Source organism: Echiichthys vipera (genome assembly GCF_963691815.1).
Source record: "Echiichthys vipera genome assembly, chromosome: 10".
Taxonomy (NCBI): Eukaryota; Metazoa; Chordata; class Actinopteri; order Perciformes; family Trachinidae; genus Echiichthys; species Echiichthys vipera.
In genome coordinates, this window is record NC_139835.1 from 19,566,821 (window position 1) to 19,710,999 (window position 144,179).

At 40.0% G+C, this 144,179-nt stretch overlaps 6 protein-coding genes across 6 annotated transcripts; 2 read left to right on the plus strand and 4 right to left on the minus strand.

The window, feature by feature from the left end:
* Window positions 1-2,782: 2,782 nt before the first annotated feature.
* On the plus strand, window positions 2,783-53,513 carry uggt2 (UDP-glucose glycoprotein glucosyltransferase 2). Its single transcript, XM_083921372.1, has 42 exons — window positions 2,783-2,860; window positions 3,252-3,402; window positions 4,295-4,377; window positions 4,512-4,642; window positions 6,378-6,490; window positions 6,676-6,853; window positions 8,300-8,396; window positions 8,475-8,547; window positions 8,710-8,810; window positions 9,121-9,220; window positions 9,647-9,707; window positions 9,996-10,087; window positions 10,262-10,412; window positions 11,206-11,325; window positions 11,691-11,776; window positions 11,905-12,040; window positions 12,310-12,441; window positions 13,134-13,298; window positions 14,311-14,434; window positions 14,509-14,607; window positions 16,032-16,126; window positions 17,081-17,287; window positions 19,466-19,597; window positions 20,207-20,337; window positions 20,656-20,751; window positions 20,973-21,075; window positions 36,150-36,229; window positions 37,971-38,160; window positions 38,289-38,447; window positions 39,149-39,234; window positions 42,030-42,114; window positions 42,280-42,362; window positions 42,505-42,585; window positions 42,679-42,702; window positions 47,592-47,696; window positions 47,797-47,881; window positions 49,059-49,241; window positions 49,407-49,567; window positions 50,715-50,829; window positions 50,950-51,066; window positions 51,653-51,818; window positions 51,992-53,513. Exons 2-42 carry the CDS (start codon window positions 3,278-3,280, stop codon window positions 52,015-52,017), a joined length of 4,677 nt encoding a protein of 1,558 aa, XP_083777498.1. The 5' UTR covers window positions 2,783-2,860; window positions 3,252-3,277; the 3' UTR covers window positions 52,018-53,513.
* A 227-nt stretch (window positions 53,514-53,740) lies between these two features.
* On the minus strand, window positions 53,741-66,073 carry dnajc3a (DnaJ (Hsp40) homolog, subfamily C, member 3a). Its single transcript, XM_083921345.1, has 12 exons — window positions 65,874-66,073; window positions 64,800-64,907; window positions 64,588-64,712; window positions 64,215-64,289; window positions 61,408-61,560; window positions 61,101-61,282; window positions 60,186-60,305; window positions 59,177-59,282; window positions 58,958-59,078; window positions 55,655-55,787; window positions 55,157-55,305; window positions 53,741-54,482 (listed from the first exon to the last, which is right to left on the minus strand). Exons 1-12 carry the CDS (start codon window positions 65,953-65,955, stop codon window positions 54,325-54,327), a joined length of 1,512 nt encoding a protein of 503 aa, XP_083777471.1. The 5' UTR covers window positions 65,956-66,073; the 3' UTR covers window positions 53,741-54,324.
* Window positions 66,074-67,462: 1,389 nt separating this feature from the next.
* LOC310952929 (claudin-10-like) lies at window positions 67,463-68,986 on the minus strand. Its single transcript, XM_083921774.1, has 5 exons — window positions 68,707-68,986; window positions 68,443-68,604; window positions 68,275-68,356; window positions 68,046-68,153; window positions 67,463-67,950 (listed from the first exon to the last, which is right to left on the minus strand). The coding sequence occupies exons 1-5, from the start codon at window positions 68,936-68,938 to the stop codon at window positions 67,746-67,748; spliced, it is 789 nt and encodes a 262-aa protein (XP_083777900.1). The 5' UTR covers window positions 68,939-68,986; the 3' UTR covers window positions 67,463-67,745.
* A 5,951-nt stretch (window positions 68,987-74,937) lies between these two features.
* On the minus strand, window positions 74,938-77,563 carry LOC310952565 (claudin-10-like; the record flags this gene model as incomplete). Its single annotated transcript, XM_083921202.1, has 5 exons — window positions 74,938-75,203; window positions 75,286-75,393; window positions 75,537-75,624; window positions 75,718-75,879; window positions 77,332-77,563. The coding sequence occupies 5 exons, from the start codon at window positions 77,561-77,563 to the stop codon at window positions 75,008-75,010; spliced, it is 786 nt and encodes a 261-aa protein (XP_083777328.1). The 3' UTR covers window positions 74,938-75,007.
* Window positions 77,564-78,758: 1,195 nt separating this feature from the next.
* LOC310952652 (claudin-10-like) lies at window positions 78,759-82,821 on the minus strand (the record flags this gene model as incomplete). Its single annotated transcript, XM_083921319.1, has 6 exons — window positions 78,759-78,915; window positions 79,036-79,140; window positions 79,223-79,304; window positions 79,378-79,539; window positions 80,230-80,441; window positions 82,688-82,821. 6 exons carry the CDS (start codon window positions 82,819-82,821, stop codon window positions 78,759-78,761), a joined length of 852 nt encoding a protein of 283 aa, XP_083777445.1.
* A 1,939-nt stretch (window positions 82,822-84,760) lies between these two features.
* Window positions 84,761-123,596, plus strand: LOC310953093 (ATP-binding cassette sub-family C member 4-like; the record flags this gene model as incomplete). Its single annotated transcript, XM_083922014.1, is given in 32 exon segments — window positions 84,761-84,898; window positions 84,901-84,980; window positions 85,783-85,893; window positions 87,335-87,455; window positions 87,579-87,803; window positions 89,195-89,284; window positions 89,393-89,556; window positions 89,934-90,059; window positions 90,244-90,493; window positions 90,586-90,693; window positions 90,903-90,992; window positions 91,479-91,670; window positions 91,827-91,921; window positions 92,001-92,087; window positions 92,235-92,331; window positions 93,288-93,491; window positions 93,715-93,846; window positions 94,013-94,050; window positions 94,351-94,445; window positions 94,836-94,982; window positions 101,355-101,434; window positions 108,395-108,545; window positions 109,256-109,375; window positions 109,560-109,670; window positions 109,808-109,908; window positions 111,487-111,678; window positions 115,875-116,030; window positions 118,805-118,894; window positions 119,354-119,526; window positions 120,168-120,273; window positions 121,600-121,734; window positions 123,086-123,596. Coding segments are annotated over 32 exon segments (4,083 nt in total). The 3' UTR covers window positions 123,164-123,596.
* Window positions 123,597-144,179: the final 20,583 nt, after the last annotated feature.

Genomic DNA, 144,179 nt, shown 5'->3' on the forward strand with positions numbered 1-144,179 from the left:
CGGGCTGTATCCTCCGGCAGCATCCTACAGCATCCTCGGCGGTCTGACTGACTGTGCTGAAGCAGTGCTTTTGAGAGGATGCTGCTGCATCCGAGCCGACAAATACGCGTTATTATGCTCTCGTCGTGGTTGGGGCTGGGAGAGCTCTCTACATCCCATCCCATAATCTTGTTTAACACACTGCAAAGCCAGAAGCCCACACGGACACTGACAACATGGAGATTTAACCAGATATAAATATAAAATCTGTTGTAACTTTTTTCTTTTCTTCAAGCGCTTCCATCCGAGTGTGATATTTGATGATTACTGAGATAGCACTATCTCTGCTCAGTTGCCAGTGTAAGGATATGGCTAACCTTTTTAAATAGCCCAATTGAATGCTTAATATCTGCTCAAGAGATAGGCTACTGTTAGGAAAGCCAATTAAAAGTGAAACAGCTGCTTTCTCTGCAGCATTAATGGATAGTCACACAGCACTGGAACCATGAAATATGCATTGTCTTGCATGAGAGGCAGAGGAAAGTTGATCTGTGTGCGTGTGATTCAATTATTTTAATTCAATGAGGATATGTAGCAAATCATGAATTAAAAAGGTTTTAAAATAAGCCCTTTTAAATGCAGAATGTCGCCAACATTAAAAATGCATGGTAATTAATAAGTATGCAAATGCAATTTTATAAACCAATTAATGAATTCAATTTCTTTAAATATCGTGTCTTATTTAATGTGTACTGCTCTTATTACAGCTCAGAGGTAGGCCTACATGTAGAAAAGGCACTGGCCTATTTTTGAGTTAATTTATTATTTGATTAATTGTTGATCAGTCAATGTATGTCACTGGATTGCCCTATTGATATATGATAATGAGGAAGCTTTATGTGAACCTGCAAAGTTATATCAATATTGAGTTTAAAGAAGCATTCCACCCATTTTATACACAAGGATTAGTTTACTTATGGGACTCACTCAGCATCAGGGTGTGTAGTATAGGGGAGCACATTGAGCTTGGGTCTTAATAAGACATGAGCTCCTTTGAAAACATAATCTGTAATATTTTGAGGGGTCTCTGAAATGTTGATGCTAATTTTGCCAAGCTTTTCTACGTTTATTTATCTTCCTCATCATGGGTGATTTGTAAAATTAGGCTATTATAAGGCAATTACTATTATTATTCTTATGTTGCAATTTTTGTGCTCATCAGTACGTGATGAGTAACTTAAATGGTTGTTGATGAGGACTCCATCCCTTGTTGGCAGCCTGGAGTGCTCTGTTTTCGATTTAATGCTGACATTTGTGTGCCTACAGGCTGTTTTGCAATTTGACCTATCCCTGTCTTATTTGTGTGAGTAAACTATACAATGTAGTACATCACTCTGCAGATTATACTGTGTCCTGCTTTAGTTGGCTCTATTATATGATAAATGTGAAGGTTGGATAAGGTCATTAAAGCTGAAGTCAGTTTTTGCTGAAATTGTCGCTATATCCAGACAGCACTATGAGACAGACGTTCTGCGAAAAAGTCACGCACCTCTGCATCGAGCTGCTGCTCCTAATGGCATCAATTTCACTGCGTCCGGCCAGAGCAGAGGAGTCTCTGACGCAGTCTACAAGTCTACCCGGTTTACATATTAAATTATATATAAATATGTCTTTGGTGGCTCTGGAGGGTCCTCCTAAAATTCCCCTGTGAAGTTATCAGTGCCATCTTGGCTTGGAAACTTTTGTAAAAGCCTGCTCCACATCTGGGTGCATGGAGATCAAAGGAAGTGAGTTTTTACCAGGCTGGGAGGGTCTAATGCAAGCTGTATTGGAGTTATAGGCTAAATTGGGATATCTCAGCCTCTGCTGCATTTACTTAGACCTTTAGTCGTGACTATGTATCATCTGTTTGCCACAAATTACACCAATTTATGAAAGTCTGATACTTATTTGCTGCACTAGCTTTTGAATATTCTGAAGATTGACTTAGATGGTATAGAAATTGTTTAATGTTAATTCTGTGGTTGCTTGCATCCCTGGGTCGGTCTGTCTGTCCCAAACCAGTCAAGACCCATGGCTGTCCTTTATAGAGCTGGGTCTGTTCAGTGTTCATGTCTGTTAAAAGGACAGTTTTCATCGCCACTGTGTGCACAGGATTGCTGGTTATATTATTGTTATTATCATTGTTATAGATATTGCGACTTGCTGCTGCATATGGAGGACTTTTTGGGTCTTTGTAAATCATAAATAAGTCATAATGTGGTTTAAACCTACTCTATATGTAGAGTCTCTTGAGATTGTTACGATTTGGCACTATAAATAAAATTGAATTGTTTCATCTACATGAACTAGTATTATTAATGCTGTTATTATTATAATTTGTGAAGTTATAACATTCTGTGAGTTATATCTGTTACATCTTGACACTGACTAAGAACATAATGCAACATTGTAAATACTCGGGCAGCATCCTCCATACAGCTGTAACTCTACTGTATGACACACTAACTCAGTGCACAGTGCTGTCGCAGCAACATGCTCCAGTGTTTGGGGGGAAAGTGTTTGAGCGTCAGCCTCTGCCTCTTTAGCTGTCTACCGCTGTGCCAGAATAAATCCCAACTTTACCACCAGGTTTTAAACGTTACACTCACCGTCACCAATTATATCCATGTAGACAAAGCGACACGTTTTTACCGTAAATACGATAATACACCACGATTTATTTTTAATTAAACGCTTGTTTCAGTCACGAATAACGGTCAGCGCGAGTCACCACAATACGCTGCTACCCCGGCAACCGACGAACGTTAGCTGTTAGCTGCCCAAAATACCTACCTGAAGCCCTTTGCTTTGTATGGAAGCGGTCAGCATCACTGACGGGGTGAGGTGATATTATTGGAAATACCGGGGCCAAACGGCCATGTCTTATTTGTAGTAAACGACCTTTCGTTAAATCGCGCGAGTGCCGCCGTTTCAAACCTTACAGCTAACGTTAAGTTAACGTAACTTAGTTTGCTTTATGACCCCCTTGAACGTACCTTCGGTTATTTAATAAGCAAGTCTAGGCAACAATGTAATTATTTTGTATCTAGAACTTTCCGAATCGATGCACTGTGGGTTTTTGAAGGTTTTGACCCTGCTCTAAGTGCACCGGTGTTGTGGTTTAGTTCATAACTTCTAGTACGGTAGCTACGTGGCACTGACTGGCACTTCTCAAGAGGCAGAAGAACTTCAACGCTACTGACGTCATTGTTGGTGTTTGCTCTCTGTAGGTTCATGTCACGTCTCGCCGGTAATAATGAGGAACATTATACTGCTGTCCCTGCTGCTGCTGAACCTACAAAATGTCACATCTGCACCCAAAGGCGTCACTGCCAGTCTAAAGGCAAAGTGGACAATGACGCCTTTCCTCTTGGAGACAAGGTACTCACCCCTGGACATCTATATCAGGCCTATCTCGCACTCTACTGCAACAGAAATCTGCAACAAACAGGGCCGGGAGTCCAAGAACCCTAAATGCCCCCCAAGGGAAAAAATAACTTGACATTAAACACAGCATAGGTATAAGTTTTATAGAACCTGAGCCATTTCTTTCTTTTTTGTTTTAAAGAGGTCTAATCAAAATATACTGAGTCTGAGATGTTCTAGTCTGCAGATGAAATATAATACAATGTAATTTTTTGACCGTAGAGTGCAAACTCCCCGCAGGTTGTTCACGTTCAACACTCAAATTCACATTAAAAATACAACAAACATGGCCTCATTGTCCTTGATGTTACCTATGGCCCCCACAATAAATAGATAAATTATTCAGATTGTTTGAACTTCATTTTCTTCAGTTGCCTCGTATTGTTGTGGCTGGGAACAACTGATGAATGTAAAAAAATGTATATCCATTGGAGGAAGAAAAATCCTTCGCAAAGTGCCCCTTAGTGGATGATAACTTTAGTATCAATACATAATTGGCCTAAATAGCAGCCACACGTTATTTTGTTGTTAATACTCTTTATAACTTGTTTTTTATGGTGTTAACAGCAATGTTGGTCATCAACATATGATTTTTTTTTTTTTGTGTGTGTGAAAATATTCTGATTGTAAGCAAAACCTACTGCAAGCCTGTAAGGTATGTGTAAAGCTGTGTGATACTTCACAGCAGACATCATGGAACCATGACTGGAGACAAGTTGGGCACAATTATTGACAGAAAATATAAAATGATTATGTGGTCTGTAGCTGTAATCGTTAGGCAGTCAGAAAGAGGTTACTTGTGGTTACTGGCTCATGTTGACTAATACTTCGATTTTCTCTTGTTCAGCGAGTTTATTGGAGAAGATGGGAATGAGAAATTCTGGCAGTTTGTTGACACTGTGAAAGAGCTCACTGTATACAAGCAAGGAGGTATGTTGCTTGAAACAAAAATAGACTGTAAATACTTTTACACCTTAAAATAGACTGTAAATAATTTGACGCCTTAACGGGCATGCTTTTCTTTTAAAATGTCTCAATATTACTAATGTTGATATGTCTCACAGAGTCTGTGCGCTCATACTACAACTTGATCCTCAAGAAGGCTGGCCAGTTCCTCACTGATCTACAAGTTAATCTCCTCAAATTTGCTCTGGCCCTACGGTCATACTCACCAGCTGTTCATGCATCCCAGCAGGTATGTTTCACAATAATATTCCTATTTCAAAACCCTCTCAAGAGCAGCTTGAGAACTTTATGATTTTGGGCTGGGTACCATCACTGATTTCCTGAATTGATTTAATTATGATTCGATTCCCAATTTCTGATTCAAAATCGATTACATTTTTTTTTTCATTTTGCTCGTATATGAAAGGTTTGCGTAGAACTAATGCTATAAATTGTACCCTCTAACCTGGTGCATTATTCAAAATATTACATTGAGAATTGACCCCGAATCAGTTGCGTTAATGTATTTTGTATTTAACATGAACACACTGCAGCAGTCAACACAGTAAAGTGCAACTTTACAGACTTTACACTCAGTGAGTATTGAGTGACATTTTTATTCAGATACCTTGAGGTCAGAGGTAAAGGGACCCCTTTAAAATGGCCATGCCATTATTTTTCCTTGCCAAAATGTAGCCTAAATTTCGAGTGTTATTTTACCCTCTTCTCAACACTCAGGCATGACATGGTTGGTACCAATTACTTAGGTTTCATAGTTTCATATCATACCAAACCAATTGGTATCATACCAATTAGTTTTTTCATGAATCGGCGTCGGATCAGTTGAATAAAGATCAGTTTTAATTGGAAAATCATTTTTTTAAAACCCAGCCCTAATTACGATATGCAAGAGAGCCAGGTCCATTTTTTTTTAGAGGCGATTCATTCTGTACTTGACCCAGGCTGCTCTCCAGACCTTACGGAGAGTTTTTCTCAATTTATTTGGCACAATCTTTAGATGACAGTCATTATTCTCAGACTACTGTGTGAAATACTACACATCAAAAACTCATTAACTCACAACAGTAGTTTGTATATCGCTGTGGTTTCTAATAGAATTCAAATGTGTAAGGTGAATTACCTGTAATTGATTCAGTGACACTCAGAGTTAGCGCTTGTGATCAAAATCGATAAGACAGCTTATTTTGTATTTCTCTTAGATGCACTTATCAACGTGCCTATTCCATATTCAGTCAAAACTTTCCGACAAATATTTAATAAATGTCAAATCCGGCTTTATCTTACTGCCAAAACAATTAACCAACATATGAATATTTTTCCAACAGTCAACGAAAATGATATTTGAGGTTGGTGAGATACCGTTGCAATAAAGAGTTTGTATGGACAGTTCGGTTTCAGAGGAGATTTACATTTCTTTCTTTTTACAAGCGTTCCTTACGTTTGTGAAATTGTGGTAGTGAGATGTTTTTTTTTACCGTTCCATGTGATGAAGATTCTTAGATTTTATATGTGTTATATTACCGTTACATGCATACTGTAAGTACAGTGAATACAAGGTAACAACCTATACAAAGGTACATGCTGAGACCTGTGGATGATTTTTTTGGAAACTGATAGGACATGAGTTTTAAATGGATATTACTCAGATAGCTGTGGACTAAATTTGATATGGGATGACTCTTATGAAATATTATATATTGTCATGGTTTTAGCAATGATGAGGAGTTTCATTGTGGTGACAGTGATGCATTGGCTTATGAAGGGTTGTGCTGCACAGTGTAAACAGTTGGGGTGATTGATGGAGAATATTGGGACTAAATGAATCATGTAACTGATTTATCTGTGATTTCCTGTGGCCCATGTTAAAGAGTGAGGGTTCTTCACCAGATCTCGGGCAGTGTTAGTATCATGTTGTGACCAGTGTCTAATTGAACATCCCTTCGCTCCTCCATGCTCTTTAACAGATAGCCAGTGATGAGCCTCCACCTGGGGCTTGCCCTGCCTTTGTCTCCATCCATGGTCAACATAGCTGCAGTACCAAAGACATCAAGAAGCTCCTGAAGGCAGCTGCAGGCAGGTAACACAGAATGGCACTGTCAAAAAAAACCTTAATCCATAGAGCAGGACAAGATGAAAAGTTATTTTGTTATTAAATAAATCATTTTACTGGCTCTATTTTGCCTGTCGTGAACATACAAATGTGTTTGATACAAACCTTTTTATTTCTGAAATGTCTTTAATAACCTTTCCAAATGTTTGCAGGCCAAAACCATATTTATACAAGAGTGATCACACATATCCAGGGGTCAATCAAACAGACGTACCAGTTGTGATCCTCTATGCTGAGATTGGAACTAAGAAGTTCACCTCGTTTCATAAGGTGCTGTCAGAGAAGGCTGGAGAGGGTACAATCATATATGTGCTGCGACATTTTGTAGTGGTGAGTAGCAATGCTTTTTGAAGAAATATTTAAGTGATGTTTGGCTGATCAAATTTTTTTAACAAATAATTTGGGTTTCTGTTAATCTAAGTTTTGCTTGTACAGTACAGTGACATATTTTTGCTTTTAGTAGATTCCTCAAAATCTAAGTTAAAACTCAAAAACTAATCGAGATTCAGATGCCTTGGATAGGCTAAAGGTGCTTTTCTTGAAGATGTCTGTTGAAGAAAAGCAGAGTGTGGGTGTGAAAGACATATTGATTGTGCCCCTGAAAGCATGAGGCAGTGCTTTGAATCTCAGTGACATAAGTGTCAAGGTTGAATGTCTGTGAATCTGCTGCTGTTTGTGGGGGCCCATGTGCTTCCTGTTCTCAGTTTTGTGTAGATTGAGCTTTAGGTGTTATGTCGAAATCCATGGAGAGATGTCAGCCAGGCATGCAGAGATTCGTGCTGCCACCTGGGTTTCAGACCGTGGAAAGGACATTACTAATTATGTGTCATCTGCATAGCTGTTGTAGGATAAGTGAATAGCAGAGCCCAGTGACTTGGTGTACAGAAAGATGAGGATATGATCCAGAGCAGATTCCAGGGGGACCCCAGTAGTGAAGTTGCAGTCTTAGTATGGTTTTTCACAATAAAAAAATAGCTGCTGAGAGCTCCAGCAACGGAGGAAAAGTAGCTGCTCCAGAGTTGGTGCGCTTTACGCTGCTCCAGCCGTTGATTGGCATTGCACATGGCGATGGTAGGCATGTGTCGTGTGCTTCTGCTGCAGCCATGGAGACACATATCATGAAATTTCCCCAAATCATTTGAGAATATGTACTGATGTTGCTTCCTGAGGCCTGCTGGAACTAGGTAGTGATTTCTGCAATTCGCAAGTAACTTTCAGGCGACAATTTTTCAGCCTACCGCTGTGCAGCTAAACTGTTGTTGCTCCTAGGCATTTCTGTTTCCTAAACACCAGCACTTAGAGCATGCCGTGGTAATATCTAGCAGATCAGAAATCTGATTAACTTGGAAAATGGCATCCTATCACAGTGTCACGTTGAAAGGCTCTTCAGTGTGACCTACTCTACTCCCAATGTCTGTGAATGGAGAAAATAATGTGTCTGAACAGATACCCACATACTTTTGGCCATGTATGGTATATTGGTATAGGCAGAAAGCACTCCCCATGGGATGGATCTGCAGTTTTGATGATTAATATCACAGCACTTTTGTTGTCTAGACTGTTGTTCAGAACAAGGAATAACATACATTTTTAGATGTAGTAGGTTCATTCTGACATTTAAGTTCAGCCCATCACATGTTGTCCAATGTAGAGACGACAGGGAGGCAAAATATGCATACATATATTTTCCCTGCAGTCCAGGATGATATGTGAGGTAGGAGAAATGCCGTGGCAATATAGACGGAAGAGTTTTGCTCTGCTTCTCACTGCTTGCAGGATCCAAAGCCTCGAAAGATGCTTTTATCTGGCTATGGAGTCGAGCTGGCTATCAAAAGCACAGAATACAAAGCTGTGGATGACACCAAAGTAAAAGGTCAGTTTGTGACTTATCAAACATTCTGTGCTGGACTTATTGCATCCAAGGCAATAAACCACAAATATTGTGTATTAGATTCAAAGATGGCTTCAAATGCTGAGGATGAAAATATTGATGAAGTCCAAGGGTTCGTTTTTGGAACATTAAAGTAAGTAGCTTAAATGTGACACACCATTAACCATAAAGTTCTTTTTAGTGTATTGTATTTTCTGTTATTGCTGCTGGGCATCATGTACTCTGTGTGACTTGATAAATAGAATTAATCATTTGATTGTAATTTTTTCCTCCTCCTTTTCTTTTTCCTCTTAAGAAAATCTCATCCTGAACTCCAGGAGCAACTCGTCGAGCTTCGGAAACATCTCCTGGAGAGCACTAACGACATGGTCCCTCTCAAAGTGTGGGAAATGCAAGGTATCAGTTTTCTGTTTCACTTGTTCAATGATTGATGGATAAAAACAATACAGGGATGTAGAATTACTGCAATGTGAAATTCGGTTGTTTTACCATGCGACTTACTGCATTTTATACCATTAGTAGCTTGAGATGCTTTTATTTTGTGTTGTCGCCTTTGAATAGACAAAGGTGACAACAGTTAATCATTTTAACACAGCATATCAAATGTAATGTGCTTTGATGACCTTGCATGTATTTAATTTGTCAGAACATAATGTGCATTGGTCGGTAGATAAATGTTGATGGTTTAATAATTTGATCTCCACAGATCTTAGTGTCCAAGCAGCTGCAAGAATCATGTCTGTGCCCAAGTTTGATGCTTTGAAGGTCATGCAAGACCTCAGTCAGAACTTTCCAAGCAGAGCCAGGTCAGAAAATTCATCTTATTTCCCTTTCTGGCCGACTGGCTAACACATTAAGAACCGTTCCAGAATCCCTATTTTTTTAGGAGCCCTCCTCTGCGTTACAATAAGTGAATCTAGGCTACAATGTTATTAAAGTGCTCAAGAAATATGTCTTTTATAAACCGATTTGTTTGCACATTATCCCCAATAAATACAACTTTAATACAGAGATCTAATCAGCTTTTTGATGTTTGCTTTTTTTTTTTGGCTCAGACAGCTTGTAGTAATGCCAAAAAGTGCTGAGTAAGAGTCTGTGTTTATAGGGAATTGAGTGAAAATGTACCATCTTGAGAGCCCACAGGTTTTTGGAGATTAAAACTGGCATTTTACTGCCAGCTTGGGATGTGGTAAAAGCTGATGGTGACTGTACATGTTTTACTGTTCCCACAGATCACTGACAAGAGTGGCTGTAAAGCAGGAAATGAGAAAAGAAATTGAGGAGAACCAAAAGGTGTGATATAATAAGCAGCGTTTCCACATGATCGTGCAGGGATAACATCCTTAGGAATCGACAAGTTTTATTTTAGACAATGAGTTTCTAATCTGTATCTAAAATAAATTCCATAACATTAAATGTGACATTTTATTTTCTCCTAGTCTCTGTGCACGCTTTATCCCTTCTACTTACTCCTGTAGTCACTGTGCAAATCTTTTCTAGTCTAAAGATCAGACATTAATGGTAGAATCGCTCATGTCTTGCTTTTGGCATTCGACTAACACTTAGAGCTTGTTCTTTCAGCGCCTCAGTGAGACCATTGGTGTTCACCCAGGAGACGGGGAGCTCTTCATCAATGGACTGCACATTGATCTGGACGTTCACAACCCCTTCAGGTAGGAACCCAGCAGGAACGAGCAGCGGGCTGCTTGTTCTCTCCCCAGGAAGCCTCAGACCTATGCTTTGGCTCGGTAATGTGTCCTGTTGCAACAAAATCAGAGTTTGGTGCACTGAAAAACCACTACCACATAGCTAATATGTACATATAATCTATGATTTTGTATTTACAGCATTTTAGACATCCTCAGAGGAGAGGCCAGGGTCTTGGAGGGGCTTCATAACCTAGGCATAAAAGGAGAACATCAGGGCAAGCTGCTGAGATTACCTGTGAATGCTGTCGATGACAGCTACGCCATAGATATCAGACATCCAGCAATAATGGTGAGTCCTGTCCTTCTTTGTGTACCAGGGTTTGAATTAGTGTATCAGTGAAACTTCCAGAAACTTCAGGTAATAATTCGGAATTCATCCAAGAAAAGCTATCAAATTACATACTTTTCATTTTTCCCCCTCTGGCTGTTTTAATATTCTAGGTACTGTAAAAATGCCAAAGAAATTAAGAATTTAAGCCTTTCCACATTCAACCAAGAGGGCGAGAGGGAGAGGGAGAGAGGGAGAGGGAGAGAGAGGGAGAGAGGGAGAGAGATGGAGAGAGAGAGAGGGAGAGAGAGGGAGAGGGAGAGGGAGAGAGAGAGAGGGAGAGAGAGAGGGAGAGAGAGAGAGGGAGAGAGAGAGAGAGAGGGAGAGAGAGGGAGAGAGAGAGAGAAACCTTTGCTCTGTGGGGAGTCTTGTACCATAAGTTACAGATAGAAAGACCACAGTTAGTGCCAGTTTGGCCAGCAATCATGGATTATTTTGCAATTATGGTCATTTATCATAAAAAGCCAAAACTAATAGCTCACTGATGGTGGTAGTAGAGCTTCATAACAAGTGTACACGTAAATGTACATCAGATCCAGACTATTTCTCACCACAGAACTGTTCACTTATGTGCTGTGCAGTTCCCTGTTTTTTGAGGAGGAAGTTTATTCCAGTTAAAGCACATTTAAGTTGAATCTATACACCCTTTATACTTTGTGATTAAATATTCAAATGTAACCTAATGTAACACTATGTACTTGAGTGAATTACTTAATCTCTAATTTTCACACAAGCCCTCTCATTCACTTTCCAGTGGATAAATGACATAGAGAATGACTCTGTGTACCGCAGCTGGCCAACGGGTGTACAGGAGCTGCTCAGAGCCACCTTTCCTGGAGTCATACGGCAAATCCGACGGAATTTCTTCAACCTGGTGAGACTCCTAAAAGCCAGAAATGCAACAGTGTTGTGGAGATAAAGGGAATAGAATTGGAAAAGGGCTCCATTGTAATGGATCTATGAAACTCTTTGGATGCTTCTGACTCTTCTCTGCTAGACTAGATTAGTTTTTGTGGGGTGTTTTCCAATCATAACATTTACGTCAGACACTCTCGCAGAAGAGAATCTTGAGTACATTTTGAATACTTGACATCGCCTTTGATTATTGGAACTGTCTGGGTGTATTGTTGTATCTGCTGAGCGCTGATTCATCCATGGTCCAAGTAGGATAATGGGTATTTGTAAATGTATTATGATTCAGATTTGATTGTAATGCCTTTGTTCTTGATCTTGATCTAGGTGCTGTTCCTAGATCCAGTACGGGAAGAAAGTGTTGAGCTGGTAAAACTAGCAGAGCTTTTTTACAAGCACAAGATCCCCCTGAGGTTGGTGCTGTTATTTCTCACACATTCACAGCTGTTTATATCGTCCATTTGGCATTTATAATCTTAACCAGGTAGTTATTTTCATTTCACCTGTAAATTGAATATTTGTTTTTGCCCCTGCTCTATAGAATTGGATTTGTGTTTGTTGTCAACACCGAAGATGAGATTGATGGCTTCACAGATGCAGGGGTTGGATTTTACAGACTGCTGAATTACATTGCAGACGAGTATGATTTATCCCAGGCTCTGATGTCCATGGTCTCAGTAAGTATATCACATGTATAAATCTCTGTTGTTTTAGTAAGTACTTCTTAAAGATTAACTAAAGCACACTCCACACCAGCTCATATCTCTCATATGTGCCTCAAAAGTCTTTTTTTTTTTATTGTTACTTGTTTTCCTGTGGTGTGAGACATTATTGAACTAGATGAGTCAGTTGGATCAGCTCTTTCAAATAGGCTTGGGATTTATTGACAGACGCAGGGATCCGAAGACAGTGATCAAATCTGATCTGACTTGCCAATCTCTTTCAGTTGTACAGCAAAGTAGATGTTGGGGAGACGCTGTCTGTTGATACAGTCTCTGCTTACCTGAAGAGAAAATTCCCTAAAGCCAATGCTGAAAGGATTCTTGGGGTAGAATCTGAGTATGATGAAAAAAGAAAGGTAAGGAAATAATATAGCTCTCCTTTGAATCTCTCTCTCTTTGTTTATTGGAAGTAAGAATTATTACTTTAAAGTTTAATTCCGGGACAAATTCATCCCATGGTCTTTTTCAACACTTACATACGTCAAATAAGCCATCGAGACAGTTTTTTTCGTGTATGAACTATTAACGGAGAAATCCGGTAGAGTTGCTAACAGCCGGACGTGGCTAACACTGCTTAGCTTGGGGCATTACGATGATGCCATTAAAATAGCTTTTTTAAACCACTCACATTGCTCAAAATAACATCAAACCTCTGCAGTATCCCTGCACATAAAACAAAGCACCAACAATGTAGCTAGCGAATCCGGATCCGAAAGACTTGCGTATTGGCCCTTGTACCAGCTCCTCTCATAGTAAAGTCTATTCAAGTTGATTACCAAATGCAGTCCTAAAGTAAGAAGCCCATTTATGCTTTTTTTTATGTGTAGGGACTCTTATCATGCCACTGCAGAGGTTGTCAGAGCTAATCAGTGTTAGCCACATCCGGCTGTTAGGCTGTTAGTGACTCGGATTTCTCCGATAATAGTACATACGCAAAATGGCTTGTAAGTGCCGAAGAAGACCATGGGATGATTTTTCACCGAAATTACACTTTAAAGAAATTAAGTAGGAGCATCCAAGGATTCAATTCATGTTTTGTGTGCTCCAGGACGGTGCCCTATTCTATAAAAAGAGTGGCCTGGGTGCCCTTCCACTCGCTTTATTTAATGGAGTCCCTTTGAGTCCTGATGAAATGGACCCAGATGAGCTGGAAACCATCCTCCTGCAGCGCATAATGGATACCACCACCGCCTTCCAGAGAGCTGTTTTTATGGTATGACATACAGTATCTGTACGGAAAGAGACTTGTGCCTCATATTCAACCTGCCAAACCTACCTCTTGTTTATGCCAGGAGAAGAACCTTTGAATTATTATACACACATATCGTGAATTGACGTAAAGAAACCCTAGATAATTACAACATTGGCCGTTCACCCGTGCTAATAGTATGCATACAAGTAATATTTCACATACTCACCTGTGGTAACTATATGCTTTATGTTAGATAATGCTTTATTGCAGCAGTGGTATATATTTAAAACAGCTAATTGATTAATAGCCAGCATCTATTTTGATTTAGATAAGCTAGATAGCAGGACATTGCAGTTTATAGTTTTACAGTTTATAGTGTAGAAATATTCTCTCCTGGCCCACTATATTATTAACCTTACTCTCGCCAGATGAATTTCGTACCACCTTGCTTCCGTCCTGACTCCGCCTAGCTCCACTCAACCATCTGGATTTGCTCCATTTCAAAGTGATTTCAGGGTCCGCAATAAATGGTCAGGACAATCAGGACCGCCAGGCGGGGTTTTTATGTGACGTAGCAGAGAAACAACTTTGGTGGCGCGCATCGAGGAGGCAGACGTCAACATCGTTGCTGCTATTTTATCCGTGTTGTCCAATCTAGTGAATATTTATTTTTTAAAAGAACAGAGAATGGGTCTAAAGGCTTTTGTTGGTGGAAACGATGTCAGCCTGAGTGGTTGAAGTAGCACGTCAATAAAGATGACGGACAAGTGGTTTATCCAGTCATATGTAAGGATTTTTGATAAGGCCCAGCCTCCTGAAATCGCTTCACAGTTGAGGGATCCCAGATTGATGAGGGAAGCAAGGCAGAAGGAAATTCATCTGGCGAGAGTGAGGTTACTATATTATGGCATTTCCTGACACGTTTACACTTCACTGTTAGCTGTTCAGAAAGTAGGCACACAAGATCTAGTATTTCCTTACAGATTGATGTTCTCAGGGACTCACTCTAATCTGTTTTGTCCTTTCCCCATAGGGTCAGTTGACTGAGGGCTTAGATGTGGTGGACTATCTAATGGAGCAGGCCAATGTGGTTCCCAGGATGAACCCTCTTATTCTAAGCACTGACCGGAAGTACCTCGACTTCACTTCCAACCCAGGTGACCTGTGCTACTCTTCTTAAATTTTCCATAATTAATTGACTGTCTATAACTTTTTCTTTCTTGCTTTGCAGTTATAGATGACTGGGAGGACACAACTATGTTTTCATACTATGACTCCAGAGACAAAACAGCTGTGATGGCTAAGAGAATGAAGTACTTTACAAATAATGGTAAGAAGTTTGTTTTACATATGAACCCGGACTATGTCAGGAGAATCAGGTCCAGAGATTGCCCTGGAGTTTCTCTTTCACACATGCAGCGCACCACATGGGCTAACACCACCCCAATGGAGCTGGTTTTTAAATTCTTTTGCTGTTTTTTAAATATGTCTGATTATTTTGGTATTGGTCCTTACTGACAGAAGTTCCTAAATCTGAGCGTCTCTCCAGTTAGACATTTTAATTGCCATCTTTGTATAATCAGTCTTCTTCTTCTTCACCGCTGGAGGTTTATTTTATACTGCTGTTGACCGCAGCATGATAGAAACGCCATCAACAGCCCTCATCTGCTCTCTGTGAATACAACTGAAAATCAACGGCAGTATTAACATGTGGACTGACTCAGAGATTAAACGGTCTTTGTATGAGGGAGTTGGCATGGTAAACTGACTGTCTGAATTGGACATTTGCGTTGTAACATTCAGCCCTGCCGGGAAGATAATTTCATCTTTGCGGTGCCTGTGTGTCATTATTATGTATTTTATTGGTTTCCTAATTATTAGAATTTCAGATGAATTCACACTATTTTATTTCAGTTATTTAAGTAACACAATGGCCGTCATGAAAGAACCACTCGTACGAGCAGCTTGTTCTTAAATGGCTATTACGAGTGATTTAGGAGAACTTGACGCATTCACAGATTTTCTCGTATTTTGAATTTCCTCTTGGGTATGAACACAATTTACGAGTGGTCCAGACCTCTTGTAGGAGTCATGCAGTTTTCTGCTGTGATTGAAATCTGAGTCTTTCACTAATGGATTGTATATTTCATTACTTTGAATATAAGTATACATATTCAAAGTAATGAATATGTATAAATATACGAAAATGTCCTTGCATCAAAGGAAATTACTTCTTCAAGCATCTCCATCTGGTTGAACAGGCATTTGGCATTTACTCGTTGAAAATCTTTACAATGAGCAGTATCTGAACAAAAACGAATCCTACATTGCTTTACTGATCTATGAAAGTGTGAAATTGAACTTTGTTAAAGCAGACAGGCTGTGCCTCCAGCGAGATAATTGCTGGGTCTGCTGACTGGCTTTCGGCCAACAGTCTAAATGGTCGTCAGAGCTGCATTTCACCACTCAGGCCCGAGTGTAGCTGTCTCAGTGAGGCTGAGGAGGCTGATTGCCATCCTCCCTCTGTGGACTAGCAGACCAGCTTACTGCTCTGACTTACTGACTGACTAGCTCAAAATGAAACCAGTACTTTCATCGAATAGCAGTTTGTTGTACAAACATCAGGAAATTACAGCGGGCAATGGGGTGGACTGGTCAGAATGTATTTTAAAATAATGCTGAATTGAAATGCCATGTATTATAGTATCTATGTAGAGTGTGGAGTAAAACAGAGTGATTGCTCTTTTACCTTAGACGAGGATGGGATGAGTGCTGTAACCATGTGGATAGCCGGAGACTTTGAGAAGGTCTCAGGAAGAAAGCTGTTGTTCAATGCCCTGAAACATGTAGTGAGTATCATCTACTCTCTGTCCTGTTCAGCTTTCCTCATTCTTTCAACCCAGCATTTACTTTCTATCAGGGAACACAAATGAGAACCAGTGATCTACAAATTGATATATGTCGTGTTAATGTGTGTTGTTTATTATGCGTTAAAAGCATAAATACTGATCTTATAGTATTGAAATTAATCAAGAATCCCAACACCAGTGGAAAATCGTTTTAGGTAGTATTGACAATATATCACACACCTTCATTTTTTATATTTTTTTTTCTAAAAGAAATTAATGTTGACTCAATCAATAACATTTTTCAACTCTGCCTTTCTTTGACAGAAATCTTGCTGCCCGTGTTTCTGCAGCTACATAACTGCAAATCTATACCTCACATCCAAACAGAAAAGCTCAAGTACATTGAGATAGTATTTCACATATTATACGGGCAGGCCCATATGACCTAAATCTAAGTACACTTACTCTGCAAAATAATTTTCATCTGCATGTGTGCCCTTTTCCAAAGTCATCTATATAGATGCCTCTAAAAAGAAATATTTACAGTTGATACACTACAGATTCATTGTATTGCCAATAATTGTAATCGTTAAAGTGAAATACAACAAGCAGGAATTTTGTCATAGGAGAAAAGATTCCTTGGTGGTAGAATAATCAGAATAAGAAAAACCTTAACTGTTACATTTAAGCATTCAACACTCTATTCTCCCAGTGTTCAGTGATGTGTGATATTCATACAAATTATGTCACTGGTGTGTGTGTGTGTGTGTGTGTGTGTGTGTGTGTGTGTGTGTGTGTGTGTGTGTGTGTGTGTGTGTGTGTGTGTGTGTGTGTGTGTGTGTGTGTGTGTGTGTGTGTGTGTGTGTGTGTGTGTGTGTGTGTGTGTGTGTGTGTGTGTGTGTGTGTGTGTGTGTGTGTGTGTGTGTGTGTGTGTGTGTGTGTGTGTGTGAGCAGAATGCCAACCCTGGAGTACGTGTGGGGGTGATAGATAACCCCAGTGGAAAGCCCAGCGAAGATAACACTGGGCTGTACAGGGCAATCTGGGCCTCTCTCCTTACCCAGAAGAATAAGGCTGCAGCAGAGTTTGTGCAAAAACTCCTGAGAGAGGAGAGCAGCCAGCTCCTTCAACAAGGGGCCAAGATGAAGGACTTACTGATGCAGGTAAAAGAGGGAATGCAGTCAGATAATCAGATTTACAAATTGTATATTTCAAATGGAATCCATTTAGATTCTGTAGTTTCTTTTTCCTTATTACATAAAAAAGTGTGTCCTGAGGTTTTTGATACAGCTTTGCAATATCTTCTTCATTCTTCTTCTGATTATATTGTCGTATGAGACTAGTCAAAGTCTTGAATTGTCATTATTGTATATTTTTTTTGCTAATTTACCTGCCCTGAAGGCTGCATTGCAGTTACAGTAAGTTGGACTGGGCATTCAACCTCAGTACTTCTTTGATACTGTCCAAAATATTAACCGGCAGCTGGTCACATTCATAGTCCGGTTTTCTCATTATTTCATCAGATAATTCCTGTTCCAACAAAGGCGTAGTATAGTTTGTGTGACAAAACATATCAAATTGATAAATGAGATGCCTCACAGTTATTTATGGATATTAGGGGTGGACACTGATATGGATAAAATCTTCTGTCATGGTATGTGCCATTTTATATTACGATACTGATATATGGTATATTGTGGTCAGTTACTTCTGCATATTTCCGCACTGTTTAGTCTGTTTTAGGCTACCCCTAGTGTAAGAAGTACAGTACCTGATGTACTTCATCACATTGCTGCAAGATCCTATAAATCCAATGCTGCCATAAAACAGTCTTGCTCACTGATTTGCGACACTGCCTGCCATGGACTAATACAACCAGAGATATTAGAGGAATAGCTACCTAAATATAAACACTATGTCAAAAGCTCTAACAGCTGATAAATGTATAGTGTCTCATGGTATATAGCATCATATCACCCATCCCTGAAAGTACTTTGGCGTGAAATAGATTTTTTAGGTTTGATTATTTGAATGTTTGATTGTGTTGTTTCAGTGAAAGGAATATCTGTGACATGTGTTTCTGCTAAATTTTAGTGTTAATAGTAATAATAATAATAATTGCTAGCATGTTTAGCCAGATTTGATGAGCATAATGGCAAAACTGAGGAAAACAAAGGTTGGATTCAGCCATTTATAGAGATGTGACTCCCACTGCTGTCTTGATTCGAGTGCACAGTCAAGGAAAATAGTGATTGATGAGCCCATCTTCTTATTCCCCTCCTGAACATCAGCTAACAGAATACATTTAGAGCATGCATGATGCTCCACAGCCTGTGGATGCCAAGGCAAGCAACCTACTCCCTGTCAGTTCCACTTGATCTGTCACAGGGGACAGCACAATGCAGGCTCCACATGCTGAATCTTTAAGTTAAAGGTGTTGGTGGATACCTGGTCTCCAGAACCTGATGAAAAGCCAAGTTCCGGCTCACCGTTCATAGTTGTGTTAGCTTCATATGTTCAGCCAAGCCTGACCATCACTCTGCTGCTATAAGCAGTTTACAGCCACTAGTGTTCTCCATGCTGCAGTGTGCAGTATCCACCCACACAGCATTACACACAAGAAGACAAATTCTCAGGCACTAATCAACAAACCAGCTGACAGGTGAGCTCCCATCGCTTCCATCAGGAATAAGTCATACAGCACATCTTTCATTTGGGACCATAACAAACTGCCCTTCAATTATACCAGCCTTTAACAACGGGGAGAGAATGGGCTAGAAATAGCAATGGAAAGATGGGTAGGAGGTGGCTGTGTGAGTTGAGGCTCAGAGTCAAGGGATAGGAGTTTATTATTGGCTGCCAGACAGACTTGCTGACTGGATTGTGCTGACATTATTGGTATTTCACCTGTTCTCCCGAGGAGAGATGTTGGAGAAACTAATAACCTGACTCCACAAACCCTCTCCACACTCCCACACCTAATTTGTTACAGACAAAAATGGCTGAGGCCTAATTAAGAGTTTGTTATATTAATTACAAATCGATTAATCTAATTTTCACACATGCATTTTTGAAAGCTTAGTCCTCTGGCTGAAATATTCCATGTTTGAAAACGGCAGTGATTTTGTCGATGCAAGGCATCAATGATGTTGTGAATACTTTTTTTTGCCTGACATACATCATTCCTTACGCCAATGCATCACTCAGATTTTGCTTTGGACAGGCTTTAAAGGCAGGAAAAGTTCTTGAGCTAGTCTACTGGACCTGGCAGTAAATTGCAAATTCAAATGTGAGCCAATAATGCAGTCAATTTATCTTAAACATTTGTTATTCTGCTTTAGGGCATGGATGGAGATGCCTTTGAGAAAAAGTTCAACACACTGGAAGTGGATTTTATTCGCAGTCAGCAGCTGTTTTGTCGGGACGTCCTGAAACTGATTCCTGGACAGCGGGCAGTGATCAGCAACGGCAGGGTAAGTGGACTTCACCATCTTAATTATTTGCAGAATATTGACCTATATATTTCTGCATGAAAAATTTTTAATTTTAGATTTAAGAGACTACATTATGCTGTCATAAAGACAGAGCATTATTTAATTGTTTCTGCTGTTTTTGGTATAGTGGAGGAGGATCCTTGAAGCCACTGCACTTGTGTTCTCAGAGTGCTCCCTTAGTACTGTCAAATCAGCATGAATGTTTGTCAAAGGTCAGAGGTGCCACAAACTGTGCTGTGCGTGTGTGTCTGTGTGAATCTGTACGTGCTGACTTTATGTGTGTGTACAGAGCTGATGACTGATTTCTCAGCAGCAGTGATGCTGACAGCCATGGATGAAGAGGCCAGCCTCTGAGATGGCAGTAACAATTAATATCATTTTACGTTCCTCTGCTGCAGTGGCAAGACTCCCAAAATAGAAAGGGGGGAAAAACAGGCACTGTCACTGAATAGCATGACTTTAAGTGGATGAAAACACTGTGTTAAAATCACATTACATTTAACAGCCCCTTGGCAAGTAGTAAATAATACATGCTGAAATAAGAATTAGAACAGTTGTGTTCTGACAGCATTATTGTCTTTGTGTTAGATCATCGGTCCATTTGAAGAGCAGGAAGAATTCACTCTGGAGGATTTCCACTTGCTGGAGAAGATTACACTGAGCGGTTCTGCAGAGAAAGTCAAAGCCAAAGTTAAACCGATGGGGATGAAGCCAAAGCAGTATGTTTTTTATTTTTCTGTGTTGTTATGCGAAGGAAACTGCAACTTTCTTGAAATCTGCGTGAACATTTGAGCTGTCCCATTATTAGAGGGTAATGGCAGAAGTTATAATGTAAAATACCTGTTACCTTTCCACAGAAAAATTATAATAATAATTATATATTACAAAGAACAAAAAAATCAGTTTCTCAGTTTAAAAGTACAGTAGACTTCATTGATTAATGAAGCTATAGGATGTGAACTCTGTTTAAACATGTCTCCTATAACAATAGCATTAATAAAGGATTGACTGACCCCACTACACCTCTTTTACCTTAGTGCCAGTGACTTAGTCATGAAAGTTGATGCCCTTCTAACTGCAGCCCCCAAAGGAGAAGTCAGGAGAGATGTCAACTTAATCAAAGACAGCCACAGGTGGGCAACATTTTTTTTTCTTTACTGTTTACCGTCCTATTGGCTCTGCAGTCTCCCAGGGAAGTGTTTATTCTCCTTTTGTTATTATGGATCCAAAAATTGCTACACCATCATTTCAAGCAGTGCAGAAAGGCAAATATTTTGATTTCTAGTTCTGCTGAATAAGGGTTGTATAACCTTGTGTTGTTGAATCCGCTTTGGTGTGCTATTCTCCTCCCCAGTGTGCTCCATCTCTCCCCACGTGAAAACGAAGTGTTCTATGATGTTGTGGCCATTGTTGACCCCCTCACTAGGGAGGCACAGAAGATGTCCCCTCTACTGATTGTAAGCCGTATTCTTCTCTTGTATTTTTTTCCCTCTCTTCTCTTAACACTTCAAAATCACTGTCACTGAAAGGAAGGGTACAGAAACAGCTTGCCTAGGTGCAAGAGTTCTGACAAATGATTTCTGTTTTTTATCCTCACATGATGCTAGGGCTGCATGAGTATGGCCATAATAATAACCACAATTATTGAGATCACGATTATTCATTGATTTTAGGAACAAAGTCTTTTTTTATTGCACTTTCACATTAAAATAAACAGTTCTGCTGTCACTTCCATGTTGTGCTACATTCCTGTTAATCTACAAATCTTTCTATCAAAATAAGATCTTATTCACAGTGCTTCTCCTGGAAGCAAAAAATAAATAAAATTGTACCTAAAAGGGACTAGCTCCTTGCCTTCTGCTGCAGACATTTGATTATCGTTTTGCCCGTCTGCTCTCTGCTGTATATTACTCTTCTACTCTGGACCTCAGCCGCCACATTCTGCCACATTTTTCACAGCAGGCTGCCGCTGCAGCTCCCCAAACGTGAAGCCAAAACATCTCTCACCCCCTGGTGGATGGCTGTTAGGAAGCCCTTGATTTGATATGCAGCGTGTGTTTTAAGTCGGGTATGTTCATGATGCTGTGATCATGTGTCGTGGTTAGTTTGTTTTATGAACATTGTTAATGCTGAACAATAGCTTTCTTCCTTCAGGAGACACACTCAGAACTAGAGAATGCAGGGACTGGGTGGGGCAAGTCTTTTATTCTGTTGGCTTACAGTTCAAGAGCAATAAAATCTTTACATATGATAATGGAAGATTGGTTATTATTGAAACTGAAAGGTCACCTTTTATTCTAGGAGAGGCTGATTGACTATGTTTATGACCATAGCAACACCTCCAACTTTAAAAATCTGCAGGGCTGTTGACATTTTGAACAACATTTGTAAAGACTTACAGTAGGCCTGGTTAATGTATGGAGACTATTGAATCCCACTTGTAGGAATTACACTTTCTGTTCGTCTATACTAGGATAGATTATTTCTTGATCTCCCATTCTCTCCACTCATACACTACTTCATGTGACATTGGGTCCATTTTAGTATCCCATCATGCAGAGGCAACTCTTCATATGCTGCCCCTTGGCATTACAGGTAAATCACAAAGATGGCGATTTAGTTCCAGTTTTTACCTTTCTTAGGGAATTTGTAATTCAATATGCCTCCCATAAAAAGTAAGAGCAGGCAGCAGAGCTACTTGTCCTTGAGAGGGAGGTGAAGGGGGCCAAGAACAACTTTGGAGATAGAATGATGATAATCTGCTCAAACTTTCTCATCTTTAATATAAATACAACATTTTGAAGAGGGTGATAAGGCTGGGCATATGCTGGCCAATTATATTAAAGTTGTACTCCATAAGATTTGAGATGCCTTGTTTCTAGCGGCATCTGTGGTGGTAAGATGTAATTGCAGGCAAGCCTGTTTTTTTGAGAGCCTCCATCTTGTCACGTTCATGGTCACTGTAGGTGCGTTTCCACTATGGTCGACTACCCTGAATGAGGCGGGTCTATCTCGCCAAAAACGCCCCTAATTTGCATGTGAGCCGCTTAGGAGGCTGTTTGAGTAGGACTGTCGGAGAGCAGGGCCTCTTTTGTCCCCTGAGATTTACCCGATTGCTGATTAGATGTAGCTCTCAGTGGGATGTGACGTGTGGTAGAACAGATGCCACAACAACACTGTGAAGTAGAGTAGACACTTTTATCCAGTGGTGTAAAAGAACACAGCGCAAAAAAATGATCTGTGCACAGATAGAATTTCCGACCTATGGTTGCTGCATGCTCCGCACCTCTCTCTCTCTCTCTCTCTCTCTCTCTGCCTGCCTGTCTGTCTGTCTGTCTGTCTCTCTCTCTCTCTCTCTCTCTCTCTCTCTCTCTCTCTCTCTCTCTCTCTCTCCCCCCCATTTACACATAAGGTGGAGTGTTTTCTTTCATGTTACTTGTACATAAGTTGACGTGAGTGATACGGGCCACCTTAAATCAAACTACAACTATCCTGTATTTCTCACTTAGAGGAAGCGGCTGCTTTATTAATGATCAGCTGATCACCGGCGATCGAAACAATGGTAGAACAATGTATTATAAAAATAGTAAGGTCTACAAGAAGGACTCAGCAGAGAGGTCTCACAGCAATCAAGGAGAATTTATTGAATCAAGGTTTGATACACTCATCAAAGTTCCAAGAGTCACAATACCAAAATTCCAAGTCCTCTTAACAGAACTTCCCGTCTTATAATGAGGCTGACAACGTTTTCATGCCCCGTCGGGTTTTTCCAATACACACTCAGTACATTTGCAATCAGTGGTGTCCAGACGTCATCATGCCCAAATACAGTTCTATTGTTTTCTAAACAGAATGTGCTTATCAGGTTTATGTCCCCAGTACACGGTGACCTCGGCCTTTTATTCACTTTCTCAATCATGTTTTCTTCCACATATCCCTCCTGTGAGGGTTTTAACCCTCATTAAAGTATTATTGTTAGAAATCAATTCGCCATCCGCCGCTCATGCAGGTGAAAAACCTCCGGCCTTCATTTCGTCATCATGTAATCATTCTTGATCATCTCATCATTCTGTGGAGGAGAAAAGTCCTGCATAGTCCCCATGGCCTCTGTTTTGACATACATAGATAATGGGCGACTGCGCTGGGCGCGAGCAACGGCTGCATTGATTTCTTCACGTTAATCTTTTAGCATGTGATAAAAATGAACCAGTGATAAAACATTTGTAAATGAAATTATACAAAACTAAGTTATTAAACTGTAAAAATGAACCAATGATAAAACATTTGTAAATGAAATTATACAAAACTAAGTTATTAAACTGTAACACTGTAAATTATAACTGAAATCATGATATAGTGTTATTACCTTTAAAACTTTCGACTGAAATCATCAAATGTAGTGTAAGCCTGAGCAACTGTGTATTAGCGCTTGCCTGTGTTGTGCAGTTGTGTTAAATCGGAACATGAAATTAGAGTATATATGTGTCTATATCTGAAAATGAATCATAATCTTTAATTACCTGTAAAACTATCAACTGAGTTATAAATGTAGTGTAAGCCTGAGCAACTTTAGACTAGCGCTTGCCTGCGTTGTGCAGTTGTGTTGAATCATGTCTTGATTAGAATAAAAATTAATCTTAACCTTAACATTTATTAAATCATGTTTTGATTAGAATAAAAATGAATGAATGAAAACACTGAACAACGAATGAAAAATTAATCTTAATCTAACTGAGTATAATGAATGACTTTCCTGACTCTCAACTATGCAGATCATCCGCTGTGATCTGGTGATTATAACCATCTAATCTGTGTGTGTGTTTACACCCACTATACCATCTCCCTCCTGAAGTCACTATATGTGATTTACCTTGATTTGTCTTATTACCATAAAACCTGTAACTATTCTCTAGTGTGTGATTATGATGTAACCTTTATTCTACGACTTACATTCTAATATTGGATAGCATACACATATGAAATTCATGAACACTCTTGCACAGTCTTAAACAATAATGTAATAATATGTGGGTTAATATGTGGATGCATGTGTCGGCATCGCCCATCATCAGTCCTGGAGTCGCCGACTCCGCCAATACCAAGATTCAGTTGGGCAATATTTCAGTGTGAGAGGATGTCTCATGGCCCAGTCCTGATGAGCCATCTCTCTGTTAGTTTGTGTCCATTTCACCATCCTCCTTACTGCTCCAAAAGAGAAAAAGAAAGAATCAGAAACCATGTAGACATTCCATAGTTCATCTGCCCTGGGTTGTAGTTCAGTCAACCAACTCCAGTTGAGCCATTTGTAGTTTTGTATCTTCCACTGCCCGCTTATACAACATTCCCTGGATCCACCTTTTCAGTATGAGTATGATGCAACAGTGTAGGGATGCTACAATAATTAACACTATGAAAAGGATCGCAATAGCTTTTACACATAACGCTCCCCACTCTCCGGCTATTGCTTCTAGTCCTCTCCACTCACGTGCATCTCTGCCAGCATTTTTTGTCATTTCGGCCCGCAGCCCCTTCAATTTGTTCATAGCAATAGAAAAAGTTCCATTAGTGTTTCCTACCTCAACACCACCTTGATCCCTGAAGACTCAGCTCGCGAAGCACTCGTACTTAGCCTCTCGGCCTATGTTGTAATTTGTCGGGGGGGGGTGTCGTCTTCGACAGTCTGTGTCTTAAAATCGGCACATTTTATGTCGTATTTATTGTCTCCGAACCTTAAATATGAATGTATTGTCTGAGAACCATATAGTAATCTACATCCAAGACCACACACAGGTTGGCGAAAGAACATCGGTGCATGTTTATTCTTATTAAACTTTCCTTTTATACAGACTTGTTTCTGATACTCTGCACACTCTCTAGAGTTATACGTTCTGGGATTACGTAGGTCTCGCTCCGGGACTTTTATAACACACTAAACAGTTGTTTGTCGTTAAGTCTTTGGCTGTAGCCCACACACTCTTGTACCATTAGTTCTGTGCGGCTCGGGCCTCCAGCTCATCTTTAATCTCTATATATTCTTTTGGCCGTACCCACTTGGGTTTAAATGTTCTCGGCCCTGCCACAGGAAATGCTCTCAGACCGGCCGTGGGGCTGTCTCCATTACACGTTACGTCCACCAATACCTCCAGCCCACCTTGAGGATCATTACACTCTACTTTAATTTTAGTTGCATTGTCTGTACTATACATTCTCTGTACTACTACTTTTGTGGTTTTGATTAGCCCTGTGGTCACTTGTTTTGGTTCTACTGTGGTGGTTCTCTGGGTTGTTGACTGCTTTTATGTGTGGTCGTGGTTCTGGCTAGTGTTTTAGTACTCTTAGTTGTAGTAGTCGTCTTAGCTGGTGTTGTAGTACACTTAGTTGTAGTAGTTGTCTTAGCTGGTGTTGTAATACTTTTAGTTGTAGTAATAATTGTACTCACAGGTGTAGTCACTTCTTCTTCAGGTGCGGCGATCACATCCCTCGCCAGCCCTTCACACAGCACGTCCATCTTTGGCTTTGCATACTTTGCACTCCATCGTACTTTCACGCTCATCTGACCACCTATTTCTGCAGCGCCAACACTATTCAGTTCATAGGTTTTACCAATATTAATTGCTGCATTATCTACTTCCATGATCCATCCGCACAACGCCTCTCGCACTACCGGCACCCATTTTACTGCCCCATAGTCCCACACTGACGCTCCTAACTTATCTGACATCCACTCACATATAACTTGCCTACTTTCATCTTTGAGGATTTCTGAAATCGTCGCCTCTCTTCTTTCTACCAAACCTTAATTTCCCTCCTGTTACCACCTCTGTCCTAAATAGTTTGTTCTCTTCTAACTTCTCTGGTACCTCTGCGTCGGTCACCCTTTCTAAACTTATGTCTCCCCATATAGCACTCATTTGGGTTTGTTCAGTTATTTTTATATAGGCTTTGTGGTCATAATTTGGGTCCCATTGTGACTGGCCTTGTAAATTGTCTTTTCTTTCGCAATTTTCTGCTTTCCTGTGTTAGACGCTCAAATGGGTTTGTAAATTTTTTTCTATCTGACAATGCTGGCAGGTGGCACAGTGTTGAGTTTTGCATCATACTCATCTGTTTTAGACTGGTGGATCCCTCTCCTAGGCTGGATCACCTTTTCTTCTTCTACAACTCCTTCTCTCTGTGGAATCTCGCTTATCGGTACCTGGCTTGGCACGGTTCTGCTCTCCACAGTCATCCTACTCTGAACACACAGGAATGTCAGAGTCAGTTTTACCACATTTCTCATCTCCTACTTCTGCCGTTGGGTTCCCTTCATCCTTGACTCGCGTTTTTGTGAAGTGGTTCAGATGATACCACGTGGTGCTCCCTTCGACCTGGACCTCTGTCGGTGTGGCCCTGACCACCTGCTACGGTCCTTCCCAACGCGGTTGATGCCACTTCCTCAGGAACACCTTGATCCACACCAAGTCTCCTGGTCTCACTGGCCACTCCCACTTCTGCTCCAGGCTCTCCGCTCGTGCTCTTTCCTGTGTGTAAATAGTTCTATGGATCATAGTTAGATATTTCATATATGCTTTCAGCTCATTTTGCAATTGTTCAAGCGGTTATCCTTTTAAAAGGACCTCTTAGCTGCAGTGCTGGCATAGGTCGACCTGTAAGCATTTCATGCGGTGTTAAATGCGTTATTCTATGCGTTTGCCACTAGCACTAATGAGCTATCGCATGCAAAGCATCTACCCAGTTCAGCTTAGTGGCGGCACAAATTTTATTTAGCTTAGCCTTCAGGGTTCCATTTACTCGCTCAACCATTCCTTGGCTTTGCAGATGATACACTGCTCCTAAACGTTGTTTGATTCTCAACTGTTGTAGGATACCTTTTGCAACTTTCTGTACGAACGCAAATCGCGGGATTACTTCTCTTATCAGAAACTTGACAACCGTCTGAGCGCTCAAGTCTTTAGATGGTGTAGCTTCAACCCATCTGCTGAATATGTCAATTACCACAAGCATGTATATTTTGCCTTGAACTGATTTTATCATATCGACATAGTCCATAACTAGATGTTTAAATGGACTTTCTGGTATTGGAATATGTGCGACAGGTGTTTTCACACCTTTCTTTACATTATTTTGAGCACATACTTCACATTGGTTTAACACCTCATTCACCATTGCTTGCATATAAGGCGACCAGTAGCCTTGTTGTTGAATTTTCTTCATCACTTCTCCCCTTGCACAGTGATCTAGACTGTGCACTTCAGAAATCAACATGGACAACAACGTTACTGGGGCCACCAGCAAACCGTCTTGTGACCTCCATAACCCTTGTTCACTCATTGTTGCACCTGGCCTTCTCCAAATGTCTCATTCATCCTCAGCCGCTTCTTTTGTATCAAAAGTTGTACTTTTAAATATTTGGGTGTTTTCAACTGAATTTTGCATATTTTATGATGAACACAAAATTGTCATGTTTATTTTACACAATGCATCTCTTTCAATCAAATTGCCAAGTGTTTATTTCGCAACCAGAATTGGGATTTTAATTTCTTCGTTTTCTGTGGTTATTTTCACTAGAGCCGTCATTTCAATTAGTTCTTAGTTAATAGTTATTCTTCGTTTTCTGTGGTTATTTTCACTGGAGCCATCATTTCAATTAGTTCTTAGTTATTAGTTATTCTTAGTTTCCTGTGGTTATTTTCACTGGAGCCATCATTTCAATTAGTTCTTAGTTATTAGTTATTCTTAGTTTCCTGTGGTTATTTTCACTGGAGCAGTCATTTGAATTAGCTGCTTTTGTCCCGAGAATCCAGTCTCAACAAATCTTTCTGACATGGGGAGGTGTGTGGCAAACTTTGGACCCACACATGTGTGAGTGGCTCCAGTGTCCACTAGCATTGGTACTTGTCTACCTTCAATTCGAACCTGCAGCATAGGTTCTTCATCAGCCTCCACCGTTATCACTGGAAACTGACCCTCCCCTTCTGGATGCTCTTGGCAACCCTAGTATCCAAAATTAGGTCTTCCCCAGGGGCCTGCCGAGCGTCTAGCTCCACGTTGCATTGTCCTGCCTCTGCCCCCTCTAAATGCATTGTTCTTTGGACATCGGTCTGCAAAATGTCCTGGCATGCCGCACTCCCAGCATTCACCACTGGTTCGCCGTGGTCCTTGTCCTCTGTAGGGACCTCCCCTTGATCGATATGCGTTTCCATATCCACCCCATGCACCTCGAGATTGTTGGTATCCATTGGCAGCTTCTGGTGGTTGTTGCGCTGGTGTTAACGCTTGTGCTGGTGGTTGTGGGATCTGATTTTCTTGTATCTCCTGTACCACCATCACTTGTGACTTTTTGTTCTTTCCTTGCAGCTCGTTGAGTTGTAACTGTGTCAGTTTCCGCTGCAAGTTTCTTTCAGCTTCCCATTCTCTTTTTATGTCTTTACGATGTTTTTCTATCGCGTGTACCACATTGTCCCGAAACTGTTGGTGTGACATTGATGTCAGCCCTACCACCTCTTCCAGCTTGCTCTGGACTGGGGCTGGCATGGCCTCCACAATGGCGTTCCTGAAAAATGTCCTCAGCACTGGGCTGTTCTCAATCTCCTCCTCAGTTTCCTGCCTCCACATTTTCATCTGCCTTGTGATGTACATGGCTGGGTTCTCAGTCTCTGAGAGCAACTCCCCCTTAAGAGCCTTTGGATCAACTCTCGTGGGGTATTCACTTCGCAGCTCCGTCCACAGTGTGGTGCGATATGCGTTGAACTCGGTTCCATCTGCTCTTGGTTCTAACATCCACCCATTTTGGCTGTGTTTGAAAAGGTTCTCCATTGCTGCCGCCCCAAAACATCTTGCCCATATCGCTTTTATGTCCCCGAGGGCCAGCATTTTTCCCACAGTTTCTTCTTCAAATGCTCTTATCCATTTGCTGGCTCCTTCGTGAATGTCAGGGAGTCTTGAGACAAGACCTGCAAGGTCGACTGTTTGCCACGACACATAAGGCCCCTGAGTGCCCTTTATTAAAATTGGATACTGGCCTGCCTCATATCTGTCTGGTTTACGTATGTTTGGCCTGTATCTAAGGTCAAATTCTCTCGTCTGTGGTCTGTCGATTTTTGGTGGCTGGGGAACCTCTGGCCAAAACTTTGGCACCAGGCCTGATTGGCAATTAGCTCCTGTCGGAGTTTTGTCCGTGTCGTCGCTCATACCTTGTTTCTGTGTTGTCATACTGTCGGGGGCCCTGGCCTGCGAGTCCTGAGCTCTACATATCTCCTCCATCTCCCCTGGCTCCAGTTGTGCATAAGGTGGAGGGGCCTGTGGTGAGGCATCCCTCACAGTGGCCAGTGATGAGGAAGGTGTCGGGGAGTGTGTCGCCACTGTTGTTGGTGTTTGTTCCTTTAGCAGGTCAAAGTCTCCAGTAAATTTGACCGTGCCAGCTAGGCTGGGGTAAATTCCTGCAGCCTGCTGTTTGTACGCCTCTTTTTTCATTTGACTGTGATTTATCATGTTCTCTCTGAATTTTTCTCTGTATCTTTCACCTTCTGTTTTGAACAAGCTCAAAACCTTTAATTCAAGCTCTCTTTTCCCTCTCCTTTTTTTACTCCCATCTTTTGGTTTGTAGTTTTTTATTTGTCCCTCCATGTCCTCGCAGGCTCCCACATCAAATGTGCCCTCCTTCGGCCACGGTGCAGGCATTTTTTCCGTGCGCTTTGCCCATTTCTTTGAAAATCTTGGGATATCCTTAATGTATCCTGGGTATTTGGCCCCCATTATCTCAATTGGTCGTGCAATCATTGTTGTGTTGCTGTGCTATTATGGTGATGCTAATATTTGATAGCACTTTTGCAGAATGCTATTTCTATGTTTTACTGGTGGTGAGTTTAGGCCTAGCTTTCCTTGGTTATGCTCGTTTTTAGTGATATTTTAAATCAATTGAACAGTTAATTCTTAATTAATTACTTTAATGCTAGCTAGTTTAGCCTTAGCTATATTGGTTATGCTAAGCTAGTCTATGGCAATACCCACAGTCTAATATCATATGCTAGTTTTTTTTCTAAACTCAATGCTAATTAGCTTAACCTTAGCTATGCTAGTTATGCTAAGCTCGTCTATGGTTACACCCAAAGTCTAATTTAATGTGCTAGTTTTTTAGCTCAATGCTAATTAGCTTAGCCTTGGCTATGCTAGTTATGCTAAGCTAGTCTATGGTTATACCAAAGTCTAATTTAATATGCTAGTTTTTCAGCTCAATGCTAATTAGCTTAGCCTTAGCTATGCTAGTTATGCTAAGCTAATCTATGGCTATACCCAAAGTCTAATTTAATATGCTGGGTTTTTAGCTCAATGCTAATTAGCTTAGCCTTAGCTATGCTAGTTATGCTAAGCTAGGCTATGGTAATAGCTGTAATCAATTTTAAATGCTAAGACTTAGATTAGCCTTTCGGGTAGCTATGCTATTTGGGCCTATAGTTAACTGCTATGTCCTCTCAGTTGGTGCCATCTGTTACACCCCCCAGTCTGGCGGTCTGCCAAACCACTCCTGGCAAAAATGACGTGTACCAAGAATTTAAACTGCACAAACGTTTGATTCAAAATGCCGATCAGGTTTTCAAATGGCCGCCCTCCAAGCCACACCTAACTCCTAAATTTCAACTGCGCCCCAACTTCAAAATGGCGATTGATAGCACAACCACACCTCTTTCCAATTTTCTTCTGCGCCACTGTTCCAAAATGGCGATTGGCCTTTATAGCCCCACCCAACTTCTAAAATACAACTGCGCCACAACTTAAAAATGACAACGCTCGCAAAACCTAATTTATTTAATTCATAGTATGTATTTACACAATTCTATTTAGCTATTTTTCCTCTGATCACAGCTGAGCCAAATTAACTTTTCTACTTGGAACCATGAAAGCCAGCTGCTCAACATGCAGATAGCAGTTTGTCAAAGCACATGCAGTATCTCAATACTCCAGGCTCAGTCAAAACAGATTTCAGACACACACTGGTGCTTTACATATCATACATGCAGTGTTTATATGAGTTTATATATTTCTATGGGAGTTTTCATAAGCAATGTGTTCCTTACTGACTGAATTACTTTATTTGTGAGCCTTTCAATAGATCGTTTGAGACACTTTTTCCTGTTTGCTGTGTGTGTGTTCATATCTTTATATTACAGTGCTCAAACAGATGATTTAGTCGACTCTGTAGTACCACGCCGATCAGCCCGTGGCGGTAGACAGACTCTAAAGCGCACGCCCCTCCATATTATATTTCCAAACTCTTTGAAAATATCCTCTTAAGCCAATACCAAAAATTCAGTCCGTTTTTTTTATTGAAACACTCATCCACTCCCCCTTTCACAATCACAATGACCGGTCATCCACACACGCACGATTTGACACTTTTTCTGGCCGCTATTCTTTTCCCTTTTTCCTTCTTTTTTATTTTTTTATCACAGCTGCTGACACAGTCCAATGTTTCAAATTCATGTTATATCATAGCAAATTCTAAAGAATTACAGCGGCTTTCCTGCAGGAACACACAAGACAGCTAGAAACCTCCCAGCTGACTCAGCCTGTTCAACTTGGAATGCACTTCCAAAACGCCACCCTGAGTCGAGGCTGAGCCTCAACAGGCATGCAACTGTGCGAGATAGGATAAAAGTTCCTACCTTTTTGGCGCCTTATGCACAGCCCCTGCAATGGTGAGCTCAGCCGTCGTCCCACGGGCAGGTCCAAAACAATTGAATGTCCGGGGTCACCAATTTATGGTAGAACAATGTATTGTAAAAATAGAAAGGTCTACAAGAAGGAGTCAGCAGAGAGGTCTCAAAGCAATCAAGGAGAATGTATTGAATCAAGTTTTGATACACTCATCACAGAGTTCCAAGATTCACAATACCAAAATTCCAAGTCCTCTTAACAGAACTTCCCGTCTTATAACGAGGCTGACAACGTTTTCACGCCCCGTCGGGTTTTTCCAATACACACTCAGTACATTTACAATCAGTGGCGTCTTCTTGGTGTCCAGACGTCATCATGCCCAAATACAGTTCTATTGTTTTCTAAACAGAATGTGCTTATCAGGTTTATGTCCCCAGTACACGGTGACCTCGGCCTGTTATTCACTTTCTCAATCATGTTTTCTTCCACAAAACCCATTCAGAGTGACACGTCACCTCCAGAGTCTCGTAAATCCCTCTGGGGCCTTTTTTTGTAAAGGAAACACGGCGAGTGAAAGGCCATTTGAGAGGGCGTGCCCTGTAACTTTTCGGGAGGCCACTCTATAGGGCTAGTGGAAACACGCCTTATGTGTGTTGACAATTGTATATATATATTTTTTTTGCTCTTCTGTAGACTTTATTGAGACACATTCACCTCTCTACTTCCAGTATGTCCCCTATATGTTACCCTCTTAAAGCCATACACACACATGTTCCTATTATACTTCTACCATTACTGCAGGTCTGACTCAGAAGTTGGAATTTCCAATTTCCAAATACAAGTGAACGCAGCATAACCGTTGGTGACTATCTGGGCCGAAAGACCAACCGCTGTCAGCAGCGGAACTAACATGGGTTTATTTACATCTAGCCTGCAAATGTCGCCACAGACACAGATATTGGAATACTTTGCAAAAAAGGCCAGTTGAAGTGCTTCCATTAGTGGGTCATATGATCATTCACCATTGTTTTAACTCACTCTTTGATAGATATTAACTTAAAAGACAATCAAATAGATGGAAATCTTAGTATAACTTAGAGGGGCAAGAAGCTCACAGTGCGATCCCTGGAGTACGAGTACTGTTGGCATAAAAAATACTTTTCAAGAGTTCTATGAGAATCTCTATAAATCTGAAACAGAGGCAGGGAAGACAGAGGTTGAGACATTTCTCATTGACCTAGACCTCCCACATCACATAAAGTGTTGCTTTATTCTAATTACATCTTAACATTTGTTAGCAGCCCAGAGACTTCAATACCTGTGTTGCTGTCCACAGTAGACTCCTTTTCTAGGTTCTTGAGATACAAAGTAAATTGCCATAAATGTGTAGCTCTTCCTTTAACAGCATTATGTCTCATGTATTTATTCCAACCAGTTTTAGATGGTCGGGCCAGGGGATGGGGTATCTCGGGGTCCTATTTCAACCCGACCTTTCAGATATTGTAAAGGTAAACACAGAACCCTTACTTGAGAAATTGAAATTAGACATTGACAGATGGGCACACTTTCATATTTCTCTGTGGGCTAAGGCTAATGTATTAAAGATGAATGTAGTCCCTAAGTTTAACTACATATTGCAAGCACTGCCAGTGACAGTATGTCCACAGTATTTAAACAGCTGTGTAGCCTTTTTCTTTGAAATGGTTATCAAGCTAGGAGGAAAAAATTACAAAAGAGTGGATCAGGGAGGCTTAGGAATACCTAACCTAGTTCTTTACTGTGTATTTTTGACACCTGGCACAGTGGTCTCCCTCCAGAGTGGGCACCCCCTTGGTTCAGGGCAGAAGCACACTGTCGCTCTGTCTCTCTGACCCCAAGTGCTCAGTCTCATTCAGTGCTGTCATGCCTTAAGGGGGTCTGGAAGAAGACTGCAAACATTCTTAATTTTGACCCCTTCCTGAACATGACCTCTACAATCACTCCTTAAGTATTGGTAAATCCTCCTTTTATTGGAAGGAATAGGTGCGAAATGGTATTGGTGATTGGTGACCTTTACAAAGAGCAGGACCTTAAATCCTTCCATGAATTACAAGTTGCTGCAAGCAACTTTTAAAACCCCCTTGGCCCCCCAAAATGCAGGGACTACCTCTTTTCTTATGTTCAAACTTCGGTAGGGGCCATGAAGCATCGTAAAGGACTAACAGTTCCTTGAAAACTATGTGGCAAACAGATCTCGTTATTTCATTTACAGAAAAAGAATGGGCCAACATCCTACATAATATAAAGTGCATGTCACATAATGTTCTTACTAGGTTAATTCAAAGATTATTCAGAATGTATTAGGTGCTCTCTAGACTGTGTAGGATCAATCTTAAAAGTGGTCCCAAGTGTTGGAAGTGCCCGGACAACGACACATTACCTCATGGTACTGCCTCAAGGTACGGGACTTTTGGTCATCAGTTCATGACTGTATCCAGAAAAGTGTTGGACAGGAAGTTTTGCATTCACCTTTTCCTTTTGGGAGATCCATCCACCCTGGATGACACAATTTCCTCCAAACTGGGGGTTTGAATAGCTCCAGTCCGCTATTGTCCTGTGTATAGGACTGCTTGTTCAACAATTGAAGTCAGCTAACGCACCATCAGTCACGCACTGGCACACTCTGCTTGCTAGGGCCGCAGCGTATGAACAACTATCCTTCTCTTGACTGGGGAGAATAGAACGGTATTTTTTGAAATGGGGAAAATTTCTTTACTACTTTAATGGCCCTCAAAGACGAGCCCCAGGCTTAGCTCCCTTCCATGTAAACACACACACACAAACACACACACATACAGTAAATATTTGTTTGGTCACCTGCTCCCAATAATGATGCACCCTTTTTTTATTATAATGTTATTTTTAAAGTTTAAAGTTTAGTGGTATTGTAATTGTTTGTGTATATTGTCCTTTACTCTCATTCTTTTGGGTCTGTTTATGTTTGTATGTCTATTTAGAATAAAATACTGTAATACCTTTATATGGATTTATTGACTTAGTAAAATTGATAGCAAAAGTCCAAATCCTTAGTAAGTTAAAACAAGTATGCTTGTTATTAAGGTTAGAAACAGTTTCGTTTGTGGGCTTATTTTCACTGAATCTTATAAGCTTTCTGCTGCATCTTGCAGGAGGCTCGCTGTGGGGAAGAATGTGACTTGTGTGAATATGAAAATGTGATTCACTGTGCCTTTACAGACAGCCACCTTGAGTAACTGTAGTTTGCAGTGTACACTTCTCAATAGTGTCCTGCATTATGCAACAGAAATTATGAGGCCAGCAAAACAGCATCACAGCTTAATCTAAAGTGGACATATTATGCTCATTTCAGGTTCATACTTCTCCTAGAACATACATTATTTTCACACTTTATTGTTTCAATGTTAATGTATTCTTCTTATACTGTCTGTATGACTATACTACTTGACCATTTTTAGCGGCTGTCTCTTTGAGCCACCCCCCCCCCCCCTCCTGAATAAATTCAGTCTGCTGTGATTGGTCAGCGTTTCCGGGTCTTCCTCATCTCTTTTCTCGGTTCTAAATGCGGGCCTTGTGTATTTCTCTGGGGATTGAGCGATTTAATACTTTCACAGTACTCATTCACCTCGACCTGCTTTCATAATCAAAAAAGAAATGGAAATCTCACTTCTTAAAATATAGGAAATGAGCTAAATTTGGTCATAACCACCGTATATTAGGAGCAATGGGCAGTGAAACTATAAGCTGCCTTCGGTCCTTTTGTTCTTTGAAAGGCTCATGTGTCTTGTACCTCTCTGCTGGGCTGGGCTTTACTTTGCTGCTGTTTTCTGTAACTGTGTCTCCTTTTCTGTGACTTCTGCAGGTGCTCAGTCAGGTGGTCAATGCGAAACTGCAGGTGTTTATGAATTGCAGGGCCAAGTTGTCCGAGATGCCCCTCAAGAGGTAAGCTCCAGCTCCAACAGTAATTAAATTTTCCTGTATGGCTTGTTTGTGTGTCCTCTGACCGCTGCAGACTTAGCATCTTTGCCTCTCTCCTTCCCTTTGTAAGATTATACTGCACAGATGCAATCTGCTTAATAACACCACCTTATTGCTTTGTGCCTCCCTGTGCATCGCTGAGCAAATTGCTTACAGCTTGCATTGTTGCGATTCAAGACCTGCAGTTAAAACAACAAAATGATAAAAAAGAAACAAACACAAATGAATGGTTTAAATTGTCCATTAACATTCACACCAGTGATTGAGTAGTTATTATCTAATTCATTTTGGGGGGTTTTCCTTTTTAATTTGTTCCAAAAATGGGTCAGGTCATTTTTAGTGGTAGTGCTCTGAAGTATCTCAAATTTTGTGTTTTTCAATACCAAAGGGAAGAACATTTACAAAAAGTTTACCCTCACGTTGGGGTAACAATTTACTGTATGACCTTTATTGACTTCTGTCAGAGACAAGCTGGAATTTAATTGATGGAAATGACTCTTCCCCTACAAATTACTCACAAGACTTCCTCTTTGGGGAATTGATGATCACAAAAAAAGGAATTTAAATAAAAACGGCACAGTGCTCCTTTATTCTATTTTGGATATTTCGGCATAGATATCTTGATAATGAATGGATGCCGTCTAGTTAAGAACAGCACATTTGTAACCATAAAGTTGCAACTTCCTTGCTTGATATCTCTTGTGGAGCTATACGCTTAGTAATCCTATAGCCCACCCATGTAGCTACTGCTGTCAGTGGTCACTCTTTACTCCTGTGCTGCGTCAGTGGGTTAATTTCATTCACTGGTATATTTCTCATAGTTGTAAGACCACAGCAGAGACCGCAGGGGGCTGCTCATCATTCGTTCACTTTACTTCTTGTGGTGAATTGGTCATCTCTCAAATTGGAACCTGTCCAATGAAGGCTGTCAGGCTGTGTGTTTCCTCTGATGTACTGGGTTTCTCCTTCCTAACTACAATCTTTCACTCACCACCTTCATGTGCAGCGCTAGCAGCTTCCATCTCCCCATGAGTTCAGCAGCCTTTGAAACGTCTGTAACTGCTCTCTTCTGGTCCACAATAACATGGCTGCTGTGGCAGGAATGAACTTTTGAGAAATCTCCCTGTGAATAATAAATGTGATGGTCTGCCTTTGAAAATAATAATGAATTCAGAATTTAAAAAAAAGAATTAGCATTGGTAATGTTTATCATCTGCCACGTTATCTACGCTGATTATGACTCCTCGGTGTCAGAGGGCACACTGAAGGAACGCAATTAGCATAAAGATTAGCCCACAGCTAGCCTCTGTGACAACTCTTGAGAAATAACAATGAAAGGGAACACTTCTGGTGCACCGACTACCGCACACATATTCTGTTATTGGCCGAGCAGGAAAACTGTCAGTAAAATTATTAGATTCTTCTCTTTGAAGAGATCGTATTTAGCCAGCTGTCACATCAGAACCCATCTCTTTGCCTTCCTAGAAAGGAGACTATTGCACGACATGTCATCATTTTGGTGCTTGCTCAAGAGGAAAGCGTGTTCGTTGGTCCTATGGCAAAAAGTCCTGCAGGATATCCACCGTTTAATGTAATATATAACACTAGTTGGATAAACTATCGTTATATGTTATAAACATTGAACTATTATGTTCATTTTCAGGACAAGCTCTTAGATTTTGATCATCTCTGTTTGTCTTCACAGTTTTTACCGCTTTGTCTTGGAGTCTGAGGTGAATTTCTTGGCCAATGACACAGTGTCTCCAGGACCAGTTGCCCGCTTCATGGAGCTCTCAGAATCTCCTCTTCTTACCCTTAATATGATCACACCAGAGAGCTGGATAGTACAGGCAGTCCGCAGCCCCCATGACTTGGATAACATTCACCTGCAGGAGGTATACTACTCCTTAGTCATTGCTACCAGCAATTTTGTCATTCTCATCTCTTAAATAGGGCCATGGTGCAATGTATTAATCATTTCCCTGTTGTTTTTGGTCTTCTGTAATTTATGGGTTTGCTTCAGGTGAGCGGGGTTGTGACTGCAGAGTATGAGCTGGAGCACCTCTTGCTGGAGGGCCACTGCTTTGACCTGTCAACCGGCCAGCCTCCCCGTGGACTGCAGTTTACTCTGGGCATGAGTCGGGCCCCTCTCATGTATGACACTATTGTCATGGCTAACTTGGTCAGTAGCCTTTTCTATTTAATACTAGAGCTACCAAGATTGTTTTCTTGCATTGTTTTAGATATATGGCATTTATAAACAGATGGCTCAAATCAAGCAATCTGCTTAGTTCATAATCTTCGTTCCTTTGTTGCACTATTCCGTATCACTCCGCATTTGAGAAAAAAACTTTACCTTGTCGTCAGACAGCCCTTTCCAACAAGGAACTGAAGCTGTTATCTGCCATTGTCTAGGCGCTCTTCAATGCCACCAGACTCCTTTGACAAAAACAGTAATTTTACCTCGTTGAACACAGGCCTTGATTCTTTAGTTATTTGTATTATTTTGTAACTTGCTGTGAAAGCCAATGCTAGGTGCTAGTGTAGGCTACATTCCATATCAACCGCTTCATTATGTGCAGGCAGCTAGCAGGCCCAGAAGGGAAGCCCTTTTTGGAACATTATTATTTATTAATAAAAATCGATTTAAATCGGAATCTGTCTTTTACTTTTATTTTGCCATACTTGATGCCTGTTTTACACTTTGAGTCAGGTGGGGTCAAACAACGACAATTAGATGTGATAAAATCACAACATACCTGGGCTTAATGTGAGCTATTTAACTACTGTACTGTAGTAGGTTTGGAACGGAAACTGTGAAAACAAGTGTGAATATAATGCTTACAGTAAATATTCTGACTCCTGCTGTTTCAACCACAACAGGGGTATTTCCAGCTGAAAGCCAATCCTGGTGCCTGGATCCTGAGATTACGTAAAGGGAGATCAGAGGACATCTATCAGATTCTCACGTGAGTATTCACTAGTGTCTCCAGACTATTTTAAAAGCTATTGTTGTTTTTCCCATCTCATTCCTTACAGACATTAATATAATTAAAGTGTTAGGTAATGTTGCTAATTAGGCGGCTTCATCAATAGCTCAGCATGAAGGTTGTTTTCAGCTACCTCTACATTTCATCCCGATAGCTATGAAACCCATCACTATGGTAACGTAGAGAGCTGCTGACACTGTAGCAGCTCAAGGTTTTGATGAGTGCAGGGAGTTCTGCTCACTATAGAGGGGGAGAGAGACAAGTAGGAGGAGAGGTGTGCTATTAAACCGAAGACAGAGTGGAGGGATGATTCAGCTGGTCACCTGCCATGCCAACCACCTCAGACAGCAAAATATCAGCAGCAGAATGTGTTTTAGTTAGGACGGCGTAGGTGTCAAAGGCTGCATATACCTGACAGAGTGCGTTGGCGTTGTCTAATTTCCCCGGACGAACAGAAACAGTATGGGGCTTTAGTTGTTTTGATGTATTTTCAAATAAAATACTATTTTCTTTTGCCTTTTATTCTTTTAATTCTACACTTTTACTTTAACTAAAATATCGTGTGGTGTTTCCTTCGTTGATCTAAATCAAATCAAATTTTTATTTTTCAGAGGAACTTGTAGCTCATCTTATCATTTCTGCGTAACATAAAGACGATAATCGCTCACTATCAAGATGGGATAATGGTTCAAATCCAATTGCATTATATTAGATGTCCCTACAATCCCAGATATTAACCTCTCTTGCTATCCTCACATAGGATTTAGGACACATACAGCCCTCCGTTCTTCTGGAATCATATCAGACAACCAAGATTTATTCCCCAATCCTCCAGGTGAAGCTAAGAGGTGATGTCATTTCTCACCTTGGCAGTGTCATTATTCTTGCGGTTAGCGGCACTCTGCTCTGGTTAGGTGGCCGATCAGGGTCTAGTGGGAGTGTCTGTGCTCTCCATTCCCAGAGCCTGCGTTTTCCTCTTCCACCCTGTGCTGCCAGTGCGCCTCGCCCTGACAGCGATGAATGAGATGGCCAGCTCTCCTCTCCTCAGAGCAGGGATACAGATTGATCTCTGGTGCTTTCTAACACAAGCCCTAAAGGCTGAGTTGCATCAGTGACAGCAGAGAAGGCAAAACACAAGCAGCACTTTGGGCCCAATGAGTAGGGAGCATTTATCATAGTGATAAGGTTAGTTTTTTGCCTTTAGTAAGCACTGCGGTTGTAATGGCTCGCCGTGCATCATAGCCTATTTCTCATCGCTTCCTGAGGTTTGCTCTCTGGTATTTCACCATAAGACCCTGCAGATTCTGCCTGCCAAAACACATTTTCCACTGGGCAAATCAGTCCTAAAACAGTTACAGTGAAAGGCCAGTGTTATGCAGTCAATACTGTACAGGCGTTCTCATTAAATCTACCACTATATACATCATTGCTGGAAAGAATTGATGGATAAAATAATGGTAAGGTGATTCTTAATGATGATGGAGGGTAATGAATGTGATCAGAGTGTGACCCTGGCAGCTGTCCCAGTATCCGCTTTTAAGTGCTTGCTCTCACTATCTGACAGTGGTTTATCCATTAGCTGTTGTTTCCTTTGAGAGGAGCCTGTGTTGCTCATTTTTCTTGCACTATTGCCACAGCTAAAACACACGAACCAACCTAACGCACTGACACACACAATTTTTGTTCACTCAAGTACACTATTAAAACGGATGTAAGTCAGACTCATTTGTTGACTGGTTCTGTAAGTGCTTTTATAATGTATATACATCATACACAAGTGGTAATATCGTTATTTGCAGCAATGAACAATGTTTAATGTACATACTGCAGTAAGTGGCCTGAAGGTAGTTAACTGTATCACACTTTTTTCAAATTTCAGCCCTGATTTGCTTTTCATGCTATTTTTTTTGCTGGTTCATTTTCTTCACTTCCACTGCTGTTTTCTCCAAATATATATTTTTATTTACTTTTATCAATAAATGTTACCTGTAAAGTTGAAAAGCATGTTGATGGTAGTTTTCTTGCAAAAGGAGATAACTTTTGTAGTTTCAGTTGAAATTATTTTCCATGTCTGTGGCTTAGCCATATATTTAGATTTAATATAAAGACTATGGGCTAATCGCTACCTGCCTTTGTATCTAGTTGCATATCTAAAAGGCTGAATCATCCAGGAAGTACTAGAATGATGCTGAAAACGGCCATGATCAATTAGAAGAAGTATTCCTTTATTAATCCCGCAAGGGGAAATTAAATTTGTGTAATTATATAATTCAGGTTACACACACAGGCCCGAAATACACACACATGCACAAACAGGACCTATATACATGCAATTAATGGAGAGATGTCAGAGTGAGGGGGCTGCCAAATGGATCGGCGCCTCGAGCAGTTGGAAGTTCGGTGCCTTGCTCAACAGCACCTCGGCAGTGCCCAGGAGATGAACTGGCACCTCTCCAGCCACCAGTCCACACTCCATTCTTGGTCCCCACGGGGACTCGAACCGGCGACCCAGCCGAGTCACCTTTGGGCTACTGTCATTCCTTAAAGATGATCATGATATATTACATGTTTTAGGGTTGTATAAAATTGTGTACTTTTGATGTACTTAAATTGATAGATGTTATTCACCAGTCTTTTGATAAGTTTGAGTGTCCAAATAGGGCGTCACCTGTGTTTTAGGGTTACTAGCTGCAGATCCATGGTCCAGATGTCACATCATGATTTTCAGTCTCTCTGACAGTGATCACCTTCTCACTCTTTATCCACTTTTTCAGGCATGATGGAACCGATTCCCCTGCAGATGCCGGTGATGTCATTGTCACGCTCAACAGTTTCCACAGTAAAATCATCAAAGTCAGAGTGAGTGTGTTTCGTAGACATTCTTAAATATATTAGATTTCTCATAGTACTTTTTCATACAGCCAAATGTTCTTCAGCGGGTCACAAATCAGGGCTGTTGGGATGATTTGACACAATTTACGACATCACTGATCAAATTGTTTTGTGTCTCCTTTCTCATTATAGGTGCAGAAAAAGGCAGAGAAGATGAATGAAGATCTTTTAAGTGAAAATAGTGAAAGCAAAGGAATATGGGACTCCATAGCAAGGTGTGTAATTTATTCTCACATATAGATTAAACTTTTCAAACCCTCCCCCAGTTGATTAACAGACAGTAACAACTTTAAGCTCATTTATTTGGTGGGTTTGCTGATGTGCCTTCTGCTTGTCAATTATACATTGTGGTTTCAGGAGATCTTATTCCTCCCCTCGATCCAGACTGCAGTATTATGCTGTAAGATCTAGTCTTGCGAAAAACATGTGCTTCTGTAGGTATGTGTGTCTGTGTGCGAGCATTTGTGTGTTTCCTCCACCGCTTCCTAACCGTGTGATCATGTCTCCTCACTTAATGCTTGCTGTGTGAAGTGTTTGGAGCACTTTTGAGAAAAGGTAGGCAGCGTTTCCAAAACCCATTATCTAATGCCTCAAACGTCTTCATATTCATTAGCATGCAATGGTTATTGGTTGCTTTTTAAATGCAGAGCTACTCTCTTAAGTTTGTAATGAATGGGAATGACTTAATAAGATTTGATTTTAAAAGAATATAATAATATTGTAACGCTGTGTTTAAATATGTACATTGTTTTCTTTTGCATTTATTTATTCACCCATTAATTTATGTGGTTATTTTTAGGATATCAGAAACACTACAGGTAGTGTTGTGAAGCCTGCATACATGCATGTATCGATGCATAAGTGCAGAAACCTATCTACACAAACACAATGTACTGTACACATGCACATACAGCCATATGTATACTGTATTATAAAACTGTAGTGTGAATTCAAATATTGTCTCTGAGAGAACTTTGCTGTTGGATTTATCATCAGCCACAATACGTTGCTGACGGCAACAGGTAAAGGTTAGAGACTTAGTATGTGTTTCCTTGGCTACAAAAACTGCTTCTTGAAATGTAGATTGTCACCTGTGTGGTGGGGAAGGAGTCTAGAGCAGAAGGCAAAACAATAACCAATAAGCGGCATAAATGCTTGTGTCAACACAGGACACAACTAACGCCAAGGAGTTGGAATCTAATTTAAGCTCACAACTTATAGGAACAGACTGCGTGCAGACTCCGTCTCACCAGCTCTGTATTCCTGGAGAGGTCTTAGGAATATTGTCAATCTACATTTAATGTAAGGGCATTAGAAGGTCTATCACCTTGTGTATCTGGGTGTCTGAGAATATTGTGCATGGCTGGCCATTGCTACAAGCCATTCTGTCCTTAATTGAATTAAGAGCTGTGTTCTCGGCAATAGATCAAGCATGTTGTTGGTAGGCTCTGGGATGGGCTGAGAGGCTCGGAGCAGAATCAGTGTTACTTCATGTTGAAAGGAGCTCATTCAGGTGGTTCGACTGTCTGTTCTGGAGCTTTCTGTAGATGTATTTAAGGCTTGTCCAATTACGAGGACACCCCAAGGCAGACCCAGAACAAACATTACAGATCCCTCCTGGCCTTGGCATCTGCTATTAGGAGCTTTAGGACAGCGTTAGGGAATACAACATTTTGTCTACCCTATATAACCCGTCTCTGCCATAGCTGAGGAAAACTAAGCTGAGAGGGGATAGATGGATGAAAAGATTTATAATAGAATGAAATCTTAAAAGCATTTCCAATGATTTTGAGTAGTGAAAATACTTACAGCATTGACAGGTTAAATAATAGGCTGAATAGGATGGTTTCAAGAGACATAACCGTAACTATCTTTAGGTGCCTTTGATGTACGAATCTAAAATTGACTATAAATGAGCCTGCAAGATAACTTTTTATCCTCAAGAAAATAATAGTTTTTTTCATTGATAGAACGGATTAATATTTCACAGGACTCGTAATGATAATTTCTGGAAAAAAAAACATATTAAAATAACTGCTTAACAAAATAATAGTGCCAGGTTTTCAAAAGTAGGTCTGGATATTTTAGCAACCATTGTGTAGTCCCTGACCACAGCGATCTTGGTTTCAAAGTGAAGAAATGTCTTTCTATCCATTACTTCATTTGTAACCTCACAATGCTTCAAGGGATTCATTGTAAAGGGCGGGACTGAAGGCCATGTATCGATCGAACACATCTGAGGAATTAGTGAGGAGGATCCATGCATTAGTAAGTCTAAGCGACAGAGTTGTTACAAATTCTCTCGTCTTTAAAGAGAGTTTTATCTCTGTAGACTGGAGGAATAAATGAGCCTGAGTGAAAATAGATTTCTTTCCTTCTCTTTCTTTCTTTCTAACATCTCCATCTTTATGTGTTTTTTTTTTCTTTTCGTACTTTCTGTCTTGCTCTTGTCTTCTGGGAGGAAGATGAAGGGAAGTTTTTCCTTACTGCTACACTCAGCCTGTGGAACTTTGAGGGTTTAATGCACTTTATGCTGCTCGTGGAGATCAGAAACGCCAGGGCCACATAGGGTGTGAAAGCATCAGCGGCTGTGTTACCTAAGGGAGTTATTCAGGTTCTAGGTGGAGGCTGCTGTAAACCTTGGAGGGTGTTAGATGAGGCCTTGGCAGCTAATGTTTTCCGAAATGAATCCAAAATAGGCAGGTCTGTTCTCACTGTGTTTACTGTTTGACATTTAAGGAAAGATCGGGATGGTGCTTTCCCTATTGTTATGCAGACCACATACCGCAGCTCAGAAGATGAACTGAATTGTAGAGTAGTAAGTTGTTGTGATGCAGATGCTCCACGGTTCATGGAGCATCGGCTCATGATGTGACTTAATATTATATCACTCTCCTCATTCCTGTCAAAAGTGACCAGCAACTCATCAGTTGCTTTCATCGTAGTGATGCTTACCCATTTATGTAACTTTTTTTTCACTTTAGACTGGATGCTGTCCCCAGACTTCACCAAATAAAAGTTGTCTGTAGCCACAAAACATATTTGATATCACAGCTTATAAAGTTTTTTTATATGTAGTTATATGATATATATACAAAAACTATGATTGTTGCACTGATTAAATTATAGAACAACGATAAAGAAAACATTTTATTCCTATTATTACCCGTTCTAACATATTTTGTTGTTTGCTAATTTCTCACTTCATATCAACTACAGTATATAGGTAAGCCATCAACATTGGCAGTACAAGAAAAGGAATCCGTCCATGCAGAATTAAACACACTATTTCCTCTGATAATTTTCTTTTTTTGGATTTATCTATGGTTAGCATATCGACAGCACGGGTTAGAAACTCAAGATTAGCCACCTGCAGGGAAAGGTGCTGGGCTGTAGTGACGCATATTTTAGTTGAGGAAATATTAAAAAGATATATTATTTTTGTGATACAGTATAACCTTGATCTCCTAGGTAACAGGTGTTCCCTTGAAAATGTGTCCGCTGTGCAAAAAAAACACATTATTTATTTCCATGTAATTTTTGGGCAAAAATACAGGGGCTGAGGGCTGCATATGGCCCAAGAGCACACCGCTCATTCACTCGTTTGGTCATTTTTTTTGTTTGTTTTTGCTTTGTTAGGGATTTTGCTGTTTTTTTAGTTTATTTTAAGACCCAGAAACAGCAAGCAAATAGTCCCTCTAAATAATGGGAAACTGAGGTGCAAATTTGAGTTATGCTTTACAGTAAATATACTTTACATTGACGGTCTTTTGTCTGTTCATTGGCACACATCTTGTTTATGTCCTTGGACGATCTCCACACAGATGATTTTGCTCAATTTACAGAGAAGTAAGAGTTTTGTCCGGTTAGTGTTGTCCACTGCTCAGGATTTACCCAGAGCTTTGTGGATCCTTCCAGAGGTCCAGATTATCTCGAGTGAGTCAGCCAAATGGGCTCTCACCTGACCCTTTAAAGCTGCTTATCTGGGGGCCCCACTGTAGTGCTGCATAATGGCTAGCTTAGTCATGGCAGGCAGTCGGTTTCCCCAGACCCTACAGATGTGTTGTGACTCAACTAGAGAGAGCAGTGCTTTGGTTTGAGAAGGGAGACAAATGCACTCAATGTTTTCAGAAGTACAGAAAAAAATGACCCTGAAATGGTATAAAAATAAAAAGCCTATGCAGCATCCTTGGCTATCATTCACTTTGCATTGTATGGCTGTAACTTGCTTCCCAGTCAGTCTCTTGAATGTGTGTCAGAGTTGGTTTTAGAGGACATGTGGAGACAAACAGTATGTTCCCTCCTCTCCCTTCACTTCTCTCTCTCTCCCACTCACCGGTGTCTTCCTGGAGCCTCGGGCCTAGGCTGTTGTTGTGATTGAGTGTGGGAGAGACGCGCTTTACCTCATCAGCAGTCTGTTACAGACAAGGACACACAGTTTGACTGCAGACACATCTACCCTCCAGCACAAGTCCAGAATTCGGTCCATAAATGTGCCTTGCATCATGAGCCACAGTAGCAGTTGGAGTGTGAAGAGTGTCTTTTGGATTTCACTTTTATCTATGCTGGTATCTCAAAGTGAGAAAAGTTTTTTTTTTTTTAATTAAATAGAGTTGGTAACCTAGATTTTGAAATGTTGATTCAATTGATACTAACACTTACTTACAGAAATGTAATTGATAGTTAACGGACTGATTTGGACCGGTTGTGCTTTGAACCCCCGCAAAGGTGCAGGGGCTTTTTTTTATTCTTTGTTGTTGGTTTGGTATTTATTGAGTGCAATCTAATTGAATATATCCAAATATTCACTAGACATTTTTATTTATTTATTGCATTGCAATACATTACTACTTATCATGTCATTTAGAACTGGATGTGGAAAGTGTGGAATATCACAATCATAAATAAAATCCCAATAAATGTGTCTAAAACCTTGTGACCCCTGTATATACTCTTCCCTAATAGAAAGTGTGTGGCACAATTACACACTGTCAATACTGCATTTGACTGCAGTTTGCTCTCTGCAGCTTGATTCACAAAATGTTTCAAAAATGCTCGTATTCATATTAAGGTCTCATATATATGTGGGGAGCTAAGAATAAGGAGCCGTTTAAATGTTACAGCTGCCTTAACTGTGTCTGTTCTTACACGTTAATTATTTAAGTTCTCCAGAGGAGCTCCAGCAGGAGAACTGAACTGCTGTTAAAACCATGTTAAATTATAGCTTCCCTTTATCATTATTTCATTTAAATAAAACACTTCTGTTTGCTGCACAGTATTGCATGGTTTGTTTGAAAATGTTTTCCACTGGCTGTTGAAAATGTTATTACTCCTGGTTCTACATAAGCATGGTGGTTACTGGTGTAGTTCTAATTTACTGTCACTATACGAAAAAACAACAATCACTTGTATTACAGACTCATGTTTAATGGTTTAATCCACAGCATCACAGGTGGTGGCTCCAAGAAGGATGGTGGAGAGATGAAGAAAGAGGATGTTCTAAACATATTTTCTGTGGCCTCAGGCCATCTGTATGAGCGCTTCCTTAGGTGAGTCACTTTCAGCTCACAAACACACTCACACACTTACTTTTCAGGCAACGTTTTAGCCCTGAGCCCCCATACTGATCCTTCAGTCTTTCTGTTTTAGAATAATGATGCTGTCTGTCCTTCGGCATACCAAAACACCTGTCAAGTTTTGGTTCCTCAAGAATTATCTCTCTCCGTCTTTCAAGGTATTTCCCTCACTTCATGACCCCATACAATTGATTGCAATGCTTCAGAACTTTATTTATACAAAGCAAAGGAAATGTTCTTCTCTTTGTAATTGTCTGTGTTCAATATCAGATCTTCTATAGCCGTGAATAATTTATGTTAAATTGCAAAAACAGTTTGAAATACTAATGATGACATCTTTAGTGAATACAGGTTTATTTAAATACTATGTCCAGATGTCTTGCATGTAAGGATGGTGCCTGACAAGGTGTCCATTATCAGGAATTAATGGATGACAGGGAGGCCAGAACTATTAATTCCTAATTATTGACACCTAATTGTTGCATTATCCTAATCATACCATGGTCATTTACCAAAGAAAAAATGAAGACCATTCCTTTATAAATTTCATGCATTAAAAATTAAAAGTTTTTCCACAAGCCATAACTCAGTTAATAATAGGAATAAACCTTAGATACAACTTGGCAACGGTAGAGTTTCTAGTCTGCTCATCAGCTCATAAAACCCCAGCTATGACCCAGAAAGTGAATGTTATGCTAGCAAGATTCAGAGTGAATAAAACTGTGTATGGTTGATAAACCGTAAATAGAATTTGACAGTAAGCTCAACAAGACAAGCTAACTATCAAGCCATGTCATTGTCCCTAAATCAATATCAAGATTTTCACAAACAAACAGAAGTAGCATGTTAAATAGCGAATGGGATGTGAGATGATCACGTATGTGATACAAAGTACGTTCAATTCGCACCCTTGTCCTGGTATAAATTCTTGTTAAATTGGATCACCTCCCAAGTACGGGAGATTTTAAAGCTAGGATCAAGGACTATTTGGCTATTGAATGCAACCGTTTTTTTGATTTTTTTTTTTTTTTGCTGTTTTCAAGTGTGTACTTTATGTGGATCTGCTGTACTGCTCTCTTGGCCAGGATCCTCTTTCTTCTTCATTCTGAATCTTAATGGGTTTATTCCTGGTTAACTACATTATTATACCTGTTAATATACTCCCAGTGCATACTCTCTCTCTCTCTCCCCCTCCTCTCGCTCTATCTCTCTTGGCTATGAGGCTTTCCACCTTATTGCCACAATTTAGCATATTTCTTAAATGTGTGATTATCCCATAAACTTTGCTCCTGTATCGGATTGAATTAATCTCTGGTTTGTTTTTGCTGTGTCCAGGAGACCATCTCTCACATGGCAGAGACATATGGCTTTCAATATGAGCTGGTACAGTACAAGTGGCCCCGTTGGCTCCACCAGCAGACTGAGAAGCAGCGAATTATCTGGGGATACAAGATTCTCTTCCTGGATGTTCTGTTCCCCTTGGCTGTGGACAAGATCATCTTTGTGGACGCCGATCAGGTAAGGATCAAATTGAAGTGACATAGGAAAGAGCTATGTGTGCGTCTGAAAGTGAGAGACTCCTTGTCTATGTATCAGTCCCAGCGGCGGTGTGAAGATTGGATGACAACCCTGCTGAGGTCTCGTCAGTGCTCTCCGTACTTACCGATGTTCTCTCTCTCTCAGATAGTTCGGGCTGATCTGAAAGAGTTGAGGGATTTCAACCTGGAGGGCGCTCCTTACGGCTACACACCGTTTTGTGATAGCCGGAGAGAGATGGAAGGCTATCGCTTCTGGAAAACCGGCTACTGGGCCTCACATCTAGGACACAGGAAATACCACATCAGGTAGACTTCCTTAAAAAAACTGTGAAATGGAATATAGCAGCACAAACTTTTTAAATAGTTGGCAAGTTCTTCTAATATTTTCCTGATGTTCAACCATATACTCTGGAATAACACTCTATATTTCACTCTATTGTAATATTTAGGGGAAATGAAGGCAACCACTTCTGCCAAGATAGGTGGTAGAATATTAAATATTACCTTCCAACATTGTGCCTCTATACCCACCATCCTCCCTTATTTAGTTTAGCCTTCCATGACTTGTTTCTATACTTCTATGCAAAGCAGAATGAAAGGAGTTACGAATGTATATAGAGGTCTAAAATAGACCATACAGCAAAATACAGCATTATATATCTCACAGTCATGAAAACCCATCTCTATCTTCCCAAGTAAGACAGAAAAGGAAGTAGGATTATATTTGTGTATTCTTGTATTTAGAGACTAGAAATACAGTTGTTGTTGTTTTTGTTCTTCTTCTTTCTTCAATCAAACAGTCCGAGAGGAAACTAAACCTTTGATATATCTTTAAAATCTCACCCTGCTCAGGTAATACAAATGAACCGATTCACCTGTTGACCGTAGAAGTAGAAATAAAAAAATATATATACTACACCATTTTGAATGTTCTAAAAAAAAGATGAAATTGTGGCTATATTACGATATAGTACATTACCATGTAAATTCAGTTTCCATGGTGAATGGACTCCAATTATAGTTTGCAGTTCTTATGGCTATATTTTAGTGTCAGACTTCTGTATACAGCTATGGAGCATATTTAATCAAGCACAAGCTCAGAAATCAGAAGTTCAAGCATGTGCAGGACTTTACACTTCTTGCTCATGAGGATGGAAAAAGTCTGAAAAACACAGAGGTTGAATAATCTGCATCAGTGATGCCAGGGAAAACACAAGGTAGTGTATATCCTTTGGCTTTACTTTAATCTGAACAGGTCATAAGTAAGCTACATAGTCAACACGGTTGGCTTTATTAAAATGCCGCGTTAGGTGCAATTGTCTGAATGTGCCTGGGGTGCTGATCTTTATTGAGTCATTATTTTTATTAAGTCATTCTTATGGGCTTTCTCTTTCAGGAAAAAGTTTTCTTACACCAGCTTCCTGTCTTCTCTCTTCTCTTTTATTCCAACCAGCGCTCTGTATGTAGTCGATTTAAAGAAGTTTCGGAAGATTGCAGCTGGGGACAGATTACGAGGCCAATACCAAGCCCTGAGCCAGGACCCCAACAGTCTGTCCAACCTGGACCAGGTGTGTAATTCAGAAATTACATCATTGCATTTTACGATGCTAGGTACCTACTACACTTTGCTGATTGTTCTATGTACCTTTTATATATATATTTATATTTTTTTACATTTGTATTTTTAGGACCTTCCTAACAACATGATCCACCAGGTGGCCATCAAGTCTCTTCCACAGGAGTGGCTTTGGTGTGAGACATGGTGTGATGACACCTCCAAAGTCACAGCTAAGACTATAGACCTGGTGAGTCCCAGAGCAATTAGACATGCACTCATTTGTAATGTCGGGAAAGCTTACTGGCATACATGGGAATTAACACATAATTCATAATCAAATCTAATTGTGCCTATTATTTAGATAGTGAAATCCCTATTGTCTTTATTTCCAACCGTCTGTTGTGTTGAAACATGCTGATGATTGAAAAAGTACATACAACTTTTTTTACACCATGTTTGCAGTTTTTTCAGTTATAATAGTAACAGAACTGTAGCTGCTGCAGCACTGAAAGACAGCCCCATATCCCTGGCCACTAATGTCCATGATGCACTTGGCATTTAGGAGACAACTGAAGAGCAATCCTGTAGTCTCCTAAACTAATTTAGAGAATTACTGGACGGACTCCAGCAGACTGGAATAGGAAGCATTGTCTCATTGTGGTATAGGACACCACTTGGTAATTCAGACACAAGACATGGGCTAATGTCCTTTTAACAGAATTGGAAATCAAATTAGGTCCAAATGCTTGCCGCAAACGGTGCTGGGAATGACGATATGACTTGTTGGGAGAAAGTGGCACTAGTGGCATGAATTATGTGTTTTTCTGCTGCAGTGCAATAACCCAAAGACCAAGGAGCCCAAACTAACGGCAGCAGCGAGGATTGTGCCTGAGTGGGTTGAATATGACAACGAGATAAAACAGCTGCTGAGACGGGTCCAGGAACAGGAAGACACGTCAACGCAAAAGCAGACTCCCTCTCCCTCACAACATAAAAAAGGTTGGAAAAAGGAAATCAACAGTTATTGCCCATTTTATAAGAATGAAATGTCAAATTATCTATTCTACTCTTGATTGATCAACCTTTTTTTCTTGGAAAAAAATATATTTCTCTGTCACCGCTGTGCTGATTTTTCTTATTTCTTTCCAACCTCCACCCCGTCCCCTACACAGTGGACAATCGGCGTGATGAACTCTAATTCTGTGAGGAGGCTGCACCTTTTTCCACCTGTGAAGCTTGAAGACAGACAATTCCATCTTAACAGCCATGGAGCGTTGCACCCACAGTCCAGAGAAGAATGGGATATTTTCAGAGATGCCATATCTGCTTCAGCAGTCAATGCGTCTTACCGAATTAACACATGGCTTAAGTGTTAACTGCCAACTGTGAACTTGTGTGGTGTGCCATCAGCACTTCAATCAGGTCTTGCTCAGTATGTTGTTACCGGAGAATGAAGTGAACACGGAATAAATAGTTGGGATATATTGCACTGATAATGTATGCAAAGAATCAAGTTAAATTACTATTGTTATGGAAAAAGCTAATGCTTTTAGGTATTCTAAATTTCACATGGACTGAAAAGCCCAAACCAAAGTTGTGACTGATAAAGCTCATCTGTTTTTAAATGTAATTTAATTTACCTGCTGCAATGTTGTTACATAATAAGAATTATGACTGTACGGTTATTGTTGGGGGTCATCTTTATTTTTGCTTAAAGGAGGGTAGTCAGATTTTTTTTTTTTTTCAAGTCTATTTTAGTCCAGCCTTCCCTTGCAAGATAAACAACATAACAAAGGAATAGTTAGATAAAAAAGAATGGCTTTCATGGTCATAAAGGTGCGTTTTACATGTAGAGAATCATCAGTGTCTGTGTCAGCGTTTTGTTTTCCTCATCACCATCTCCCTGCTATACTATTAAAACATAACTCCCTGTTATTTAATTTTTTTCAAACAGTCCCTCCAACATGCAGGCATCATGTGTTTGCTTGACATATCTGATCTCATACAGGCTACAATGTATTTATTTTTAGGCTATTTGTTGTAATTCAGTGTGGGATGAAAAAAAGTCCTTCAGCAGCTGAAAAATGCTTTTAGTAGCTTTTACCGTACTCAAAATTGGAGAGCGGCTGTATTTTCAACCCCCTGTTTGCCACAATGTTTTTCTATCTTGGCGGGAGGGTTTTGCATTTTATTTTTTCAATGTCAAGGGGTTTGTTCAGCGAAAATATAAATAAGGCTGCGGAGTGTCTCATCTTTTGAAAAAAAAAAAAAAAAGAAAATTACCCCTCTCCCCACTGCAGTCAATTTCCTACTGTCCCTTACAACTGCTGTCATCACACAATTTTCTATTTGCCAATCCCGCCCCTGAGCTGCGATTGTCCAATTGTATCCCCGCAACCGTAGTAACTACTACAAGTAGTGCTTAGTGAATAGTCATCTGTCTGTCCCTCCAAAGTCATGTGACGCCACGTTAGATGACTTCAGCTCAGCAGACCAGTCTTTATTATTGCCAAGTTGTGGATCAAAGAATCTTCATTTGCACACTAAAGATCATGGTTTTATGGGGATTTGAAATGATTTCTGTATGTTTACATCTTAGGTTTATTCAGTTTCAGTGCATTTCATATTTAAAAACTCTACAATGAACCAGTGTTTTTGTCTCAGGTATAAGATGGGTGTTGCTGCTCAACCGAAGCCAACTGTAGTTTTTTCTGTCTTAAGTCAATAAAAAAAAATGGGTGCAGGAATTCTGCTCTCGGGACACCCATCTCTAACAGTGTTGTGTCAAATCGATGTGTTTATATTACTGTCTGCTGGAAAGAAATAAATCTTTGCTACAATACTGTCATTACAAATTCTGTTGTTTCCTAGTGTAGTCAGTGGATGTGATTCGTGCACTATAATTTCTTGCACTAATCCAACTTCCACTAATCAGTTTCTTGCCATAATCCAAAATGGATTTATGGGGAAGGGAAGCAGTTAAGATACTTGCAATTAAGAAAAGGTTAGATGTAATTATTAGGAAGTACAATTTCTCAAACTAGCTTCAGTTAATAAATCAAGCAATTCATTTCCCAGCTTTTCCGTAGACCAATACTCTCACCCCTCTGTTTAATTGAAAAGGTACATAAATAGGACTTTATTTACAGCTCGGAAAATCTCCATTCATATAAAAATAGAACTGTACCTATGTACAAATTGAATTTTATGAATGGATGTGAATTCATGGAAAGAATGTCAATGTCAGAATTAACCCCTTACAAGTAAAAGCTTCTTCACACATGGCCAACATTGTTAGCATAGCAACAGACCGCCCCCAAACGGAATTCAAAGTTGTATTATTCAACAACAAAGATGCATATTTAATTAAGGTCACTCAAGTAAAGTCACACTTTGCTCCACATTTTTTGTGAGACTGATGACATTCCTTTTGCCAGTGTTCTCCCTTTTAAATAGGGAGGATAATAAGAAGAATCCACTCCAGCTGTGCCGGATATGCGCTTCCTCAGTTGAAGTTGAATTTAAAGTTGAAGGGTCCTGAGCCAAACGGATTGAAACCCTGGAAGCCCTGAAAGCCTCCATGGAAGTGCTGATGATGATGACGACCCTGCTGACTCTCCGGATCCATGGGGTCCTCCCCGTGGTCAAACTTGGTTCTCATCTCTAGAAAAAGACAACAGTAAAATCAGTACAGAACAACTTACAATATACTTAATATAGCTTTAGAATCAGAAATCAATCCCTCCAGGAATCATTGGTTGTAAATGTTTCAGTGTAGGTAAAATTGAGAAATGCTTTGCTAGGATTTAAATCATTGAGCTGATTCAGCTATAGAATCAGCGAAGTTTTGTGGAAGAGTTAACAAAAAGGACTTCTAGTGTACTTGTCTCATAAGGTTCGACTTTATTGCACCCAGGCTCCATAACAGACTTTCTGAAATTGATCAATTTATGCTGGGAAATATTGGGACTTGGAAATGTACGAGCATTCTTTCGTTTGTCGTGATTTGAGTGGTTATTGCAGGATTCAGGCAAAAACGCAAACTCAAAATGAATGCACCACTTGAATGATTTCTGCTTTAATCCTGGAGGAACTAAGGCACATGATTGAAGTTTTTACTATTTATAAAATCAAGTTCTGTAAGATTGTTTGAATAAAAACAGTTTTACCGAAATAAAAATGATGCCCAGTAAAATGATGAAGGTCTCAAACCACTTGAACAAAAAAAGCACGTAGTGAGCTGTTCAGCTCACAGCAGCCCCTCAGAGGCCTGGCATTTACTGAGAGACTGGCAGTAAAAACTTTCCACTGACTCTGCAGACCACAAAACTTTTTACCTGGGTCAGTGAGAACCTCTTTAGCCTGAGCGATGTCTATGAACTTCTTCTCAGCCTTCTTCTTTTCCTCTGGATCCTGGAAGTTGTCTGGATGCCACTGTTGTGCCAGTTTCCTGTAGGCTTTGATAATCTCCTTTTTCTGGGCAGTTCTGTGACAATGGGAAAAACATTATCAGCACATTTACTGGAAATGAAAACAGCTTCCCTTACCTACTTTTTTTTTTCTTCTACAGAAGCTGGACCTAATTATACTTGTCCATGTGTCAGGGTTACCATATTGGCTCTCATGTAATGAACCATTACTTTGTATCACTAAAGGTGCTTTCATTGCCTTAAAATTGCCACCAGTGCAGTGGTTGTTCAACACAATCCCAAAACATTCAGCTTTCTGATGCGGTCTTGTAAAGCAACCCATTTGACAAAAAAAATACCCCAATCCTCCTCAGCTTCCTCTATGAATGGAAAGACATATCACAAGCTCCACTGATCAGTACCAACCTCTTCACTCCCAGGATCTTATAATAATCCCTCTTGTGAGACTGTTTGAGAAGTCGCTGAGCTCTCTCTAGGCCTTCTTTTATCTGGCGGTCATTCTCGCTGTGTTTCGCAGCAGTTTCATAGTCCTTAATAGCTGGGGAAAAAAGACGGATGGCATTTAAAGACAGTAATTCAACGGAAGAAAACACAGGGACGTGTTGTGGCAAGCATCCACCTAAAATGTCAAAATGTTCCTGAATCCTTCTATGTCACAGGTAGTGTGTGTGTGTTGTGTTAATCAATAGCAATGACCACAACACATGTACACAAAAAGTCCTCATTAAAAATAAGTCTTACATTGAAAACGTTACCGTTGCCCGAATCATTGGTATTACTGACTTTTTCATAACACCATGCTTGATCTTGTGCTGTAAAATAAACCATTTCATTCACCATCACCTTCAGATCATGTTGCAACAGCTCCAGGCTGTTTGTGTACACACGTTAGGGTTCTTTGAGGCTTGTTCGCCTTGTGAGGCGTACTGAGGGGAAATCGACATCCATGGGTTCTGACAGTTTAAAAGCCTGCATGAGGTCCGACATTCCCATCAGGTGTCTATTCCATGTTAATGACAACATACAGACTTAGTATGCTATTATTCTGAGACTGACCTGCCTAGGGCCTCATTTGTAAAACTGTGCATAGATTACACACTAAATGTTTGCGTACGTATGTGCCAGTGCATCAAATCAAATTAAATTAAATGTGAGAAATGTCATTATACTTATATAGTGCTTCTCGTATTTTATTTCTGCAAACTGGCTTCAATTCACCGCCTCAGCATCTACGTCGCCAATTTCCCGTCTCTAAAATGTGCGTATGCATGGGTCAGTTTCCACAAATTTCGGCCAATTTCCTTAAGTCATTTTTTTTTATTAATCCCAAATCCCAAATAGAAAGAAGATTATGCACATTTCAAGCTCTGTTTTCGTGCGTATGAAATAGTTATAAATGAGGCGCCTGAGAGATGGGGATGATAATTGTGAATTTAATTGGATGCGTGGTTTTCTTTCTTCTTTTTTAAATATGACGTTAGAGACTTATTTTGTCCTCTCATTTCATTAAAAGCTATAAACAGATTTTTTTGCATCACACACCATGTGTGGGATCATTATGTATTACGTTATACATCTTTTATAGCTGCTATTTTCTTTGTTTGTTTACTACATCTAACATGCTGAGATAAAAGTAAAAGAAAACATCACTGTGTCGCACTAACCTCAAGTGGATACAATTGCTTTTGATGGCTGAGTAAATTAATGTATCATTTATTTGCATCTCTAGAAATCTATCAACAACAAAGACTTCATCAGACAAGTGAGCCTGGGGGCTTCATTTTGAGTGCTTGCACAAAGGGCAGCTCTGTGGCAAAGTGGCATTTTGCACAGTGAGGTTCTTTTCTCGCCTATACCTGTTTGCTATTCTGGTGATTCACTCCCCACAATGGTAGGAGAAGTATAGTTGTAGTTTTGCACTTTTGAACAGGTTAGCAGCACACTATTCCTGTGCTCTATGATATTTATGTCACTAATTCATTCAGGCACATGCATACATAATTATTTCTAAAACTTATTTTATTCAGCTTTGCCTTGCCTGTGTAACTTTATTATGCATTGTTTTACTGTAAGATATTTTAAATTCCATGTTAAAAAAAATAAAGAAATCCTGGGATGTTTTGATGGTCTAGGGGTTCATGTAGGATCTGTGACACCAGCATGTATATATATATAAAAAAAAAGGAGCTTCAATTAAACTTTTTTTGTTGCTGTAGTTTGCTTGCTAAATTTCCTTGGGGGTTAATGTTAGCTTCAGTCTAGTGAAGCAGCTTTTTAAGTAGAGTAACAGCTTAGCTCACAAAGTAGCTGCCCAATACTGACAATAAGCAATATGAAAACATGATTCACATTGTGTTTGTTGATGGCCGGACTAATGAAGCCGCTAGTGTAATACCTTACTTAATTGACAGATATGCATTAAACGTGCGCAAGGAATTTTGACAGAACATATCCACTGGGGTTTTGCACAGTAGTAGCAGAACATCATGCAACCAAAACAGCGGCTGGGACACTATTCCTGGGGATTTCACCATCTGCCACCACTACGATTTGACAACAGATATGGGAGACAGTTATTTCAAGCCAATTCCCACCCTGCCAGCAAAGGCTTTATGAAGATACTAAGTGTGTTTGTGTTTTGTGTGTGTGTGTGTGTGTATGTGTGTATGTGTGTATGTGTGTATGTGTGTGTGTGTGTGTGTGTGTGTGTGTGTGTGTGTGTGTGTGTGTGTGTGTGTGTGTGTGTGTGTGTGTGTGTGTGTGTGTGTGTGTGTGTGTGTGTGTGTGTGTGCAGTTTTGGCGTGTGTGTGTTGGCACTGCCACTAAAGAATGGCTTTAGGCTTGGTAAACAAGAAACTCTGCAGAATTTCAGCAAGCAGTGCAGGGCAGTTCTACATCTTACAGGCTATACTTACTCCTACACTAACACATTGTGCTCTACGCCTTATTCAAATTATACTGTATGGGATAAATGCTCTAACAGATTAAGTTTGTCAGGCTTCAGACATAGTAGCTATATGCTTAAACCAAATTCGATATGTATACTGTGTTGTATCAATCTACATTTACTGTAGCCGCTAGCATGCTTATTTAAATTCAAAGTCAAAGTAGATTTGGTGATGAACAGAAAGATTGTGTTAAATGAGGCACGATATAATTGGATGTGAGTATCTATCCCTTTTCTGACTGTATGCTGCCTGACAGCATTTTCTTAGGATGTTTGTATCAAAACTACATTACTTTTTCAGTAGACATAAAAACATTCCAATAAATCGAATGAGCAGACGGTAAGATGCTTATATGATGTGTAATTGATATTTGAACTTACATTCACTGTGTATTTTTTGTAGTGTTACAAGGACCCCCTGTGTTAGACTCTTGCCATGACACCAGTGTGTACTAGACTTAGGGTAATTACAACATAAACTCAATTGCCAGTTTATTAGGAAATTAAAAACTGCATGAAAGGTAGGATTTATTATAGGACTGTTTTAATCGACTGCATTAACTTTTTCCTAGGTGTACCTAATAAACTGGTAACTGAGTGTAGACTTCAGTTACTTATTTTAAATTGCTCTGTTCTCATCACCGAAACTTGCCCACTAAAACAGAACTCAGAACCCTGGTCCCGAGTGTGGAAATTTAATAGACAGTAAATTAGAAAATAAATAGATCTTAACTACATAAAACTACATCTGACAAGCTTACCTTCCTCGTACTGTTCATCTTGAACATAGGCCTCAGCTCTGTCCTTCAGCGCGTTGACGTTCTCCGGGTCCAACTTGAGGACATCGCCACACACTGAGATAGCCCTGCTAGCCTGCTGGCCCTTCTCATGACACAAAGAAAGCACGCTGGTTTGATGTATTGTTTAATGAAGTCAAAGAGTGAGTTGATGCATCTCAAAGTAGCAGTGATGAGTCTTACCTGTGCCAACGCATGGCACATGCGCTCCTTGGCAAGGAGAGAGAAATGGTGCACGTTGGGCTCGGTCTTCATCACTGCCTCATATTTGGTCACTGCATCGTCATACCTAAAAGAGCAGGAAGCAGGTTGGTGTTATAACAAAGCTGTGACACAATCGATACAGCAGAAGGCAACATGGATTATTACACCTTATGACATCGGTGTTATTCGCTCCGTTTAGTCTAATGAGACATTATGTTTTTCAAATATGATGTCACATCCATTCACATTAAGATGGGATTTGCATGTCTGTTTGTAAGATCAGAAAGTTGGAGCGCTTCAGGAAAAGGAAGCAGTCATACTGCAGCGTGCCCGGTATTCAGAGAGGTTCTATTCCATTTAGACTTCACCCTCAGAGTAACTTCTACTATTGGCTTTACCCCCGAGTGCATGCACAGTTGTGAAGATTTCTTCCACATCACTGTGCCTTATATCTACGGTATATAATACCTGCGAGACAATTGCCAGTCAAGGAGCCACACCGATTTTGGCAGAGGATGAAAGAGATGGCATCTGCTCTGACCGTGCAAACTCCATGGTCAAAGAAGCCTTGGACAATCCTGACCGCTCCAGCACCGGGAGGGAGCCTGTGGTACGAGCCCGTAGCCATTTACATTACACGCCTCTTTCTCTCTTTGAGATTAATGTACTTTTGTACAGAGTTTCTGATGTAGTATATGCAAATCTGCATTTTCTTTGGGGAAGTTTGAGGACAGGAGAAAAAGTTGGCTTAGAAGCAGATCTTGCAGGTATTATATTCTGTATATGTGGACCTGAGGCAGCCAACTGTGCAGGGGCGCAGTGCCGTGAAAGGAATCTTCACAACTACGCATAAGCACAGGGATAAACCCAACAGCAGAAGCTACATAGAGGGCTACGCCTATATTAATAGAATCTGGGGTTACAATACATAACCAACAATATTATTTTATTTTTACAGAGATATACAATTGCCTGAACACAAACACACCTCTGCTCTTGGATGAGCTCCTCTGCAGACTGGATCTGTTTGTTGAGCTTCTTGACCTGCTTGTAATGGCTATAACACTGTTTGTGATCAGGATCAAGCTTCAGGCACTCACGCACCTCACTGCATATCGGATGAGAGGAAGACAGTCAGAACAGCCAAATTTTCTATAGCTAACTCAAAAGGGGTGGACATTAATAACAAGAACACTTTAAAATAAAAAAACTTTTTTTCCAGATATAGTCTGTATTGTTTTTAAACAAATATCTTGTGTATTATACAGTATAAGAACATGTTGCTGAGGGTCTACTTACGATCATTAATCCTCATGTGCAAAGTAGTTTTTCTAACTCACAGCAGCAGCTTTTCTAACTTTAGCAATCTTGCCTTATTATTTTTTACAGTTTTCATGTTTAGCTTTGTTTGCTACATAGGTAAGTAATGTGCAAGTATGTGCCAACCAATTAAAATCAACATTTTCTATGACTTTTCAAGGCAACATGAGAAAACAAAAGGAGCTACAAATGCCACTATTTGTGCATGCAGTCCACTGCAAACTTTAATAGGCATTTACTGCAGGACTATTACATTGTATATGAGATATCTTCTGTTATTTTGTCCACCTCCTCAAAAAGCAAGAAATATGTATTTAAAAGCAAGAAATACGTATTTATAAATATTGCTTATAGCTCTCTACAGTACTAAACAGATATAAAGTGAAGTAGAGTATCTTTAGGTTAATGTGCAAAAATCTTTTTGATGCAATCTATTGGAGATATGACTGCACCGTGTGTTTGATTCTGGGAGAAGCACCTTAGTAATTAGAGAGTTCTCACTTAATGACATTTTACTGGTACTTGTCATGTCTCATACTAATAGAGTGTCAATGCCTTGAAGAAGAAAGCAAGTGAGTTTTACCTGAGGGACATTTCATGGTCTCCAAGATTATAGTAGATGGTGCTGAGTTTGTAGAAAGCCTGAGTATTGTCACTCTTTAACTTGGATGCAGCTTTGAGGTCACTGATAGCCTTTCCCATCTCTCCAATTTGAATAAAACACTCTGCTCGCATCTCACGAGAGGTCACGTCCCAAACGCAAGTCTGTAAAGAGACGGACAATAACTCTTACAAACTGCAGTACTGGTTACTATACAAATGCTCTGTAGAGTCTGCAGTGATAACACAGGCAGGAAAATTAGGCAATGCTGACAAGGTAGGTATCTTACCTCAATGATAGTGTCAAGCTGGGTGGCAGCTGACACATAATCCTGGCTGTTGAAGCTGTGGTGTGCCAGAGCCACCAGTCGCTGAATTTCATCCAACTTCGTCAGCTGACTCTGGGCTTCCCGCTCCTCTTTGTCGCTAGGGTTGGACTTCAGCTGGAACAGTGCAAGGAAATACATTATGATGCATGCTTAAGGTCTTGATTAAGGCAGTCTAACTGGAAAAAAAGTTATTTGCCTCTTCGTTGCATTGCCTATCATAGCATTAGCTGCGTTTACTGTTCCCTAAACCCATTACATTATAATCATTCTCATCATAAAAGGTCATCATAAGAGCAATCTCATCCAACAATAAATCCTTTATATATAGACCTGGCTACTCTTAAAGCGTTTCCTGCTAGCTCAGCTAAGGAAAGGTGCAATGAATAAATGTGATGCATTAAGCTAGTTCAACATTGTGGACTGCTGAAGCAGCAGGACATAACACACCTCTGGCCAGATCCCTTAACATTATACCATCAAAATGATGCCGACGTAGAACTGTACAAGCCCAGGTGTCAATTGGCCTCTGCTGAGAATATGGCTCCTTGCCCTCTTGAAAGAGGAGGCATTACACTTGATGGACTTTCTATTCCATACACACTCCCAGAAAGGTGAATATAAGACTTATCACTGCGCTTCAATCTACATATCATCACCCTCTTAAAATAATGGCGCAAGTCATTTCTTTGACAAAATTATTTTCTGAAGTCAGCTCTTCATGATGCTGGCCTACTCTGGAAAAATCACCTACATCCTAAGTTAAGTAGATCATGGGATCCTACCCCCGTAGTATAACGGCATGGTGTGTCCGAGAGAGGCCGTTTTATTGTGCCCAAGTCACAAGACAATTTTATAAGCTTTTCAATATGGCATAGTGGGAAAAGGAACTGCATTGTTTTTCAATATGTAATTTGGCTGAAGTCAGGTTCAAAAGTCAAAAAGGCATGTTTGTAAATTGGTCCAATTCATCTAATCCTCTTATGTAACATAATTATAAGTTATTACATCCCACCCTTTGGCCCACGCACTGTCCGCATGTCATGGCTGTGCGTTTTGTGTCTGTAAGTCTCATGAACGGACAGTGTCCAGTCTGATCCAATTATCAGTTTTCAGCAGTCTGCATTATATCGCCACACCGGCGGAGATTTCACCAGCAGCTGCAGTTTCTGGACTTTATATTACTCTTTATCATCCCGTGCGTCCATAAGAACGTGAGTATTATTTAAAGTAGTTATTATTTAATGAAGTGGATGGTTTTTGCTGTGTTCTGTAGCACTATGATACTGTATTTTTTTTTTAATGCTCGTCTACGGTTGTTGATGCTCGCATTGCATGTTATCTTTGACAATGTTAGTTGTGTTAAGTTATGGATTGCTGTGCAATTTGAGATTTCTGTGTGTTCTCTGTGTTTTAATGGGGCATTTCTGAGCGCACGTTACATTTAAGGGACCGTCGTGCATTAGTTTGGCTGGCCCTGTGTGTGCACTGTCTGTGGCAATGTATGTGAGTCTTCTACATTGTTGTCACTCCCTTGTAGATACGAGGCCTGTTTATATGTGCATACGTCCTTGCATAATATTGATGCTGCATCTTATGTTTAATGGCTTAATGTTTATGTTTATTATTACTATTGCATGGGTGTTAATGTCTATATATTTCTCTATTCTTCTCTTTTATTGTAGAAACTACACTACAACAATCTATCAAACCTCCCTATTCTATAATAATCAAGTATAAATGAGTGGCAGCCTAATTAAACGAGAGTGAGTGAGTGAGTGAGTGAGTGAGTGAGTGAGTGAGTGAGTGAGTGAGTGTGAGTGTGTCCATCCTATTCATGTTCTCACCACACAATCTGTGGAGATTTCAGATGATCAGAGAATCTACCCCTAAGCATTCAGTTGTTTAATCATCCTATTTTTAGTGTGTACTGATTTAAAATCATATACTCTATATTTGGTTTAGTTTTTTTAAAAACTTGAAAATATGACTTATGCCATAATTTTAAGATGGGGATGGTATAATGGAGCAATCAGGTGGGAACAGAGTTATGAGGCTGCAAGCCTGCCACATGCCCTTGGCACAATGTAACACTGACATTCACATCCTATTCCCATATAGAAGAGGAACTTAATTTCTGCCTGCATGATTACCTAACCTGAGAATACAGCAGCTTTAAATGGAATCTAAGAGCTAATCATAGATATAACAAGGGCATTTATGTCTTCTGGGAGTGTTGTGAAACTTCTCTGTAAAATGACAATTCTAATGGAAAATGCATTAGCGAGCTCCAGTCTTAATCCTTAACGAGCACCTAAAGATGATCCCTAAAGGCTCAAAGGAGTTTACTGCCAATTTAATTACTATCTACATCTTTTAAGATGGCTTATGGATGTAGGGTATCTCTGTTCTCTAAGGTCTTACATGACCTAGGTGCATCTGTTTTTAACTGCACTGCTACTTTTGCTAAGGCTATTCATCCCATCACTAACAAAACCTCTCATGTTGTCAACCTCATAGTATCACTGCACCGTTAAGTTAATAAAATAATACAAATATTTTGCGCACTGCATAGAAAGACCTGAATATCACTCACAACAGTAAAGCTGAAAGTTAAACAATTGCCCATGTTTCAAATCAACCTAGTTTCCATGCAGGCTACAGATAAACACTGACACCTCCTGGTGAACTCTGCTTATCTAACAAAAGTGACATCAGTCTTGTTGATGTGCAGTTTACTTGCAGTTTAACTGGTTATTTACTATACTTACAACTTTTTTAAAGTCACTTTCTGCTTCATCTAGTCTCCCCTGCTTCAGAAGGAGATTTCCTCTCTGAAGGCGTGCCTGTTAAGGGAGGGAGAGAGAGAACCTGTTTTGCATTAGAGTGCAAATATAGACTTATCAACACAGCTGACATAACTAGTTGGTTTCCCAGCATAGTCATGCCTGTATAACTTGCACATATATCGCATGGACAAATATACCCATTTCTTCCAATTCTTTGCCCGCAGTAGATGTTTTTTTTTACACAGTTATCTTGTCAGACCTACAATGTAAGTCAGCAGTATGACATAAAACGGTGTGCAACTATGTTAAAATAAATGATTTCAGACCTAATGGTGTAAAAAAAACAGAAACTTACAGATGTGAAGTCTGGTTTGAGTTCAATAACTCTGCTCAAATCTGGCAGTGCAGATTTTGACTTCCCCATTGCTAGAAACACTGTAGCTCTCCTGTAGTAAGCCATGTAGTTCTTGGGGTCTCCATCTGACAAAAGGATGAAATAAAATGACTACAAGTTTTGAACCATATGTCCTAGGAACTAAGGTGTTTTTGTACGTTTGTGTCACTTACCCACAGCAGCATGGAAATGAGAGAGGGCATCGGCTAGTTGGCCAGCAGCAAGCAGTTTCTTTCCCATCTCCATGTTGTCCACACTCCCATCCCTGCCACATTTTACTCCTAAAAAAACATACACAATACTGATATATTCTGCAATACAATACAGCGTATATTACCACTGACTAGATAATCAGATACACAACATTTTAAGTTTCGCAAACTTTATTGACTTCCACTATGTAAAGCTTGTGTTGAAATAGACTTGCTCCTCAGTCTCTCTGCAAATACATTAGGAGACTAATGAGCTGCAGCAGGTTCACCAGAGCGTGGTTGATAAAGAAGCCAGCAGTTCCTCTCTCTTGTCATTGAGAAAACTGGCTCATGTCTATTTGTGTGTAGCTATTATTACTATATGTGTTTTATTGTATGATGTTCTACATAGTTTATGCTTTTTTAACCTTGTGCTTTATAATATCTCTTTGTACTCTGTTTAACTTCTTTTTACCTCATTGTTTTTTCACAAAAGCCCTTTTAGGGACTGTTCTCAGATGTACACTATATCTGTGCATATACCATAAATAAATAATACAACAGTAAAGTAGTAAACATATTCAATTCTTAATGCATGCATGTCAATAACAGGCCAGTGACAGGCGGCAGCATGTAGCAGAAATCAAGTCAGAGAGATTTATTTGCCATGTAGCTAAGTTAGCTAGCTGTCATACTAAATTAAACTGTAAAGTAACGTTGGGTTAGCTTACAGTACTTAGAGACAACTCGGTTTTAGCAACGCGTAGGCTCGTAATAACTGTTTGCTTTAAAAAAAATAAAAGTTAAAAAAAATAAAAACGGTTTGCTGGCAACGTTACTAAGCTTACAGTAGCTAGCATAATGTAAGCTAACAGTTATCGATTTCACTAATAGCTAGTTAACAGTTAGCTTACATTGTTACAGTTGACATTATCCACATACCGTTTCCTTGACAACAGAGAGGCTGTCTGAACTATGGTAAAATATATATGTTATTTATTGGTGATGTTAGCTCCTATCGTTAGCTTACAGAGTAAAGTCCGCGTCATAACTTACCTTCATATCTCATGTCAATCAAAACAAGGACATAAGGGATGTAGGTCAGGACTTTGCCAGCGACATGGTCGATAGAAACCATGGTTACATTTGCATCAGACAGGTCTAATGTTGTTATGTCCCGCACAAGTCAGCTAATGTAATTTTAACTAGCGTTTGGCTTTAATTCTTAACAGTCCCATGTGTTGACTGCTGTTCAGCATTGCTTCTCTTTTCCCAGTTCACGTCACAGCGGAGCAGCGAAAGAACTCCAAGCTCCCGGTCGTGGGTGACTGTGATTGGCTGTATTGTTTTGCAAACCCCGCCCACCTCTGCTGGCACAACAGAGGAGAGCCACGGCAGCACAAGAGCACAAGTCATGCCATCAGTCATCAGTCAGTGTGCGTGACAGTGTGCGTGACTGTGTGTGTGTGTGCGTGTGCATGTGCATATGTGTGTGCGTGTGTGTGTGTGCGCGTGTGTGTATACGTACACGTGCATTTACTTTTACTTCAGTAATTCTTAATGAAAAATAAATATAATTATAATGAGTCTGTGTTTCTGTTTCTGTATTTTGAGGTCCCACTCATGGTGTGACAACTTTAACTAGACCAAAAAGCTGGTCCCCACTAAACAGTCCTTGTGTTTGTGTGAGAATACGTTTTAAATGCTCTAGTCATTGTTTAACATTGCCACAAAATACTAAATAGATGTTATTACATTGTCAAATGTACAGTATACTGTGAAGTACATTGCTTATGATAGTGGTGAATTAGGGGGGAGGACATTTAGCAATGTTGAAAGAAATATTCAGATGGTTTACTTGAGTAATGGTAGCAATTTAACTATCTAAACATTCTCTATTAAAAGTAAATGTCATACATGAAAAAATACTTTTAAAAAAGTAGCCTACATAAGTCTAAGCATGAACTTACTATTTTAAAAGTAAAGTACTCCTGTGAGGATTATTATTATGCTCTGAATCATAATTATTGATGAATTAACATATAAGCAGTATGATAATGGTGTACTTAGTCAAAGTGGAACTAATTTTAACTACTTTAGAAGTTGTATCTATAACCATGTACATAATGTGCACATTTGCTAAACTGACCATGTGTTGTATCCCAATCTGCAAAGTAGCTAGTAATTTAAGATGTCAGATAATTTTAGTGAAGTACAAAAAACAAAAATCACTATTTTTCTCTGAAATGTAGTGAAGTCAAAAATGTAAATTAAGTAAAAGTAAATTCAAAAAAGTAAACTGAAAGTACTTCAAAACTATTTAAGTGCAGTACTTGAGTAAATGTACTTAGTTAAATTCCATCACCGACTAACATTAACATTTAACAAGCAGTTTAATCCTTTTTATGGCCCAGGTGGAACTCGGTCGAACTCGTATGTCAATTCAATGTGTTGTTTTATTGCAAATTTCAAAAACATCGGACATCATCTCACAGCGCTAAATTAAACCATGCAACGTTCACTCAGGTCTTAAACGTATTAATATAGAGATGTTTAGCTTACAGTTTAAGTCAACATAAAGTTCTGTGTGCATGGCTAACACACGCGCGCGCACACACACACACACACGCGCGCACACACACACACACACACACACACACACACACATAATAATAATAATAATAATAATAATAATAATAATTCATGGCTACAGTAACAGTAAAACAGCAAAATAATTAGTGCACATGTTTTGGGAAACTTACATAGAACAGAACCTTAATGTTATTGGTTAAACTAGTTAATTTCCCTCCATGATAAGTCCAAATGTCTGTTGTGGAAAAAGGTTCATTCTAAAAGCTAATGTTAAAGCTCAAGTAAGAAAATAAAATATGAAATAAACACAGGATACTTTCCACCTTTGAAAAGACGTCACACATATGCATTTGTAGCTGATGTCTTTGTGGTAGAGGTGATCCCAGAGATGCTGCTGCCTCTACTGCCACTGCTGCCACTGCTGGTGGTCCTTGTTTTTCTGCTGTCAGTACTCTCCGTACGAACCGAGGTCACTATGCTCTTATTTGTTGGAACAACTTTATAGGCATCAGGGAACTGGTAGTCTGGGAATCTTTTTGAGCTGTGAGATTCAGATTCAAGAAATGGATGGTTATATTTTTTTTCTGTGAACAAAAGAAATGCTGGATAAAAACTGTGACACAGGCAAAATTTTACCTTGAATGGCACCCTTCCCTCCCTGCAAAGATACTATATATAAGGCCTCCAACAACAAGCAAGGTGGAGCCTCCCCAGCCGATGAAGACACCAACACCTATTTCAAACCTGGCAAGAAATACAATGATAATATATACATTTACAATTCTTCCTGCATAGAATCATCTGGTAAATGTTTATGTATGAAATTAGGACGACTTTGTAGTATATTTTATTCATGTCATCTTACTTCTGAGCTTTGTAGTTAGGGTCTTGAAATTCTGCTCTGATTTTGTTTCCATAATAGGAGAAAGCAACCATGGCACACATCCCTAGAACAATAGGCATAAAATATTTTGAGATGAATCACATAGTGTATTGCTATGTAACTTCTTTGAAAAAAATCCTCACATATTACCTCCGATAAGGTAGTTCATCCCCCCAGCAAAGGTTACTCTTGCATTAGCGATCTCTGATCCCCCAATCTTAGTACACTTCATTCCCACTAAGACCAGAACTGATCCAAAGAAAGACAGGATAATGGAGATGATGATGAGAGCCCGGCACATGTGAATGTCCCCTGTCCAAGGACAGCAAAACAATGTTATGCATACATTAAATAAGACTAAGGATTTTCTTTGTATTTATCAACATGCCTTATGTTGAAATATATTTGACTTACAATTCAGCGCAAGCATTGATGGAATTCCCTTGCAGTCAGATACTCCGGTTGAATCAGATATACAATCCTTCCACAGGTTGGAGAAGTAGTTAGACGTGGTCAAGACTATGCTGTCTACCTCAGACCAAGTCCAGATCTCTGTTGGCATTGTGGAACACACCAAGATCCATCCAGTTACACAGACAACAAAGCAGCCGATCTCCATATACATCACCACAGTCCTGTAACCCATGCTTGCCTTGAGGGTGAGTTTCTAGACGGAGAAAATGCAAATCCAAGCAATGGCACAAGGGCTCCGTAACACAAACCGCAAGGCACCTATGTGTCTACTGCTGCCAGAAGACAGACGAGAGGCAGAGCTTGGTTTGTGTACATCATCACATGTTTGGCCTTGAAATGTGATTTCACTGTTTGGTGATGGTCACTTCGGTAGTTGTTGATATAATACACATAGGCCGACCAGCACGAGTCCAGCTTCAATCACTATATTGCTGAGCAGGGAAAACATGCTACAATGGCCCAAAACATTTCCTTTTGGAGGGATTAGAGAGACATTAGGGTTTTGCATATTTCTTTTATCATTACACATTTTCGTCTCAGTTTGCAGTGTGTTTGTGTGTGTGTGTGTGTGTGTGTGTGTGTGTGTGTGTGTGTACAGGGCACAGGCATTCTTTAACTTGCTGAGTATTACCTCAACTCCATTAACGGGTGACTTAATGCTCATTGGCCATTTTCTTATTTCCAGGGTATGCTTTTAATGTGTAGATTTTTTATTATTATTTTTATTATTTTTAAGTTGCATTTTTTCTGCCTAATTTCTATTTTTAATGTTGTATTGATTAGTTTGGTTACTTGGTGAAGGACTTTTGGACCCATGTTGATGCATGTTGTTGCAGTGTGTTTACAGTTGTTCTACTACTTCCCCATTAGTTACAGGCAGTTATTTTGGAGGGGGTGATTGGGCAGTCAGGGGCACATGATTCAGACTTAGAGTGATTTCCTGTTTTGTTGTTAGCCTGTCTGGTTGCTAAAGCGTCTTTTCAACAAGAAGAAAAAGACTGCCTCGCTGAGTTAGGCAATGTACTGTTATGGACAGGGGAGGCAGCAAAAACAGATTTTGGTCTCTTAAAGGCTTATAGTTCTGCAACTTTAAGGGTGTAGCTGCTTTGAGTGATATGTGGATACCATAGACTGTCAATGGACAACCTGACCGCTCCCTGAAAGTGAAGCCAAAGCATCTTGATCCCTCCCTGGTGACTGGCTGCACTTTAGTTCATAAGTCCTGCCCCCTCCATGTTAGCAGATTGGACGTGGGCCAAACTAAGACCTCAAAGTACATCTCAGGTTTCTGTCAATGGCAGTAGTTTTTATCATGCTGATGTACAAGTGTTTGTTTTTCTTGAACGTTTGATTTTAAGTTGTTATTTGAGGCTATAAGAACGAGGTGAAACGTCATGATTGACAGGTGTAATCAAATCACCATCACAAATCCATCCCCACGATCATTTAAATTAAACAGATCAAAAATGAACAGAAGAGGAGCTACAAAGAAAAACTTGATACAAATCAACGCAAAATCTGCGACAATGCAACAATATCAGAAAATAAAATGTGGACTTTTAAACATTAGATCTCTCTCATCTAAAGCTGTATTAGTAAACGATCTGATATCAGACAACCATATTGATTTACTCTGTCTGACCGAAACCTGGCTGCGTCCCGAAGAATATGTTAGCCTAAATGAATCCACTCCTCCCAGTCATATTAATACTCATATTTCTCGAGGCAGTGGTCGAGGAGGAGGCGTTGCAGATCTTTATAATTCAGGCCTATTAATAAACCCTAAACCTAAACTAAATTATAATTCATTTGAAAGTCTTGTTCTTAGTCTTTCACATTCAACCTGGAAAACTGTGCAGCCAATTATATTTGTTATAGTGTACCGTGCTCCTGGTCCGTACTCTGAATTTCTGTCCGAATTCTCAGAGTTTCTGTCAAATTTAGTCCTTAAATCCGACAAAGTAATAATTGTAGGTGATTTTAATATTCATGTGGACAGCGATAATAATAGTATAAGTATCGCGTTTATCTCTCTATTAGATTCGATTGGTTTTAGTCAGAGTGTACATAAACCTACTCACTGTTTTAATCACACCCTCGACCTTGTTTTGGTTTATGGTGTGGAAATTGATGACTTAATAATCTTTCCACAGAATCCTATTTAATCAGACCATTATTTAATAACTTTTGAATTCATATTACAGGACTACTCACCACTGGGTAAAAGTGTCTACACCAGATGTTTATCTGATAGTGCTATAACTAAATTTAAGGAAGCGATTCCATCTGCATTTACTTTAATGCCTCATCCTAATATTCAAGACTCCTGCACTAACGTTTGTCTCTCTGAAATTGATCACCTTGTTGAAAGTGTTGCAGGCTCTCTAAGAACAACACTTGACTCTGTTGCTCCTTTAAAAAAGAAGATAATAAAACAGAGGAAGTTAGCTCCGTGGTATAACTCACAAACCCGTGAATTAAAACAAATATCGCGAAAGTTGGAAAGTAAATGGCGCTCCACTAAACTGGAGGAATCTCACTTAGTTTGGCAAGAAAGTCTTAAAACTTATAGGAAGGACCTCCGTAATGCCAGAGCAGCATATTACTCATCTTTAATAGAGGAGAATAAGAACAATCCTAGATTTCTTTTCAGCACTGTAGCCAGGCTGACAGAGAGCCACAGCTCTATTGAGCCATGTATTCCTTTAACCCTCAGCAGTAACGACTTCATGACCTTCTTTAATGACAAAATTATAACTATAAGGGACAAAATCAACTCGCTTGGCACCAATCTTTCATCGAACCCAGGAACCTTACAAACTGTACGACCTGATATATTCTTGGACTGCTTTTCTACAGTCGACCTTAACAAATTAAACTCTACTATTTCATCATCAAAACCTTCTACTTGTCTTCTAGACTCTATTCCAACTAGGTTACTTAAAGAAGTGTTACCTTTAATTAGCACTCCTGTATTAGATATGATTAACATGTCTTTATCAGCAGGTTATGTACCAATGTCTTTTAAAGTAGCTGTAATTAAACCTCTTCTTAAAAAGCCCAGTCTTGATCCTGAGGTACTAGCCAACTATAGACCTATATCTAACCTTCCTTTTCTCTCTAAGATCCTCGAGAAATTAGTTGCCAATCAGCTGTGTGACTTTTTACATAATAATGAGTTATTTGAGGATTTCCAGTCAGGATTTAGAGCAAATCATAGCACTGAGACAGCACTGGTGAAAATTACTAACGACCTTCTAATAGCTTCAGACAAAGGACTTGTCTCTGTACTTGTCTTACTAGATCTTAGTGCTGCCTTCGACACTATTGACCATCACATCCTGCTACACAGACTAGAGCATCTGATCGGCATTAAAGGAACCGCACTGAGCTGGTTTAAGTCATATTTATCAGATAGATCTCAGTTTGTACATGTTAATGACAAATCCTCCATGCACACTAAAGTTAGTCACGGAGTCCCACAGGGTTCTGTCCTTGGACCGATTCTTTTCACCTTATATATGCTTCCCTTAGGAAATATTATAAGGAAGCACTCCATTAACTTTCATTGTTATGCTGATGATACACAATTATATTTGTCGATCAAACCAGAAGAAACCCATCAGTTAGATAAACTTCAAATGTGCATTAAGGAACTAAAAAGCTGGATGACCTGCAATTTCCTGATGTTAAACTCAGACAAAACTGAAATTATTGTACTTGGCCCCAAAGGCCTCCGAAATTCAATAGCTAAAGACATTGTTACTCTGGATGATGTTGTGTTGTCCTCCAGCACCACAGTAAGGAATCTGGGTGTTATTTTTGATCAGGATATGTCCTTCGATTCTCACATAAAACTAACAACAAGGACTGCATACTTTCACCTGCGTAATATTGCAAAAATTAGGAACATTGTGTCTCAGAAAGATGCAGAGAAACTTGTTCATGCATTTGTTACTTCTAGGCTGGACTATTGCAATTCCTTATTATCAGGCTGCTCCAATAAGTCTGTTAAGAGTCTCCAGTTGGTCCAAAATGCTGCAGCTCGTGTATTAACTAAAACAAATAGAAGAGAACATATTTCTCCTGTATTAGCTTCTCTGCACTGGCTACCTGTAAAATCTAGAATAGAATTTAAAATCCTTCTCCTTACGTACAAAGCTCTTATTGGTCAGGCTCCGTCGTATCTTAAAGAGCTCATAGTACCGTATCACCCAACTAGATCTCTGCGCTCTGAGAATGCAGGGCTACTCGTCGTTCCTAGAGTCTCCAAAAGTAGAATGGGAGGCAGAGCCTTCAGCTACCAAGCTCCTCTCCTGTGGAACAAACTCCCAAATGTTATTCGGGAGGCAGACACTGTCCCCATATTTAAGAGTAAACTTAAAACTTTCCTTTTTGATAAAGCTTACAGCTAGGGCTTACGATGAGACTTTATTCTGCTTAATTATGCTGCTATAGGCCTAGTCTGCCGGGGGATAATACTTTTCCTGATACTCTGAGCTTCTCTCCTCTCTGTCTGAATCATTCATGTCCCATCAATGCATGTTACTGATTCAGCTTCTTCCCCGGAGCTGTTTGTGCTTTGTCGTCTCGCAGGTCTCTGCTGATCGTGGTGGTGCTTGCTGCCGTGGTCCTACATGACGCTTCCTGCTGCTATTGTCACTGTTACTCATATATACTATCACTAGTTTAATAAACTATAAAATTTGTAGCTGTATCGTAGCTGCTATTGCCACTACTCATCTTTGATCATGTTTGCCACCATAATTATTATCATTTTCATATTCTGTCACCTTAGCTGTGCTTGTTTCTACTATTCTGTTGTATTAACTGCCTTAACATATACGTTATATTCACATTACTATAAATATTATAGTTACTGTTAGGCTTTGCTTGCATCTCTGGAAGTGTGTCTGTCTGTCTCTCTCTGTCCATCTGTGTGTCTTTTCTCTCTTTCTCTCTCCTTTTCTTCCTCCCCAACCGGTCAAGACAGATGGCCGTCCTCCACAGAGCTGGGTCTGTCTGACGTTCCTGCCTGTTATAGGGAAGGTTTTCGTTGCCACTGTACTCTACAGAGGAATTGTTGGGTCTATGTAAATCATAAATAAGTCATTGAGTGTGGTCTTTACCTACTCTGTAAAGTGTCCTGAGATAACTTTTGTTATGATTTGACACTATAAATAAAATTGAATTGAATTGAATTGAATTGAATTCCTTTTTGCCTCTCCATTGCATCTGTTGTCACTTTAAGCAGTTGAAATTGAATTGACAATCAATTCACAAATCGATTCATAGTCAATCTCACCAAATTGTGCTTCCTAAACAATCAGAATCAAAGATTAATTTCCCTGAAGTTTAATATAGACAGGCAGCTATATAGATTTCATTCATGAAAAACATGGTGTGCACATATAGGTTAAATATATGTTGCCGATATGTGTATGTTGTATGTATAAGTTCTTACTATTATTGGATGACATGATATTGCATTTAGCTATCGCATTAGTCAGTCTAATGCCACTGACTCTTTCTTGAGACCTGTCCCAATTGTGATTTGTTCAGCAGCAAGCTATCTATATCTATAATTAGCTCATATCCATCCCATATGTACATATAATAGATATATATGTAAGTGTAAAATATAGACCTATGAAATAATAAGAAAAACATATAAGTGTACAATTTGTTTTAAATATATCTTGTTAACATATGGGCTGCAACATATCTGCTTTGCGTTGGGATCCTACATCACCCTGTCGGGGTTCCATTTGCAACAATTGGCTCGATCTACATTATCACTTACATATTACATTTTTGTATGGGTTGAACTAAGGATATGGATCATACAACAAGGACTGTCATGAGTAATATCATGAAGTAATATATTCACAATTAAAGAAGCAACTGGAGAGGCTCAACACTCATTCGGTATAAAGTTTAATATATATCAATTCATAGATATTCCAGTGCATTCTTTATTATAATATGTGCTTTTGTTAAGTTACAATAAAGTTAACAAATTATGAGTAAACACAAGACAGAGTGTATTTATACAGAGTATGACCTGTTTTACCAAAGCAAAACAAGACAAGAGCATCAAAACAACAGCAACAACAACAACAACTAATTCAAATTGTACATGTTTTTTTTTGGTGAATCAGATTAGGAGCTGCAATTTCTTGCTGTGTTTGTGAGTTTTTGTCAGATAAAACTACATATGAAACAAAAGAACTTCTAGCCACTATACAAATGCATCTCGATCTGAGATTTTCGTGGGCGTTGTCTGAGAAAGCTTTGAGATGTTGGAGCCGCCGGATGGTCCTGAGCCCATATAATATCCATACTGCCTGGAGGGTCTGTAGTATCCGGTGTACAGGGTTCTTCCTCTGGAGCGAGGGTCCATGTATGTGCCTCCGCCATAGGCATATACCACTTGACTGTAAGGACCAAAACATTGCCCAAAGTTTATATGAGCTCACGGACAAAGCAAAAGGGGTAAAGATGGATGAATGTAAATACCTTTTAGGGCAAATCACTCGGTAGACTGTAACACCGTATAACACAGCCCCTAAAATGATTAAAAAACATCCAACCAATCCTAGAAGTATGGGAGGTCCCAGGTCATACCTGGAATCAGTCAGAATATAAGAAAAAAGTCATGCTACATCGTACATACTGGAAATATATCAGATCTTGTGTAATATTTGACTGTGGAATTAAAGGTGGACTTTTCTACAATTTCTACCATATAATGATATAGATAAGTGTACCTTAAGACCCCTGGCCCAACAGAAGGAGCAAGGCTTGTTCTGACAACCCTGTTGATATATAAGCAGTATCCAGAAATATCTGACACACCTGCATGAAGAGGTTTTGTTGATATTAAGAGATAGTGAGGGCAAAACATTTCTGTTATTTACAGAGACAAACACGAGCATGTTTTGTACTCACTGCCAGCAATATGAAACACTGCTCCGGCAAGAAGCAGTTTGTCCTTGGTTTTATCAGCTCCACCAATAAAAGTGCACTCCATCCCAAGAAAGCAAAACACCACAGCAAAGAATCCAAGAGTCAACCCGCACATTAGCAATCCTCGCACTCCCTGGACGAAAGCTGAAAGGAGTAGACAGAAAGAATTCAGGCAAAAACAGAATGAGAAAGTACAGAAAAAGTTAAATTTCAAGAACAGTGTTCAATTTCTCTAAAGCAGAAAATGATGTAAGCTTAATATCAAATCTCTTAATGACAATATCCATTCAAATATTTATTTTTTTACTCCTTTTAATTTACGGTTCAGGTGTAAACTTGATTGGAGTGGCATCTGCATTTTTTTATTCAGTGTGAAACTTTACTATGCACAGCAATTCTACCTTCAGCCATTCAATTCTACCCTTGAGGTTATGGATTATAAAGTACAATGTTTCCTTTTGAAATGTGAGATAAAGTAGCCCATGTATACTCACAAAACTGACATGTTAACCTCTCAACATTCTGACTGTCTGGGCGAGATTGAGGCTGTAGTGGATTCAGTTTTATAGCTATTGTGACTATGTTGGTAACATCTAGACCTAGACCTTTGAAAGAATCCATTGATACATACAGTATATAAATGTACATGTGATATTTTTACCTATTCTAAAAGGGTGTGTTAGTGCATTTCTTCCCATCATTCCCTAAACAGTCTTAGAACTGCATACATTGGGTATGTCTGGCTGAGACTCATAGAGCCCAATTGCATCAGGTAGTCCTCATGGTAGCCATTTCACCATTTTTTGAAACTTGACCTCACTGTATAAAATGAGTTGAGACCTTTGGGACAATCACATCCTCGTAAAACTTTACAAACACAAACTAGAGATCTAGGGCATTCAGAGGATGGATGGAGTTCATATGTATATTGATAATAAGGGGGTTTCTGAGCAGTTTCCAGAACAAATGTGCTCATTATCCACATACAAACTCTAAAAAAAAAAAGAAGCAATGCCTTGATTTTGGGCATGGCGTTTTTTGTCAAAGTCAATATTTACAAATCATCAGTTGTATTTTTAATGCTCAGAATACTTGAAGGTTCCTTTAGGACTATTTAGCCTCTGTCCAATGTAAGTTTGTAATGTAAGTATAAATGGGTTAATTGTTTACAAATAGTGTAAAAGCGCATAAAAAGTCTATGTGACATGATGTGACATTAATGGGGTATTAAGGAAGGGTGACAATAGCACACATAGAACAATCATAAAGCCAGCTAACTGACCCAGTAATGTTGTTGTCATAGAGAAGCAATACACAGCTAAAGTTAGCTAACATTAGCAACCATCTTGTGTTCATACCTGGCCAAGGCTGCAAGACATTATTTTCTTGCTTACAAATTCAACTTTCCATTTCTAGTCACTCACTTGTGTAAACTCAGCGCCACTGTCAACACTTGAACTAGTGCTATGCCTGCATATCGTTCTACTCTTTCCATTTCATATTCTGTTCATTCAAATTGACAGACTTACAAAGAAAGTATTAGAAACATCATTGATAAGGTAACATATACAACACTTATGTATATACAACACTTACGAGTGACACTCCAGAGCACAGGGAAGTCTCTACAGTTGGTGACAGCTGTGGAATCAGTGAAACAGTCCTTCCACAGGTTGGACCAGTACCAGGCCACTTTGATGATGAAGGAGCCTCCTTGTCCTCCCAGTTGGGATATCCTCCAATAGTCCATGGCCATTGTGCACAACACAAATAGCCATCCCAGTGATGAAATCAAGAAACCTAGTACTTGGATCAGACGTTTGTTCATTTCTGAAATCAGAAAATTAAAGCAGTTTGCATTCACTCAGTTGAATGGAAGCACAAAGCACACTGACAGTCTACTCAGTGGTAAGCAGGATGATGAGCCGTTTCCTGTTTGAGGACAGGATGACGTGTCTGTGCCGTGTCCCATTGATGTTGATGAGGGCTCTGTGCAAAACGTCAGTTGTTTACAGTAAACTTTCTGGAGTGTGCCACACAGTTTAGATCATTCAAACCAACTCTGGTAACTTTTCAGATGTACACTAACTTTTTGTACCCTTTAGTAAGTGGCAATAATACATTTAATATTTATTTACATTAAGAATGGCTATGCTTGCAACCACCTTAAAATGTTTGAATATTTTTGTTTATTATTAGTTAAAAAGGGTGACTCTCCGGGATCTTCTTAAAAGAAAAAAAACAAAACAAAACTGCTGCTCCCTTTAGACCTGCTGCCATTACTGATGAGCTGATGTGACGTAATCTGCTGACAAAAGAAGAATGACACTAAATAGTCTAGACTGAAATAAAATTGAATCTGTTTTATTAGTTCTCATGCAGTCTTCTAAAAGACAGAGCCTGCTCATTATTGGTCACACAATTCAATGAAACAATAAAAAGATGGAGTTCGGAGGAAATAAGAAAACTTGAAGGTCAGAAATCATAGTTAATAGTTTTGTCATGGAAAACAGGAGAATATGTGTTTGGCACAGTATTAAATATTGTAATTACAGATAGAGAACATGTGCAGGTTATTTACAGTTAAAGGCACAACCAACAAAGGAAATCTTTTACGAAATATCATACATGAAAAAATAGAAAATGATGCAAATATTAGATTAGAAAGGCCCATTCGGAACCAAATGCGTTTGATTTTGTTAGGGTTAGGGTTAGGGTTTTAGCATAATACATACATATTCCTCAATGCATACTTATATGTACAACTGTCAAATACAGAAGTTGTCTGCTGTATATAGAATAGAAACATCAGCGAGCAAGTTGTAGCATACAACTTTAAAATCTGACCTCTGGAAGAAACATTTAAATATTCTAAACTTAATTCCTGGTGAGCCAAAGATTAATATCAGCATATTCTGCTGCTTTTAGACAGAAAATACAAAGTTGCATATGATGGGCTGTATCTTTCAGACTTGGACAAATCGCCAGGGGCTTGGACTAAAAGTGTTTTATATTCACATCCCTCACACATATACATTCTTATCAAATTGCTGCATCCTGGAGGAGCTGCTGTAGTCGGGAGTCGGCCTCTGGTTTACAGACTTCGTCTGCCCTCTCTGGTAGGAAGTGATATGAGAATGTGAGGCAGCACCTTTGTAGATATAGGTTGCTTGACTGTGGCTGGAAAGAGACAGAACAAAGATTCATCAGCATAAATCAAAGACTGGTATGACTCAACAGAATTGACCCACACATGTATATTCTGTATAATGCACATATAGTATGTGTTACTTAAAGCACCTTTTGGTAAAAGAACCAGCGATGGAGAAGCAGAGCATGCTGCCTCCGAGGACACAGAGGATAGCACCTGACCAGCCGATAAAGAGAGCAGCTCCTAGTTCATACCTACAAACAAAGACCAACACTGGATGATTGCTTTTCTTATTTGGTGAGTTACATTGATCTGTACAGTCAGTACAGCCCTTACTTCTGTGCCATATACATAGGGTCGAAAAATTCAGTGGTTATCCGGTGTGCATAGAGGGAGCATGCTGAAAGTGAGCAGAGGCCTGAGAAGAAAAAAGGGAATCTAATTACATCATGAAGAAAATTTAGATTACATTGATACATTAATAAACTTACCACTAAGAATGAAATTTACACCAGCAAAGCATGTAATCCCAGCTTTGTTTTTGTCACTTCCTCCAATTTTAGTGCATTTCATTCCAACAAGGGCAGATGTAGAACCAAAAAAACCCAGACAGACTGCTGCAATCATCAATCCCCTGCATGCCTGGATGTAGCCTGCAAATACAGAGGTCAACTTATATATGCAATTCAAATAATTTTACTTGGTACTTTATTAAATAATTGCCGCAGTGACCCAGGTTTGACTCAACTTTCAGCTGTCCTGTTAAATAAAGGCATGAAAAAAACTTTTACTTTGTGTGTCTCTGTTTTGAATTCTGCACACTGCAAGGTCAATGGGTTATTGACCTTGTGACCAATATACACATAAAGCAAGAAATACAATTTGTCATGAGTAACCCTAATTGTTTCCAGACTCTTTGTGGTGATTGTCCAGGTATGAAATGTCCCATTCAGATGTGAATTAAAGCAAATAACACCTTGGGAGTTAACCTCTGAAACTATTCAGCTGTGGGACAAACCGCCTGAGGGTCCCAGTAAATCTCCATTATAGTTTTCAGGCTCAGAGAAAAAAGGCTAAACATTGACATATTTGGAGGTGTTGTTGTTCTTTGAAAATTTGCATTAGGCTTTAGGGTATCTATTAGTCATGAGCAACAATGTACTTCAACTTAAATTTCCTAAAACACGAAAAGATCACTTGGATGAATCAGCACCAGTCTATAGAAAATTTACAACAAGCTCCGCAGACATCGCTCTTTAACTGAAATAACAAACAAACAGAAAAGTGAAAATATATCCAACACAGAAACCAAGAATCCGATAAAGAGGGAACAATGAGCTGACCCTCCAGTGCCAGCAGCGAGGCAAAGTCTTTGCAGTTGGAGACTCCAGTTGAATCAGTGACGCAGGTCTTCCACAGATTGGACCAGTATGTAGCTGTGGTGATGACTGTTCCATCAAGTGAAGAAACCTTCCAGAAGTCCATCGGCAACGTGGAAGACACCAGCACCCACCCTGAAGTGCTTAAAATAAAGGCCATGATCTCCTGATACATTCTGCTCCTTCTGCTGAGAGGACTCCTGCACACTACTGTGATTAAGTTGGTGAGACCTGAAATTGATTAATGGTTCCCGGCCTAGTAAGGCTTGTTGAAAATGTAGCTAGGCTCTGAACTTTTAAGTTCAATGGATAGGCTGTGATTGATAGTTAATGTGTTGTGGACTGTTATATTCTGTAGGGAGGAGTTAGGTCCTAAACATCAACAAGTGGCCAATGGTCTATTATTGCACCTTCCACCTTGTCCACACGTCACTGTGACTCACAGTCATAGATGATGGGGACTGAATGTTCTGGGTGTAGAGAGGGTTGTGATACGATCAGTAATGATAAATGATGTTAGTCTGAGTAGGAATATATACACTGTGATGGGCATCAATTCCAAGACTCAAATGATTTGATTAATAAGCAATAGTACTGATACCATAATGGAAAATGACTTTGTTGTTGTTATTTTTTAATTAGAAGGAAAAGTAAATGCACTTACGCATCAAACACATCATATTATATCTGAGGTTCCTGAGGCTTTAAAGTACAAAAAAAAAAAAAATCATCATATCATCATATTTGTTCTCATGCTGTCTGTCTGAATTGACTTGTATTCATCCTCTGTCTGAAGCCCTTCGTTTTAGTGCTTGTCTCTTTAAGCCCCCCCACCCCCCACTGGAAAAAGCCAGTCTGCTCTGATTAGTCAGGGTTCCCAGGACTTCTACAACTGCGCTCTTTGCAGCCGGGGAATTACTGTAACGTCACTTTCTACCTATAAATAGTATAGTTTTTGACATCACAACCGTACATTAGTCCTCGTTTAAAGGCACAGTTTCTGAACCTCGGCCTGCTTCATAAGAAAAAAACACATGGAAATGTCACTTTTTACAATAAGGAAACAATACTATGAATGTGTCACCTTCTACCTTTAACCTTGCACTGCCACCTTTGATTAATAATACACAACAAGAGTGCTGTAACTTCCTCAGAGACCTAAAATAGCAGGAATTAGATAACTTATTAACCGCTTGTCACTTACTCTGATGTCACAGTAAGTGGAGGAAACACACTTGCTGTTCCATTGCAGAGAAATGTATCTATTCATTTAAAAAGGATTTTTTCTGAACTTTGTGAATTTATAGAGAAATTAAACAAATGTTTCTTCCAATTCTGCCATGTAAACTGGTGAGTTGATTATGTTTCATAATGGAAAGGAATACCAGCACAAGAAAACAAAATTACTTGACATAGTTTAAAAGAATAACACTGGAAAAAGTGCATATCCAATTAAATATAATTGGATAATCAGAGCAAAACTCCTTCAATATCAGTGACACAACCCAACTACAAAACATATATGTGAGAGGGTTCACAAAACCTCACGATTTGAACTGAATGGAGTCTAACTGGCAACACGGGATTACACATTTGCCACAGTTAACACGTGAGCCATAATCTGTAATTGAAATTATTATTTACTTTACTTTATAGTGGGAATTTTATTTTTGCTATAAATGTCAAACAAGGCGCCATGACATTTGTGATTATATCAGCAATAATAATAAAATGTTGTTATGGAATGAGGTGTAACTTTTTCATTAAAAATAAAAAAAAATAGATTTTTAAAACAAAGAAAATCTGGCCATTTCAATGTCAAAATTACAAAACACTTTCAGACTGTATACTTCACGACAAACTACATGAGCTTTGAGCCACAGCTGGTACAATACATTGTGCATCGTCCCTGCTACATAAATATAAAGTAAAGAAGTCTTTGCAGAACACATCACTTAAAAATGACATCGTTCATAACAATTGAGTTCCCAGTATACTTTAATTATATCTTCAAAGGCTTCTTTATGCATTAAACACATTATGAAAGTGATAACTGGCTCTATAGGAAAGAATGCTGGAGAATCTGGTGCACCTAAAAATATTCTGCGGAAAAATACGCAGATAATTTACTCTGCTACGTTTGAGTTTTGAAAGATTTTTGGATTTTCAGTTCTTGATACATCGCAGATGCATGCTTGTGAAACATTTGTTTCTGTGGTGAAGAATATTTTGGTTAAACTGTGTTTCTACACATTTCAAAAAGTACCTCATAATATCCATATAATGCATTTCCATAAGTCAGTACATATGCTTTGTTCACACGCTGGATGTACAGTATTTACACCAGAAAAAATATGCCATACAGCAGCAGCGTGAGAACAGATGAATGCTGTTATGTGAAACTCGTGCCCTGTTAGCTTACCTTCCAGCTGAAGGATTGTATGATGTGGTCTGCAGTGCAGAGCTCCAATAGCATTTCCAGCACAGTTGTTCCACAGACCCTGAAGCACCCAGGTCGCTGTGATGACTGAGGATGCCCGGCTGGTGGCCCTCCATTCATTGGACACTGTGGCACCAATAGTGGCACACAGCCCGGCCAGGCCGCTCAGAAAAGCAAGAATCTGCAAGCCTGACATTTAGTGGTATAAGAAATGTATATAGTCTTTTAGCAGATTCAAGAAAATGAGAAAAAATAAAATGGCCCCAGGCAGGCAAATTACACTGTGGACATGTGTTTCATTGAGATGATTTACAGACAGGACATCTCTAGTGGTGAGGGATGGACACAGGTGTCTGAAAGTGAAATAGTAGGAAGGAAGCATGAGCTGGAAGTTAGTCATTCAATTTTGGCAAGCGGTATTTGAATATTGTTTTGGTCTGCAAATGAGGTCAAGTACCATATTAACATTAAAAAAATAAAGGAGTAATCAGTAATCCTCAAAATAAGAAGCAATGTGACAAAGTCCAGTTACTGGTTCATCTATTTGTGCACACAATATTAAGCAACTGAATGACTAATGATTGCCAGCGCCTATGTGAACATATATGTTGTTTATCACGTTCACTGTTCCCACACATCAGTTTTGATCTAAAATCAAAATAGAAAAACATGGTGCATTTAGAAAATTAAGTCACTTGTAAAAAAAGATGGTCACATCAGAACCAGCTGTACAGTTCTACAGAAAATCATTAGTGAAAATAAGACCTTATGTCATATGTAGGAGTTTTAAGTTGGATTTTATTTTAGGCTATACTTTATTTGCAACACAATATAAGACAGGGTCAGGTAGAAGAACTATTGCCTTGATAAATACAGACATGTGTATTACAATGTTCTCTGTGACTTGACTTCTTTTAATCATTACATGCTTCCATATGACGGGCGACATCTAACTTAGTGAAGTCCTTTTAAAACAGAATTGAATGCAACAATCTCTTAAATCCAAAGAGGACAATATTAATTATTCATACATTGTTCACGGGGTAAAATACAGCCTGCTTGTCTAAAGAGATTAAGATTATTTTCTATGATTGACAATTTAAAGGGTCACAGGTGTGTTTAAAAATTACAGCAAGTAACCGACAGTCAACGTGTTTATACAATCACAGGTAGGAGGATAAAATACAAGAAAAAAGGTAAATGAAAACCCTGTAAAGCTTAAATTTGTTATATATTAAATACATTTCCATTGGTTTATTCATCTAAAGGTGAAACATAGTGTTTAACAATAGATACAGTAATCATAATAGAAAATTTTGGTACATTTCGAATTATGGATATACAGTAGATCAAACCAATAAATTGGTTTCATCAGGTAAAAAGGAGAGCAATGATTCATATTCTATAATCCAAACAATACATGTTCCCAAAGCGATATGAATGTGACTTAGTATTTAACAACAACAACAGTTAACTAACTGACTGAATTAATGGTGACTTTTATGCATACTGCACACATCAGAGACTTTCACATTACCAAGTATTTTGTGTTAAAACGAGTGGAAAAAAGTATGCTGGTTATAAAGAAGTCACCTTGTTTTATGAATCTCCTGGAATAAATGTTTTGTTTTCTTGATTCTTCAGGAGCGATCCCGTATTCCTTTTCTCTCACTTATCATAATTGGTATTGGACAAATAATCAGACATAATACCAGTAACTGGCATACTTCTTCTTCTTAATATTATTAATATTTTAAAAAGTACCTAATAACTGATTAATAATGACATAGAAGGTTCATCATAAAGTAGTTGAAAACAGTTTAATAACAGGTTAAGCATATAAAACTGTGTGTATTTATATGATATTACTTTTACTGTAGTACTTTTGTGTACACAATGAAAGTTCGGGTAAAAAGAGCAGAGTTCATGCATAAACTAGTGTGGGGAGTGATGGACACTTCCGTTAGCCAATCCCCAGGCGGTGGGCGGGGTTACGCAGCACCCCGCTCACCTGACAGCCAAGCGTGTGCGTCTCCTGTAGTAATCCTGTGCTGAATGTCTGTAGGTGTGATATTGACAGACATTCTAGTTTACAGCAGCTGTTCTCTCAGGGGGTTTCCTCCTCTGAGTCTTTGTCGATATCCCCACTGCCACACAGCCCGCAGAGAAAGTGCTCCGGTGGCTTTTACTCTAGGGGGGGCATGGAACAACTGCGGAAAGAGGCGAAGGATAATCCGTCGGTTTCAGCTAATCTTCTCTCCAAGATTTTCTTCTGGTAAGAAAAGCGGCCCGCAGTGACAGCCGTGTTTGACATCAATTGAATGGAGAGCTCTCCTGTGTGACAGTTTGTGGCCACTCAAAAGACAGACTGTCCCCTGGATGTGATAGCAGGTAGCTGCTTGCTGAGCATCCGTCCATGCGTAAACAAACCACAATGTTCCACGGAGGAGAGAGCTCAGGCTCTAGGGTGTAACTTTATTCCTGTAGTCTTAAACCGCAACTGGCAGACTCATGCAGAGGATTTCTAGAGTAGGGCATGAGAAAGTGTTTCCATAGATTAGTGATTTAAAAGTAGCCATTGTAATAATCATTTTATTTGTGTAGCACTTTTCTTAACATAGTTATGAAGGCAAAATGCTAAAGTAAAGAACATGAGAGACAGTAATTCACTTGCAAAGTCAAAAGAAAACAAGTTTTGGAAGTGTAGGCCTACAGTGGGATTAACCTTGCACAATAACACAAGATCAGGTGAGAGTAGTTCACAGTAGTTCATCTTGTCAGGCTCCGAGAAATGTCTTAGTGTTTTGGCTTGAAGTCATCCATCCAATCAGCAACAAACCATATCAAGAGTGAGGAGGATACAGTAGGGTAGAAATGAACAGATGGTTTTTGATGTATTAACAGCACTGATTGGTTTCATACCGGCACATATTGGAAAACATATAACGATAGACACTGATGTGTCTCTCACAGGCCAATATCGGCCAAATGATATATTAGTCTGGCTCTTTTAAAACTACTTTCAATAATTATTTTTAACCACTGAACACACATTATTTCATGTACTTTCTCTCTAGTTGGCTGAATCCTTTGTTCAGAATTGGGTACAAGAGGAGGTTGGAGGAAGATGACATGTATAAAGTTCTCCCAGAGGATGCATCAGATAGACTCGGGGAGGAGCTACAATGGTAAGACATTGAATAATGTTTTTCAGTTTAAAAATGCTTATGTTCATTTCCCCCGGCCATTGTGTAGGTCTATACCTATTTACTGTGATTCACCCACGTAGCTAATACTATGAATAGGCTTAGATTCTTGGAATGCTAGACGCCACAGTGATCTGTTGCTGTTAGTACCTACATTGCAGAAATTTAACTTGTCAAGTATTAGATCAACATTACAAACAGGATGAACGACCTTAAAAGCTCTTCGGCTCATTCACCCCCGTTCCTTACCAGTTTACATTGCTGGTTGTTGGGGTTTTAAGAATATAGACATAAACCACCTTCTGGTCTCCTGGCATCCACTCCATGATGCATGCAGTTTTGAGAACTGGTACCATGCACACATGTGCACCTCCTTGTTAGGACTGTATATGGTATTTGTCATGGACTGTCAATGACCAGCATGGATGTCCACTAACACACTGCTCAGGCTTAGATTCTTATTCTTGACATCCCTGCAAGTTCAACATTTATAGTCATTGACGCTAAAAACCGAAGGATAATAGTAAATGAAAGGTTTGGGAATTCTCCAAGACCTGGTCCACCATTTCAGCAAAGTCATAGAACTCAAAACAACAGAGACTCATGGACAAACCCACCTCTGCCTGGCACCTCTCAGCAAAGACAGCTTCTTAATAGGGGACAGACCCCCATTTGAGGGAGTTTGACATCAGAGTTCACTTTGTGCTTGGAGGAGAGCCCACCTATATATAGACAGTACTTCTGGAAATGTCACATGAGAGTTTACAGAATCATAACCTACAGTGTGATGTGGTCAAAATGCCAGCACCTCCCCCCGTCCGAGGCCAGGGTGGGAGAGACCAAGTAAAGGTGGCCGGTGCCATCCAGCTGATGGGTGATCAATGGCCAGAATGGAAGTATACTGTAGTGCAAGTACTTCACAGTTAAGGCTAATGGGTGATGACACATTTCAATAGGTAGATACAGCAGCTGCAGTAATCAGGGGTTGGCATGTAATTGTGGCATTGAAGAGAGAGCTGAGCAACAAAGCAAAGCTTGATCTTTATAATACCGACCCAATTAGAATTCAATCAAATGCAAAAACCCAAAACAGAGAGTCATTTTTATTATGTCAATATGATGTATTTTTACAAAACGTGACTAGAGTACCTCAGTAATATTCTGTCATGTAGAAATGTGTTTGTAGACAGCCACATACTAAAATCTGTACCAGGATGCATATATTACGTAGTTAGTTAACATCCACACAAGCAAGACATTATTCAATTCAATTCAAAAAACTTTATTTGTCCCCGGGGGGCAATTCAGGGCACATTATAATAACAATGGATTATTCTGCCTAAAATATGTGTCTTTTTTTCTTAAACTTTCAGTAGCCTACAACAACTGGAGTAACCATTGTTTTTCTTTTCCCTTTTCAAAGGTACTGGAACAGAGAGGTGCAACAGGCGGGAAAAGATCTGTGCCAACCCAGACTTGCCAAAGTTCTTGTTCAGTGCTATTGGAGATCATATGCACTCATTGGAATATACATCTTTATAGAGGTACAGTGCAATCTCAGGGAAACCGATCATCTACGGAGAATAATGCTGCATTAACGATTACATTTTCTTTTAGCGGAACACAGCACATCAACACATCTGCTTTATATCTAATTTTTCCAACAGGAAGTCATCAAAGTCATTCAGCCGGTGCTCCTTGGGAAGATAATTGAGTACTTTGAGAGTTATGACCCCACCAACACAGCTGCTGTCTATGAGGCGTACAGCTATGCTGCAGGCATCTCCTTGTCAACCATCGGCCTGGCTGTCCTTCACCATCTCTATTTCTACCATGTGCAGCGAGCAGGCATGAAGATTCGTGTGGCCATGTGCCACATGATCTATCAGAAGGTCAGTCATCATGTGACACTAAAGCAGTGTCTGTTCAAGACATGGCTGTTCAGAACAGGTCGATTGTTTAACTTCTGGTATTGCTGCTCACAGCTTTCTCAAGAACCGCTAATCCAAACACTTGTGATAGAAACTCAGATGTGCACAACGACCCCTTTTTTTCCAGCAAGAGTTTAGGTACTCGTTCAGGAAAACAGGAACCTTCAGGGTTGGCATCGCACTACACAACGCTATTAGTCTAGGAGGAGATTCTTAGATGGGGCCTAGAAAATTAGAAAACATTGCCAACCCTCCACATAATACTATAAAATGATAGCCTGATGTCTGTAAATCATTTTTAGGTATGATGTACCATAGGATCCGGGTTGGACATCATGGTCCTAGGGGCTGAACTATAAAGAGTGCTAGGGTCCCCACAATTATGCTAATATAATACAAACAACCCTCTAAAATTTGTTTGAAATTTATGGAACTGATATTGCCCTGAGTTAAAGTGCTGTGAATGCTCTTAGCAAGGGTTGTCATGGGAACTAAGGAGTTGCTGCTCAGTAACATTTTTTCAAGAGTATGACACAACCATCAAATGTTTAATTTTACACATATTTCAGATCATAACCTGTAACTTCCATAAATATTCAGCAGTTGCTTCTTTCCTAGCAAGTTATGCCAACAGAGGTACACTTTCCTATGTATAGAGTTGTTGCAAGGTTTCCTTAGCAACAGTTGTCATGGAAATATAGAAATGACTAAGCATCAGGAAATAAATATGTTACCACTTCTATTATATATTCCGATATTGACATCATTGTGTCTATCAAAACAAGAGTTATGATATTTTATTTGCTGCAAATTAGAATAATTTGTGGGGACTATAAAATAACTCTTTATAGTTCAGCCTCTAGGACCATGATGTCCCACCAGGACTATAGTACATCATACCTAAAAAAAATACCAACCATCAGGCTATCATTTTACGGTACTGGAAAAATTATGTGGAGGGTGGGCTTTGACATGAATTCAAGGGTTTCTCCTCCTAGACTAAATACTGTGGTTGACTTGTACTGTTAAATCCTAATTCTCCTCAATCGAGTGGCAATAAATGTTCCAGTGTAAGTCATCAAATCTCCCGAACTCTTTGTCAGTCTCCAAGTACACTGGCTCAGCAACCACGATCCCGATGCTACGGCGATCCAAAGAAACCTCTTACATTTTCCACAACAGCAACCACGATCTTCTGTTTTTGAATGTACTATAGCAGGTGACAGAGAGTGAGATCTACCTAGCATGTGGTTGGTTCAATAGTTAATAAGGGACACCTCTCAGTAGACAGTATCCTCTGCCTATTCCTATGTGGTTTGTAAGACCAAATTTACCACCTTTGTTCTGCAAAGGCTCTTTGTCTTAACAGCAAAGCATTTGCCAAAACTACCACCGGACAAATTGTGAACCTCTTATCCAATGATGTCAACAAATTTGATGAGGTAGCTATCTTTAAGCATTTTATGTTTACCTACTTAAATTTATATTATACAGACTCATTTCTCATTTAGTTGTACAAATCATACCTTTCCTCTTCATCGTCATTTCAGGTAACCTTATATTTACACTTTTTGTGGATTGGTCCTCTACAAGCAGCAACTGTGATATTACTGTTGATGTATGCAATTGGCCCATCATGCCTTGCGGGGATGGCTGTCTTCTTCATCCTGATGCCAGTGCAGACTATGTTCGGACAGTTGTTCTCTCGTCTCAGGTTTGTAGTCATTCGCCAGATTCATCAAATATAAAAAGCAGTATTCTCTACTTTTAATTTTATGTTACATTGATGCCAAGGGCGTAGGTTTTGTTACAACATCGGTTGGGACACATATTAAGTGGGCATTGAGCTGCTCAATTGTGACAGACGCCACATAGCAGTTCAATGTCTTTACAAGTCAAAATCACTGGAGCACACTGAACAGCTCTTGCCTCATCATGTTTGGCAGTAAGATATAGGAAAGGTTTGCATAGAATATCAGTAGTGACACTTCTATCCTCTCCAAATGTTTGGAGGGATATGTCCCTACTGTCCATATGCAAACCTACGTCCTTGACCGGTGCCATTGGCTCAACTTGTGTCTGTTGTTCTAGGGCGGAAACAGCAGTCTTAACAGATGACAGGATACGCACAATGAATGAAGTCATCTCTGGGATCCGTGTTATTAAAATGTACGGATGGGAGAAGCCTTTCGCTTCATTGGTGGATGAGGTCAGAAGGTACATGAAAAATTGATCTTTTTCCCTTTTGCAAAAAATCATTGAAATCTATTAACATGTTTTTGGAATATCCTCCTAATTAACACGCATATAAAACACAAATGCTTCTGCTTGCTGCCAAAAAATGTGAATAACAGTGTGTGTTACACAACGTTTACTGACAACACGTCTTGTTATTGTACAGAATGGAAATCTCTACGATTATGAAGAGCTCCTACCTGCGTGGCCTGAACATGGCATCCTTCTTTGTGGCAAGCAAGATCATCGTTTTCGTCACTGTCTGCGTCTACGTACTGGAAGGAAACCAGTTGTCTGCTAGCAGAGTGTTTATGGCTGTTTCCCTTTACGGGGCGGTCCGGCTCACCATCACACTCTTCTTTCCCTTTGCCATAGAGAAGGTCTCTGAGTCTCTCATTAGCATTGGAAGGATTCAAGTAATTACACCAAAGACAAGCCATATTTATATCCTGCGTGTGTATATTTCTGTATATTGAAACTGAAACTCTGGTGTGAATCCTTTTTTCAGAATTTTCTTCTGCTGGATGAAGTTACTCCTCAGCATCTCGGGCTTCCTGTGGCAGAGAAGAAGGACTGTATGGTGAAGATTCAGGATTTAATATGCTACTGGGATAAGGTTAGAATTGTGGGCACCGTGTCTCTCCTCTCTATTTTCACATTTCTCATGTGCAACAATCTTCACTCTGCTTGAGGGTCTAAGGATAGAGTGTTGCTATGCAGATTGTGAAGCCTCTGGGACAAACTTGGGATTTTGAGCTTAACCCCTACATTCTTACTTAATAGTTGCTCCATGACAGAGTTTCTGTTAATTTATTTTTCTTACAGATGCAAGAGGCTCCAACTTTACAGAATGTGTCTTTCACAGTAAGGCCAGAGCAGCTCCTGGCTGTAATTGGACCTGTTGGGGCTGGAAAGGTCAGGTCTGTTTTGTAAATGTAAAGTCAAGCACACACAATGGTAACCTGAGACATGTTAAGTTGCTTAATAGTATTGTCGTTGAGTCTGTGTTGAGGTTTCCAGCAGTTGAATGCCATATAAATATTACTGGTGCCATTCGATTTCAGAGACACAGTGGAAACATTAACTTTTTAGCCTAGCATAAAGACTGAAAGCACTGGGAAACAGCTAGCCTGGCTCTCTGTAAAGTTCAAAAATATAGCCTACCTACCAGTGCCTCCAGCGCCTCTTAATTGTGTTGTACATTGTTTGTGTAATTCAAACACTAACAGAAATGATAATGCAGGAGTAACCTGCTGTAACTTTTGAACAACACAATTTATGCTAGGCTAAGCTATTGCCTTGGCCCTTGGCTGTTAAAATATATATTTTTTTTAATGTATTTCCGAAACTGTTAAAATTGTTCCTAAATCTTCATATTTGTTCTGTGTTTGTGCATGTCAGTCATCACTCCTCAGTGCCATCCTGGGAGAACTGAGTCAGGAAAGTGGTGTGATCAAGGTCAAAGGAGAGCTCACATACACTTCTCAGCAGCCTTGGATTTTACCTGGTACAGTTCGAAGCAACATCCTTTTTGGCAAAGAGCTCAACCTCAAGAAGTATGATAGAGTTCTGAGAGCCTGCGCCCTCAAGAGAGTGAGAATCACTGTTGATTATAATATGCCCCGCTGCTTTCTCATGCTATGCAGTCTAGTTTTAGAAATATAGGTATTAGAAATGTTGTGAGCTGCTTGTTGCGAGTCCAGTGTAAATGTGAATGACTGGTAAGGGTTGCATTTGGACCCTGTTCAGGACATGGACCTGTTGCCAGGTGGTGACTTGGCCATGGTCGGGGACAGAGGGGCCAACCTCAGTGGAGGACAGAAGGCAAGGGTCAGCTTAGCAAGGTGTGCTGGATAACTGCAGCAATGCACATTTCTATTTGGCATCAGTGACAGAGGTGACCTCCATATGTGTGTATTTTAGAGCAGTTTATCAGGATGCAGATATCTACCTGCTGGATGACCCTCTCAGTGCTGTGGACGCAGAGGTGGGAAGGCACCTCTTTGAAGAGTAAGTCTTCTCACTAACCTCTCTCCAATGTTTTCCATCAAGCATTCCAGTGAAAAGTACATATCAGTTAATCAGATGTTAATATTTGGTGGTGAAAATGTATGATCAGTTTTCCCATTTCTGCATAAAAATATTTGTCTTCACCAGGTGCATTTGTGGACTTTTGAGGAAGAAGCCTCGTATCCTGGTTACTCATCAACTCCAGTATCTGAAAGCTGCTGATCAAATTGTTGTCTTAAAGCAGGTGTGTGGATATGATTGTGTGTGTTTAAAAGAGTTTACAATTAAAGAAAAATGCTCCAGTGGTGACGAAACAGAATGTTAGTGAATCAAATGAGTCAGTACAAGAGTTGTTACGAATTATGATGCTCCATGCACTGTGAATATTCCCTATTGAGAAGTTTAAACATGATCACATGCATTATATGTTGTATAATTCTGACTTGTACAGTAGCATATGTCGGACATTTGGGTGGTACTGCTAATGCATACAGTACACTGTCGGCTCATTATCACCCCATTGGAACAGAGTATAGACTGTAACAGAGTAGCTGCCTGATGACTAAAGTCCATTAGTTGCTGGCCTTTTAATTCTGGTTTGGTCTTCGTTTTGTCTCTTTGTTTTCCTGAGGAAAATATTGCGGTGTTTGGCTCACTATTTCTTTGCGTTTTGTCACCTGCTTGTCTCAATGTCTGTCTTTTGGAGCTGGTCAGGTAGTTTATAGTGAAGTTTTAGAGCTTTTTAATTTAAAAAAAATGCACAAACAGGCTTGATTAGAACAGCTCTTTAAAGTCAATCAAAGTATACTCTCTGGGTTGCTTGTTGTACACTATAACTAAAAATCTTTAATAATACAATTTTTTGGTACTTATGATCTTCATCAGATTTTGATACCTGATGAAGGTCGATGAAGGTGTGTTATTTAAGATGTCTAGCTATAAGTGGGGGTTATGTGGGAGTCTGTCCTCTGAAGCGCCTGTCACTTTTGGCAGGTGTGCAGAGATTTTCTACAAAAACAGCATTTCTATTTAAAAGTTTAAAAGTTACATGTAAAGGGAAAAAAACTTACACAAATGTTCTTTTTATTGGTAATATTGACAGGGATTAATTGTCTTCTGCTTAAATATCATGTCACTTACATTTCCATGACTGTGTGAGTTCTTGTGCTGATATCTGCATCTCCTTGCTGTCATTGTCAGGGTCAGATGGTGGCACAGGGGACCTACAGAGAGTTGCAGGTCTCTGGAATAGACTTCACCTCCCTGCTTAAGGATGAGGAGGCCCAGGAGGAGGATAGGCAGGGCATGACCCCCCTCCCTGGGACTGACAACTCAATGTCCTCTATGTCCTCCCTGTCCTCTTCTCTGCACTCTTTGATTGAGGGACCACAGCCACTTGCAGTGGTAGGTGTATTTGAAACATTAATTTAATTATACTTGGCTATAACTGGTTTCATCAAGCTATAAATACTGAATGTGTATAGTGATCTCATTTAGAGAAAAGGCTTGTTGTGCCTTCTACCAGCCACTAGAGGGCAGAAGTTACTCACCTTTTCCCTGCTGCTCTTGACAGCCTGATCTGAAGAGTTACTGGATGACTGGCATTGACACTAGTGTCTATCTGTAGGTAGTGCAACCAACGGTGGAGGAGAGCCGCTCAGAAGGAAACGTCGGCCTGCGTATGTATCTGAAGTATTTTAGGGCAGGCGCTAACTTCCTGGTCCTCTTGGTCCTCATTTTACTCAATGCCCTAGCACATGTAAGTCAATTTCTTAAATTAATTTGGTGTGTTTTCTATAATGTTTTTGGAAAATACAACACATAATTCATAACAATTTTAGACAAAATTGAATGATGTTATAAAATTACGTTTTTTTATGATACGCAGATATTCATGACATGTTTTTTTGTGTTTGCTTGTTCAGATTACGTTTGTTCTACAGGACTGGTGGCTTGCCTGCTGGTGAGTTTTTTTTTCCTTTAACACCCTGTGAAGAAAATAAATTCTTACAAAAATTGAGAAAACAGCAGGCTTTGAAAGCCAAACTGACTATTTTCTGAGACTGGAAATGGTTGATGATTTAATAGAAGACGACTAGAGCAAGCTGTTTTTCTTGGCATTATGTGTCACTTGTTGAAACTGACCTTGTGCTACAGGATAGGAAGATTGTGTTCTGTGTAGTGCCTTCGTGTTGCAGCGTTCTTTGTTCGTTGTGTTTATTTGTCCTTGTGGATTTTTGGTTCTTTTGTGGCTGACTTGCAGGGCCTCTGAACAGAAGCACATCAATGTGACAGAGCACCTCAATGGCAGCTTCCCTCGGCAGCTGGACCTTGACCTGTACCTAGGTGTTTACGCAGGTGAAGCTCACTGAGCGCACATTGCTTTTTGTGTACTGTTGAGACTCTGAATACGCCAGCCATTCAATGAACAGATCCACAGTTCTTTGGCTGTGGCCCAAGGCCTTCAAGGCCCAGTGTATGTGTACATGGGCCTCAGCTGTACAGGGAGATAGCAGTGCCTTTCTTTTTCTCTGCTGTTGATTGTCTCCCTGTGACTCCCAGCCTCTTCACTCTTTCAGGCTTTGTATTCACAATGATAGATCAGAATTCAAGCCAAAAAAACAACATTAAAGGAAAAAACTGGATATATCTGCATTTTTGTGCCATTCATGCTTAATAATGGAAATGCTTAGCTGACTAGAAGAATAGCAGCGTAGTGTGATGATTTATTTATTTTTTGTTTGTCAGGTTTAACAGCCTCTTCAGTAGTGTTTGGCTTCCTTCGCACCTTGGTCTTCTTTAATGTCCTGGTGAACTCGGCCCAAACCCTACACAACAGCATGTTTAATGCCATCCTCCAGACCCCGGTACACTTTTTCGATATCAATCCAATTGGTAAGTGGCTCATCTCCTCATCAAGTTCTCATTAAGAAAACAAATAACTTATTTATAACATGGTTAGTGTGGTGCGGTAATGCGATGATTATGAGATGTTAACATCCAGAGGAACCTGCTGTAGAAGTTATTGTTCTAGCATCTCACCACTAGAGAGCAGACTCTCACTTACATTGTCATGTTTCGATCCCATTTACAAACATCCATATACTTGCTCTTAAACGCCATAGTTTGTTATTACTATTAAATTCTATTAAAAAAATGATAACTTACATTTTCCGCTGTTGAAATGTTCATAATAAAATGTGAATTGTATTTCAATATTTAATAGCATCATCATATTATCAAAATGTTTGCAATTTCTCTATAAATATATTAAATAACTGATAAATATTAATCGGAGGATCTTATATGAATTATAATATAAAGACTGTGAATTTAGTTTGTAAAAGCTTAAAGAGGGTTTTTTGTTTGTGGGATTTATGGGGTTTAATGTCTGACTGAATAAACTCACAAAAGTCGTTGTGGGAAGTAGAGCTTGTCTAACCAGGAGTTGAAAAGCCTTGTGATAAGACTTAATGTATAGCCACAATGTATTTAAAAATGAGTAAAGAGAATGCTATCTAATTTTTATTGTGAGCTTGAACAAAAAGCAAACAATCATGTTGAATAAATAGTGTTTGCACTAGATCTTGGACAGTGTTGTGTTTGGACTAATAGAGCTGTGTAAATACAGACGTATTTGTCTTGTGCACTGTATCAGAAATCTTCGATTATTTCATTAGCTTTGTAGGCTGTAGCTGCTAGGTCAATGGAGTGGGCAGATGGACACAATTTTAAAAGTGTGCAAACACTCCAAATACGTTTTAATTTACTCAGGGAGGGCAGCTGATTTTTCTTTTTTCTGACATGTTTTTTGCGCCACCTCTTATTAGCAGTATTTCGTTTTTCAAAATGTGTTTTTCACCTTGTAATTTCAAATCTGGGATTGTGTGGTGTTAATTAAATACCTCTTTTAATTATGTGAAATAATGTCACTACAATGTATCGTTCATATCCAAAGTCAACTGTCAAGTGGCCCACTTTGATAACTTTAATTTTTCTCGAGCATTGTTCACCTGTCAGCAGATAATTACTCAGCCTAATCTCTTCACAGTGACACGCATGTACAACACAATCAGCTCGGGTGGGAATTCTCAACAAGAAGGGAACTTGTATCTGTATAATGAGTCATAATAAGCTGGTAACACAAGTCTAAATATGATTTGAGGGTGTTCAGGAGCTTGCGGTTTCTTGTGGTATTAGGAGTGGGTGCAGCGACAAAGCTTTTCCATTGCAAAGCTGTGTTTGGAGCAAACACCACAGGTCTTAATCTTTGGCTTTTGTTTTTACTGCTGCCGTCGTGTTATGTATTGGACTACCTGACGGCTTATCTGGGTGTGCCTTGCTTGGTAATCTACGCACGGGAGGAGGACAAACACTTTGAATAATGTAATAATCTGTTTAATAGCGCAGCAAAGGAGAGGCTTAACAGACATTGCTATCTGATTGCTGTTGTGCTACTATCAGTCACCATTGTATGACCAGTCCAGTCATTACAGCTTGGCCTCCAGGCTGGCAAACAACACAGTGTGTCTGACTGGATTTATAGACAACTGTCCCAGAGAGTGAGTTTCTTTTGTCCTCTGTCCAGTCAACAGTATAGCATGACCATGACATTTTTTTAAACCATATAAATAACTTTCACTGATTTCTTTTTTTTTCTTCTCCTGCTCCGTACCTTTGACTTATTCATTCACACGAGTGACACCGAAGAATAAGGACAAAGACAGCTGTTGTCAACTCTGCCGGTTTTCTCTCACTCTTCTTTTGCTTTCACATAAAATATTTTTTCCTCCTTTATACAATAACTCCCACTTCCATCACAACTGCTTCCACATCCATTACTCTCTTGAAATAAGTGAGAGTAATTTGCAAATGTGTGCCGATGTGTTGTTAAGGATTTGACAACTGTTTACATGTGTAAGTGATAGGTGCGCTGCTGCTGAACAGGCTCAGTGTTTGATAGCTGTCCACAGAGTTAAAGGTTACCATTTCAAGCGTCACTGCACAAAGGTCCTATTTGTTATTCTGTGAATGTGGTTTACAACAATAGAATATAGCAGTGTTGAATTATGATTGATGGAGTGGCATTGTAGCTCTTCTGTATCACACACTGAATGCCTCCGCGCCTTTTGAACCATGTGCCTGTGTGTTATCTTTTGTGCTGTGTGGAAATAGTTGATTTCCAAGTTGGGGCTTTTTGGTGATTAAAACCTTTATATTTTGTAACAATACTCTTTGATAACAAGGTATCTAGATTATGTTGATAACACTGCCTACTGCAATTTCTTCTACTTTATGAATTAATATACTTAATATATTCATGTTGCTCAATTTTAGCAATATGTACAGTCTTATTACAGCTGTTCATCCAAATGTGATCCAGTTAGAGCAGCACAGACAGTGGTGGATGTGTTGAGCTGATGTTGATCCCTGTAATTTAGTGTCATTGAGTGGGCTAATCCCCTCAGAGACTGCAGGCCAGGGCTTCAGCTCATCAGCACTGTCAAGGAGTGGAGTTTCAGTCAACACTCTCTCTCACACACACACACACATACACCTCTACCGTCCCCCTTTCACATCGGCATAGTGGGCCATCTCAGTGCTCGGTGTTGCTCAGTTGCTGTTGACGCACGGAACATTAGATCTTCTGTAGTCAGTGATTCTAATTGTGTCTACAGAGGCAATGTTTTTAATGTCTGTATTTCAGGTCTGGGATGCAAGAGTGTTAAGAGTGAAGTGGAGGAAGTACTGCAGAGAGGATGATGATATCGAGGTGTGTAAATTGAATGTGGAGATGGAGCCTTGTGTGTGTGTGCAGTATGGCTGATAGGGCTCCCCCTCACTCGCCACTTCCACTATTTAATTGCATGAAAGGGAAGCAGAGGAGATTGCAGGAGCCTGGTGGTGTGAGCGAAGAGAATGGATTTAGAATGTATTAGTATTGGCAGCAAGGCGCCGGCGGTGGGAGGCTGCCCCAGGCCCCTAGGCCCTTCATGGAAGTGCAGGTGAGCTGTGCCACCTCCAGCCTTGGCAGCCCCCTTCCCAGTATTCCTTCATTATCGCACTTGCCCGACTGAAAGGCCCCTTCAACTACACCGGGGCCCACACATGGAGCGGCTCTGAGTCGTCCCCTTATCTTGATGTTTACAGGGAACAGTGATTTGCCACACGCCCTGCTCTAGCCGGACCCCACTGTTCCACTTCTTTAAGTGTGATTGGGGGCCCTGCTCACCTAATACCTCCACCTATGGGGCCACCTTAGTTGGAAGGGCTTGATATTTCCTGAGCCTGAAAAAGTGGTGCAATTCACCCCTGGAGTCTTAAACCATGAGAAATTGTTTGATACTAATGCTGCTGATATCCTGAAACGTCTATACCCCTCTCTACACAATAGATGATATTGTTGACAACCACCCAAAGTGATTGAAGCCATTGTCCCATGCCGATCTTACCTCATAGGCATTTCCATGCAGTGAATGTCTTTGTGTAACTGCATCACTGTAACGTATCCCCTCTATAGTCTATGCAGGATCAAGAAGGGTTTTTACTTTACTCTCTGTTAACTGAGCCGCTTGTCAAACAGCTGATAGCTGACTGATGTGCTCTGCTTGAACACCCTCTAACCATGGTATGATGTAACCCAGAGAAACCTATCCTTTTCTTATTGGCATTGTTTGTTAGATATGCATGAATTTAGGTCATCTATGGCTTAGACAGTAAAATTACATAAAATTATTATTGGATCTTCCGCAAACACTGTTTGACAAGTACTCCCCCCATGCCCGGACTTAAGCAGCGATATTCTACACTAGCATAGTAGCAGCTCAACCCCCTTGCATGAACCCTCCCCTCAGGATGTCTCTATGCTAAAGGGGCACTCACACTGTGAATAAGATTAGTCTGCCTCCAAGTGTACAACATGCTTACGCCACTTGACTTTGAATCAGTACTGATTTGGAGCATTGCTGGATTGTTGCGGGGAATAATGCTCTGGCTGGGTTTATGCAGTGGCTGTTATGGGGAGCCCGGCCTCGTCTGCATGCATGTTTTAAGGCGGGAACGGCATTTTGGATAAAGCTGTAAGCTGCTTATGGCCGTGGAGAGAGGTGATTACAGGGCCCACCTCCGTAGGACTGACTGGGAGGCCGGGAGGCAACTTTTAGGTCAGTGGTGCCATGGCTCTGCCACGCCTCCAGAGTGCCATACCGCCACATTCTGCCAATGTTTCGCTGAGCTGTTCCCTCTCTCCGCCCTGTATCGAGTCCCACCCTGTTTAATGGCCTATTCTGTTAGCCTAGATAAACTCATCTGCATGCTTGCATGGTTAGTTTAACTATATCAGGGGTTGTACCCTAAATACGTGAGTGGTGCTTTATTTACATACTTTTCAGACAGATATTATTGCTTACTTTGTGATGTGTCTACTTGAGAGACAATGGTTAAGTACAGTATTAAACATTATGAAACCATTTTGAAGGCACTTTGACAAGGAGTATACACTGTAGACGACACACAACAGATCTACAGCTTGTTTAACTTGAGCCTTTTTGTAGTGGCAATGCTGGCACTGCGCTGGTATTTTTTGTCTGCCTAAGAGACTGAGGGCTTCCTTCAGGGACAGAGATAGAGAAAGCCTTTCTTGTCTTGCCTGCCTTAAGGTAGTGAAGTGTAGGGATTTGCTATCACTGACCCTGCAGTAAACAGTGTGTGAAAGCAGCTGGAGTGTAATCGTATGTGCTGTGGGATCAGAATAGGGGAGCGAAGTTACTTAAAGAGTGACAATAAAGGGCTGCCACAGCACCTGCAGATCACCAGCCAAAATAATGAACACCTGAGCAGATTGAAGGCAACTCAATTAACGTCACCGACACGGCCAGTCAGAACATAAAGGCAGGTACGCAGCTTCTGTTGCCCTTTTGTTTCCAAACAAAAGGCTCCCTCGTGTACGCAGACAAGAGTAGGGCAGTCTCTATGAAATGCTAGACAAATAATGATTCATTGTTTAATCTAGCTTGGCCTCTGTTTTGCGTCTGATATCACACTCAGTGTATAAGCTTTTTCTATTAAACTGGAGGAGACTTTGGGAACAGTTGCTGAATAGTCTTGTGACACCAGAAGGATATTGAAACAAATTAATATTAACACTATATAAACGTAGATATACATATATACTAGTGCTGAGTAGTTAATAGATAAATAGATAATAGATCTGTATTTGACTGAGAATCTGTTCTTCCAAATGTCATATAGGACATATAGGGATGTATTTTTTTTTCAATATAAAGCCGGTTGAAATGCTATATAGAGTGAAAGGGTGAGGAACGGGCACTAAAATGGATCGTTTCAGACAGAGGGTAAATACAGGTATATTCAGATAGACAGAATGAGAAACATGTTTTTTGAATAAGCATGTGTTATGGACTAGTTTGGTCTAGGGGTAGAAGCTAAGGCTCTATCCGCTAGTCCTAGCCTGGAGCAAGCCGAAAAAATGTGAAAAAAGTTAAGAAATAAACACCCAGTGGGCCGATTCAAACACCAGAGTGAGCAGTTTATGTGGGTTAGCCTACACAGGTAGTGGGCCTGTTGGTGGATAAGTGTTTAGCGTGCCCTCCAGACAAGGCCCTGCCAGCGCTTGTCTCTGCTCTTGTGAGCAGTAAGCTCCATCTTGTTACTTCAGTTCAATTTATGTTACTGTTGGTGGATTGATTCCTGGAAACGACAGTATGGGTCTTCATGAGCTGGAACTATGTGAAGCTTTAGTGTGGTCTGAGTAGCGTTGTCAAAAACTGTGGTTTGCACTCAATGCCGCTCTCCTCACCTGCTGCCCTCTGGCAGTGACATCTTTATCACACATAGCGTAACCACACCCTAACCATCTCACAAATGAAAAGCAGACCAAAAAGAAAACTAAAGGAAGAAGAAAACAGAAGAACTATAACTTCAAACTCCTTGCACATGTGAACATGTTCTAGTAGAAACCCAAAATTGAGCATATTACTTGAGCATAATATGTCCCCTTTAAATAAGATTTGCAGATTATATTACAACATAAATGCTCTAAGAGTTCTCTCACAGTATACAATTATACATTACATCACTTTTTACACCTAATTTTACTGCATAACTTCTGATTGTATTACTATTACTAGTATACTTGACATCTTTCTAATCAATACAACTAAATTCTGGGGTTGATTGGGTGATTCTGTCTTACGCGTCTACTGTAATGTCATCTAATCTGTGCTTTTGTGTTGTCTTGTTTTCTAGGAAGAATCCTCAACAGGTTTTCGAAGGACATAGGTTACCTGGACTCTCTGCTCCCATGGACGTTTGTGGACTTTATCCAGGTGAGTCTCACCTCGGCAGGTTTGGTCGCTGGCGCTGCAGCATGGGAAGGCCATTTCATGCCTGGCTAAACCTGCTTTGTGGTCCGGGTCCCCTAATCTGGAAACAATTACTGTAGGATTACCCGCCAGCGCGGCCCAGCGCCTGCACAGATTTAATAAAAGTGTGCACATAGGCTGAGGGCGTGGCTCCCTCAGTGTGACACAACAGAAGCAGCATCAACAGAGAATGTGTTTGGAGACTAAGCAAGTGATTGGGAGAGAAAAAGGTAGCAAAGAGAAAATAAAAGCCACAGAATGAAGGGGATGATGTGGAGGAAAACAGTGGGGAGGTGAGGAGGGGGTGACAAGGATAATGCGTTGAGTGGCAAAGAGAAGAAGTGTGAGCAGCAGGCGTACGATGTGTTTGCAGGAGTGGAAGCGTGGTAGAGAGGAAAAGGGGACAGGTCAGTTGGAACAGATCCAGAGTGGGACTTGCCCCTCTCAGGGCAATTCACCTAATGCTCCACAGTCTTCTGGGCCTGGTAGCCAAGGGCCACCATGGTGCATAACCAGGTTAGGTTACAAAATGCCACCCTGCCACCATGACAGCCATCTCCCACGAAAGCCTGCGGAGATGAGCCAGCTCATGCACCTAGCACCACAAAGAAGGGAATGTTCGCTGCACAATTCGAGGTAGAGGAGCAGGCGTGGCTCTTTGGTTAGGGCCAAAGAATAGAACAAAGGCGTGCTGAAAACGAATCCCCCCTTCACAATGCCTGAGTGATGTTTGTGGCAGATACCCATCTCACAGTAGACAAAAGCCATCTTAAATGCTGAAAGCACAAAAGATCATATGCACAAAAGCTTTTTGTCTGCTATAGTTTCCCTCATTTTGATAATAAGGTGAGTAATGGCTGGAGTAAAAAAATAAGTTTGGCACATAGGCCTAACTGAAAACAGTGAAAGTAGACAAGAACGAAAACATACTCACTGTACTTTAAGTATTACTTATTCATTCCACCATATACGTTATTACCTGTATAATCATAGAACACATGACACTATACTATTTTAACCATGTGTCTGTATTGTAGTGAAACCTAGCTTTTAATAACTGAAGAACAACATGTAAAAATAAGACCCAAGATATCATCTGCACATCGTCTCTGCTGGTCTTTTGCTGCAGCACAGAGTGGGAAGTGATCGTGATAGTGGACAAAGGTGGCATCCTTAGGACAGAACACTTAAGTTTGTGCTGCATTCTGCTCTTGTTTGCAGGTGCCTTTCAAGGAGCAGTCTTTAATGCTTTCAGGAAGGACGATTTTCACTCTTTTTTATCAAAGTATTAGCCACGCAGAAAAGCTTCTGATCCTGACTATTGTTGCTCATTCGCGGAGGGACATTTCCCTATAGTCATTGTTTAAATGGTTGTCAGGGAGGAATAAAGTGAAACTTCATAAACAATGCCCTAACTGGTTTATCTTTCTCTATGGGGAGAGGCTTCCTCTGTGCGGGGATTTGCACCAGAGCCTCCCCCTTTATGGCAGAGTAAGCACTTCACAGCCCCTCAGCACTGCCCTCATACCCACCTAACAAGGGGATTCCCTCAAGCTAGGGGAACCTGGTTACACCCCAGAGCCCTATTTTTTCACAGGTCTCATTTAGTAGTAATTTAGTGTATTGGGGAAAAAAGGCTCTTTCTCGTCTCTCTTTATGGTCAGGGGACAAAGACAGAAATGTCAATTAAAAACACCTCAGGCTTCAGGGACTGTCTGCTTTTGTGTAGACTTGACCTTTAAATCCAGGGTTGCCTCTATTTTCACAGAGGGGGCAGAGGAGGAGGGAAAGACAATAAGGGGTGAACACAGGGGTCTTTCAGTGGAGGATTTTGTGTGAAGGCTCTTGACCAAGTCATAGCACTAACTGTGGGGTCCATAGCTACATTTATAGCATTTATAACTAATCTTAAACATCCATGCAAATTCAGTTTGTCAGCATGCACATGCTAATACATCAGCTGACAGTTACTTTCATTTAAGTAGGACTAAGCCTGGTGTCACCAATGTTAATGGCATATAAACATGCATAAACACTGGCTTATAAATCACAAATTACAGCAGTAAACCCAACAGTCATCTGGAGAGAGAGAAAATAGTTTATAGTGTGTATGAGAAAAAGAGAGTGTGGCATGCATACACAAACCCAGCACAGAAGACACACACAAACACACAGAAAAGATGGCTATTGTTTAAAAACACTGGCGGGTGGATCGTTGTGTGAGTCTGTATATTGTGGCACATTGTGTGTTAGCCCTTTTCAGTGGCTTTGTGGGATATGAGAACTGCTGACGTAACTGTGAGTGCTGTAGGATGGGATTTCACCGGCTTTCTCTGGTTCTTTACCACGCTGGTGACACAAGAAGTGAAGAATGCACTGGCTCCAGGCGTTACTCAGGTTATACTGAGAAACACAGGAGATGGCCCTGTGTGGAAATATATAGGCTGTGCCATAAATCCCCTTTGAGCATTGTTTTATGACAGTGCCATTGTCATCCTGCACAAAGTGACAAAATACAAGTGACAGAAAAGTGAGAAGCCTAAAGATTAACTTTATGACTTGTTTTATTCAAATTAGTAAAGTAAAAGTAATAGTAAATAAACTAGAAAGCAGCATTGTGTGTGTGTGCTTCTGGGTGTGCCTAACTGGCCACTCAGCAATACCACACATGGTCATTTGATGGCGAGCATCGGCCAGCAAAAGCTTCAAGTGTGTGTATGTGTGGTCTCCTATGATGCTGCGGTCCAGCACCTCAGCTCTGACTCAGACACACAGGCCAGGCCTGGAGTTCTTTGAGCCTGGGAACTTACATAAAAAACTCCTAATCTAATCCAGAATCTCACCTTGTGTCAATATGACGAAGATAATGAATTCTGTACTTTCTGTGAGTGACTTTTGTATTTTTGAGTCGCTGTTTTTCGTCCACATTTTAAGATGTTTTTGTGTTGTTTTCATGAGAAAGAGAAAGGAGCAATGACTGAATGAATGAATTTGCTGGACACAAGTGATTTATAGTAGAGAGAGAGAGGGTGAGAGAGAGAGAGACCGCATTTCAAAGCCTTTCTCTTATTTCCAAAATGGGGTTGGAAATCAGCAGCTTGACTGAGCCCAAATAAGTGACTTCTTATACCTTTTCATAACACACAAAGGCCTAATCCTAGGACTACTTGAGCCACCAATGTAGACAGCGACTGAGACCACCACAGTATGTGTCAGACCCTCCTCACCACACACAAAACACATTGACTGCAGCTTTATGAAGTGAAAATGGCCTAGAAAGAGAAAATGTGAAGGAGGTGTCCACAGTCATTTCTCCCAAAGAAAGGCCATAGCATCTGGGCATTTAATGCTAAAATAAAGCCCAAAGACAGAGTAGAATGGATCGGGTCACATCTATTGTTCCAGAGCCCGAGTGGAACAGCCCTGTTTTGTTTCAGTACCACTGACCCTTGCAACTTATTGTGCCGCTCTGTCACGGAAAAGTGTGGAGTGAAAAAAAATTCCAGGGATGACAGAGGACTTCTTTTGAGGAATTTTCTTTGCTATGCTTTCCCTTCATTTCCTGTTTTGTTTGCACTTTTTTCCCAATGGCAAATATTGCACACTGTCAGTAAATAAAGGGAGGATGAAAAGGGGTTGTAAAAAGCTTACTGATTCCTTGTGTCCGGAGGGATGTTTAATTAATGGCAAGTGTTTATTTTCTGCTGCGGAACAACAGTCGCTATCATCGCTGAACACAAATATAGCAATTAACTTCAATTTTCTGCATTTATTTGGACATCAAAGAGCTGATAGAATCATTGAGAAAATAAAGCAATTTGGGTCAGCAGAGATCTCAATGGTCTTTGGACACAGCAGTGCGCCGAGTTTGCTTGAATAACTGAATCACATGCGTGCGGTAGCTTTCTTTTCTTGCTAAAGAGCAATTAGCGGTAATTCTTTATTTAAACTGTTTGTATACAAAACCTTTCATCCTTTTATCCACTTTTATGTGCAGCGGGATGTGGCTTTGGGAGTTTTCTGTTCCTGTGTGGTTTCATAGGAGATATGGATGTAGTCCGAGGGGGTGAGGTGTATGCTTGTAGGATCACTTATCTGAGTCATCTGTGTGTAGTGTGGGTGGGGGTCCACGGTGTTCCCGATGCTGACATGATAAGCGCCAGACCACGCAAATGGATCACATCAAACAGGGCCTTGGCGTCAGAGGGCCCTGGGGAGCAGGAGGAGGCAAGACTCCTATCTAATGGTTCCTGTTTCTCTTCCATCCCCTCAGATGACCCCAACGTCAGATAAGCCTGTCTCAGACCTTGGTGTCCCCCGACTGAAATGGGCACAATTATAATTCAAATGAACCAATCGGCAAACATGAATGAGCAGTGTCGCCGTGTCACCAATCAGCAGCAGGAGAGTGAAAGAAAAACAGTATATTTGATAAGACATTTGTTCAGTCAATATTAGATCCCCTCAAGGGAAGGTTGGATAACATGCAGTAGTGCCTCGTGTGCCACCATCTCACTTTGCAGTCTGGTAGCCTTCCATCAAGGCTAAGATTGAAACTTATGTACTGTGAAATTCTTGGGATCAGTTGTGCTCAGTAGCTTCCACTCACTGTTTGATTGTGTGGGCTCCACTACAGCAATGGTTAGACTAGTAATACCCTCTTATCTGAACTGCAAATGGAATTGAGTAGCTTTTCATCACAAAACTACACTGAAAGTGATCATGCTTAAATGTGTGCTTAAGTGGCAGATAACATCCGTAATTAAGGTGCTAAATTAAATTTTCATCCCTCTGGGCTAGTCTGAGACCACTGAAGGTAACAGTACGATCCTAATCTCCACGTTTTAGGATTCATCTCTGAGGATGTGTCTAATTTCAGGGTGTGAGGTTTCAGTTTTATCATCTATCAACTGAATATGAAATATGTAACACAGCATACCTTTCAGTTAGGAAGAAACGGTCCTTCAGTTATTCAGTGGTGGAAGAAGTATTCACATCATTTACACACGTAGGTAAAAGTATCAATATCACACAGTAAACACACTCCATTAAATGCCTTGCATTCAAAATCCAACTCAAGTAAAAACATAGAAATATTTTTTGCAAAATGTACTTCTACTGCTCGTTTTGCCTATATTAGGTATCATAATCCAGTAGTTCCCAGCCTAGGAGGTGTGCACCTCAAATCCTAGTTCTTTTACATACATTTTTACTGATTTTTTGGGACATTTTTTTGTAAACCTCAAACTATTATTTAAATGAAACCCCTTTTTTTAGAGGGTCTCTCCTCTTTTTTGGGACCCACACAGACACATGAAACATGACATCTGCTTTTTTTTTGTCAGGTGTCACAAACCAAAAAGGTTCAGAACCACTGCTTTAATTTTTAACTATGTATTGTATTTCATAAGCACATCCGTATGTTTTTTAATAAAAATCCTTGTCTGATAAATAAAAAGCAAAAAAATGTTGTGAATTAAAACGTAGCCTACAACATTGCCCTCTGAAGTGTAGTTGAGTACAAGTATAAAGGGTCTTCTGCATCTGCGCTCTCTGCCCCATCATTGCAGCCAGAGAATGACATTAACAATACTTTCTAGCTATACACATTATAGGATAGTCCTGACATCACTACTGTATGGAAGTCCCGACAGTAAAGGGTAAAGTTAAGTTAAGTAAAGTTAAAGGGGCAGTTTCTAAATACAGGCTGTGCATTTCTCTGTGAATTGAGCGTTAATAGTATTTATACACATTAACCTACATTTGTCTTATTTGATTTAATTTTCCGTGAATTTTACTTTACTTGTATTCTTATCTCTACTTTATATATTTAGCTAAAAATGTATTCTTTACTGTCTATCGTTTACTTTATATATTTATCCTAGAGTTTATTGTTTACTGTCTATTGTCCACTTTCTATTTTAAGATAAGAGTTTATTGTTTATCTTATACTGTATTTTTATATATAATAAGTGTTTTGTAAGCTGCTGGAAATCCAATTTCCTTGCGGGAGTCATCCCAAAGCGATCAATAAACAAAAGTCTAAGTCTATATAGCACCTCAACCTGCTCTGTAATAAAAAACAAAACAAAACATGGAAATATCACTGTTTACACACACCACACTCTACTTAATTAAAAGTTTAGAAGTAAAAGTGCAATATTAGCTGCTGAAATGTAGTGAAATAAAAGTATAAAATTCCATAAAATGGAAACATTTAAGTTTAGTACAGTAAGTAAATTTCAATACTGGAGTCTTTGATCATTTGCACCACAGATTGGCTATAGTAAAAGCCTTTTATTTAATAATAATGCTACTTAATCAAAATTCTTACTTCACTTTCTAAATGCAGTGCAGGTGTAGGTGCTTTGGTGTCATCAGACTCATTGCCTCCAATCCTGTTTAGGTAGCTCTGGTATCCTGTTCTTGATGTGTCACAGAGCCATTAACACGGGTGATGAGTCACTGTGTTGTTGAGGGCTGTGTGGTTTGAGTGCGATGTATCAGACACCCACAGTGTGGTTCCCAGAGGCCTCTGCCAGTCACTGTGGCCATGCCTGTTGGCTGGCTGCTCTGCCAGGGAGCCTTACAGGCCAGAAGTGTTGAAGGGAAAGCCCAAGGGAGCCAGGGATATGAGCTGCAGTGGCCAAGTGCTAAATTCTCACCTGCTACTAAGTGAGAATTAGCACTGTGGTCGTTTTCCTTTCACACTGAGTCGCATAACCTCAGTCCCACAACCTGCTGTTACCTTACTGTATGTCAGTGATGGTCTCACACAAATACAAATGAAAGAGTTTCTTTTGTTAAGCCTTAAGAAATAGGCCTCACTGCCCCGGTGGTAGCCCACACAGCAGCAATGGAGCTTTTGACTCTGTTGCTGTTTGATTAGTATGTTCTCCTTTCTATTTTTTCTTTCTGTCCCAGGTCTTCCTCCAAGTCGTCGGAGTCATTGCAGTAGCTGCTATCATCATCCCATGGATCCTTATTCCCGTTGCACCCCTTCTTGCTGTCTTCCTGTTTCTGCGATGCTACTTCCTGCAGACCTCCAGAGACATAAAGCGTCTAGAGTCTACCAGTACATTTTCTTTTTTTTTTGGGTGGTGGGGTGGGCATGTCCATTTGTGGTAAGAGACAAAAGTAGACCACAGGAATGCTAATAGACCATTGAAGAAAGCCATGGTCATTAGCATAAAGGCTAAAGGTGGCGGTGGCCTTTGCCTCGGCCACACGCAGTTTCCTCAAGAGACGGGAGTTCATGACATCACATACAATGGGAAAAATGCCAAGTGGGCATGACTAGGCCATTGCAGGCTTCAGTTCATCTATTTTATTCTGGGCTGAGAGCCCAAATGCACATTGGCCAACAGGTTCCATCATCTTAAAGAACAAAAGTTCTATTAAAAAGCTCAGAGGAAACATTTAGGTTTTGTCTTTGGTTTTGTAAGCCTTACAAATGGAAACAAAAGACCACTCAATTGTAACCTTTCCTTAAGTCAAAACTCTTTTGCATCAGGGGTGTATTGAATTTGAATGACGCAGTATTTCACTATAGATTACCAAATCACATTTTCTTTGCCCACGCCTTCTCAAAGTCAAAATATCTAGAAGAAAACCTCATGACTGACTCTCTACATTTTAAAAATGATGGTTGATTTAAATTCTTCAAACCGTCCTTAGTTTAGAGTAAGGAATGTTTTAGTGTTGAATGTCATTATAGCATGGATAGCTGATTTTACAAATGCAGCTTTGCCAACAAATGTGGTGTGTCTTTGTGTTTTCCTTTAGCTCGGAGTCCTGTATTCTCCCACCTTTCTTCCTCTCTCCAAGGCCTGAGCACCATCCGTGCCTTCAGGGTTCAGCAGAGGTTTCAACAAATGTTTGATGAATGCCAAGATCTCCACTCAGGTGAGAATACCACATTTTGTTTTAGTTAAGGATATGAACTTTTTTTTATCATGGCCATTCAAAGCCATTCAGACTAAGTTTCTTACTTTATGTCCGTGTTTTTTTTGTTGTTTTTTTATCTCAGCAATATTTAGAAGGTGTGGATATTACATGTATTATATATAATCTGTGTGTTTGTTAACAGAGGCCTGGTTTTTATTCCTGACCACTTCTCGCTGGTTTGCTGTGCGTCTTGATGGGATTTGCTCCATTTTTGTAACAATCATTGCTTTTGGATGCCTTTACCTCAGAGATGGTACTGTATGGCCTTTAAATAAGACATGTGACACATTATTGACATGTGAGACTATTAGTGAGACCATGATGATGATGTTGATGATGAGGATTATGATGATCTCACGACTGTGTAACTTTTTTTTCCTGATATTACAGGTCTGGAATCAGGTGCAGTTGGTCTGGCTCTGTCTTATGCAGTGACTCTAACAGGCATGTTCCAGTGGGGTGTCAGGCAAAGTGCAGAGATAGAAAACATGGTGAGAACATGTACATTTGAAAACTTAACCACAGTTTATTTTGATCTATATGCTAAAAAAAATGAAGAAAAACAATTTAAGAAATATGTAACAAAATTCTGGGGCCATAAAATAGGTCAACTAAACAGAACTTTCACAGGCTATAATAACGTAACATAAACTGAACAAAAAGGAGAACATATATAATGGCTGATCAGACCAGGCTGATTGAAACAAAGGGGTAAACCAAAAACAAGCACTAACATGTTAACTACAAATAAAACAAAACAGAACAATTAGTCTATCAGTATGAAACATTTAGCAATTAATCCAAACAGCATCAACAAACTAATGTACTATAAAGAAAATAAATAAATATCTAAACTAGAATCTCAACACCCCCATTATGTGTTGGACATTTGGTACATTTTGATGGGCTCTTCCTGTATTTGAGAGCTCTTTTTTTTAAGGGGCTCATCTTTTGGTCCAGCCTGACAAGACGTCCCTCCAGCAGCAGCACTCTCATCACTGGTAACTCGAAGAATTAGAAATCAGAATGACTTGAGACAAAGTTATCTAAAGACAAACTAGCGTGTGACTGTGCAAAAGCTAACTACTACTACTGCCAACAATATTAAATAAACAACAATTAGCTGTGGTGTGTGCAATGTGCATGAGGTCAACTAACTGAACTGAACAAACTGAAGAGAAAATAAAGTTATGTATAAACTTTATAAAACTAATTGCTGCATTGCATTGCATTGCATTGCATTGCATTGCATTGCGGGAAATGTAGGATCCAGTATTTTTTGGACTCATTCTATAAACTAAAAGTCAACATATCTCAGCCTGCTCTGCTTCAATTTGGGCCACTCCTTTTTTTAAATCTGTCTGTGGCCTCCCTACTTTATCAAATCAACTTTATTTATATAGCACTTAAGATAACACAGTACACAGCACAACACCTTAAAAACAAACATCAGGATTTTAAAATCAATTCTGCAGCTAGCAGCAGCCAGTGTACTGATATGCTCCCTCTTTTCTGACCTCTTTGCTGCATTTTAAATTCTTTCGAGACGGGATAAAAAAGGCAGTATGATACCAAAATATAATGAGTTGCAATAATTAAGGTGTGAGGATATGGAGGCTTTATCCAGGTCAGGAGTACAGAGAATTTATCTGAGTTTAGAGAAGATGCATGAAGCTTAATTTTACTGCCTGATTGATTTTTTTGTCAAACTTCAATCCTTAATCGAATATAACTCCCAAGATAATTTGCATGTGGTTTAACAGAGGCCTATGGGCCAAGATGAGGAGAAATAATGTTGGGCACTATATGGAAGTGCAATAGCCTACTAAATTACTGAAGTACTTCTTTACACTACTATGTCAGTGGTTAAATTTGATTCTCTCTGTGGTGGTTAAATTAGAAACACAAGTTGTTTTCATTTGTTCAAAGTTCACTGAAGCTGATGTACTGACATTTTGTATTGTTCAAGTGATCAAAAGAGCAAAATGTGTAAATCAAAACTCTGTCTTCACATCATTAGAAGTAGTATTGTATACTTCTACATGTTCTGTGTGCCTTATCTGTTGTAGATGACATCAGTGGAAAGAGTAGTTGAGTATGCAGAGCTGGAGAGTGAAGCACCCTGGGAGACGGACAAAAAGCCTCCGCCTGATTGGCCCAAGGCAGGCTCCATCACCTTTGACAGAGTCAACTTCTCTTACAGTGCCAGTGAGCGTTTGGTCCTAAAGAACCTGACAGTCGTCTTCACATCCAGAGAAAAGGTTCTTGTCTTTATTCCCACCTGTGCATGCTTACTGGTGTGCACAGCCTGTGACTTAGGTTGATATGCAGCGAGTGTAGAAGGCGTGATGTGATTCTTTTTATGTGGCATTATTTTCAAATCAATTATTAAAGGGACACCATATTGTACTGCTGAATCTTCAGGACTATACCATTTGTGATTCATGGAATACATATCATGTAATTAAGACTGTTCAAGTGGATCCATTTGTTCCCAATTTGCATTTTGAGCTACCTGACGGTGACAACTGTTTATTCACTATAAGAGAGGAGAGGCCAGGGGAGAGGGTGAGGGAGGAGAGAGAGGGAAGCAGAGGGAGATGGTTGAGGATGATTGAAATTGTGTTTAATGCAGGGGGTGTATTTTGCATGGCTATGGTTGGCCAGGGCGGCTGATTTCACAATGGATGGGTTGATAAGTGCTGAGGCCCTGGCTCTGACAGCCCATGGGAGGGATCTCTGCCACATGCCATGGGGGTGAAAGGCTTTGTGCATCCTGACAGTTCCTCTGACACCCTTTCACAAGGAAACCTACAACCTATAGTACAGGATCCATTCAATTTGGCCCTCGCTACAGTCACATACTGTACATAATCATGTATATAAAAAAATCTCACTGCAAAACCACAGTTGACCTCCCGTTGTTTAGAGAAATAGCTTAGTAGAAGACTCAAGATCACTGTTGCACAGACTCGCTTTTACATTTCTTTATGTTATCAACTGTAACTGCACAATATGCTTTGTGAAATGAACTTTGACATTCTTTTTGTCTGAAATAAGATGGAAAGGAACCATGAGAAAATCTTTTTTTTGCTATGGTGTAGTTACTGAAAGCTAAAGAAAATGTGACCATGATCCACGGTCAACTCTGTTGGAAATGTATTTGAGAGGAAGCGCCGTTACTAGTCACTTGTTCAGACAACTTTAAATTACCTATTTACATTCACTGCCAATCAGGAGCTAGTGTGGTGTTCATTGAGCGCAGCTTGAGTTGGATAGACGGGTATACATAGCCTCTGAGTTCACATCTCGTCTCCTACTAGCAGTCATTATAGAAAAGAATAGAATATTTAGTATGACAATATGAGTTCCCTTTTCGAACATCGAAACAGTCTTTCCCTAACCTTAACCAAGTAGCTGCTATTGGTTATATTTGGCAATAATTCAACTAAGGGGGAATCAGTTCAGAAAACCAGCATTTTTGGAATTCCTACCTAGATCCTTTTGGAAGAAACCTACAAAGAACCTACTTTGTTGTTTAGGGATAAATACTTGCTTTTTCTATCTAATTGTGTCTTAGACCAGGTAGAATTAATCACATTAATGAGGACTGCATCCCAATTAGGTGAGCCAGCTCCAGGGCTCTAATATTGTGCATGCTCACTCACTCACATGGCTTACGGGGGACACTTCATGGAATGGAGTCATCATGTTATTTACGCATGTGCTTTTTCTGCTGTGAAATGGGTCTATAGCTCATTTGAATATGAATCATTTCGGTTTGAAGAACAAAGCAGCAGAAAGGGACAGGATCATGAAATCAAAGACCATAAAGGGCAGAAGTAAGTTTATTTTTGACCCGTACGGCTGTCAGCATGAAGTACTTGCCAAAGTATACTCAGTAGTAGCCATTGGCTTTTTTTTTTGTTGAGATATCGTCTGGCTTACCGGATAAACAGTGCAGGTATTAAGCCTGACATCTGCTTCACTTTACACTATCTCCATTATCTATTTTGCAAGGGCATCGTCGCTTCATCCGGGTCTCAGCATTATCCATGACGATTGCAACTGGTATAAAGAAACACATTTCGAAACGCATTTTCCCCCTCTGCAAGACCATAGTGTATAGTCTGGCAATACATGACTAGTTGAGACATGGTCAAGTCTCACTGTTGGTGTAAGCTAGTATGTGGCTGGGCAAGGATCGTACTCCTACTCCCTGACCTTGCTCCCTCATGAGTAGCGGGCAAGCAACTTTGTTCCTCTCATAAATGAACAGTCTCTTGACCGCTTCTCATTTTGGCTTGAGTGGCCAGACAGGGGCAGGTGGTTCTTCAGGTAGGGCCTTTCCCTGTTGCATGAGAGGACCCAATGTAAGCCCAGCTGAAATTCACAGTATGATAAAATGCTCCTTCCACCCCAGCCTTGGGCATCTTGTTATGAAGAGAAGCTTACGTGCAGCTGCGAATATTTCTTTGTATAGCACTTTTCAAAGCAAAGATACAAAGAACTTTGCAGTCAGGACAAAAAAAAAAATACTGAAATACATGTACTGAATACATGTAACCATTTAGACAGTGAGCTTGCTTGTTGACTAGCACAGAATGAAGTGACTTCTGCTGGGAATGGATGACCCGATGTGAGTAGCTCCTATTCAACAGTTCCATGTGTGAGTCAGTGGTTGCAACAATGTTTTCTCCTATTTCCCATTTTATAGCATTCAAAGTGTGAAAAGTTTTGTTCATTATAAACATAAACTTTGTCACCCCTGCTATCACCTTGGTAGACTGCCTTTGTTAGGATCCCAAGACATTTATGTGTCTAGAATTTTTAAGCATTATGATGAAGCCTTTTCAATACATGCACCCACAGTACCCCAGTTTATGTTTTACAAGGATGGTGCTTATTCTATCAGCAGTTCAATCATGTCTGTGCACTCTTTGCAGCAGCGTCTACAGAAGAGAGAGAGAGGTTACTGTTACTGTCACAGTTAATGAAATCAGTAACATCCTCTTGACAGGTCACAGTGGGGTTTGGGGAAAGATTTATTCCTCTTCTGAAATGTTTCTTACAAAGACCAGGTAAAGGCATCCAGTGACGTGCTCCCTTGTGTTATTTTAGTTCTCCTAAGTGTAATGCTTATAGATGTAGATCTGCAGTAAGAGGTGCTACATTGAGACAAACCTCATTCTGTACATCCAACAATATTTTGAGTTCATTTGGATCCTGGATCATCGAGCTTGATCCTTCCAATCCTCTGCCAAAATGGGTAAAGAGGGAGAAAAAATGAGCTGCTAGCATAGCAGTAGACTCTTAAGTAGACGTTTAATCAGCCTTGCATTAAAACAACGCAAAGGGCTGTGTTGGTGGGGATTGGTGCGTGCTGGTGTGGGCGTACTGCTTCAGGTATCGAGACATGATATCAAATTTAAGAAAGTAACAGATTTGTGAATTTGAATGCTTCTCAAATGTAAAAAAAAACAACAACTGCATAGTGGTTTATAATCACAGACGGGATTCTGGAAAGTTATCATGGTGGCAAAAATGTTGTCTTTTGTCAAGAACTTTGAGGTAAACTGTAGAGATACGCTGTTCACCGTACAAAGTAATCCACCAGGAATGTGCATGTGATGGCTTTGTGTTCAGCCAAAACGTTTTGCCAGATGACGTCACATCAGGGCAATAGATGAACCAAGTTTAAGGCTGCATTTTTTCATGCCCGACTTTCGTCTGTGTAAATGCTACCTATGTACTCTTATATCCTGATTCGGTGACTTGTACACTACACTGAAATACACATACAAAAAGATGGGGGATTAAGCCTATAAATCATACAGAGTCTTGTTTAATAGAACTGGAGTTATAACAAGTAACTACACATTTCCAACTTACAGATGATGGCGTTTACATTGTGTGAAACTGCTGGACTATGAAATTAGCACTTTTATAGAATACAGCACACTTTAAAAGCTGTCATGAATCATAAATAAGCAAAAGGTCCATAACTAAAATATACAGTTGATGATATCAAGGTGGGTTAATAAACTTAAATTATACAACCAAGATAGGAAAATATGTTTAGTTTGGAAGCATTACTAATAAATGTTCAACAGAGGCTTAAAGATCTTCTTTTTAAAATCTAGGATTTTCTCCGCTAACTGCCAAAGTCATGTGACTACTGTCAAAAAAGTGATTTGGTATACCTGCTTGTTGTATAATATGTTTTCCATCAATCTTCTTACACACTCCACACACTCCACACATCCCCACGCGATACAAGGAAATGTTCTGTTGTACTAGAGCCATATGTAGCCATATGACATATTCCCTCTGTGACATGACACAATAAGCACAAGTATGATTAATTGCCTGAAAGAGCATGAATATATATATTTTTTTCTGTGAATTTGGGGAATTCTTTACAGATCCAAAAATAGGTCTCATTTCTCCGCTATAGGTTGGCATCGTTGGACGCACTGGTGCTGGTAAAAGCTCCCTGATATCTGCCTTGTTCCGGTTGGCAGAACCTGAGGGACGAATAATGATTGATGGTTTTCTGATTTCGGAGATTGGTCTGCACACCCTGCGCCAGAAAATGTCCATCATCCCACAGGTACTGTTTTTAAATTGCCTCTGTTTCGGCTGTTGTTTTGTAGGCACGTGAAACTGGATACAGTAACCTGAATCTAATAATATATTAGATATCATCATAAACACTAGTATTAGACACCTTGATGCTTTGGCCCCTTTTCTTTTTAATACGCCTGGCTTTTTAAAAGCTAAAACAAGTGAGGAAATTTACTGTCGACTCTCAGGGGATTTCTGAAAGTGAGACAAACGGATGCCTTGAGACAGTTTAACTTTATTTCCGCTTGTTGAAACTGATACGGCATTAAGAAAATGCCAGCCTGCGGGTGAGTGTCAGCAGAGTGGAGGGAGGGGAGAAGACTCCCACGGCCTGTACTGTGAAGAGAGCAGTTCCCCATCCCTGACAGAGGATTAGCCCTCTACCCCCCAAACATGGGAAAGCTGCTTAGAAGAAGTCTCCCCCATCCTCACAGTCAGTCCCCTTGTACATCGTCACTTAGCCCAAGTCTCAAACATTTTTAGGGTGCAGCCAAGATGCCCATAAACAGTTTCATTAATGCTTTTCTGTGGATTTGATAGGTTTCTGGCATTGCTACTACTTAAGATAAAGTTTTACTCGTCCAAACTAGTTTGAGATGGATGTGATGTGTGTTTGATGTGATTTTTGTTTATTCTCTCTGCCTCTCCTAGAGGGAGACACTTGCACAAGTGGCAGGTTACGAGAAAGAACTTTAACTGCATGCCCATCTGTATCACATACTGGATGGTGTTTCATAATATAAAGTCCTACCAGTAGAGTTTCTCGATATCATGCTCTTAGTTTTACAAACCTACATAGAGAGAAGTGTCTTGGATTTACACAAATCCATCTGAAAGCCTTTTTATTCTCCTCCTAGACGTCAGAGATAAAGTGATATTCAGTCAGCCTTTCACATGGAAAAAAATCTTGATATAAATTTCTATTTGCCTCACCTTTCGTGTGGAATTTTGAGTGTGATATGTATACTATACATTGCCAGTGAGGGGTTTCATTATATGCCACCCACAGATTTGATTATGATAATCCTTTATTAGCATATGGCATTAAAAAAAGGATCCATTTCAGTTTGTATTGAATTCTCAGGAATGACTTAGTAAAAATGAATTCTGTGGCAAACAGAGAGCTTAGAATTGGTGGAGCACATAATCGGTCTATGGAAAGCTGTGCTTGAAAGCAGTTTTTCCGACCTAACATTGACTCCTCAATTAAAGTGTCTCACAAAACTAGTTTGAATTGGGACTTCAGCTGGCTTAATGACAAGGCAGTATTTTGGTGACAGAAGGAAAAGCTCATTCGACGTAAAGAGGTGGAACATTTTCTAAGGCACAGGTAGCAGGGATGAAGTCCTGAAAGCTTTTATTTTTTCTGGATGACAATTGAGCAGTTGGTCCAGAGTCTTCTGACCTACATGGAGGTTTGTTTAGACATGTTTATGTATTTGAGGGGCATGTATGCACACTGCATACATATGTGTGCTTACATACCTGAGTGCATGCTGTCTGTCACAGCACTGGCTGTGAATCTGACCTAAGAGAGCAGAGATGAAGGCATGGATAGTGAGGCACAATTATACAGGAAGTGCTGTTACCTTAACACAGGACACTCAGCCTTTTAGAACCATTGTGTACTTTATTCTTGCTCCTGGTCTAATCTCACAGTTGCTAGGTGAACAACTCCTATCTTGATTTGAGGTTAGATTCCTATCTTGTGTAAACTGGATTTATCACATCTGCTTTTACTGTAATGAGGTAGTCTATCAGTTTTTTGTCATGGGACAGTTGCTTGCTGCTCTGCGTCACCTCTATTGCTTTAATAGACTCTCATAGTCACATCTCATTAAAGCTTTTTTCAAATGGTCATGATAACTATTTAAGGGTCATACATTCAGTATTATGTTTCAAAGGAAAGTGCAGCTGTATTTGTTCACTGATAAAGAAGAAAAAAAGCCACATGAAAAGCTTATCTACAGCAACTCTGCTCCTTGAGAAGCAATAAGGTCTTTTTATGATGCCCTGGGAGAATGCTAGCATGTGTTCACTAAAACACCTCAACACTGGAGCAGTATTTAGGAATAAATATCTGACATGACACAAGGCAATGCTGGCTGGCTCCTGTTTATCAGGTCTACCGCAAACAGAGTGGCATGTTGATACAGTGCCTGTAGACTTGTGGGCCCGTTCATCTGCACTGTCATAAAGAGCTTTATTTGTTCGCTTAAAGATGACTCTGCGGCTGAATCTCGATACAGGTGTGTGGCTCACCATAAATACATATATTGGACATCCTAGCTGTCTGAGATCTGAGCATGTCCTTTCGTGAGGGTAGTCAACTGATGCGATAACCCCTCGTGACAGACGCTTATGCGTTTGAAAGAGTAAAGCTGTTCCCTTTGGCCGACATTTTGAGATTATCATTAATAATACAGCTACTGTATGACAGTCTTTCTATTGTAACAGTGACTAGATGGCACTTTTTGTGCCATTTTATACTGTATATTCAGACAATGTTGCACACTTATTATCCACCAACACCAGTGCATAAGCTCTGGTTTTCTAAGTAAAAAGATCAACTTATTGAAGCATAGTTGGCCAGAGCATTGAATAGAGCTCCTGAGTGGAGCAAGCCCTTTGTGAACATCTTCCCCTCAAACATTGCTTAGCGGAGCTCTATAAAGCTTGTCTTAACCCTTTCATACATCTTCCCCTTGTCATTATCTTAACTGGCCACGGCCTTCTCTTTCTATATCCATCTATCCACAGGACCCAGTTCTCTTTACGGGCACCATGAGGAAGAATCTGGACCCTTTCAGGCAGCACACAGATGAGGACCTGTGGAATGCACTCCAAGAGGTACTCCAGCGTGGCTCTGAATGATTCCCCCTCGCCGGCCCAGGGGGGGATCCCTCTGTCCCCCTGTACAATGCTACCATTCAGCCTCCCTGCTCGCCACAAGTCATGGGGGGAAATCCCATTAGGGCCATGGGGCCCAGCTCAATGTGCGGCTTGTAACTGGGAACCATTGAAAGTGCTGGGGGAGATGTGTTTGGGCAGTCAGGCCAACCAGGATGAAGGCTCCCCCCACAGTGAAGGGCTTCAGCTCCTGGTCCTGCCTCTGAATGGGTTTGGTGGCCTGGATTAAAGCTAGAGGCTGGCCACAAGAGAGCACTGGCCAAGGTCATCAGTGGACCTGGCCCTGCATTGTGCCAGGCGGTTAATGGGTGTGTTTGGATAGCTCTTTAAAGACATCCCCACAGGAAGCCTTTATGAAGGGGTAATGAAGGGTTGGGGCTCTGCTCTCCCTCTCTGCAGGTGCAGATGAAGGCCATGGTGGAAGACCTGCCCAATAAGCTGGATACGATGTTGACTGAGTCCGGGTCTAACTTCAGCATGGGCCAGAGGCAGCTGGTGTGTCTGGCCAGGGCTATCCTCCGGAAAAACCGCATCCTCGTTATTGATGAGGCCACAGCCAATGTGGACCCAAGGTCAGGGGACACTCAAGTAAAACATTTTACATCAATGTTTGAACAGTCCTTTAGACATGTAGCAAGTTTACTGTAAACTAGTTCAATAAAACTATAGCACCACTAGAAAAGTATTCCTAAAACAAGGCTTCTGTTCAAGGAACTCTGCAAATACAGATACATACATACTGCAAAATCAGTAGCATCCATGTGATGAATGTGTTATTAATTATAATGCACACTGCTTGGTTGGAAACAGAGTATATTTCTTCAAATTGTGTGATTGGCACATTAGAGCAGATCACTTGCAATTGTCACTGCAGTAAACAGACAATAAATAATAAAAAAACGAATGATTTACAATTACACTATTAGTATGATTTTAAAAAGCAAAAGTTGACGGAAACAGTTTGGAATCAAAGTATAGTATACTGTATATACATAGTAGTAAATATCTAATAAAACAAAACAATTATAAAAGTTAAAATAAACTGAACCTGACTGTTAACTTAAGGAGCTCTGCTATCCTTTGTTTTTCATGCCTTCTACTGCACATACCTCACTGCTGAGCCATTGTTCAGTGTTAAGTAAAAATCCCTGCCCAAGGGTCTATAGGAAGAGAGTTTTTTGTGCTGAGGTGTTGTGTTCCCTGCTTCTTTTAGAACTGACAGCCTCATCCAGCAGACTATTCGGGACAAGTTTCAAGAGTGTACAGTCCTCACTATTGCTCACAGGCTCAACACTATCATTGACTGTGACAGAATACTGGTAAGTAAGAATGTAGTAAATTTCCATTGTCCAGCATGTCAGTTTCTTAATGACTTTTCTCATTATCATTCTGTAATCAGTAGTTAACAAACAGAAAAATAGGTAACCAGTAACCAGCTAGAAGTTTGAAGAACATTTTGTGATATCCCTCCACAAGCTTGTTCTGTCATATCAACTATAATAAATTGATCTCCCATTGTGTGCAGAATATCTGGTATAATGGGAAGTAGTCTGCAGAAACATATTCACTTTCACTGCAGTACATCAAACACACCTGAGACTCTTCCTTTGCTAGCAAGGATCCCGCTACACAGTCTGCAGTTTTAATTCACTTGCTCTATTTTGCAACAGCTGGCCTGAGTTCTCCTTCACAGCATTCCCCCCATTGAGCATGCGCCCGGGCCACTTGATCTTTGGCCCTTTCCTGCTACTGCCTGCAGAGGTGCCAATTAGTGCCATTTGTGGCAGCGTTTGTTGAGCGTCTATGGAGGACAGGGCACGACCTGGTTGCTGCTCGGTCACTGAGAGAGTTGCTGAGAAAAGCCAAATATCACACAGCGGGGGATGTTTAACACCTACACTTGTGTTAAATGCCCCCATATTGTGGCGCACACACACCAGGAGAACTAAATCTGGGCCCACCTGAATTGCCTTGTTCAAATCTTAAGCTGTGCCATGTTTAGACTCAGAATGTTTTCCAAGAAACAAACTCCATCTCCTAGTATCCTGTTGATCATGACAGCAGCAGCAGAAGTCTCCCTTTCATGCTAAACACTCCATGAAACTGGGCTTTAGGGATAACATACTGCTCATTACTGCTATAAGGGGATCGAGCTTGTTAAAATTTGTCTGTGATATAATTGTAGTCTTTTCCAAACTGCTTGAATTGGCACTATTCTTTGTGTGGTTTACATGGCATGTGATGACACAGAAATGATGGTAATTTTCTAGAGTGTCTTAAAGGTGTGATTGTTGGATTTGACTGAGGACCACCCCTGAGCCTCTGAAATGCCAGGATAAACACTTGGATAAATCACTGATCTTCAGTCTGTCACAGTCAGCGTGCTGGACTTTCACACTGCTAACAGCCTACCCTCATTGTCCTTGTGGCCCTGTCGAGCACAAACAGGCACTCGTGTTTGCTGTTACATGAGTCACATCAAATGGATGGTTCCTATGTGCAGAGAACTACCATTTCTCCATTCATCTTGCACTGTCTGCATGCATCACTCAGCAGCGAAAACAGCTGAAATGTCAGTTTCCCCCAAAGTAAAGTATACAGGCAGTGACACGTACTCACGCCCAGCATTGTATGTGTGATTGCAGGTTCTAGATGCTGGCAGGATCCAGGAGTATGACGAGCCATATGTGCTGCTCCAGAATCAGGAAGGGCTCTTTAACCAGATGGTCCAACAGACAGGCAGAGCCGAGGCCGCCTCACTGCTGCACACAGCCAAACAGGTAACCACACCCACCCTTGTCCCAGGACGGGGCTGTCCAGCCATCGGTGGCACACTAATCCCAGACTCTCCCTTTAACTCCAGACTTCATTGCTCACCTCCAAAATTATACAGTTAAGCAAGAGAAGATGTGCATTACCCTGACAATGCAAAGACACTTGATTACCATTTTAATTTAAAGTGCCTACTTGGAGCATTGCAACTCCATAACATTAATTTCAAGAGAGAAATTGTCCCCTTTGTAGATTAAAATCCACTGATTTTATCAAAGCAAGTCTCCGTATAATCTTTTTTCTCATAATGTAATTTTGAGATCATTTTGGAGATGATTCAAGAAAAGCAGCTTTCTTTGCGCTATATCTATTTGGAAATATTGGGTTTAACTTCATCGCGATTTGGGATAAACTTTCTATGGGGATTACTGTAATAGAGAATGTCCATATTTTTTCCCTGTGAAATTCATTTGTGATGTATTTCCCCTTCAGACACTGAACAGATAAGAGCCGGCTATTCATTGTTCAATTCCATTTTATGTGCATCTGTCTGGGACTACAGATACCATATTGCAACTTCAAACAGGTCTTTGTGAAATAAGAAAAAAGTAGGCATCATTTCATTTTCTCTCTGTCCCTCGCACAAATTTATCAGCGGAACTGTATCTTCTCCGCCAGAGGAGTGAAATGAGTAAAATACTGATTTCAAAGACTCAGCACACTGTGGTATTATTTGGTATCATCTTACCCTGCACACTGGCGGATTGCTAGTGACATTGTTCAAGCCCTTACGTTTTCCTTTCTTTATTGTAGGGTGCTCTCCTTAGATCAGATTACTGCAGCATCCATAACTGCCTAGCACCACTTATTAAATACTGAGATGGTCCACATGTTGTGTGTCAAGTTTCTATAGTTGTCAGTCAAGGTTTAAATACATTCAATAATCTGATATCAACCTCTGGCTCCTTTTGTCGGTGTTGAAAGAGAATCCAAGAGTAGACCGTATATCTCATGCTGAGGCCAACCTGTTTTCATTTTACTTCTTTTTTCCTCAAACTTTCTCTTATTGAAACCGCTGGTCTGTCAGAAACTCTATATATTAAGAAATCAAGACACTTAAAGCGAACATGCTGGTAAAAATTAACTCAAATTAAAGAAATAAATTCAGTGATTATCTCTGATATTCCCCCCCATGAATTTCACAGGGCTAAATAAGCCACTTTTGCATGCTTCAGCGAGTGACAAATCCCTTCACCCAGCTCCGACTGTATCTGTCATAAATCACCACCTAACAGATCGTGGCTTAGATTGAGCTGTGTGCTTGTGTTCTGTGACACTGCTTCCCTGATGCACTTCCAGGTTTACATGAACAAAAAGCGAGTGACAGACATGTGCTGTGCCAAGGACATCAGTGTCATCTTTGAGACGTCTCTTTGACAGTTTGGAGAGTCATCGTGGCCCTCATGCTCGCCATCGCTGACCAAATCTTTTACCTGATACACTTGGACTCCTCCCTGTATATTAAAATGTCTTTAGACTCCCAGCAGGCCGAGTGTAGTATGTGCTGCATTTGATTGGCATAGTCCTTGTGTGTGGAGCAGGAACGAGGCAAGTATCCGGGGCAGGGTGTGCCTTTTATTGACAGCATATTACTTCATGGCTGTTTATTGATTACACTCTGCTATGTTGATGTATGTGTGTTCTGGCCTCTTGGGTAGTTTCAATCCTGCACTGGTGCTCAAATGAGTGAAGATAGTGGAAGTGTTTATCCTGGTGCAATAAATTATTGGTGGCTTAAATTAATATTTTAAGGCAAACATTGTTTGGTAGGACTAAGGTCTTTTTATTCTCTGGAAAATGCTTGAAAAGATGAGGAGAGCCTGAGAGGAGACACAAATGTTTTCAGTAATTATTGTGCCTTAATCAAACTATTGATTTTTTTTGTAATTGCACTGTTGCAATTAGGTACTCTTACAGCACTTTGATGATAGTGGTTTTATGTCTACCTCAGCTCTTGTCAGGAAATAACAATAAAGTTTAAATATAACATGTCATGTACTGGCAATGATAATGACTAACACCAAGAAACGTGGGACAAAAGTTTATTGCCTCCATTTTTCTGCATTATCTCTCCAGTGTAATGTCAACTTTCTCTCTTGGGCTGCTTTAAAAGCATATCACTTACACTTGCAATAGCATTAATATTATTATCGTATTAATAAATACACAGGTGTTTTTCTAAACAGGGTTTGTCTTTCCTTCGTTCTAAGCATTATTTTTTTTAAAATAACAGAAAACAATAGGATGCAAAACCACATTGTAGCATTGACCTAAACATGCCAGCCAGCAGGGGGCGATATAACCGTAACCCTAAAGCCTGGTTGGCCCTTCACGAAAAGAAGATGATTATATTAGCAAATCAAAAGCCTGAAAAAAAGCTATTACTAGCAGGCTACCTAGCTGCAAAGGCTCAATCTAGTGGAATGGTAACTGCAAATTAATGTTTAAGCATCTTAAAAGTCCTGTTAGCAAGGTTATTACCAGCACATCTGCCTTTTTGCAAAATGTCGCCTCATTTGGAACAAAGGAGATTAACGCACACTTGGACACTACAAGCCCAAACCTCTCTTTTCCCTATCTACATGACAACACTGAAAACATAGTTTTCCTAAAGGTCAATTTTCATTGACCTAAAATCCAAAACGCATAGTAAAAAGGGTGCTTACAAAGTTACCTGTGTATGTGTGGACTATTATATAGCTATGTATTTATTCACATTGTTTATATCTTGTATATGTTTTTGTTAGATACTATTTTAGAGTTTGCACTTTGTAGTTGTTTAGTCAAAAATAATAAAATCAAATTTGAATTACATATAATAAAATAGTATTGCTTGATCATTTCAGTACTGTCTTCATTTTGCGTTTAAAACATTGTCCCGCCTCACATTACATTGACTCAGTAACCGTTTCCTCCTCCTGTTGTTTGAATGGTGTGTTTGCTTCAGGTCAGTGGTTACAACTGGTCATGACCAAGATGCTACAAATTGGTATGTGGTTAAGGAGAACAACCTAGTGATTATCTTGTTGAGTCAAGTGGTTTTATAAAATTCAGTTTCATGGTGGTAAAGTGGTGTAGCTATGTACTCTCATTTCAGCATGCTGGTAGTGCAATATGACGATTAAGTCGCAATTAAAATGTAATTTTGTCATTGCCAGCTCAATTAGAAAAGAGCTGTTTAATTCGCCTTCATACAGAAAAGAGCAAAGCCGGTGATTACACAGTCGGAGATGACTGTCAGTAAACACTTAGCTTGCTATAAAAGGCTGTATTTAACCAGGCCCAGATTTGGGTCGTGAACTGCGAGACATCAGTTCCTTTAAAAGCTGAGTGATTTACACAATTCATTAAAGCCAGTGAATCTTCAGCCAGCGTCATATTAAATGGTTACTTACTCTCAAATAGCCCCTTGGGAGATGAATTGTTGGCTTGCGAATAGATTAAAGTTTACATTGAAAAGAGAAATTGAATTCAGAGGTAATCAATAGCATAATGGGCCAGTGAGAGGAGCCTGCTGCCTGAAATGAAATTACCATATTTTTAATCTTAATTTTCCACTCTGTTTATCTGACAGTGTGGATGTGCAATCCAAACAGATAATGAGAGAGTGGGATATTGACAGAGAGGTCCTCTGGAGTGCTTGTTTCAGTGATTAAACGCTGTGATCTGTGATTACTTTGTGTCGGGTGTCAGGCTGGCGGCCAGGGCCCAGGGAGACACAGGCACATAGCAGCTGGAGCATCATGGGTCTCTGAGGTGCTAATGCACCTGACACAGCATTGACAGCATTCGAAACCCTATCAGGGACTGCACCACACGGCAGCTGCCACAATAGGAAGACTCATGGCACTATCTACATCAGAGTCAGCATATATCCTCTCTGCTCTCCCCTCGATAACAGCCAACACAAGAATGGCGACAACAAAGTTTGCACAATAAGTATTATTAACCAGATACCTTCCTACGTCGCCCAATAATAGCGCCATTTTAAGACATATCTGAATAGGTGTGCGTATAGCAATGCCATCAACATAGTGCTGATATGGCTTTAATAAATAAATGTCTGAGAAACCTGGGCAATCACACAATGAAGTTTAATCCCAAAGAAATAAAACACAAAATAAGAGTCAGCACAATGTGGAGGCTGTGAATGAAATGGTACATTCAGCCCATCCACACTTTAAGAGAGGAGTGATACATCGGTGCTGATTTGAGGATGCGATACACGTCCTATTCAGTTAAAGATGTTTTATTGTCGCTTGACAGAAGAATAATATAACAAGTATCTATAAAAAAGGAAAGTAGCGCAAATTGTTTAAGGTTGTTTTGTTACGGACCAATAAATAAGTAGTCTCAAGGCCAGTTTGGGTTGAGGAGACAATGTTTTTCACAAACTTTCTGTTGTGCCAGCATTTTCTTTTGTGACGGATACTGCTGTTTGACAAATGGAAACAAATTGCACGGTGCAGGTGCCTGAATGGCAGGGAGCTGGGGAGTGTCAAACTCGGCGCTGAAAGACGATGATGCGAGAGCCTCAGGTTTTTGTGGGCGACTCAGACCTGACTGATCCCAGCATAAAGTACTTGTTGAAGAGAAGGAGAAAAGGAGAACAGGATTTCGACAGGCTGCAGTGAAATTAGGAGAATTGACTATGGCGGCTTTGTTCCTGGCTGGTGACATGGGGGGTGGGGGGGATGGGGGGACTGGAGCGATTCCCCATAGACTCTGCGCTCAGCCTTTCTAAAGTGACTACAAACTGAATATCTGACAAGTTCCCAAGGCCTGACAAGACTTTGTATGGAGCTAAGAAAAACAAACAACAAATGTTTTTAAGATACATGTGGTGACATTGGATGTAGTGTGTTAGAAAATGGATTTGTATCTTGTTAAAAATAGGTTCTCAATTTGGAATATGTTGATGCTATATTTTCTAAATTGTCACAACAACCTTGTTATACCTAGTTTCTCTTTGTGGAAGTGTGGAAGTAGAAACTACCGATGAAGTAGAAACTACCGGTGTTGATTTGCAACTTATTACAGAGCTTATTACTAGCTAGTTTCTCTTCTCTTCTCAATATCTTGCAGTGCAAAAAAACAAAAACAAAAAAAAAACATTAACATAAAGTAGTTCTTCCCATCATGCACACATGAGGTTTAATAAGCCATACTGTCTCACGGTGCCTCAGCAGTTTAGTGACCACCCCAGACTGGCCGACTAATACTGCTACAAACAGTAATTATAGGTCACACGTGTAATGGATGATTGTGCTTCGTAAACTCCCCAGGCTGTGGTTTGTTACAAACTCTGTAGAGTGTGAGTGTATTTAATAGTCCGTGCATAATTTCACTCACATTGAACATGTTTTATAAGCATTTGCACAGAAAACAAAGGTGAATCTAATTATATTTTGAATTTATAAAGAGCAACCTGTTATTTTTGTAAAACAAAACAAAGAAACAGAACAAGAGTTCTCTGGATTTTTGTAATTTCACCTGCCCCTACTTTGAACTAAACTAGCTAATGTGGCCCTTTGAAAGTCCACCAAATAGGAAACCTCTTTGCATGCTTTAGCCTTAAATCCCGGGCATGCTCCGTCACCTTCCAAAAGTGCTGTTTGATTCCTCAACTGCGAGAGAAAGAAGCAAAGTGGAGGGCTCGACAATAGCAGAGGGCTTATCTCATCAGTAAATAAGGCTTATTGCTTAAAGCTATAAAAGGCTATGCTTATTGGTGATGTCATCCCTTTGTGTAAGATTGATGAAGCTTGAGGCGGGGGGCATAATGTGAGTGTGAATGTGTATGCGTGTGGAGGAGGAGGAGGCCTCGTGCACCAAACTCAAGAGTTTCTAACTTTCCCCCTGCAGAGTTTGATTTAAAATGTATGACATATTTTAACTGCTGCTGCACTAAAATTGCAGTCTTTGGAGGTAAACTAACCCAAATGTACTTCAAAGTTCCATCTGGCCAGGGGGCTTTTATCCTTGACCATGAGAGCGGTTGATGTTCTGTGCATGTAAACGTGCAGCTTTGGGTAAAGGTGGGGACAGCTTGTGTCCCCCATTATTGTCTGGTTGCATTTACGTGGGTCCAAGGGCCCACTGTGTCTTTTCGGGTTACTTTCTCATCATTTCTCCTAATGTAGAGACCCACAGGGTTGGTGGCAAGCGCACAATGCGGCTGTTGTATGGTTACTGTCAGCTCTCTCAAATAAGGCTTCCTGTTCATTAGACTTCTTTTCACCTCCGCACAATGCGCCGGCTTTGCAGCAATAGTGAGTCGACGCCCATCTCTTCAATGCCATGTGAATAGTTCTAAATAGTGTTTATGCAAGCTATTGTTGTCTATTGTGTGCCCAGTCTTAATGCACAGTGATTTGCCTGCTTTTGTAGCCTGGGATACATTATCTTGCCTATGTGGCTTCAGATGCATGCCTGGCCTTTGAGCCAGTAAACAGTCTAAAAGTTAACTCCCTATGGACAATGCAGGAGATGCCTGATAAAGTGGGACAGAGTATACTAAATGTCCCACTATAATTACTCAAATGGCTTCTTCCTGTGCTGAGTACAGATCTGTTTTCAACTTTGTAGTTCCAACTGAAAAAGTCACACTTAATTAATGAATTTAATTTTGAGGACTTAACAGCATTTTTCCCCCTTTTTTTTTACCTTCCCTGTTCCCAGTTCCAAGTTTGGAAAAAGAGAGTCAAACTTAACCTCAAAGCTTTAAATCATAATCTGTGAGGATTATGTTTTATTTATTTTTAAATATATACATAGTAAAGTTGATGCTGTTGCTTTGAAAGATTAGACTGACACTATCTGCTGCACATCTGGTGAAGAATGTCCATTCAGTGGGAGATGTATTTAAACCCTGTGTCTTTATTCTTCAGACTGTCAGTGTGAAAATGAATGGGTAATACAGATAGACAGCCAGGTGGATAATCTGACACACATCACAGTCAGTGAATAAAAACTTTTAAATCTTGAAGATAATGTCAAAACGATATGTCTTTAATGGAATTTGTATGTCTCGTGACTCACGTCAGTTACTTTAATATGGATTTCTGTGTGTTTGTACCGCACCTTTATTGATTAAGTTGATTTGGAAAAAGATACGAAGCAAAACCATTCGAATTGTGCATTTGGTTCAGTTTATGTACATTTTGCTTTGTAGTGTAGCTTAATGCTTGGCAGTACGATCTAAACATTTTATTACAGTAGATTCGGGCAGTTTCACTGTTTATAACAATATTTTTTATTTAAATTTTTTTAGATTTACAGTGGCTTTTTCTACAGTCAGGAGTATAAAAACTTGTCATTCTGTAGTATAATTTTGTAAATGTACAATTATTAGAGTTAAAAATTGTTTGTGTGTCACAAATTGTTGCGCTTTGCCCTTTTGTGGTCCCATTTCAATATACTGACAGCTTAACCAGACCGTAAAGCTCTTTGTGGCAAACAATATTATATACTGTGTGTTGCTGTCTATTGAAGAGTTACAGCAAGTAGCTATTCACTTATTAACCTGACTCGTCAGACGGTTTGTTACACAGAAGCATCAGAAAATGCGTCATTGAAATGTGATTGGGAAAAACATACATTGCAGGTGATTGAAAGAACCATCTGTCAATGAAACTCTTGCTGGAGTCAAGACAACATATTTTCCATCAAGAACAAGCCTTCTGTGCCTTTCTCTTCTTTCAATGAAGAAAATCTCTCCAGTTCTGATTAAGCTGATGCTAGTGCAGCATTTAAGCTAACGTCTTTAGTTGCCACCATTTTTGTTTTGAACGAGTAGTCACATTTTGTGGTTGTTCTAGCTGGTAATCCTAGATTTGCGAAAAACTTGCAAAAAGTCTTGCAAGACTCTCTTCCAAAGCACCTATAAAAACCTCAACCATGAGATTGATCTATGCATAATCTTAACCATCTTGGGAGACTTTAGCAAATCTTGGGTTACCATCTAGACATGACTGCCTCTAGTGTCGTCGTCACCCAGCTGTTTTTTTATTTCCCAAAGTAGTTCCTGCTCTACATCTTAAAAGGACTTTTAGGGTTGTTGCCAGAGTACTTGGAAAATGTTATTTCTTATTGGGAGTTAAGATTAAGATTAAAAAAGGAAACGCTTCCTCTAGATGAAAAAAAAGTTGGCGGCACCTAAAATGCTTCTCCAAAAGCCAGCAACCCTGAAAATTGAGAGAGCAGGTATGGGCAGCATATTATAGCCCTCATCTGTTTGCGTCATTGTTCTAGAGAGTGTATACATCACCTCCAGAGAGTAACTGATACGCCAAACCATTCACTTCTTGGATAGATGCACAAAAGCAGAAGATAACTGCGGTACGGATTACATTATTCTCATTTCAAAAGCATTCACAGTCAAGTATGCAGGAACAGAAAAAAAGATGCTTTAATGCCGGCCAGTGACTGCAGGTGAGTGATGTAACTGATAGTTGGCCCATTATTGTTGGGAGATTTTGTGTGTTTGACCCCCTAAAGCATTCTGCTGCCAAGGGAATTTAAAACAACCTTTGGACACGGAGGAAAGGAATGTTATGATTGCTCTCGGTGACACTGATACAACACTGTCACAGCGCTGACTCCAGACTACAGGAGAGGCTTCACTGTGACTGAGACTGTCTCTACTCTAACACTTAGCGGAAGGCATTTCCTTAACATGTCAGAGAAAGGATAGATATTGCTTTGTCTTTGATTGCCGCATCCCCTTACGCTCATGCTGCTGCTTACACATTTGACCTCCATTAGCCCACCAGGTGTGTTTCACATTTTATTTAATGAACTGTAGTCATGAGGTAATTCATTGCCTGCAACAATACTCCTTGAAGCAAGTTTTTTTCTTTTCTCACACCAAAGTGTTGACTTGTGTTGCTTCCGGGCTGATATTTTCATTAAAGGCCCTCTTATCAAATAATGAAATAAAGAATCTGTTTCTTGCTCTATGCTATTACCTCCCACAAATCAAAAGGTTTCCAATGTAATGTCTTTGCCTCCCATGCCTGTTAATTAGGTAGTGTTGTGCTACATACTAATGCTGCTTTCATGAGAATAATCTGAGACAATAAACCTGTCTCTTTTGTGTCCTTCTGCAAGCCCTCTTAATTAATATCAGCAAATACAAACCAAAGTTAATTGAAATTTGAACATCTCATCTTTATAGTTTACAATAATACAATCGCTAGTGTTTTGTTACTGTTGTTGAATTACTATAATAGCTTGTATCATATCTCTATTTAGTATTTCATTGATCGCTCTCAGGGATGCAGCAGAAATATAAAATAAAGAAATGTCTTAACCATGAGTAAACACAGGAGGCAATATATGCAACCCCAACATTGATTCCGACAGAGACATTAATATTCACACTCCTCCAGATAATCATAGCGAGGTGTACATGATTTGTTTTCATTGATTAAGTGACATTGCTCCGGCTTCTCACACCATGGTTATTAATATAGTTTGCATTGATATTATTTCTGCATTAACAACAATTTCACCTAGTGATAGAGATTACAGGACTGATGCAAAAGAGTAGCATCTCAGTGGCAGAGAGCTTTAATCAGAACCCCTTTTGATGCAAAATCTTTACAACTTTAATCAATCTTTATGGACGAGCTTTTCAAACTGTATGCAAGTTTGAATACCATAGTTTTAAAGAGGCTGTGCCCTCCTGTCAGATATCTGATATGTTTTGCAAATTACAAATCCTTCAAGGAATATGAATTAGGTTGTGAAACTCCGAGTGGTTCCTCCATTCATGGTGTTCACAGTGCACATTTCACTTTACATGAATCCTTAGCCCCAACAAATGTAATCAGGCCAACAATTCCCAACTAGCGTGGGATTGTAGTACACAGAGCCCACAACAAAGCATAATCTGGCACGCTACTATTCCAGTAGGATTTTTTTTGTCCTCACATTTCTTTTGTCACATTGGCCCATGAACAGAAATAGCTAAACAAAATAAATAAATAGATAAACAGTGGGTTGTCTTTATAGCCTTTATGCAGTGGTATTTCTGAGCCAAGAACATTTCTGAAGTTAACAGTATTTATGTTCCGCTGGTGTTGGTCACAGTCTGTCACACGCTATTTGCATCTGCATGTCCGATTAACAAATATGACATATTCCTAAGATCAGGCTCCTAGCACTCTAACCACCCACCATGGCAATTAACTGTCTACTAAGCTAACAAGCGTAACACACATGCCTGATGCAAGCCAGTAGAATATCAAGCTCCTAGATGTATCCCTGTTTACCCTGTGATCACACGGTACACATGTGCAGACTTATTTCAAATGATGATTTAGTTGCGGCTCTGGACTGGTTTAGTCTTACCATTATCAATACAGCGTTTATATTGGAGTCCAACTGACATTTAAAGTTCACATGAGATAAAGAGCTGTCTATGTTAGGACAAGTGTGACCTTGTCCAGGGAAATGAGCATTTTAGGCAAATTCAATGGGCTTTTCTAAGCTTTTCTGTGTCTTAAGGACTGTTAGTAGTGAACCTATCAGTGCTGATAGCCTCTACTGCGTACAGCATGCTCAAATCATGTTGACCTTCACACTTCTCAGGCTTGTAATCACGGCTTAGGCAAGAAAAAAGCTTGAAAAATGCTTCAATACCCACAAAGACAGGTTCATAGATTACAGTACACCCTGTATGTCACCAGAGAAAATAAAATAATTCAAGTACAAACTCATATTATGCATTTGTTCCGGGTTAAGGTTCTTAACCATCGTTGACATTTCCGGGAATGTAGATCTGTGGATGTCATTTCATCGTTGCTATGGGTTCAAGGATTATATCCAACATAGTATCTGAAGGTAGAAGCATTTCAGGTTAAATCTAGACAGTTTTTTTAAAGCATGATTGCCACCAAAATATCTGTTCTACTTGTTTCCAAAAAAGCATTGACCGTCGGGGCATAGCCAATATGGAGGTTAATCCATTCTAGTGTCTATACTATGGGATGCTTATGGAAGCATATTTGCTTAGGGCAGCCATGCAAATTATTACTTACTGCCCTGTAAGCTGATAACACAAATTAGATACCCATTAAAGTTGAACAATGTATATAGAATGAGAAAAGATTGCAAGTGATACCTGAAGGGATGCTTAAGTCGTATGGCACTAAAATATGCCTCATGCTTGCAAACTTCAAAAGTGGAGAGATGTTTATCCTTGGGATTGGAAGATGCATAATAGTAATCTCATATGCACAGAGGCAGCTGCCAGGTGGAGGATAGCACAGTGCATGTTTATGAATAGAAATCATTACAGGGACTGGGGAGCATACCGGCATGGACCAGTGACACAGAACTTTTTATCATCTACCCGGCATTCACTACAGCACTTAAAAGTTCATGTGCTAAAATGTTTAGTAAGGCATTAGTTGAGTTGTGGTCATTTTGGGCTGTATTTGATTTGTTATTTGTGCTTTTTGAACATATATTTGCTTGTTGAACAGATCCAAGTCTTAGGAAACATTAGTTAAAGTCTATCTAACGTTAAATGTCCTGTATTATGCTCATTTTGGTGTCTACTAGAACATGTTTAGATGCTTTGATGTTCAAAAAAACAGATTATTTTGCTCATATTGTCAGTCTGAATATATCTGTATTTAGCACCTGTCTCTTTAAGCCCCCATACTTAAAAACCCCAGTCTGCTCGGATTGGTCAGCTTTTCCAGGTCTTCGGGACTCTTGGCACCTCTGCACCGTCGCATTGCGGCCGGGAATGATTCTAGTGGCACTTTCGACCTACATATAGTAGACCTGTACTTGTGACATGACAACCGCACAGAATCCCTGACGGCTGAAGGCACAGTTTCTGAATTCGGGCTGTGTGCATTTCTCTGTGGATTGAGCGTTTTGAAACTTTCACAGTATTTATATAGCACATCTAACTGCTTTAAAATAACAAAAAACATTAAAATCTCATTTTTTTTCAATATAGGTCCTGACCTGAATGTGGGTTAGCATTGAGTAAAACAAGGCAGTTAGCACAATCCTGCCACCTGAGGGGCCTGAGGAATAAGAAACACGTTAGCTTTAACAGCAGCCCCACAACTCCACTGGGCCTCTACCTTTACTAGCTTCTGCTCTTATCCGATGAGCCATTTTAATTGATGTGCCAAACACCTCTCTGAGGGCAAAAACAAATGTTCTGCAGCTTCCTAGAGGTGGAAACGCTGTTTGTTGCGTGTTAAACGAGAGGAAGTGCTACAGGCCGGTTTGGGAACCCCGGCTAATTCTACCTTTGACTTGTCTGTTGTTGTCTTTGAGCCCCTTTCCCTTTCTACTCCTCTGGCCGGCTGATAGTTAGGGATTCATCTTAAATCCTCCCCTTTGTGTGATAGACCGTGGAGTCAGCAGTTATTCTTCAACTGACGACTTTCAATGCTTGGTGGTGAAAGAGATGAAGCTGAAACACAAAGGCAAATTAAGGGTACAAAAACACTCACCATTGTCCTATTGTTGAGGGTCACAAATCGTCAAGTAAAAGCAACACAGCATGGTTGAAATGTATTCGCCTCCATCCCTTTTCCCCCTCCCTCCCTTCTCCTCTCTTTATATTCATTAGATTCATTATAGGCCACAAAGGATTGCCAACAAAACAGCTTGTGATTTTAGTTGAATTCATCCCCCTCTGAGGCCTGCAGGGAAATTAAAGTAGGTGACTATCACTGGAGGGGGAGCAGGCTTGACACATCTGAAGCTTTCAGTGACGCTAATAGCCAAGCGTATCCAAAATACACAGGAGCTGACCTCAAACAGATTGTGGGGGTTTAAAATCATTAGTTTGCAAATGAAGCAAAAGTACATTGGTTCTATGGCAGAATCAGCCCACTCTGAACCTTTGATTAGTGTTTGTCAACTCCCCTTTCTCTTCATACTCCCCCGCCCACTTTCAATCCAGAAATTAATAAAGGAGACATAGCAACACTTTAGAGTGAAATGCTTGCATCTCCAGCACCTGTTAAACAAATGCACTTAAGGCAGGAATCAAATTGCAGGCAGGTTTAAATTGGTGTAAAATCTTCATTTAGATGATGTCCCCAGGGCCTGCTTATTACTTGAGATTTATATAGCATTAGTTCTGCCTCGCAAATGTGGTGCACCACTCCACCTCAGTGAAATATGAAGAGGTTTGATAAAAAGCTACAACATATTCTCTCATTAAAAAAAAAAACCTAAACCTTTTAAAGATTCATTAATTTAACTTGTGGCATGCAGCTCTGACATGCACAGAGATCTGTGCTTGTGCCCTTGAGCACTGTGTGTTATACGGTGTAAGATGTTGCTGTGGCTTGTCGGCACAGGTCTCTGAGAAGAAGTGCACTGACAAATTAAAGTACCTCCAACGCTGAATGCATCTCATTCCACTGAAGATGTTCATTTTGACGCATGTCCTGATAGTAGAATAAGCTACCAGTAAGGAATTCTATAAGATTATTTGCACCTGTTGTTGTTGTTTTTTTGTCAAAATTTGAAGTTGGTCACACTTGCTATCACATGCCATGTTTCCGTGAATGGCACACATCATAGTGAAGGCTGGAAGGAAACAGCCACAAAGGCGTTTCATTTGTAGCAGTGCTCCTATTGAGTATGTCTGTTTCAGTCACCAATCTGTTTTGTTCTCCATCCTTTTCAATTTGTTTACATTTGGCCCCTACTGGAGAGGGACAGTCTATTGATTTATTGTCCCCGCTTCCTGAGAGTGCCGTTAAGAGTGCACAAGCCCCCCCCCCCCCCCCCCCCCAAGTCTTCAGGCCCTGCTCTTACATTGTGTCGTCTGGTTGCTGGCTTCAGAGGGAAAGGCCTTGCCCAAGCATCACAAGGACCCCACAAGAAAAAAGCCTCAGCCGCACGAAGGCCTGAGAGCGAGCACGGCAGCACAATGTAGCTCGGTCTGAATAGCAGACGTCGTGGGACATTTGCCTCACATAGAGGGCTTTTTTCCCCGTGTTTTTAAACCTTTTAGGTTCTTTCATAAGACATTCATTTAATCTTATATCTACTATACAATGTACATATATTACAAACATACATACATAATACATACATACATATAATGTATATAGTATATATATATATATATATATATATATACACACACACACACACACACACACACACACACACATATATATACAGTATACACACACACACACATATATATAGTATATACAGTACAGTATATACGTACATATATGTATATAATATGTGTATGTTTTTGCTAAAAGTGTATATACACACACATTTTATTCTTCTCTCAGGGCGGTTTGTATTCATGTTTTGTGACATCTCCTTTTTCAGATTGATATTTTTTTATGAAAAGCACCTGTCTGCGATTCTACAGAACAATTTATTTGAGTCAAAAGAATCGTTTCAGATGAAAGTTGAAATGCTATTGTAAAATGGCCTTTCACTCCTCCTGCTTGAAGATAAACAATTTCCCATGAATATATGGCTGGGCCCCCTATCTATCACAAAAATCAGAATGTGTCCCATACTGAGCCTATTGTAGTCTATTAAAAGAAATCCTTCCCTGTGGCAACCATTTTGCAGGTTTCAAGTAGATAAATGCCTTCCAAGAGGGATAAGAATGCATTTCTACAAAACTGCATTAAAGAGTAATGTTTGTCAACTACTCCGATAAAAACTTCACAGTCACAATTCTTTTTAGAGGCGGCAAATGCATTGGCAATGTGTAAAGCTGATTGGTCTGGGGAGGCTGCCTACAGGTTAGCAGGCCTCATTTCCAATCTCTGACAGCAATATGTGTCGCCGTGCGCTTCATCCCGATTGCTCATGTTCAACACAAACCATGGTCACTCTATATATGGAAATCTCTGTCTTCAGGGCGAAAAAAAATTAAAAAGGTGAGATTGGCACTTTAACCTCCATGCCCCCCTGAAAATATGTTTTAGTCTGATACATTATACTACTGCGAATTATTTATCAAGAAGATACAAGCTTGATATTTCAAAAAAAAAAATAATGAGATGTTGAGGTGGCAGCTGGAATGTTCTGGTCCAGCGAGCAGCATCTATGAATCGGGGGGGAAATGGAGTAAATATGGCTGGCTGGGACACACCATGTGCAGAATGTGAAAGAGTGGAGTGCACCGTTAAGGTGGCACTGACCAAAAACTTAAAATATCTCCTTTGTGGCTGTCTTCTAGTCTCTTTTGGAATTGCTGCATCAGTTTATGTAACAATTAGAAATATATGAATTCAAATTTTAAAAAGCAGTGTTTGCCTAAAAGTTTAAAGTGCTTCAGTGCATATGGTATAGATAAAAATCTGATGTGTTAGGCAAAGGAAATTGAATATCCATTTCCTAAATAAATGTCTCCTATTTGTAGTTATTAAACGGCTTAAAAAGATGAGAGCCCAACACGGAGCCTGGAATCTATCAGGCAAAAGCAAAACAAGTGTTGTGTTGTGTTGAAAGAGCCCACCTGTCGACACACTGCATACAGAGAACAAGTCATCCAGTTGTCGCAGCTCATACAAAGCGAGTGAAGAGAAGAATCCATTCACACACTCTGTGTCTGAAAGAACAAAACCGAGAAAGCCTGTGCATTAATTCACTTCAGACTCAGTCACTGCTTTCACTCCATCATTAGTCCAACACACGGCAATCAAGGTGAACCGTGACTTTTTTTTTTAAGGCAGTGAGTAACATGTTTTACAACCCATTAATACACAATGCCATTTAAAACCAAGGTGTGATTTGAGAGGGATGATTATAATTAAGAAACCATATCCTTCTTTGTGCGGTTCGTAGATTTAATTGGGATTTTTTCAATGCATGTAAAATTTGTATAAATATTTGTATTTATTTCATCTCCCACAGAGGCATCGGGCTTGGACTGAGTATTTCAACTTGTTGACTGAATTAATCAAATGACAAGAAAAAAATTGGCTTATTTCAGAGCTTTCCCCCTCCCCCCCCCCACCCACCATGTACTCTTGTCTTTGTTTTGATTTATTTCATCCTCTCAGAACATCCCGTTGCTTTTCAGGGCCCCCTTTGTTCTTGGTGAAGGGGTCTTTTATTTGGGAGAAATCTCCCATCTCAGACCAGCGCTTTGGCTTGATGCAGATCTTCATTAATCTCTGGGGCCGCTGTGGGCTCTACAGCAGCCTGCCGTTTTGATGGGAATTGAATTTGATACCGTATTGTGGCTTGTATGGAAGTTAACAATGGCCTGTGTTCCTTCTTGTGTCTGTGCACAATCAGAGAGACCCAATTAAATAATTTGGTACAATAAAGGGGAACAAAAGGATACCCAGGCATAAAGTGAGGGCTCCAACATTTGCATTCTACCTATTTCTGTATCATGTTAATTAATTTGCTTTGAAACCACAGGAGAAGGCACAATGGCAAACAGTGCAGCTCATTTCAAAGTATGTATGAGGATGCTTTATATTCAGGTGCCCTGCTAAATCAACATTTTACAATAGAAAAATCACATTTCTCTCTAAAGCGCCAAAGACAATCAAAAAATGACTTTTCTTTATTTAAATACAGTTTTCACTTCTAAAGTAAACTTTATACTGGAAATCCATTGTTTAAAAAAATCCCATTATTCACAGGTTTTTTTGTGGTAAATTATAAAAAGCTCTTGTTTAGCTCAGATAAATAATCCCACCTCTATTGAATGGAATAATTTACATCTAAAATTACTGTCATGATATCCTGCTCTTAATTAACAATATGTGAATTGTGTGATATATAGCTGCTTTTGTGGATGGTAATATGTCATATTCAATGAAGGGTAAATAAATCCTCCACGAGTGGCCCGTGATAAGCGGTGATGAGACCCATATGGAGCTGTCAGTGGACTGCTGGTGGGTTCTCCTAGTCCACCCGCTGTAATTGAAAGAAATGAGCCATGGAGCTGACACATTAGCAGTCTCCCCAGAGATGGACCACACACACACACACACACACACACACGCACACACACACACACACACACACACACACGCACACACACACACACACACACACACACACACACACACACACACACACACACACACACACACACACAAACAGTGGCCAGCACTTCCACAAAGACACACACACACACACACAATTATTCTCACTTTTTTATACATCATCCATACAGACTCTATCTTACTGAATGTATAACCCAGACAATGTCAGCCAGACTGACGCAGGCCAGTGCCCTACTGTAAGTGAGACAGGGTGTAAGATTGGGTAGGTCTCCGTCTGGGTTAAGGGGATAATGAGAAACTGCCCTGCAGTGAGTTAATCAGCTCATCGCTCTCCCAGCACTGCCATTTATTTGCTGTTTATTCCCCAGCACAGGGCCCCCAGGGGGAGGCCTGTCTGTGAAGCAGCACCTGCAGCTTCCCCGACGCTTGATTTAGTGCTGTAAATGCTGCTTGTGGGCCAGATTACACTGGACAGTGATCAAACCTTATTTGCACTCTGATTAGACAAACTGCTCCCTGCACTGTCCAGGCTGAAGCAATTCTCCTTTAGCAATTTTATACTGCTGCCCTGTATAAAAAATGATTAACACGGCCTGGATAAATGTGGCAGCCATTCACTGCAGCCATATTTCTGCATAGCCTTGATTCTGAACCAGGTACCAGTCCTATTGCCAGGAGCCAACTATTATAATCACAGCTATGAAAAGGTACTTAATATTAATTATGGAAGTGATCACAGAACTTACACTATTTCTACAATTGGTCACAATAGAGTAAGCAAAGAGGCATTACCATTTATGTTTGTGTATATTTCTATATGTATAGCTGGCTGATAAGAGATTTATTGATCTTGCTCACTTTGTCAGGTGAAATGTAAATGAATTTGTAGTCTAAAACAGTCAATCACAAATATTGCTACAATGGTGAGTTATATTACAGGAGACATGCTAATTTTCAGGCTCATGTGTTTACACGCTTAATGTTAAAAAACACACATTCATTTTCCCATACTGTCTGAATATACCATTAAGTTCCTGTTTCCTTTAAGGGATACTTTCCTGATTGTAAACCAGCTCTATATCATGGCAGTGTATGCAGGGGAAGCTGAAATGTTTGGCTGCAGAGCAGAGGAGGTGTGCCATCAGACGGATCTCGGCAGACCTCCGATGCACTGATGTGCTGTGACCACAGAGGGAAGCCAATACCTGTTTATCTGCACACAGAGAGCTGGATTTAAATCAGTACAAATCAGCAAACCTAAAAATGCCCTGTCTGCTCTGATTGGTTAGCCTTTCCAGGTCTTTTGCATCTGCACTCTTGGCATCTCTGTCCATGCGTCTCTCTTTTCATGCTTTGGCAGGGTTGGTCTGCTAACTTGTTGCCTTCACTACCAATATTAGCTGCTTTCTTTAAACAATGTTAGGCCTAAAACACATGCATCTAGGCTGAAATTTACTGAGGTGTTCTGAGCAGAAGAAGTCCACTAGCCGCTATGTAAATGTATTTATTTACTATATGAAGAGAACAATCTGGGAAATTAATACAAAACCTATGATGGATATGTTTGATTTCGACAAATAACGCTAAGTGGCATACAGGCTAATATGATCCAACTTTGTATCAATGTTTTTCAGTGGTGAAGTTGTTGCGTCAAAGGATCCTTCACACTAGGGATGAAACGATTATTGGTTTCATAAACTGCGTTAAAATTCCCAGCGGTTGGTATTACTGTTTTAAATTCTGTGGCCACAGGACATCACTAGTTTCTCACACTGCTCTGGTTTGATCTTGGTCCATTCTTCCTGCAGTCTCTTCCACAGTTCGGTAACTGTAGTGGGTTTCTTAGCCATTACTTTACTGCTAAGGATTTTCCAGAGATTCTTTTCGGGGTTTAGATCTGGACTCTGGGCTGGCCATTTCGTTGTTTAAATATTCTTAGCTTCAAGGAACTGCTTAACCTGTTTTGCAGTGTGACGTTGGGCATTGTCTTGCATGAAAATTGCAGTCAGTTGGGAGAAAATTGCAGTGAAGGTAATGCATGTTGCCGAAGGAGGTTCACATTCCCCCTGCCATGTAGCTGTACAAGAGGCCCAACTCCTGCTGCAGAAAACACCCCCCAAACCATGACACTTTCTCCCATGTTTCCCATCAGACACAAATAAATTGAACACACTCTCCTCACTGAAGTGCACTCTGGACCAGTTCTCCTCTGTCCACACAACATGCTCCTCAGCAATGGCCTTTTTATTCTTTCTGCTGATGAGAGGTTTGGCCACTGCAGAGTGGACTTTCAGTCCAAATTATCTTAAACAGCAACACACTGTGTGCCGAGACAGATCCTTGCCCTGTTCAGTACTGAACTGACGAGCAACTCCAGCTCAGTGTGGAACCGATTCCCCATTGAGAGTCTTTGCATTTTCCTGTTCTCTCGTGTACTTGTTTTACATGGACGACCGGCCTTTTTGAGGGACTTAAATGAATCTGTGTCCTTTTAAAGTTTCAATATTCTTGAAATCACAGACTTGGAACGCCCAACTTCTCTTGCAATGGCTGAGAGGGTTATCTCTTTAGCCTTCATCTGGACAACCTGCTGTCTCAGGGTTTCAGTCACCTTAGAGCAGCTTGCCATCTTGCAAAGTAACCATGAGAGCTGCCAGATAAACAGGGTGTGTCCAACAGTTAAGTAAATTGTCACCGGATTCCGGATTAACACCAATAACTGAGAGGTATCTGAAAGTGTTCTCTAATTTTGCTCACTGCGTTTTTGTTGTGCCTTGGTTATTTAAAAAAACATACTAGTACAGCAGTGGTATATCCACAGCAGATATTCTATCAATTTATGGACAGTAAAAAATAACAGTATTTCAGAATAAATCAAGTATTTATTAGTTGCTCTCTAATTTTGATCTCCATTGTAGTATCCGGTATCAGCCAAAGTCGGCAACAGTCGCAGCAATGTGAGTTTGCTTTGTGTCAATAATAAACATGGTGGAAGGCAGCGACAGTGCTCCAGAGACATTTCAATCTTCTAATAAGGGTAACACTTGGTGTGCATCAGTACTTTTTGAACATTTTTAGCACATTTGAACGATACTATAATAATATTGATAACCATGATAATTCTGGTCACTATAATCATATTACATGTTGATACCATTTCATGTCTACATCACACCCAGCAAGCAGCAAGAATAAGTTATTTTTTATTACACTGTAATTTACATTGGGTGTACCCCCTAAGTGCAACCCATGCAAATGCACACACAGACATATACTCTCACACTCTCTCTCTCACACACACACTCTCTTTCTCTCTCTCTCTCTCTCTCTCTCTCTCTCTCTCTCTCTCTCTCTCTCTCTCTCTCTCTCTCTCTCTCTCTCTCTCTCTCTCTCTCTCTCTCTCTCTCTCTCATACACACACACACTCCTTATAGAGCAGACAATACATCCTGTAACCTTCAAACGTATTGTGTTTAGAGTAGGTCCCCTGTTGCATTCAGAGTGGAAGGCACTCCAGCTTGGTCATTGTACAGCAGATTTTCATGCTTTAGAGCTGCACAAAGCCTGCTCTTTCCACCAAATGATCAGGCCATCTTAAATGTTGCACCTGAGACTGAATAGGTATGTACCGTATGTAGTACATTGGCAAGGTCTCTTTTCTTTCATCTATTTCTGTGCGGAGGATAGAAAAGTATTAATCAAACCATTTTCTGATCTGCTTTCTTTACCCTGATCCTCCCCAAGAATGCCTCTCATTTTTCTAATATTTACTGTATTACCATACCTCTGATGCAAGGTCCATTTAGAATTGTGCTTGAGTGACTGGCGAGCATATCAAGGCAAAGGGGAATTATTGTGAAGAAAATGTACAGTATAAACAGCTGAAAAGAATGGAAGGCAATACTCATAATGGAATCAGAAAGCTTTCATTTTCCCCCCTCATTGTCTCTCCTTCCTTTTCTAAACAACCTTCCTTTTTTCAGCTATCAGAGCAAAGTTCTCAGAGAGAAAATGAAGTGCATTCATGCATCCTGAAAGAGGCTTTTAAGGTTGAGTACAGCTCAGACAAAAAGGAAGGTGAGCTATGGCTGGACTGAGTATGACTCAATGTTTATAACCTTGCCGTGCAGAATTCAAGAATGCTGAGGAAATGAATGAAGCCGGCTATAAAGCACATCCACGCCACAATGCTGGGAAATTTATTGGTATTCATTAACACGTTTTGTCCAGGTTGCTAAAGTGATGTGATGTGTTGTAGGTTTTGTGAAATGTTTCTGGATACTTCAACTCAAATATTCAAATATTACCAATTACTGGTGAATTTGATTTTGGGAATATATATATATATTATAATTATATATATATTATATATATATATATATTTTTTTCTTTTGAGCAGTCATTCTGTAGAGTAGTATTATTATATTTTATTGATTTAGAGTGCGCAAAAGATATTCATCTTGAAGATGAATGTACAGTTGCGATAAGATACAAAGAGTATTTTTCTTAGCTGTCATGCCCCCTCCCATAGCTCCCAGCCCCTTTCTCTCTTCATTTTGCTAACTGGTGCTCAAAGCCTCTCCTCCGCTGACCAAGCATCAGCTTCCCTGCGCTGATAAATGGGCTTCTTTGAATTGATGGCAGGCTGGAGGAAAAAGAGATAATCCTAGATAATGTGGACACAGTTTTCATTTCTTGTCACCCAATTAAACTGCAATTATCCCAAGTGCAGGAGAGGAGAAAAGTGGGAAGAATGGCCAAAGAATGGGAGAGCGGGGCTCCCTGGGACACTCTCTACCAGACACATTATCCCAGATTTGCTCCATCCTGATAAAAGAGACCCATTTCTTGCACTTGGCAGTGCACAGCGAGTGGCAGACCAGCTGCAACCTGGGGTTTAGAAAAGAATGCCTGTGCAATGTTTGTGCCATGCCTCAAAGTGGCTGGGAAGAAAAAGATCAAAATGTATACAGGTTGTCTCCCTATTAAGGCACCGTGGCTTTTGTATGGCGCTCCATGTGTCTTTAGCTGAGGACATCAAGGTTTTATCCCTAACAGCGCAAATAGATTTCTTATATTATTATTATGCAAATATCCAAGACACATTGTCGGAGAGAACAAGTGTGTATTTCGTGAAACCTTTGTCATCATTGACTGATCAATGTAAGAACCCTGGAGTTGACTACACAGGGGTTCGAAGACCTTCAAACACCCCTTAGCATATCCAAAAGTGCTTTGACAGAGAGCTTGTGTGCACCTACTGTTCCCTAAAAGAATCGACCGCTGCTCTAAAAAAAGGGACGCTTCCTCTGTGAATTGTTTGCCTCCAAATGAATCAAGGCTGGGTGAATCTCTCCCCTGGCACAAAATCTAAGAAGTAAATTAATGTCTTT

Coding starts and splice junctions, on each gene's coding strand:
- LOC310952929 (XM_083921774.1), bottom strand. CDS start 68,938: ATGGGTTACAGGACTGTGGTGATGTATATGGAGATCGGCTGCTTTGTT. Junction 68,357..68,442: donor GATGAACTACCTTATCGGAG/GTAATATGTGAG, acceptor CTATTGTTCTAG/GGATGTGTGCCATGGTTGCT. Junction 67,951..68,045: donor AGGGAAGGGTGCCATTCAAG/GTAAAATTTTGC, acceptor TGAATCTCACAG/CTCAAAAAGATTCCCAGACT.
- dnajc3a (XM_083921345.1), bottom strand. CDS start 65,955: ATGGTTTCTATCGACCATGTCGCTGGCAAAGTCCTGACCTACATCCCT. Junction 60,306..61,100: donor GACCATGAAATGTCCCTCAG/GTAAAACTCACT, acceptor TCCGATATGCAG/TGAGGTGCGTGAGTGCCTGA. Junction 55,788..58,957: donor AGATGAACAGTACGAGGAAG/GTAAGCTTGTCA, acceptor TTTTTTCCCCAG/CTATTAAGGACTATGAAACT.
- uggt2 (XM_083921372.1), top strand. CDS start 3,278: ATGAGGAACATTATACTGCTGTCCCTGCTGCTGCTGAACCTACAAAAT. Junction 16,127..17,080: donor TCAATGCCCTGAAACATGTA/GTGAGTATCATC, acceptor GTGTGTGAGCAG/AATGCCAACCCTGGAGTACG. Junction 50,830..50,949: donor GTCTGTCCAACCTGGACCAG/GTGTGTAATTCA, acceptor TTGTATTTTTAG/GACCTTCCTAACAACATGAT.